The following is a 144,179-nucleotide window of genomic DNA, read 5'->3' on the forward strand; positions in this document are numbered from 1 at the left end:
ATTAATAATTTAATTATTTTAAAGGTTTAGACACCCCAGGTTTAAGTTGGTGAACCAGGTTACAGTTAGCATCGTCATCTAGCATAACTTTAGCGTAGCGTCACAGGTTTTAACACTTAGAGTCTCAGCAACAAACGTGACTGTCTTATACAAAAGTGTGAAAGGTTAATAATCCCAATTATGCCGTCGTATCCTATGATTACAGTCTCAGCTAGCCTGTAGCTAGCTGTTAGCCTTCCAGCACTTTACAAACTCACTGCCATGGGATGGATTTCTGCTTCAGGTAAATGAATTATTACTGATAGCTTCATAGAAGCTGACCTCAAGAAATATTTAGTATCCATTTACAAAATAATAATAATAATAATAATAATAATAATAATAATAAAAGATTCAGGCACTCCACACTAATAGTGTGGAGTGCAAAACAAATATTTTTGTGGTTTTGTTTTTCTTGCTGTGATTGCACCTCTTGTCCAAATCTTACGTTTTTGGTGAGATTTTTATAAAGTGATTTTGAAGTGAAGATTTTTGAGAACTCTTTTTTTTTTCTTATGTATGTTTACTTCACAAACCTTTGGACAAACAATGACATGACAGCCTAATTTTGCACATCCCCACTATTGCTCTGGGTATCAGTGGTGCGAAGTTTCTGGGAGTTTCTGAGCTTCAAGTCAGAAACACAAACTGAACAACTGAGTTTGAAAAATGTTAAAGATCAGATCTGATAAGGGTACTACACATAAAGGTAAAGGTAAACTTGTTTGCATCAAATTCTGAGAGAAACTGAAAGCAACACAAGCAAGTACTAACAATGACCACGACTATGGTCACGCTTTTTGTTGTTGACGTTTGGCTAGTTAGCTTTTGGGCAACAAGGCATCACTGTTGCCTCAGCCCAAGTTCTGGGTGGGAAATAAAGGCACTTCCATGCTGACATTGACAATAAACTACTTTTAGGGAGAAATAATAATGCAGAAAATGTAGAATGTTTATAGTTGGACTTTGGTACAATATAGTGTCACAGGGGCCCAGCTTGAGGGCCTTGTCCAGATAGAGTAATACACTCCTGATCCTGAAAAGCTTCACACTGGGAAAGAAATTATAAGTACTCGCATTTCAGTGTGCTGGACCCTCTCCAGCTTGTAAGTAGAGCATCAGAATGCAAAAAGAAGGAAAAGGAGCAATAGACAAAAGAAATAAGACCATGTTAAGTATTAAAAACGTCATGTTAACTCAAACAGGCCATTAGTTGATCAAAAGTGTAAAACAATTAGCCTTAAAAGGGAAAAAATCAGTGCTTAAAATCTGGCTTTCATAGACTTTTCTTTCCGGCAGTCGCATGTGATAATCAGATGACGTCTCATTGGACATGGGACAACGCATAAACTAACACTGCCATTTTAAACTTATTGAAACATCTTGTGGGACAAAAAAGTGAGAGGTTACACTCCCTCAAATTTCCCTCAGGATCCCTCAGGAACACAAAAACACTGACAGGTCCAAAGGCAAGGCACCTTAGACAACCTTAAAAACATCTTGAAGGAAGAAAGTTTCTTTCCAAAGCTTTTCACAGATGCTTTGGAAATAAAGGTTCTATGGTTCAGATCCAGCACAGGGGAGGGCATTTATCGTATCGTTTATCAATTTATCGCAATAATTTCCTCAGCATGATAAGGATCTTCATGTATCGTTGTCCAAAGCTGACCGTATCGTTTGGATTGTTGGTTTTTACGATTTTTCTCCACCTTTGATACTTTTTTTGTTCTATAAAAGTATCAATAAACATCAAGGAATTTAAAAAGGTATTAATAGATTCTTATAGTCAATTTTATCAATATCATACCACAAAATATTGTGATAAAATTTTAAACCCAGCAGCATCAAAATTCAATTCTTGTAACGTTTTTTGTGAGATGGAGTGTATCTGAAATAATATATATATATATATATTTTAAATATCTGGACTCACATAATTGAGTTAAATGTTGCTTTTTTTTATTGAGATGATAAAAAAAGGTTCTTGTTTTGTATTTCATCATTTTAAGACGTGTGGGTGGTGGAAAACAGAAAGTAGCTCAGCTATGTTGCCATTGTAATGGAAGGCCTCTCGTAATTATAGCGTGCACATTCCTAAAAACATGGACACACACACACACACGCGTAAAAGCGGGGTGAACAAGGGCAGCAGAAGAAGATTTTCTCTGCAGTAGTATGTATTTTTATATTTGCGGTGGTTAAAATGACCTGTTATTTATCTCGTATCACATAAAGCAGATGGATTTGAAGAGAGCTCTCGTTGCTTCTCCTGTACAGTTTTCTAAGAGTTGTAAATAGAAACGTTGCCTTATTGCACTGTGTTTATAACGACGTGAAAAGATCAACCCAGGATGTGTTCAAGAAACGCTGTCAGACTCGTGAAGTCAAAATGTGTAAAAATAATTTGAAATGCTATTTAAGACATTTCCCTCTTTATTGTAGCTTTGCTGTAAATAATAAAAATCCTTTTCAATATAAAATGTTACTCTCAGCTCGTCTGTTACTCTGGCTTGGAAAAGGTATTCATACTTTGGTGAACTTTTTTTTTTTTTTACATTTTGGCAAATATCACCAAAAGTAAACAAATTAATGTTTGATTGTGAATTCGTTTGAAAATGATGTTGCAGTATGTTTCCAATGAAATATGAAATGGTTATAAAACAATATCGCAAACTTTGAGAACCTAATGGAGCGCTACTTAGTCCATCGTTCAAAAATATATTTTTTCATACTAGTTCAATTTTCAACAATCAGTTTTTTCTTGCTTTGTTTTCTAAAAAAGAAACAATTACACGACTGGGAATATTTTCAAAAAGTGGCTTTTATTTCAGTCATCCCTTCTATGAGAATATCTGTTTAAATTACGAGATCATAGTGATAATATTAGAAGAATAAAGATGCAATTTTACCAGAAAAATATCTTAAAATTAAGAAAAAAAAGTTGCTTTAATGAGGGGGGTAAAAAGCGTGATCAGGGTCTGGTGTGACCGGCTCAGATGGTTTCAGCTGTTCTTTGAAATACTCATTTAAAAGTCCTGCTCCTTATGTGTTAAAAGATAAGGTATGATATTATTTTGTTACCTTCTTTTAAAAAAATGGCTTAACTCATTTTGTGCTAAAAGTGATTCCTTTGCCTGATTCATCTTTTGGCAGAAAATGGCTCAGGCCATCATTTCAGGAAGGCTACGATTTGTAAAACCAACACCAAAGTATAACCAGATGCTCAAAATGCCTTTTTAATTTTGTTTTAAAATCACTACTTCATTATCTTAATATTACAACTTTATTCTGGTAATTAAAAAAAAAAATTTTCTAAAAATTAAATCTTCAGAACCTAAAAATTTGATTAATCGATTTTACCGATTAATCACCGAGCCCTAGAAACACATCAATCCTACTTTCCACCACAAGGGAGTGAAAAGAAAAAGAGAAAAAATAAGGACTGATATGTTCACAGCACAGACTTTGAACCTCACTATGGAGTTAGAGAAGCAGAGAATCTGTCTCATGTTGCGACTCAATTACATTTGTCTTCAAAAGCCAAGAAATGCCGGGGCTGTCCCAAGATCAGCACTGACTGGAGAGGAAGGCGAGATGAAGCAGAGGAGTGACAATAAGCGGCGTGAGGAAGACGGCAACACCCCGATGAGAGAGGAAGGACGATTTGAGGGCCATCTTCAGCACATGTCCAGACATATCGGGACATGGTCCTCTGGTCCCTCTTGTCCCCTCACCCCCGTTCAGCCAGTGGATTTTGGCAGCGAGAGAGAAAGAGAGGCCCCATGGCAAGACGGCGCTCTGCGTGCCCGTGGTTCGCCTTTCATCTCTAGAGAAGACAGAGAAAGACTCCCACTTCAAAAGACAGTTTGATCTCAGAAGTGCACAAGAGTGCAACCTAAAAGAGGATCTGAGGAAGCATTTAAAGGCAGAATATAAAGAGGCGCAGTGTCGCAGATGCGGGACGTGGAAGTACAGTCTGGAGGAAGTCTGCGGGATCGTGAGACGGCAGAGCCTCGTTGATCATCCTCAGCCTCTTTGATTCTGCCTGCTTTGTCCCACCGAGAACAGAACTGATTTTCATGGGGCTGGTGAAAAGCTGCCTGCCTCAGCCTATGACTTTTTTTTTACACCCAAACTAGTGAAGGAACTAGTTTGGGTTTCCTCCGTATACTCTTTAGCCAAGTACTATTGATGAAACTATTGATGAAAACACACGTAATCCTGTAAAATGTATATATTAATGTCTTTATAACTGTGATTCCTACGTCAGATTGTTTGCTGATTCTGTTTCTGATTACCACTGTCATCACCACTCTGTTTGACATCACATTTGATCTTTATTTGGGTTAGTTATGATTATCAAAATTATTTTCTATGTGTTAAAATGCCAGAGTAATCTGAATTAATCTGTCTTGTTTTTAGTTTTTTCAAATTCAGAAGTTGAAATACATTTCTTTAGTCAGGGTGTCCATGCGTCCTTAAAAAGACTTAAATTAGTGTATGTGAAATTAAGGCCGTAAAATGTCTGAAATTCTTTTAAAAGATGTAAGATGACCTTGAATACATTAATCACAGGTCTTTTCACTTATTGTTTTTTTTTTCTCTCAGGACTTTCCTGCATGTTCCTCTGTGAGTTCTTCTCTCTGGACTTGGTCTGACACTATTTCAAATGTTGCTGGACAATAAATTTCCCTAAAAGTGACTGAGACCCAGTGATTTAATGGTAATACCATAGTATTGATCTCAAAGATCAATAAACTTTCAATTCTAATAAACTTTTGACACTGGATCCAAAAAACACTTTACATACCCATTATAAATATGCTTGTGCAGGCTGCCATGGTCTAGCTGAACAAGTATGATTATCAAATATTCAGGAGGTTAATACAAAGCAAAATATGATTATCTGAAGCACATTGGTGTTTACTCTAAATAAAAGAGGGAAGTGCAGTGGAGGACATTCCTGGAGCTGAAGCTGGAACAACAGCGAGCCAAGAACAAGGGGCTGGTCGCTTCCTGCTCAGCTGTGAATCTGAAACATGGATCTGGGAATAAGATCAGAGGTCACTGGGCGAGAGGCAGGATCCAGCCTGGACAGGTTACCAGTCCGTTACCACGGCAACGGCTGTGGGAAGAAGCCGGAGTACCCAGAGACAAACCCGTCGATAAGTAACTAATTAACTGCATGATAAATTAAAACGAGAGCAATAATTTCCACTTGCATGAATTATTATTTTTCTCTTTTCTCTCTTTCCACAAAAAACTGGATAACAGCTTTGGTTGTTGTTTTGATTATTTGATTATTTAGATTATTTATATAGTTATATAGTATATATTTATAATCTTGACCTCAGATTTTATGGTGGCAGTTTGAGTAAATATGAAGGCTGATTAGATGAAATGTTGAAAAAAATAATAAAGTTAATTAAAATTCACTTGCTTACCTAATTTCCACAATATAACCCGTTAGGGTAGTTTAGATAATCTTACCAGCTGCGTTTCTGCAGACCATAAAATTTTAGCACAGTTTGACATTCAAAAAATAAATTTGCGTAATAGAAACACAGCAATTTTGGGAAAAAAACTCTGGTTTTTCGATAGTAGGTTTTTGTGCTATGGTGATGTGTGTGGTTTTTTTTTTTTTTTTTTGGGCCAAATCAAAATCGATTTATTTCACAAAACTGCAGTGGGAACACTTTTTTTTTCGCATCATACGAGTCACATGCCAATGACACAAACCACGAAGAAGACGCCTGCAGGAAGTAGTTGGTGGCTAATGGAGCGGCATATTTTTTAATGCCTTATCGGGGAAACAGACTTACTCACAAGTGATTTTAATTGCATTTGTTATTTATAGGAAACACACCGCAATTTCAACCTTAGCGGAATATAGACAAAGTTTTGTGGACATTTGTAATGGAAACGCAACTAGCGTTAGCTCAAAACACAAACCTCATACAACTCATGTAATTTTGTCTTTCTCATTGTGCTAGAAGAACAGAATAACGCCCGAAACCACTCGTGTTTTGTCTAACATGGTTTCCTCCACAGAAACATGAACTGTCAGCATCAATTTGCAACAAATGACGCAACAGGCGAGAACCTTGGTGCAAATATGATCGCATCCACCAAGAAGTTCAAGGACAGACATTTAGGTACTATATAGAAAGCCACAGGGATTTCAATCATTATCTAAAAGCAGAGTCAGCGAGGCGATCGGGTTCTCGCCGGGACAGAGCTTGCTCAAGAATCGCAGCAGACATGAGGCAGATACACTTAAAGAAAAGAGAGAAAGAAGAAGAAGAAGAAGAAAAAAAACGCTAATCAGAACAAATCAAATCTTCAAGGACAGATTCTGCAAGAAGAATCAAGAATGTTCAGCAGAGGGCTCATGTGGAGTTATTTTTAACGTTTCCTGGAAAAAGGACTGTCCAGAGACGAGAAAAGTTAAACGTTACCATGAGTCCTGCATCATGCCAGCGGTGAAGCACCCGGAGACCATTCACAGCTACGCCTGAAAACACTGACAGAGCGCCAGCAACGCATTCTCCAGGAGAAACTTTGTCAAAGAGTCCAGAAACAATTTGCTGATAAGAATCGACACTGTAGAGTCACAGGACGAAAAGTGTAAAAGTAACAAAAAAATAAAGAGGAAATACAATCGAAGAGAAGTGAGAATTATCATGAAGATACATTCAACTCGCAGTAGAACAGTGGAGACTTTCCAAAACAAAAATAAGCCAAATGTTTTAACCCATTTAATAGCCAGTTGTCTCTGTTTAGATCAGCAAAACGCATTAAAGACTAAACTTGTTTTAGTCCAGAAGTCCTGCCTGAATTAAACCAAAGCTGACAATGAAAGTCAGACTTTGTTGGCCAAACCGGGGAACTTTTAAAACGTCTCATGGCCGACTTTATAACCACGTTTACCCTTAAGCAGATGTAGAGTACAGTAATATTTCCAGTAATATTTCCAGGCTTATTAATGAAACTCTGCAGTTGGGGATGAGCAATCACTTCAAAGACCACATGTTCTGTCGTCTTTGCTGGGCCGTGAAGCCGTGGGACTGGAGTGTGTCGTCACACTGCGTAGCGGTCGGGTTGGGTGGGAGGGCGCCTAGGGGCCACCTGTCCAGAGAGGCCCAGGCGAGTCGAGGCCCAGCCGGTCTGTATGAAAACACACAAGTGTCAACAGGTGTTTGTACTGTATCACTCTGGATGGTGACAAACATTGTGGGCAGCAGCTGATGCCAGCCACTCGGTCAGGAGTCGTCCCTAAATAACCAGCAGTTGCCTGAGAGGACAGTTGTTGGAGCTTCGTGGTGCCGTCACCCCCCCTCGCTGAAAAATAGTTGGCGTTGTCATTAGAAGATTACTCTGAGTTCACTCGGCCAGTTTCATTAAAATGTTAAAGTGCCAGATTTAAAATGCCACGTAGTGGGCACTGCAGATGACTGAAAAGTTTAGTTCAGAAATTAATAATTAAAAAGGTTCCATGATGTCAAAAATCATATTTCTTTTCCTGTGTTTGGTCAGAGAGAGCCTCGTAAAGGTCTTCACGCCCCGTACGCATTTCCACACTTTTTCCACATAACAACCACAAAGTTAAATGTATTTTATTGAGGTTCTAACATGGAAGAGACCAACACAAAGTTGATTAAACGTTTGGAATGGAATGAAAATTTTTAGTTTCAGATTCCCTTTTGAATGTTTCCTCAACTATTCATTAACAAAAATTGTTTTGATTTGGTCTCAAATGGTCATTCATTGCACTTTATTTAGGAAAAAAAACACACAAATTTGTTTCTTATTTCTGTTTTTCATGTTAAAATGTTATTAAAGTATTTTATAGACACCTAAACCTTGTCCAGAAAACCTCCCAAAACCGCCTAAAGGTCAGGAGTTTGATGAGACATCAAACTTAGTTAATTAAAAAGCAGTAAGAATAATAAATAGCAAAAGAGTGACAAACAATAAGCACTGCTGCCGTTGTGGGGACTCTGAAGGAGGCGTCTAGCTGAGCTACGTCACAGTCACAGTAAAATACATTAAATCTGATGGTTGTAAGTTGATCAAACATGGAGAGGTTCATGGGGTGTGAAGGCGCAGAAAACTGCTGTCAGAGACTCTGCCCTGCAGGAAATCCACGTTTTCTTAGACAGTACTTGTTTCAGACATTTTCTTTTCCATCCCCTTGCAGTCGTGGCAGTTACTTTGTACCCTTTGACCTCTCGTCTGCTTGGTCCGAGAGAGGCAGCATCACCCTATGGGATAATAAATCAACCGCAAGTCGAAAGGTTAGCTCGACCCCCGGCGACCTTTGGCCGTACAAGGTTTCCCTCGGCCATATGTCTGTGGTTTACCAGGCACCTACGCCCTTCGGTGGATCAAAATACAGCAATTGAGCTTCACGCCCTGTCGGCCGAACAAACCCCACCTGAAGGTGGCGACGGTGAGCAGGATCCCTGCTGTGGCTTTTAGTAGAGGTCATGTTTAACTTACATTGGGGTGAATGTAACGATGACGATTTTGCTGAGAAAAAGTCTTTTTTTGGTCACTCTTGAATATTTTAGATAATCACAAAGTATCAGATGAATATAAGGCAGTTCCCAAATCACAATTTTAATTAATTAGGAAAAAAAAAAGGCATCCAAGCCAACCTGGCGCTCTGTGAAAATCTAATTGCTTCCTGGTGGCTGTGCCACCATTGGCAGCACCGTCTGCCTTTAGGGGTTTGCAGTAATTGGCAGTGAGTCTTTTTCAGCACTGTGCAGGAATCTACAGTTCCTGGCACACTTCTTTTAATTGGCCATACCACAGCTTCTCAGTCGGATTCAGATCCGTACTTTGAGTAGGCCACTTCAAGCTCTTGCTTCTTTAAGCCGTTATGCAGGTTTTCTTAGGCGGTACTGCTGTTTCATCAGAGAGGGTTCAAGTTTCAGGTCACAAACCAATGTTGTCCTTCAAGATTTTCTGATAAAGGGCAAAGGTCGTAGATCCATCAATCATAGAAAATCGCCTAGATCTAGATCAGCAACATTTACAACCCAAAGATCCATTTTTACTTTCAGGAGAGCCAAACAGAGCCGTAAATGTCACTCGACTTTCTGAAAAAGGACAACTTGCAATTTTAGATAAATCTTAAATTTAGGAAATTTGTTTATAATTTTTTAAAATAAAATAAAATCTGTGGGGTCATTCAGTTCCAGAACCTTCAAGGCAAAATGAGTTAAATAATGTTACTACATGTGTCGATTATTACATAACGCGGTTTTGGTGATGCTTTAATGCCCCAATTTTATAACATTTTTCTACAAAATGCTGTGTTACAAGTGAATATCTTTTCACATGCAGGAGCTTTCCTCTACTGAAGACACAATGCATCTGAACATTGCTTCTTGTATGTACTTGGCTTGTCCTTGATATTGATCTTTGATGACTTGAAACGTTAAAGTGTGACAAGATCACAAAAGCAGAAGCGATATGTAAGGGGAGAAACACTTTTTCACAGCATAATATGACCGATAGAAAGAGATCGGTAAACTTATCTCCCCAACACAGAGAGATAAGTTCTGGCTAAATAATAATGATAAAAACACAAAATAAAACTGGATCGACTTCAGTGATGTGATGGGGTTTGGCGAATTGCAAAGCGACGCACAAATGATGCATAATTTGACATCTGTGCGTCACAGTCGTAAGTTTAGATTGGAGAGAAAAAAATATATATTTTATATGAAAAAGAGGAAGTGAGAGAAGAAGAACAACGCAGAGTTTCCTTGAAAAACCTGCCGAGCGCTTCTGTGTAAGAGGGTTTCATTATTACACGCGTCTCGTTGCACATAGCACACATTTTTCAGAAATGATGTACGGAGAAAAAGGCGTCGAGATGATGAAAAGATACTGGAGTCTTTTTTCTTCTTCTTCTTTTTCTTCCCTTTTTACAACATCAGCCTCACTCTCATCAGTCATTCACCGGGTTTGCTGCTGCACACTGAGCCGGGAGAACAATTGGTCAAACGTGTGTTGAGCTGCTAAGTATATAAATATCTATCTGCTTTATGCACGTCTCCTCTCGGTTACTTTTACACCGCAAGGCAGCGGAATATCCCCCCAAAGACCGACATCACTCTCCGCAGCGAGTGAAAATTGAAAGCTGAGTGAAAAATGGAGCGCTAGGCAGCCAATGGACCACATCCACTGCTGTCCGTAAGCGGAGGTAGGTTTTCATATGGTGCGGAGGCTGCTTTTCTCATCAAGCGCCGGCCAGGAGGAGAACATGCTCGCTCAGTCTCAACGGCGGGAAGCTTTTCAACACCAGAACCGAGGGCCGTGCTTTTGCCGCGCCACGCCGGGGCCCCTGAGAGCCTCCTGACGAGGGCAGCAGAAGCAAACGAAGAAGAAAAAATAAAGAAAGGTTACAGGGGAAGTATATTCACATGAAATGTGGTCGGATTTGCCACTCTAGAAAAGTGGAAACTTCTGGTACCAGCGTGGAGAGCGGGCGATGAGGACTATTTTCCCCTCTTTACTTTCTAGCCAACCCCGGTCCCTTCCCCGCGCTGGGAGTGTCATCGGATATATGCAGCGGTCAGAGTTGCATCATGTGGAAATATTTGGTGTCGCATGAAATCCATCCTAACACCGCCCAAACTGTCATCGTCCTGTTTAGTGAAAAAGCCCCTGCTGCTAATTTTACACCCAGGAAGGACATGGAAAGCTGGGCTCGGCGGTACAAGCGAGTCTGATCTGAGCTATTTCAGCTAAGCTAAGCCAAACGCGCTGAGAGACGATTACCAGAACTGAATATGTGGAGAAAGAGTGATGGTTCCATGTTGAAGACAAATGCGGTTTGGTTTTATATATTTCCCTTTATTATTTAACTGTATGCGGTCACTTAGCGCCCCTCATCACCAACACACACACACACACACACACAACACGTGTAAGTTCAAAAGTTCAATGGCTCTTTAAGTCATGGTGCTGCCTAAAACACACCGAACTTTGTCATCTCCACAAACTTTAATGTATTTCACCAGGAGTTTAACTCGGTGCCTTCTTCCCAACATGGCGTGTTGGATTTCTTTCAACAGTGCCACAGTTTTATCTTAAATGTACACAGAAGAAAATAAATTATTCTAAATATCAAGAGAAACACATTTAAACTATTTCCATCATGACGGAGGCGTATAATTTGGTGGTCACCTGGACAACTGGAGATTCAACAAGAAGGAACAGAGCAGATTGTACGTTACATCTTGAGGAATCTTATTAAGTCCTTCAATGTTTGCAGCAAGACGTTACAGATCGTCTCTAAGTGTCTGGATATTCTGCCGTTATCTGTTGGGGTAGCAACAAGCTGATAATAAATGCTGGCTCTGTTCTGGGGAACTGAAGATGATGTGCATAGACGGATTCTTCACAAGAGCCAGAAAATGATGAACGACTCTGAGCATCCACTTTATGAGACCATCACTGAAAGACAGCCATCAGCACCTCAAACAACTCTTTGAAGATAACAGCAACATTTCATTTCTCTTTGGAGTCAATAAAGTATTTTTTCAATTTGAAATTTACTCAAAAGGAACAAACACAGTCGAGTCAAAAATGATTTCACCCAACCACTAACTGTCAGTGAAAAGCACTTCCAGGGTATCACGGTAAAGGCAAACGAACAAATAGGACGCACTTTTCAGATTTCTATTTGTCATTTTCCTTTCACTTCGCAATTATGTGACAATTATGTGCTGCTTTGTGCTAATTGTTAATCAACCAGGTAAAATCCTAATGAAACACATTGAAATTTATGGATGTAACATGACTAGATTCAGTGATTTTCCACCCTTTGAAAATAAAAACTTCATAAAAGTCATGTCATGCCAAGATAAAATTAGTTTCTTATAAAAGAAAAAATGTTAAGAAAATAGATTTTTCCTAGAGAAAAAAAATTAAATGTGGAGATTTCCTGTTCTTTGTCGCTTTTAAAATGTTATGTGAAGTGCTTTAACTCTCACCATTCTAATTATTATTATTTAACGATAGCTATACGTTGTTTAGGGAATAGAATAGATTAGGACATAACTTTATTAATCTCGGAGTGGGGAAACTGACTTGTTACAGTAGCACAGAAACAAAATATAGTCCATTGAACACCTCAATATTACGTACCGATAAAATGAAACTTGAAAATCTGTGAGATTTTGAAATACAGAATATGTTCTTTTGTGTGAGGTCATATGTGAAAACTGTGACTAGACCTATATATACAAATATATCACAGACCAAAACCGGCAGCAGCTAAATTCATCATACACACAGAACCGTTTGTTGGACTTTTTTCAGAAGAGGCCTTTTCTGACTTTACATGGTGCAGCAGCTAAATCAATAAATAATTGATGATTTATCCATGCATTGACTTTACCAGAAGAGAACAACATGAAATTGAGCATGAAGAAAAGGCCTCTCTATCTCCACAGCACAGATGCTCCAAACTTGGAACTCTGCCTCTGCCTCTGCTTCTCGGCCAGATGCATCTGAACGCATCCCTGAGCATTCCTGACGGGATTTCTGTTCCAGGTACCGTCCGCTGGCGCTGGTCAGGAGAGAAAAGGGAGATAAAGGACGGAAAAGTCAAGAGTGAGTGTGCAACGCGGCCCATGCTAGCTTTGCAATGTCTTGAGCTGCGTGCTTGAGCAGATTTGGGCTGATAGAAGATAAAGGCTCTTTGATAGGCTGCAGGTGTGCCGCTTTAATGAGCTCTACCCCCGGCACCCCCCCACCCCCCGCTCCCTTGCTTTCTCCCTGCCTTTCTTTTTTCCTCTCAGCCGTGCCGCTGAAGCACATCTGCACATCTGTCATTCAGTGCTCTGCGGCATCTCTCACCTCTTAACCTTTCCTCTCTCTGCCTGCCAGTCAATCCTGAACTCACACCGCACCACGGTGCTGCAACTTGCAACTCCTGCAGATACGACTCGCTCTGCTATGAATCTGATCCAAATCCTTCCCTGTGTGTGGGGGGGAAACTCTCTCTCTCTCTCTCACACACACACACACACACACACACACACACACACACACACACACACACACACACACACACACACACACACACACAGATAAAATGCACACAAGACCTGGGCCAGATTTTAGAAAGCGCTTACAAAGGCAGAAGCCCAGGGCCCCAATGTTCTTGGAGTCCGGAGGGCTACAGATATTTTTTTATTATTGTTTTATTTATTTAATTTTTAAACGTGTGTCTTGTATAAAAGCCACAGGTCCATAATAGGAGAGTTGTAATAATATTTTGGGAATGTATGAATATAAACAATACTTTACAATACAACAACATTTGAAAACAATTAAGTTATAGTATTTTCGTTTTGGGAGGGGTAGGATAACATGAAGCTACAAGCCAACGGATGTCCCACCATCATCATTTGGTATCATTAGTTCATACATAGTTTATGTGTAACTGAAGTTTGAATTCGAGAAAGAGCTTTTCTCCATAAATCCGGCCCTGCACGGACACCAGTCACTGAAAACTGAAAATTTTCGGCTGTCGATTGGGAAAAAGTTCCACATTTCGACGGCACCGCCCAGACACCTTGAGTCAGCTGTAGTTGCCATGCCAGGCCACTGTATGGCGCTGTGATTTTAGCATGTCATTGAACGCCCATGCGCGCTTGATCTTTAGCTTCCGCCTCATTGTAAATCACCTTCTTTCCGTCTCCCATGTACCGAGAAAAGTGCTCCATGTAACACTGAACAGGTTAAATAGCACAACACAGCACAAAGCTATCCGCCATTGTTTTTGTTGCCATCTGCCCGCGCAGATAAAATCATTCTGCGCATGTGCGCTTGCACAGACGTGGAGTAGCAGTTTCACACCTCAGCAGCAGAGGGTGTTACAGATAAGTGTCAAATGTAGTTTTGTAATTTTTTAAATAAAAATCTAGGAAATATAAAAAATTACAGCCAGTGTGTCTGAATACCAACAAAAATGTTGTGGTTTTAACTGAACGTGTAAACGACCCAACTCGAGAAGAAGAAGTGGAGGCAGAAAGAGGAAGGGACGTGAGATGCTTGCAGTCTCGTGCTTTCCCTTCTTTCGGAGGCTGAGGTGCCATGGGACTAGTTCAATGACGTATGTTGTGGCTCGACAGGAAACTCAGGGAGGAACTTGTGGCTTTATATTAAGTGTCGGGGCGGTTAACAGGAAAAGATAACCTGTTTGTGTTGATGTAACACGGAAGCGTGAATTCCTGGCACACGGAGGAAACGTAGCGAGAGTTTAAACCCAGTGTCTTGCTGGAATGTCCCGGGAGTTCAGTTCAGTGTGGGTTTGGTTTGGGCTGGCTGCTTTCAGACTGCAGCAGGCTGTTGCCTCACAGTGACCCAGTGTTGTGTGAACCGCTTAATTTAGGAAGTTGCATAAAATGAATTGGCCGGTGAATATCCCAATAAGGCACCTGACGGGAATTGGCTGGGAATGATAAGGAATTGTATGAATTTGCAAGGCAAATCAAGTTGTGATCGTCATTCCAACTGTGTAGCAAAGGGGCAGTGGAGAGGAAAAAAATGAGTGGAATACATTCACAAAAACAAAGCCCAAACAATGAGAGTTCAGCAAGTGTGGGAGTTATAAATATGAAGAAATAAAATGCAAAACAGGCCAGAGAGAGAAAAAGAGAGAGAGGCTCTAAAATTGCCACAGAAAACGGGTCATGATTCATGAGCAAATTGGTCGGACTTTCACAAACAATGCCACATTTTGTAAGTGTGTAATTATTCCTGCAGTTTGGCGAGATTATAGGCCGACCTCCTTTAGCCCAGAGGCATGAGTAAATCCCCTGTTTGCGCTTATGAAATAACAGGTTGTTGACTCAAATCTTTTCGCGTATTTGTGCTGACTGTACGGGCAGAAGGGAGGAAATAAAATATGGCTGTGGCAAAGCGAAGCGGGCAGACGTGAAACACAGCTACAGATTCGAGCTACACCTGGAATTACAGTTTGTGGGGAAAAAAAAGTATATATATATATATATATATATATATATATATATATATATATATATATATATATATATATATATATATATATATATATTTTTTTTTATTTTTATTTTTTTTTTTTTGCCAAACAAAGGCTCCAAGCCTTGGCCAGCCGCCTAAAGAGATACACAAGAGAGAATGAAGCCAGGAGGATTAACCAGCCCTTCTCCACCCAACCAGCTAAAGTGTACTCTCAATGGCAGGGTAATAACAACAAAGCAGACCCACCAAGGCTGGAGACGGAACAATACTGGAAAGGCATATGGGAAAGGGAGGCGTCCCACAACAGCAATGCACAGTGGCTAACCTCTCTACGAGAGGACCACAGCAACCTCCCTGAACAAGCCCCGGTAACCATCACTGTGGCAGATGTCCAAGAAAGAGTCTCGGGTATGAAAAACTGGACAGCACCAGGGCCTGACATGATCCATGCCTACTGGCTAAAGAAACTCATTGCCCTCCATGAGCGACTGGCAGCTCAACTGAACCAGCTGCTACAAAATGGGACTCACCCTGAATGGTTAACTGAAGGGCGCACAATCCTGATCCAGAAGGATCCCTCAAAGGGTTCAGTCCCATCCAACTATCGGCCGATAACCTGTCTCTCTACAACATGGAAGCTCATGTCAGGCATCATAGCAGCTAAGATAAGCGGGCACATGGATAAATACATGAGCACTCCTTGTAGACCACACAGTCGCCCGAGACTGCAAAACCCGACACACCAACCTTTGCACCGCTTGGATTGATTACAAGAAAGCCTATGACTCAATGCCACATACCTGGATCATTGAATGCTTAGAGGTGTACAACATCAATAGGACTCTAAGAGCCTTCATTGCAAACTCGATGGGGCTGTGGAAAACCACCCTTGAAGCCAACTGCAAACCACTTGCACAAGTGTCCATCAAATGTGGCATATACCAAGGAGATGCTCTGTCCCCACTGCTGTTCTGCATAGGCCTGAACCCCCTCAGCCAAATCATCAACAAGACTGGCTACGGATACCGACTCAAGAATGGGGCCACAATCAGTCACCTCCTCTACATGGATGACATCAAGCTGTACGCCAAGAGCGAACGAGACATCGACTCACTGATCCACACCACCAGGATCTACAGCACTGACATTGGGATGTCATTCGGACTAGAGAAGTGTGGTCGGATGGTTACAAAGAGAGGGAAGGTCGTCCGCACAGAAGGGGTCTCACTCCCAGAGGGAACAATAGCAGACATAGAGCACAGCTACAAGTACCTGGGAATACCACAAGCAAATGGCAACCTCGATGAGGTCACAAGGAAAGGAGCCACAGCCAAATACCTCCAACGAATAAGGCAAGTCCTGAGAAGCCAGCTCAATGGCAAGAACAAGATCCGTGCAATAAACAGCTATGCCTTACCAATAATCAGACACCCTGCCGGAATAATCAGCTGGTCAATGGAAGAGATAAAGGCCACGGATGTTAAGACTCGGAAGCTACTAACCATGCAAGGAGGGTTCCACCCCAAATCCAGCACCCTGAGACTGTGCACAAGCCGTAAAGGAAGGAGGCAGAGGACTAGTGAGTGTGAGAGCCACTGTCCAGGATGAAACATCCAAGATCCATAAATACATCAAGGACAAAGCCTCAACGGACGATGTGCTCAGCAAATGTCTCAGGCAATGGGGAACAGAGGACGAGGTGCTGGAGGTACCATCATGGGAGGACAAGCCCCTACATGGGATGTACCACCGACAAATAAATGAAGTGGCTGATATCAGGAAATCCTACCAATGGCTGGAGAAAGCTGGACTCAAGGACAGCACAGAGGCCCTCATCCTGGCTGCACAGGAACAGGCCCTAAACACCAGAGCACAGATCTACCACACCAGACAAGACCCAAGGTGCAGGTTGTGCAAGGAGGCCCCTGAGATAGTCCAGCACATAACAGCAGGGTGCAAGATGCTGGCAGGGAAAGCGTACATGGAACGACATAACCAAGTGGCGGGCATAGTGTACAGGAACATCTGTGCAGAATATGGACTGGAAGCCCCGAGATCAAAGTGGGGAACACCCCCAAAGGTGGTGGAGAATGACCGAGCTAAGATCCTGTGGGACTTCCAGATCCAGACAGACAAGATGGTAATGGCGAACCAACCGGATATTGTGGTGGTGGATAAAGAACAGAGGAAAGCCGTTGTGGTGGATGTAGCAATACCAAGTGACCACACCATCACATCAGGAAAAAGGAGCATGAGAAACTGGAGAAATACCAGGGCCTCAGAGAGGAACTGGAGAAGGCCTGGAAGGTGAAGACCACAGTGGTGCCTGTGGTCATCGGGGCCCTCGGGGCAGTCACCCCCAAACTGGAGCAGTGGCTCAAACAGATCCCAGGAACAACATCAGACATCTCAGTCCAGAAATGTGCAGTTCTAGGCACAGCCAAGATACTGCGCAGAACCCTCAAGCTCCCAGGCCTCTGGTAGAGGACCTGAGCTCAGAGGATGAAAGAGAGACCACCCGCGGAGGGTGAGAAGGGAATTATATATATATATATATATATATATATATATATATATATATATATATATATATTAGGTCAATTCGCGTTTCTGTGTTCACATTTATTTTGGTTTCAGTTTGACGAGCATGGCATACACAATTATGAGGTGACTTCCAAGTAGACAGCTGTTCAGCAGGCAGTCGTCAATGCCCTCCACAAAGACAGGGAGCCACAAAAGTGCTTTATCCAAACATATTAACAGAAAGTTGAGTGGAAGGAAAAACTCCAGCAGAAAGGACTGTGAAGTGAGGCGCTTTTTGCTAAGATTCACAACGCTCATTACTAGATATCACAAGACAAAAATAACCAAAGCAAACGCCAAATACGTTGTCAAAATAAAGAGTGCCATATCAAATGCTACTGTAAAGTTAAGTGGAAGGAAAAATAGTTGCCATAAAATCTTGAACCAAAGCCAAGCAGACACAGATGCATTGAGAACATATCCTTCAACTTTCGCCTTCCTTGTGTCAAGCCATTTCTGTACCAGAGACAAGGCGTTCTCGTTGCTTGAGGTCAAGTGGAAGGTAACTGTAGTCGCCATGTCACCGGCAGTTTGTCCCTCTGTGTTTTATCAAGTCCAGTCATATTTCAATGCACTTTATGTCTGCCTCTAGTGACAAACTTCACTGAGATGCTGATTACATTTTCCAGCAGGACTCGACACCACACTGTCAAAAATACCAATACCTACTTTATTGACCCATTTATCACCGTGACTGACTAATGGCAAAACTGGTGAGACCTGAGTGCATATACTGTACAGTACATCGAAATACCAGTAATAAAATGTACTTTGTGTCTGTTGTTTAGCAGCACGGGTAATGTACAGATTTGAATAAACATCGTCGCATTTCAATTTTTGAATTGAATCACTGAACTAATTGACGTTTTGCCCATTGAAAGCAGGTAATAGTGATGTGAACTCAGCATTTCGGTCACAATGTCACAATATTTCCCTCCTTTGCTTTTTCACCTCGTCATGAAGTCAGTCAGACGGCCAGCCAGTCAGTCAGTCAATCAGTCGGGCAGTCTGCTGTTTGGGCAGGGTGGAGGATTGTAGACGGGCCCTTTGTTTGAACAGAGGAGCCCCAGACACAACAGTGGCCAGCCCCGGCCCCTACACAATGGCCGTCGGCACAAAGGCCCACACACTGGGAGAATGGGGCCCGAGCTCGGAGGTGGGGGGTCGGGGGAGGTTTGATGGAACGGCTGGGTTGAGGTTGTCCACCTGCACACTTCGGAACTGGACAGTCCCCACCTTTCCCACCAGCCCGCTCGCCCACACACACAGAGACCACTTCCACCCCTCATGACCTCATAACACACCGGCGTTAAAGAATATGAATAAAAACAAGCTGCTGCAGGTGTCCTCCTGCGCTGGAGGCATGAGGAGGAGGCAGGGAAATTCTGTGCAGTGAAAACCTTTATTTGGGTTTTTACAGCCAAAGATGTGCAGTGACTGAAACTGAGACGCTCAGCAGTCTGGTTTCAGACAGCAAGGAGAGGCAAATTAGAACAAGATGAAATCAAGGCTGCACGTAAAATGTAATAACAAAAAAATAAATAAATTATATATATATATATATATATATATATATATATATATATATATATTATATGCATTGTTTCCTAGATTTTACATTGGGAAAAAATATTTAAATGTATTTCAGTGCTAAAATACAGACATTTTATATAATATACAATAGTACTCTTTAATTTCTCTCAAACACACACCTGTTGTATTTCTATAGATTAGGACATTGTGTGGATTTCCATTCATTTCTGTCAAAAGCTAATTTACACTATAACGGCTGAATTAGACTTACATTTTTTTAATGGTCATGAATGTGTCCACAATAAATACTGACTGAACCCAAAAAGCGACATTACACCACATTTGGACTGGGGGTTTGATGATTAAACCAGAAAAGGACTTAAAGAAGGACTATAAACAACTACACACACACACACAGTTAAGAATATAACAAAATATAAAATAAAATATTTCCTGTCTATATTTCTCAGTCCAAGTAAATATTGTTTTCTAAACATATTTTTTTTCCCCCACTAACTACTCTGTAAGTTGCTGAACACTACTGGTTGCACTCAGTGGTCTGCTTTCTAAACTGCTCTCTCATTGGACAAACCAAGTGTCAATCATTCAGCCTCATTAGGAGACTCACCTCACTGATTTTTCACCCAGCAGCTTTAAACCCCCCCCACCCCAAATAGAAGTCTGAATGGTAAAAACGTTTTAAGAAAATGCATGTATAATTTTAATTCCTTTATCCAACATAGTGCATTTAGCATATGCCAAGCATGGACTTTTTTATACCTCGTGTATAAAGTAAAAAAAAAAAAAAAAAAAGTCCAACTTTAATTTTCTCTTTTATTGATTGCAACATCTTTTAATCCACACATTACAAAAATGCACAACAAATATCAGGCTCAGTCTGCAACCTTATAAGGGGGAGGAAAAAAAAGATCTACCAAATAAAATATGCTTTAACAAAATAAAAATTATAGTAACGTAAATGCCACTTTGGATAACCGTAATCAAGAACCCATTTTAAAAAAAACATTAAAAAAAATCTTGACATAAATAAGTTAGTATAATTTCTCAGTGTTTTTTGTTTTAATTCTTTTTAACAAAATATGTACAGATGTACATTGCAAAAAAAAAAAAAAAAAAAAAAATGTCTACACAATTACACAGGCGACTGCATTTGTAGGATGAGCCGTTATTCGTCAAATACAGGAGAAGCTTTGAGATACTCAGACTTGCATCCTCAGCAGGTTTAAAATATTGGGGCGGGAGGGAATAAGGGATGGAAGAAAAAAAAAAAAGCGCCGAAGTTATCACAAAGAAATACAATGTGAAGTCATCTACATAAAAGCAACCATGTATTTGGTATTGTAGGAGATATAACCGCTTTCTAAAGTAAAAACCCTTCCATCTGCAAAGCAGTAAGGCACATCAGGGTAGAGTCAATAAGTTCGCATGTCCTTCCGTAAATATCTCAGCTAGTCCAACGCATCTGAGGACTGCAGAACTACAACAGGAAGGGGGGAGAAAGGCCCAAACTAGTGCTTAAAAGCAACTCTAAAAATAAAAAAATAAATAGAATATCCTCACTGATTTGTTTTTTTTAGTTTCCTCCGCTTAAAAGAGCTAAAGATTGTGGCTAAAAAAAACAAAAACAAAAACAAAAAAAATTAAAAATAAATGAGCTACATTTGTACCATTCTTCAATGTCGAGTTAGGAAAATGACGGAGTGAAGTCACGCTGTAAAGAAACCGTAAGAAGCCATGATTTTTTTTTGTTTTTTTAAAGTGTAGCAATTAGGGACCGTGTCAACTTCGCACGAGCAAAACAGCATTTCCAGAAAGAAAAAAAGAAAAAAAATAATTCAAACTACACTGCAATTCTTCAAGTCAAATCAAATTTCACACTTTTAGCATAAAGGATTTGTTTTATAAATCATAATGTTTCTTATGTGCTACATATGAAGAGAAATATATATTTATTAATTTATATACACAGGTAGTAAAAAAAAAAGAAAAAAGAAAAAAAAGAAAAATAAGGAGCAAAAAAGGAAATCCAACCTAATTGCACACTGCTACATCGACTGCTGTTAGAGGCAGTAACATTTAACTGAGTGCCAAAAACTTTAGTGTTTCTATTCAGTGCTTCAACAGCGTCCTCCCCAGTCTTCAGGAGAGCTGATATGTTTCTGATGCTGCGTAGATCCTCGTCCAAAAGTAAAAAAAAAAAAAAAACAACACTGAGGTCTCCCACGTTTAGGGAAAAACAAGGGGGAGGGGGCATCTTCTCTGTGGGGCGAGAACAAGGAAGAGAGAGAGAAGAAAAACATGCAAGTTAGTACAACAGAACATTGTGTAACATTTTCTGTAACAACAAAAAAAAGTTGAGTTTTTCCCTGAGGATGCGTTTCCTGATGTGGAAAAACTGTTTTAAGAGCCTCAATGTGAAATACAAAAATATAATTTTTGTAAACATCAGAAAGTATGTTTTTTTGTTTTGTTTCTGTACTTTTAATTTCTAGAAGCTACTTTTACATTTTAAGTCATATTTTGTGAGCCTCTCCAAGTGTTTTTTTTAGCTCATACAATTAAGATGCAGGTTAACTTCCTGTTTTAATATATATATATATATATATATATATATATATATATATATATATATATATATATATATAAAAGTCAGAAATTAATCTAAAAGAAAAAACACATACACAAAATGTTAAGTTAACATTAAGTTCTAAATTTATTTCCACATTTATAAAAAAAAATAAATTTCTTATGTGAAAGGAATTAAAAAAATATTATACCTGCCTCTACTGTTTAAGTTTCATTATTAAAAAAATATACCTTTTTCATATATATATATATATATATGCACATCTTCAAAGTGGTAAAAAAAAATTTAACCAGACCCTCTCTTCACTGTGACCCACTTGATTTTTTTATTTCAGACCTGCACGCTCTTCTCCCCCTGCAGGGAGATGTGTGTGTGTGTGTGTGTGCGTGTGGTAACAGGAGTGTGTGAGCGCAGCGAGTGCGTGCGTGTGTGTTTTTGCAGCTCTCGGAGAGACCAGCCCCTTTCCGTCCCTGCTCTGCTGTGAGGGCAGTGGCTGCTGACGTGTTACTACTACACTGTTGTTCAGCACTTGTTTACAGTTAAGTAGGAAACGAGCAGCACCGAAACACCTGCAGTTAAAGGGCTAAAAATAATGTCCAGCTCAGTTTTGTTTTCCTTTTTATTGTTTTCACTCGCAACGTTTGTCTGTCTGGTGTTAATGGGGCAGAACTTTTATCGATAAAACTCCGAGTCGGCAAAATGTTCCGTTTGGTTGTCAAAAAATAAATAAATAAATAAATACTAATTTTATAAAGTAAAAAGTGCCAAGCATAGAAAGGGCCACGGTATTTTCCTTTTCTTGTTTGCTAAACCACGTATACCTAATGTTCGTCTCTCTGACATCGTGTGTGGAAAAAAGGGGGGTTAAAATATAATTTAATTTTCTTACCGTTTTGCTAGTCCTCACGTTTGCCTCTTGGGACTGGACTTTCTGGGTGTGTGTTCAACAGAGTGGCTCAGGGTTGGACAACTAACTTCATCTGGGCTGCTGCGTGACCTCTTACTTTGCGCCGTGGTGTCTGCGAAAAATAAAAAAAAGCTTTTTTTTTCCATTTTACTACTTTCCATATTGATGCATTTATGAAAGTAATATGCCAAAACCGTGAGCCGTAAGACTATCTAGGACACAAATTAGAGCTGAAAACATGTATAAAAAAAAAGAAAGAAAAGAAAAAGTAGTACCGTGACACGGTCTTTTCCTCAGCCCGGTGCACTGCTCCGTACACTCAGTCAGTACGTCAGACATGCTCGTATCGCAGCTATGATTCCCGTTTAGATCCACATTGTTATTCCCAGAGCAGACGCCTTTCTCCCTCCGCGGGGGCCGCACGTAGAAATCCGGGACCTCAGCGGGGTCCACTAGTTCCCATGTGAGCCTGGCGTTAGGCAGCGGCTTGTCACTGGCAAAGTCGAAGCCCCACTTGGCGGACGCAGCCTCCTGCAGCTCCCGCATATGTCCCTTTAAATCCCTCTTTAACTCTTCGTGGTCCACTGAGCCGAAGAGGCTTCGGCAGGCTGACGGCTTCGGGTGTTCCGTAACCCGGGGCTCCGTCCGTTCCAACGTCGGGCTTCCGTTTGAAAGTCGAACGTCTGACATTTTACCCCCCAAAAAAGCTGAATCTTCGAGCAGCCAGGAGCGTCCGGTTTTCATAAGAAAAAAACACGTCGCCGGAGAGTGAGAGAAGAAAAAAAAAGAAAAAAAGAAAAAAAAAAACAACAACAACGGGTATCTCCTCGTCACGGGGGGAAAGATCCGAAACAGGCGTGAAACGGCTTATGCCATGCGTATGTCAAGCTGGAGGCGCAAACGGCTTCTGCGGTGTTCTGACGCCGAAGATAGTCCCCGCGAATCATCAAAACAAACTGCAGAGGAACCGAAGGAGCTCTTGTCAATTCCGTCCCGGACTGAGAGAAACTGCAGAGTAACCTCAGTACCCAATATGGCGATTCAGAGGCGTTGTGGGGACGGAGAGAGAAGGCTGGGCTCGGATGGAGGAGGGCCAGCGCATGTGATTGACACACAGAGCTATTTAAATCCCAGCGAGGCTGTTCATTTGCTGAACGCAGAGGCCACGCCCATGTTTTTTTTTAAAGCGCCAGCATTTTAAGTAATCTGGGCCAACTTTGTAAATAAGCTTACAGTTCGACACAATTTCAATCTTGATCAGCCGGGAGGTATTAATAATAATAATTTAAAAAATAATTTTAAGACAGATAACTAGTGTCTGTATGATTTATGAACATGCTGTCTGGATTTGAACTGCATTTTCAAATATTTTTATTTCACAGTAAGTCGTTTTAAGTTATTGCTATGAAAACATAAAATAAATTACAGAGCAGATTGAGTATTACATACCCTGCAAAATGAAATTGAATGTTTCAACTTTAAAAAAAAAGTGAAATGGCTGAGACAGCTGACTGAACTTCTTTGGTAATTGCTAAAACTTGAAAGTTTTACCAGCTTGAGGCATAAAGCTGTGCAGTGGTCACGTGGTTCTGTTTTTGACGTTATTTGAATAACCTTTTCAGCTCCCCTCACTGATTAGCTATTAGCCTGTAGCTGTTGGTTTCAAATGTGCTCCCAAAAAAAAAACAACAAAAAAAAAAAACACATGTATTCCATGATCATGGTACAGTTAATATATCTAGGTTGCATTTTATATACGATAAACACTACAGATGATGCATAGAAAACCACATACATTTGATCGTATCTTTGTTCTTTAATTATGTGTGTATTCTTGCCATTTTTTTGTTCTTTGCCAGGAAAACACGTTGAAAGCACTTGATAAATGCATTATTAAATATTGGTGAATGTAAAATTTAAATTATAATTTGCAAAAACAAATACCAAAAACAGAGATAAAAAAAACAATCACATTTGCAGAAAAGCAAGAATTTTTTCTGAAGCAACAATATTGGATAGGGAGTATTTAAGTAAAACTTATTTTCGAACTCAAACTGCATCATAAACTGTCTTTCCCCCCAACATGAGAGTGTTGTCTCCTGAAGTGTGTAAGTTGTGTTACACTCCACAGAAGTAAAAAGAAGAAGAAAAAAATTAAAACTGCAACAAAACAAATGCACCATAATTAAACAATTTTTAAAAACAATAATTTGCTTAAAATATGACCGTAAGCTTTTTGGGAGAAATGATGCAATTTAGTTTAATGGTGAGCAGCTGTTTACTTGAAAGTTTACAGTAGGATAAATGTTAGGTGCTCTGTGGACGGCCACACAGGCAATGTCGCCCTCTAGTGTTCACTGCCCCAAAAGTCTGCTGCAGAGGTAAGTCAACAGAAAAACATCTCTTTACCAAATGTTGTTTTAATAGCAAATCTTTAGATAAACAGCACATCTACATATGTACGTATATATAACACTAAACGGCCATCCACTTATCAGTCCATCAACATCTCCCACAGACTCTTCTCAAGTTTTTCCTCCTACCTTCCCTGTAAGTCAGTGGAGCAGCCTCAGAGGCTGAGCCACTTGACAATGTGAAAGTTTTTCTTGCCCACTCTGAGCAGGGTGAGTCCATTAGACAGTATGTGGATGTTGGGGATGAGGACCTGCTCCGGTTTGTCTTCCCTTTTGTGGTTGATCCATACTGCTCCTTCTGAAATCATCCGATACCTGAACGCAAGCGATCACATGATAAGATTCAGGTAAAGAACTTTTAACTACTTAAGCTTGTATGTCTGACAAGCTACAACAGTCTGGTCATTCAGTATATTCAGGTAGTCTGCGGACCTCATTCTTTGGGCTCATAATGTTGCTGGACCTACTAGACCTGATCAACTCCAGCATTGCCCCTAAAGGCTGGTACAGTAGACACCAGCTCTCTTGGAAAGTGAAACTATTTTCCCCAGTTAGCTTCACTGATTAAAAGTTTTCTTATGGCCAGACAGCAGTTCAGTTCCAATTCCTTGTGTTCTTACTTTCACCATTAAACACGTCCCTGAGTCCTACTGTTCTTCTTCCCATTGCTTTCACCAAACATTTAGGTGATTGCCAAACACGATCATTCAGGATTTTCTTTACCCCCCAACCACATCTCTTCCTCAAAGATGATGGTTTCCCCACTTTCCTTCCAGTGTTTAATAAATCGTCAAGCACTTTTTGACCAAATTTTTCAAGAAAACGCTATCAGCTCTGGCGTTTTCTCTACTTCACGCACGCTAGTGACCCTTCTAACACAGACTAACATCTTTTCCACAAGCATGGGATGAGTCTTTGGACCTGGTTAGTTAAGAAATTCTGAGTAAATACAACCAAAACAAACCTGTGTGTGTAGCGCCAATGGGAGAAATAACTCGCTGTGTTTTACAAACAACAAAAGTGAGATCCTACGACTAAAATCTGATGCCTTTCCAGTCGTTTCATGAAGAAGAAAGTTGCAACCATTTTCTTCTTCAGAGGTTTTCTTTCAGTGAACCAGCTTTCCTAACTGCTGATGAAAAGCAACCCCATAACCAATGGCAGCGCTCTGTTACAGTAGGTGCTCATGACGAACCTACCCTTTAGGCCCATCAGGGATGGCGCTGGCCTTACGGCAGGCGTCTAGCACCGTGGTCCCCGGCTCCAAAAGCATTTCTTGGAAAGGAGCCTCCCTGAAGAGCTCCTGAAGCTCCTCGTCACTCATTTGCTCCAACGCCTGAATGCTGCTGTGATACAACGCATTGGTACATCTGCAGGGACAAACAATACAGCTTTTAGACAGCTCCTCCAGGATTTTGCAATCGTTTTTTGTGATTTACAGTTGTCAAAATCTCATATTCTGTGGGGCTGCTTTAGAAATATTTCCTCATTAATCCTCATCCAAAATCTACATATAAATTATATATAAAATATATATATAAAAAATATATATTCACATTTATTGACCACGGACTATAACTTGACATCAAGCAAAGGTAGAGGCAGCAGTGCAGCACAAGCAGAGGAAAAGCTAGACTTTTTCCTTGTCCATCATTTTGACCAATGAAATCAAAAATATTCCCCAATAATCTATTTTTACCAGTTAATTTTTTTATGTTAACATGTTCAATTGCGTTTAATTTTAATTTGGTTTAACTAATAATAATTACAATAAAGCAAAATGAGTTATTGTGACAGGTCTAGTCAAAGATGGAAAATGTTCCTTTAACACGACCTGTGAGAAATACTGTCACCTGCAGGTGGGAGTTAGAAGTCACCTAAACTCAATGTTTTTTGGGGAAAATTTGGTGCAACGCTTAAAAAGAAAAACCTCTGGGGACCAATTCTGACCTCTTGGCGCTCTCGAGGCCCTCCTTTCCGTGCACCAGTTTGGTCACCTCTGCAGCCAGTCGTTTGTGGGCGAGACGTTTGCTTGGGTCCTCCCTCTGCTGCTCCATCAGCTTCTCCACCTCCTCCAGGGGCAAAAAGGTAAACAGCTTCAAGTATCTGCAAAACACCCACACAATGCACTTCAGCGTCCTTGTCACTGTGGTTCGGGCATCAACAGAAGCGGGGAGCTTTCTTCTTTGCGTACCGCTCCACGCTGGCATCCGACTGTCGGAGGAAGAACTGGTAGAGCTCGAAGGGGGACGTCTTGTCTCTGTTGAGCCACACCGCGTTGCCGGCGGTTTTCCCGAGCTTGTCACCGGTGGTGCTGGTCACCAGCGGGATGGTCAGGCCATACACCTCCTCACCGCTTACTCTGAAAAAGAATGTTTTAAAAATTGATTTGAATGGTTATATGGGAGAATATGGTAAAACTAAATTGCAGAGCTGGTCATAACAAGAGATTAGGTAAAGCAGAAACATGGGGAGACACTTATTTCATTCTCCCCACAGTTAAAATGATGTGGCAATAGTGGTATCATATTGTAGAGCCAGATAACATGAATACAAAATAAATACATTTGAAAGCGTGAGGAAATATTGACAAATGAGATTTTCATTGCTTTTCTGTTTGGGATAAGTCATTTTAAACAAACACCTTCGCACCTTAAACAAAATCATGCCTACTAAGACAGGAAACAGCGGTAAATAGGGATGACGATGCAGCGGCTGGAAACATCTCATGGTAATGAAAGAGCAGATTGTTTTGACGAAAGAAGCGGGTGTGGCCACTTGATGGCAAAAGATAGAGAAAAATGTATAGAGTCAGCACATCCGCACCAAAGTTCAACAGTGCAGGAAACATCAATGATGAGTTGTGTGGAAGTAAACGGGTGGAAAAGAAAATCGAACACGTTTTGCTCCGGAATAATGAAACAATTACGATCTTGTTTGGAAGCTAACAAACAGCCCAAACATGAAGGATGAGGTTGGTTCAAGCTATGGATAGCTTGGTCAAGGAACACTAAAGTGGACTATGGTTGTTGTTGTTTGTGACCATAAAGTTTATCAACCAAAAATGAAAAAAATAGCTTTCTTTTACAGTGATTTTTACTATTGCTCTCTGTCAGTACAAAATATCCACTGATGTCCATCGATTTCCCTTCAAACTGTCCTCGGTACATTCAGCTACAATTATTAGCTTCAGGTATGACTTCCCTTCCATATGTATCATTAGCTTATAACAACATATTAGGGCTAAACTAGATGTTTTGCAGTTTTGAATGCTTAAGTGCACTTTAAAAAAATGTTAAAGCAGCTCATGATTAAAATGTAGCAAGTTTTTTTTTATATGTGAGGCTGGAACAACTGCTGAATAAGTAGTTGGTCTAAAGTAGGCAATTCAACGTGCTGAAGTTTGCCTGTGTATATCAGAGTAAAAATGCTGGTCAGAACTGGAGCACAAATGGAGAAATCTGTTTGAATGGTGCCAGCGGATTGGGATATCTATGTGGGATGAATTACAGGCAGGTAAAACTGGTTCTGGCTGTGAAAAACTTTAAACTGGTATAGAAGTTTACTTCTCAGGTGGAGAAAAACCCTGAAAATATAGCCAAAGTCTGTGTTAGAATGGCTCAGTCAAAGTCAAGGGCTGAATCCATTTGAGAACCTGTATGAGACCCACTCAAGTTTTCACTTGTGAAACCTGCAACTAATTCTTTGCATATCAAAATACACAACCAGGGATATCCGGTCATTTTTTATTCTGATTTCCTAAAGCAGCCTGGAACAAAGCTGGAAGGGAAATTTACTTGTGAATGTACTCATGTCCGGACATCAAATTGCCCAGCTGGTCGGTGCCTCCGAGCTGAATCCTGCAGCCGTATATTTGGTGGAGGTGGTAGAAGTCATAAGCTTGGAACACCTGGTAGGTGAACTCTGTCAGGCTCATACCGTCTGCGCTCCTCAGCCGGGACTGCACGCTGTGGCGGCTGAGCATGGTCCCCATCCGAAAGTGCCTGCCGGTCTCCGACAGAAAGTCCACCACTTCCCAGCTCTTATACCAGCTCCGGTTGTTCAGCACGTTCACGGTGCCCAGCGGCCTCGAGCGGTCGTGGAAAAGCACCTCGTGGTTGATGAAAATCCTCTGAATGCTCTCCCGGATGCCGCGGGTGTTTTCCTCCACCATCTCCGCGGACAGCCGCTCGCGCTCGCTCGTTTTCCCGCTCGGGTCCCCGATTTGCGCCGTGGCCCCTCCGAGCAGCGCGACGACGTTGTGCCCGGCGCTCCGGAAGTGGAGCAGGCCGATAATGGCGAGCAGGTTGCCCACATGGAGGCTGTCGGCTGTGGGGTCGAAGCCGCAGTATACAGTCTGAGGAGCGGACTGGAGCAGCCGGGGAAGCTGGTCCTGTGCTGCGTTTTCTGGGAAAGAATCCTTCAGGACACCGCGCTTATGTAGCGACAGGAGCAGTCCGCTGGACGCAGCGGCGGAGCGGTGAAATTTAGACCCGAGTGTGAGGAAGAGACGCGCTCGTCTCAGGAGGCTACAGGACGGGTGTCGCGAAACACAACAGCAGAACCCGAGCATGGACACCGCCATGTTGGACAATGTGACGAGAAGGAGGAAGAGCGTAAGATAATTTGATAAATGTAGACTGCCCCCTGCTGGAGTGGTTCTGAATCAGAGCAACCGCAGACATGGCAGTGGCTGCTTATTTACTCAACCAAGAGTCAAGGTCACCAGACTCTGCTATCGTCATTTTGTGGGTCAGATTGGGAACGACTGAATTAAAGAGGAAGTTTTGGATTTATGAAGTGGTTTTGGATTTATATATTTATATATTATATATATATATATATATATATATATATATATATATATATATATATATATAAATATCATTCAAATTTAAATTTTTATTAGTATAATCTTTGTACTTTCATAGAAATGAGTATCAAGCATTTTTGTCTTTTTGTGGAAAATATTTAAGCTTTCATCTTCACAGTTGGCTTTTTGCATTTCCAAATGTTTAAAGTTCATGTCTTCAGCATAACACAACGTGTTTAATCTCTCTTCTGATTCCACATTGTGAGATTATTACTTTTATTACAGATAACAGAGAACTATAAAAATCTACACAAATATCTTTACTATATGCAAGCTACACTGTAGCCCAGTATGGCCCCAGAGTTTCAGTCTAAGAAATTATTTGTCAGAGAAACCATTACTTTATTTTAACTGGAAAAGCTCAAATTAGGTGTTCAAAAAAAAAAAAAACCCTTAAAAATAATATATTCAAACAGACTCAAGTTGTTCTTTCAAATGTCAACAAACAAAGTAGAGGACTTCAAAATCATTTTATTTTCTTTTTAAATCCATTCAATGTCAATTTGCCTTCTTGCAAAGTACTAACTATGCACGACTAAATACTCAGTACATTCAAACATTTACAGTATTATCCAAGCCATAAAACACACAGACAACAACATCCAAAGATGCTTTCTGCCTCTGAAGTAGACTAGAGCTGCAGAAATAAACAAGTTGAAGGTCACAAAACAAAAAGAAAAACCTAATTCCTATGACTGCTGCCCCTGGAAAATAATCTGTCCAAACTGGAAAAGGAAAGCAATTTTTCTTGTATTGTTGCTTCTGTTTATGGGCTCCAAAGCAGAGCAGCACAGACTTATTGTATTAAATTGAGTAAGAAAGACAGGGACAGAGAAACAGTACCTTTCTATATCCTGAGCTAGTGCAACAAAGGAAGACTAAGAATCCCTGATACAAGTTAAAAAGTCCCTTGTCAATTCCATGTCAAACAAAACCCCCGCACCCACAAGAGTACACCAGCTTCACCTTTCGGGCCTTTTTTGTAGTGTTTCATTCATTTTCAGTTTCGCTTTTAAAAACCCTTTTGAGCAAATCCTTCATTTTCATTGACTGACGATCGATTTCTGTTAAAATCTGACGAACCATTCGATAGGTTTCCGTTAGGTCACACGAACAGGTCAATTGTTTACAATTTTTCAATCACGTGAGTCTTCGACGTTGGCGTGTACACACACACACACACACACACACACACGCACACACACACACACACACACACACACACACACACACACACTCTAAGGCACATGTTGTTGGTGATTGATCGCCAAGCATGATCTGCGAGGTGAAAATCTGAGCTGCATTCGGTGAATTCTTTGCAGTCTGAGACAAGATATACAGTTGAAGCCAGATATGTACATATGTTTTCCCCTGTTTGACATTAAATCAGAGGTTTTTTTCTGTTGTAAATCAGTTAAGATTACAGACATTATTTCCATTTTCTTAACGCCAGAATAACCAGTAAGATCTTTTTATTTGAGAAAAGCATTTGTTTCTGTTTTCTTTGCCTTTATGCCACTGGAAGAAGTCCAAGATGAGGTTGTTTTGACTTTGTAGGCTTCTGATAGGTAATTCACGATATTTAAGTAAAGCCCTAACTGTGGATATATTTTAAGACAACACCTCAAACATACTTCTTCCTCGTGTGACATTATTCTATGATTAAAAAATAATAAAAAAAATAAGGAAATAAATTGTGATTGCAAACATATCTGGTAAATCTCCAGATATACTATCTGCTTAAATAATTTTATGAAGGCATAAACAACATGGGAATGTCCAGCCGATGTCGTCAAGGTAGGAGACGCATTTCCCAGAGACGAACGTGTTTTGGTGTGAAAGATGCTAGCTGAAGCGCCACTCAGAGACGAAGAGGCCATTATTTAAAATGCCAGATGATAGTTTGCAAACGAACTCGAGGATAAATACCTGCTGGCGACATGTTGATCTGATGAAACAAACATTGAAATGTTTGACCATCATGATCACTGCTACATTTGGAGGCAAAAGTGGGACGAGAACACCATCCCAACTGTGAAGCACAGTGTTGGCAGTGTGATCTTGTGTGACTGTTTTGCGTCAGGAGGGACTGGTGCGCTTAACTGGAAAGACGACGCAGTGAGAAAATAAAAACATTACGTGGAGATGCTGAAGTAAATATGGAATCCTCATTAAAAACAATCTCAGCATACCCAAAAACATAAATGTAAAGAGTTACTTTTACTGCAGTGGCCATCGTAAAGCACTGATCTCACTCCTATAGAAAGTTTGTGGGTAAATATGACAATTCATACAGTTTTAAAGGCGACTATCAAATACTAAAATGTATGCAAACTTCAGAATTTTAATAATTATTCTGGAATTTAGCAAGCAGAAATAATTTTGAGTAATCTTAACTGGCCTAAAACAGAAAAGTTTAGTTTGGTGAAATTAGTTTGATGGAATGTCAAAACAATGAGGCAAAAAAAAAAAAAAAATTGAAGGTTTATGCAAATATCTGGTTTCAACTCTAAGTGAGAACGTTAGAGGCAGCTTAGAGGTTGGTAATCTATCCGTGGCAGAGCTCATGTTTGAGTTAGTACAACATAGCAGCAAGTCTGGAGAGAAAAGTCAGACAGAAACAAGCTTGGAAAGCAATCTGTTCTAAATGTACATTACTGCATCATCAATACTCTGATAGCATACGACGTGATGGCTAATTATGAGTGCATTTAGACTCTCTGATAGCAAACAGAGATCCAATCTGTCAAAACAAACAAAAAAAATTAAAAGACAAAATATTTTGCGGTTGAGTCTGCCAAGGAGCATTTGATATTGATAAAAATCTCTGTGCATATATTATCTCTATTTGTATTCTGATGTGCAACCTGAGAAAACAGTATCGATCTATTTCAACGTATGATCAACACTATCCCGTAGCTAAACATTAACAAGACATCTCCTCGTCGTTAAACTATAGCCGGAGACGACGGAGTCAAGTTTTTAAATCAATCACAAAACGTGATAAGCCGGACCAGTCCGAAGCCGTCTTCGGTTCAGATCAAAAAGGATTCGGTTCAGTTGCGAAATGACAAACAGCTGGAAGCAACAGTTTTGATGGCTTAAACCAAAGGAATGTCCCCAGCAGGGTTCAGATTTGTGGATATCCCGATCGCCCCGTTTCACCTTGATTCTATTTACACTTTCAAACCGTGCCATTTCTGCATAAAACTTTATCAGATATAGTCGTACGTACACGTTTTTAGTATAAAAATATGATCTAATTCAAGTGAAAATACAAACATTAAAGCAACACGAACAAGCAGTACACATTTTTTTGAACGTAAAAGTCTTTAGCAAAATTAGGGATGTGCAGAGTCCATTACTATAATGTGACTTCAAGATTTAGCTTTTAGAAGGGGTAAATGGTAATGCAACTAGCTATGTACAAACACAATGCGATGTCATTAGGGGGTGAAAAAAAGATGAAACAAAAAAACAAAACAAAAAAAACGACGCTGCAATAGTCAGAAAAAAGGTTTCACAAGATGAATCCACTTTATGTTACTTTTAAAGCACCAAAATAATTATAAGAATAGTAGAGCTGCACATATGTTGAAAAGAGCCGTAAAATAGTAGAATAATTTGAGTTAAACATTTGTGCACAATTGCTTTCCATACACCATGCATTTGAAGATTTCTTATATGACTGACGAGAACCTGCTCCGATTGTTGGAGGTCCTTAGTGAAAGCTGTTAGTCCACATTCACTTTAAAGAAATAAAATGTTTAGAAAATATCTTTTTGTCCAAGAAAACTGATGTAAAATCTTGTTGGAACTGCTTTATCTGACAGACGCTACATAGAGAAACTACTTACACAAATTTGAATTGTGTAGAGCTGGAGGTAACTTTGCTCGTCCTGTTTAGTAAGATTACAGCGTCAAAAAGACACGTAATCCTCATTAAAAATTCAGCTTTATTTTAAATCAAGGTAGACTAAATAATCTTATGGTTATTTAAAGTATTTTTTTGCATGGGTGGATATTAAACAGATGATCATATGCTTCTCGCATTATTCCGCATGTGTGTTTTTATGTTACAAAATCCAAGTAGACTTTTCCCCTCCTTCTGGTGTCAAAGCTAGCATGTTCTTCTTATACAAATGGTTGGGTGACAGCAAAATGCGGGAGTTGCCTTGTTATAAACATGCATTGGGTTACAACTGGGGCTAAACCGCCTCTGACTGGGCTCCGGTCTTTTTCCGAATAGTAAACTCATACTGTAGCGCAACCAGGACAAGCTAACACTCTTTAAGCTAAGGTAAGTTATGTAACGGCAAACTATTTTCGGTGTCAATTTGAAATTAAGCCAAAGAAAACAAGGTTTAGGAAATCTCAGAGTTGAGGTAAGGATCGAACACTACGTAGGGAATACGCAGAAAGGTCGCTGTTTACATTTAATGCTAACCACGCTAACCACGCTAGTGGCTAAAACAAAGTTAAAATCAAGTTAAAATGTTAACCGTCATCATTTTGTCCTTTGAGAACAACAGTAAAACTGGTGTGATGGCATCTCTTCTATGAACATAAAAATCTATGAACAGTTGATGACAATAAAAAAAAAGGTATTGGAAAGTTTTCAAAACTATGAAAAAGGCTACAAACTGCTGAAAAACTGATTGGGTACATGTATAAGGACTACATTAAGAAAAAAAAGCTGTGGGTTTCTTTGTGAGAACAAAGAAAACGGGGGGAGGGAGGCGCTATAGCTGAGGCAATGTGACACAAACAAAAAGAAAATATTAATTTCTATATTTAGGCTTCTGTTGAGATTCTAGTGCGGCTCAAGTTGGAGTCGGACCACAAACCACGAGCACAAAGCACAGATGGAGTGTCAAACATCTGAGTGTGTGTTTTTGTTAGGAAAGCGGCTCAGACATTTGTGAACAAATCACAGACAAGTTTGTGCTTATGCTGTGCAACAAGATGCAATTTCAAGTCAAAACCCGATCGTCACAATTCAGCTTGCGATCGCGTTCGTACGTTTGGCGACTCCTTGGATGTGTCCGGTTGTATGAAGAAGAACATGCTGGTAGGCTTTGAAGCAGCAGGACTGTTTGGCTGCCAGGTCGAGGTGGTTTAACGGATGCTGACTTTATATGGCTCTTTAACTTCAGTATAAAAATCTCTTTTCAAAACACACAACTGGAGTGGCAATCATCGAGTTCCCCGTCTTCCCTCCTTTTCAGGGCTCACCGTAGGTTAATAGCTGAGTTTGGTCAGAAATGCTACACAGATTTCTACAAAGTGGCTTTAATCAGACGATGTTTCACATCTGATCTAGTTCCTTTTTTTTCTGTCTCAGAAGGTTCCAAGCAATGGAGTGGTGAGAAGCCAGACCAACCAAAGGAACCGTCCGCCAGAGAAAAGTTCCTTCAAGCTGACCGGAAGCCAGAAGCGAATTCTGCCGCGTCGGAGACGGCACGGCTCAAAGTGGTTGAACCCTAGCTTAACGTGTCTTCTCTGAACGGTTTAGTTTCTGTTCCGTCGGCTGGTTGCTGCAGTCCCTCAGTACATGTCTCTGTAGATCTCCTGTAGGAGCGGGTGCAAGGACGTGTCCTCTGTCTTTTTGATCTCCTGCACCAGCTGCGCATGCTCCGTGACCAGCTGCCGGAGGTCGGCCAGTTTCTGCAGCAGTTTGGGGAACAGGAAGGTGTCGTCGGGGTGGTTGGCCAGCAGGTGGAGCTGGAGGACGTGGACGATGCTCTCCTGCATCACCTCGATGTGCGACACGTTCACCAGGCCCGGTCGGTCTGAGGGCAGAGGAAGTCAGAGGAGGCATCGTGATTGTCCAAGGTTCAATTTCTCAGAAAATAATGAGATACAGATCAGTTAAAAGGAACGAATCACTGTGTGTGTGGTGAAACTGTGTAACGTACGGTCGTAAAGGGCAGAACAAACCCAACTGTACAAATTTAAAATTTCCCTCTAGCCTCACCTCCGCAGCAGATGATGGCCGCGACAAACAGCGCCAGGTCGCTGTCGTCCAGTTCCAGCGCGTTGAACTTCATAGCGAACTGGAACTTGGGCTCCATCATGTCGCTGAACGGCCGCCGCAGGCTCTTGAGGAACTCCCGGGTGATGAAGCCCGAGCCGTACGCCACGAGGAGGCCGTCTTTGTTCATGCTGGAGGCGAGCATGGCAAAGAGCGCTTCGTACACGCCATACTTCAAGAGCGTCACCTGGTCGTTCAGGTCCAGGCTCGAGAAGCCCGGCACGGACTTCGCGAACTCGGTGAGCTCCGTGACAGTTTCCACCGATGTGCACTGGCAGCAGTGGAAAATCCGAACCTCGGCCTCTCTGTCCTTCAGGGCCCCCGCCGAGCCGACCATCTTGGCCACCAGCGTTTGCTCCGCCAGCTGCAGCGTCTCCATGTCGTGGATCACGAACGGCTGCGGAGGGAGAGCCGAAAGTTCACTCGATTAATCGTGATTAATCAATTATTAAAATTTTGTAATCGATTAATCATTAACTAGAGTATATAAACTCTAAAAATGACCCAAACTGTACAAAAAATATATAAATTTTTCATTTAAGATGAAAAACCTTTGTCTATAAAAATGTTCCACCCAGAACATTATCATTTTCACCCAATTCAAAATTCTGTATTATTTTGCTATCCATTGATTAATCAAAAAAAAAAAAAAAAAAAGATTAGCTAGCAGTATTTTTAGCTGCAGATGCATCCTTTGCTACAGATGACCTAGCATTCACTAAATGAATATTGTTACTGCATTTTAGGCAATAAAAGGTTTGGTTTTTTTTATCAATTCAATTGTTTCGTATTGGGATCTTTTGTTGTACGTAAAAAAGCAGCCAAATGAAAAATCTGCAGAATGTGGCAATTCTTTTATCCGATTAATCGTCAGAATAAGCAACAGCATGCAGCCCTACTGATAATGCGTTCAAACTGAAATGCGGCCGTCTTTACAGTGCGTACGGCTCAGAGCCAACGGGTAGCAGACGAACATGGAAAATGTTGACTCGCCACAAACGCTGGACGTTTATACATAATCTTTAGTAAGGCAAAAGTCAGAACCCTCAGCCCTTATTGACACGTTGAAATTTACTGTCATGGACTCATTTATGTGGACGATCGTCTAAATCCCCTCACAACAAACAGAAGAGCTTTGAAGGCAGAACTAAACATCAACTTAAAAGGTAAAATTGTAGCCATTTGTTTAAAAAAAAAAAAAATATATATATATATATATATATATATATATATATAAAGATGTAAAGATGGAGAGGGACCCAGTACTTGAAGCAGAGATGAGAGGCTACATCTGCAGCTGAAGAACTCAGGGTGATGAAGGCTGATTTAACAGGAGGCCAAAGGGGAAAGTGTGGACAAACCTCCATCTGCTTCGCACCTACAGTCTTTATGCAAGCAGAGAGGGCAGACGGAGAAAACGCAACAAAGTTCCAGCAGACCTGAAACGAAATGCCCACGGCTGAGTAGAAAGACATCCACAACTTTGGCCTGTGCCGCTAATTACAGAAATGATGTTCCAGGACGTAATGGGTGTTCTTTGCTTCTATTTAAGCTCCGCAGCTGTTTGGGTCGGCTGCTAGCGTACCAGCATATTATGCTAGTTCAAAACAACACGCACCTTTGAAATGAGGGGAAAAGTCAGGGGCTCACCAAGGTGTGTAGCAGGAGAACTTTATCCCAAAAACAGGACTTACTAACACACAGCTCTCTGAGGAGCGCAGCTGATGATTAGACATCAGGTTGAGTTAAAAAAAAAAAATCATAAATGATGTTAACTCTAGGGCTTATTAGGAGCATAATCCTTATTTTGTACTCCTAGCAATATGAAAGATTTTAAAAGTAAAACTATTGATCTACAAATGTGCACATTTCCAACCGAGTACATCCCAGCTACTGCTTTCACCAGGCGTTTTGATCTCCAAAGGCTCCGAGTAAAATCTACTGTATGTCTGAACACGGATGGAAACTCGTCCCGTCCTTCCAGACCCATTTTACACCCACAAACATCCATCTGAGGAGTTTTCAACCAGCTCTGGGCTTTGGCTTCTGACCCGAATTCAAGCACTTTTTCCCCACTTCAATGAACAAAGAAGGAAAAAAGGGAACGATTGTAGAGACCACCCAGAGACAGAGTCCTTTTTGTCATTTCTTGTGGTAAAAAAGATACTCCAGACTTTGAGTTAAAAAATTTAAGACTTTTTAAGACTAATATGAATGAAATTTACCACATGTATCCACAGAAATATACAAACTTCGTCCGGCTAACTGGTGATAAATCTCCATTTACCCATGGAAGACAAAAATGCTAGCTAGCTAGGAAGGCTATGTTGGCAGTCATTCGCAATGAAGGTGTCTGAGAGTGACCCAAACTTTTGCCTGACAGAAAAGTCCAGAGAAAAAAAAGAAGAAAAAAAACACCATATATGAAATGAAGACGTTTAAGATTTGTGATTAACGTATGTAAGGCCAACTTACTTTTTAAAAAATGACCTTCATTTAAGACTTGTTATGGATGTGTGGACGGCCTGTATCACACAGAGACGATTCTTTGATTGCAGACTTCTAGAGTCATCCGAAATAATTTCTTTAGGGAGAAGCTAATCGATGTTTCCTGTGCAGTCAACGCCTTTCACTCACCAACCCACCACTTTAAGTCAACGTACAGGGTTGCTGGTCTTTCCGGTGAGTATGGTCCGAGCATTGGCCTTGTTCATGTTGAAGTTCTTCAGGTAGGCCTCGTATATCTGCCTGGCCAGTGTCTTCTGGTCAGCCAGCTGGGGGTTCACCACCTCCCTCTCCCCTGTCACCATCTCCGCCTTGAGCTTCAGCTTCTCCGACTGGGGCATCCTGCCGAACCGGATGGCTGCGGAGAGGGGATTTAGAAGCAGACAGAGATTATTTTGCTGACGTTTAAAGCCTAAAAAACCGCATAAAAGAAACCAACAGATGGCCTAAATATGCGTGAGTTTGAATCTGATAGCAGTAAGAACGTAGTAACAGAGACTTTGAATTATGAATGCTAAATAATGAGACAACAAGCAGTCTGTTTTGCTTCAGTGTCGCTTTTCTGCACACAGACGCTCTGCATGTGTTCAGGTGTGAAACAATGCTCTATTTGTTTGGTACGTGTTCGTGGTGAACCGACATACCGGATACTTTCAGTATAAATACGTGTCCTGCTGCATGCCAACCGTTGTATCCGGTTACACCGGATACTGACCAAATATAAGTAAACTTCTGAATTCGAGGAACGTTACAAAAAAAATGTCTAAAAAAATGATCTCGCTCAGTTTTCTGGCATTTAGCAAAGATAAATAATTTTGGAAATTCAAACTAATCCAAAACGAAGAAAAGTTTGGTCTGATTTCACTTCAGAAAGTGAGAAAAAAATGTGTTTGTGTCTTTTTATTCAGTGTACGTAAATATCTGCTTTCAACTGTGTAAAAATGCAACGGGTTTTTAAAGTGTTTCTAAACACTGAGCAGATTTTTTTGTTTCCATTTGTAATTTAATTATGTTTTTCATGAGCTCCAAGTCTTCCAGGTTTGAAGGCTTCTTTGCAATCACCGTAATCTCTAGGAGCCTCTTAAAAAATTGCTTCCAGGCAAAAGAAATGTTGATTATTAACTATTTTAATTACAAATATAATTGACGATTTTAGCAGCAGTGGTAAGAGTGGATTATTTTTAAGTAAATCACTTTATTCCTCCTCTTTCTTATCTTTTAAACACTGCGTTGATGCCAAATCCTTTTATTTTCACACAATAAAATATCCTTTTAACCTTCCAGGAAGTATTGAATAAAGGCGGCACAAAACAAAGTGGGCTTCCTTTGAGTTAAACGTACTTCCACTCGTCCCTTATGAAAGTGCGATGGCGTCTCTCAGACAGGTTGATCCTATTTAGCTAATAATGGTGATTAGAGGTGACCTGTCTTTGACCCCCACCTCTTTGGTTTAACCCTATAAGAGCCTAATGCAGCATATAAGTCTCTCTTTACCCACGTTAAGACGGGTGTCTCAGGTTTTAATGGATTTGATGAGGCCTGGCTGTTGTCCACGTACGGATAAACACACACACACACACACACACACACACACACACACACACACACACACACACACACACACACACATCTCCCTTAGAACACACAGCGTTCAGCTGCACCCTGCCTTTATTGTACCATAAAGCCATAAAGGAGGACCTGATTTCTCTGTTGACCCGCCTCATGTTCGAGTACGGAGTGGGACCGAGCCGGGATGCGGCTCCTGACCCGGATAACGACACTGGGGATGGAGGGGGCCTCGTTAGATTGCCGCTCACAAAGCAAGATCATCTGAAGACGTTCGTAAGGAGCAGAGTCGAATCAAGATGTGAAGTGATTGGCTTTCAGCTCGGTATTAAGCCCGCTCCCTGTGAGCCGACATGAGCAGATGAAGCGTGTGAGGGGGGAGCGGAGCGGGTAAGGAAGTTGGACGCGGTTGGGAGACGGCCGGATCGGTTCTGTCCAATCGTCCATTTCAGCGATCCGTCTTGTTAGCGGCTGAGACGCGGGGTATTGTCGTTACCCACATTTGCGATGTGAAAAAACGCGTTGGTCCAAAATGGCATTTTATTCCATTGGAATAATCTCACCCAAAACAAATCAGCGTTTCCCCTGCGGTCCTTCAGACAGAAACTTGGGCCTTTGGCGAGCCTCGTTTCTATTTTCTAGCTCTGACTGCAGACATGGCAACGTTAAGAGAAGGTATTCTCTCGAAGCAACTTACCAATTTATGAAGAGCGGCACTTACTTTCTTTACCATCTTTCCCATTTTGAGGAGTCACCAGTAGAAATGGGGCTCTGTCGCCTATTTAATTAGATTCAATCCAAAAAGCCCTCACTAATCCCAGAAGGAAATTAAAGGTTGTTGTAACTCATATTATACAGTTTCCTTCAAAGAGAGAGTTGTAGATCATCTCCTGTAGCAGTCTGTATTCCAGCGGTTTTGAAGAAGACGCTCTGTTGAGTCGTCCGAGTGAGTTTGCTGATGATGAGTTTGTTTTGTACTGGTGAGAGAGCACAGCGCCCTGCGGTATCCCCCCAAAAAACAAAAACTCTTTGCTTATAAATGAACTTTCTCGAAACACCGACCGAATTAGAAAACGATAGTTTGCTTTTGAAGAACGCTTCCGTTATGATCATTTAGAAATGTTTCCTAATTGTGCAGAGGGACGTCAAGTTTTCATGCAACACGGAGATTCAACTGTGGAATCAATCAGTCGTTGATGTAAAATTAGCTGCATGTGCCGAGGACAGAATCAGATGGCTCTCATCTAAAATGTCTTTCCCCTCTGGTTACATTTAGGTTCATGAAATTTTATACCCAGGCTGCAAGCAGGACCACAGCTGACTCAAATACTACTACAAGTCGCTGAGTATTAAAGGACCATCAGCATGAAAGTTTCGACAACCTTCAAGACGCAAATGAGTAAAAGAAATAAAATACAGGTTTTTTTTTAGTCTCCTTACAGCGTGGAGTGCTGATTCGAAGTGTGCAAACTTCCTATGTAAACCCACATAAACACACATCAGTTATTTCCTCTACGACCTGCATCGAAGTACCTTATTTTTTTAACATCTGATCACAGTTTTGAGGTTGCTGACCTGCGTACAGCAGCATTTACCAGAAGCTTTAGATTTTTTTCTATTCCTAAAGAGTGACTCACTGCACTTTCAGAGAATAAAAATTAACTTTTATAAGCCGGCTTTCTAAAACTATGTTTCTGTCGCAGTGCCAATACCAACAGAAAGTGTAAAAAAATTAAATAAAATTGCAATCAGCAGTAGAGAGCAATTCATCAGGAGGCGACAACAGGGATGGGAGCTGAGGAATGAGTGGAGAAATGCTGGGAAAAGATGCAGTTTGTTGCTTTTCAAGATGCCAGTGATGACGACTGATGCACTTTCCGAGTTAACGCCTCGCGCTTGGTTAGATATGATGTTTCACAAAGTCTCTACAATAACGAACTTTTAATAACAAACTCCGGCTTTCAAAAACTCAGATGCTGCACAAAAATGTTGCAATTTAATTTTCAATTCGAAGGCTAAGGAGATAAATGAAAATTACTATTACAATTGTTGGATTCAGCTACTTGCCGTGTTAACACTCAAGGACACGTCTACATTAATGATTATTTTTATTTTTTAAACGTATCATATACTTTTTTTTTAGCTTAAAAAAATCCTGCCTGGCAGCTCAGCATCCAAGCATTTTTATAGAAGGTTGAGTGGAAAGAAAAAGTGTGGTACAAAAAGGTGTGCAAGCACTTCATGTTTCCCTCTGCTGACAAACTAGGTAGTGATTTCAGTTTCCAGCAGGACTTTACGCCTGAACATGCTGCAATTACCAACATCTGCCTCAATCGCCATGGTAACATTGTGACAAAGCAGAGAGGATGAATGTTGAACTTCCTGAGCGTCTTCAGCAGAACCACAGACTAATCGCCTCTATACCACACTGAGAATTCACAATATGTTGAAAAGGTGTCACTGTTGCGATATCAGTGTGTGACGGTGTGTTAGGAGTGTGGCAACGCAGCAATGCAGCAACGCAGCAACGCAGCAACTTCGTTGCCATATTTAGTGACTTTTCGTGCTAAAAATGTGCATTGGCCAAAATCGGAAACAGCAGGAAAGGCTTTTTAAATTGGTATCAAATGTTTGTGCAGAAGAAATTTTAGTTTTTGCCGCTATCATTTTAAAGATATTAATAAATGTTTCCAGAGGTCAAAGGTCAATCAGCCCCGACACGTTCACGAAATCAAAGGCTCTGGTGTCAGTCAACTTTGCCATGTCTGTGCTGTAAAGTTTTCCATTTGTGCCGTTACAATTTTTAAGATTTTACAAAAAAAAAGTTAGAGGTCACCAGAGGTCAACTCGCCCATCCATCCATCCATCGGCAGAAACGTAGCACCAACGTTTGACGAAAATTCCCTTTCATTTGTCGAAGGCGCAGCTGTGAGGTATAATAATCAGTCAACAGAAATAAAGTCCTGAAATATACAGTATCGCGTGTGTATTTTATTTTATTTTATTTTTTTTATGACATGAGCTTCATTTGACCCGTTATAAACCTATAAGCTGGTTGAGGTTACCAAGGTGCACAGCTTTAAAAATATAACACTAAACTGCTTTTAGCTGCTGTTCAAGTTTCCATAGCAACAGCAGCAGCCTACTCGGTTCTCTTAGCCGGCTCAGTGTGTTTAGTTTTCTGCATGACAGTGTTGGCATTGCCCAAACACACACCGTCTGCAGGACTCACCGTTGTGGGACATGCCCACACCCAGGCACTTCTGGAAGCGGCAGTATTGGCACTTGTTGCGGTTCTTTTTTTGGATCTTGCAGCGGCGCTCACACCTGTCATACTCCAGCTTCAGACGGATGGTCCGCCGAAAGAAACCCTGCAGGGAAACAGACCCAAAGCAGAAACAAGAAATATATAATTATGTATTGTTTTTAAATTTGAAGAGTGAATTACATTTTTTGGGCTGGAGAGAGAAAAGAAAAGAAAAATAAATAAATCAAGCAGACCTCGAGAAAGCAAATTCCTCGCAACGTTTTGAAAGAAACACTTTTGGACGAGGAGTTACTTTTTCGTGAGATGCAACATCAGAAAACAGTGTTTCTAAGCGAGGTTTTCCTGAGTTACATCACCTTGAAAAGAGAAACTTTTTGCTCAGATGAAACATTTTTGTGTTGGAAAATATAAAATAAGCCAACCTAACCAAACAAAACGGTTATCTTGTTCTCAATATTCACAAAGCAACATTGAACTGATTCAATGGATCACGTTAAATCCATTTTAGTCACAGGTGATGCCAACGCACCGTCGTTAAGGCCCAGAAATGTTAAGCGAGAGGTCACCCCGGGTTACCGAGACATTCGACCAGCGTGTTCAGCCCATGTTGAATGACTCTCCCCCACTAACCCCGGCGGGTCACATGCGAACCCAGACCGACACGAAACGAAGGCGCCGGGACAGCACTTCAGCCCCGCCCCTAGAAGACAGTGAGCCAACGCTGCTCGTGTCCAGTGTCATAACCGGTCAGTGTGCTGACATCACAGGGAGTCGCATTTCTCCGCTGCGGTCAAAAATCCAAACCGGGGCGTCTATTTGTGTGACCGCCGGCTCGTTTTACACAGGAATGTTCTTCCTGCAGGCATCAAACTTTCACCTACCTACCGGCTACGTGCAGAAGCGCTGGTAGAAGCTGGAGTCAAGCGGACAAGCGCAAACCACTCAAGCTTTTTGAGTCAAATCAACCCAAAACGTCAGTATTGAGTTAAGATTTTTCTATGAAAAGGCGGCAGCAGGTGGTATGAAATGGCCCAGTTAAAGTCCAAATGACAATTTGTGGAGTCTTGAAATCGAATGTTAACAATCGTGCTCCATTCAATCTGACCGAGTTTGAACAATTTTACAAAGAAGAAGCAAATTGAAGCTGTTTTTGTAGGAAAGGGTGGCTTTAAAAAGTGTCGACTTGTGGGGGTAAATATAGAAGCATGCCACACTTAAAAGATTTTTTTTAGCAAAAAAAAAAAAAAAAAAATCTGAAAACCAGTTATTCTTTTCGTCACACTATAAGACATGACCTTGTATTGGTCTGTGAGATAAAAATCCCATTAAAGAACTAGCACTTGTGATGTTTGCACATGCTTTTCTATTGCTTATTATTAAAAATCTGCATGAAATCAGAGCTTCAATCAAACCGGCCTGTCAGATGAAGCCGTTTGATCTGCAGTTGTAAGTTTAAAACCCGAAATAAAGAAGGTTTTCAGACTGATCTGACTCAGTATCGACTGATGGAAAAAGACGGCGTGTGGGTTTATTTAGCAACAAAACAATGTCCTGTAAATGAGATGCATCTTGATGATTTTTAGACGTCACTGAAGGTTTAAACAAACCACAGAGAGACGGTTTGGTTAAGATCAGCTGCACTTCTGCCTTTGCTGCCTTTGATCAGCACACAACACCTTCAGCAAAGCGAAGGTGTTGTGTGCTTCTGCAGCGTCACGTAACATATTTCCTACACGTGACTTTCTACTACAGGCAGAGGTTAAAGTGATCGAGTTCACCTATAGCTTCTGTGATGAGCTGCTCACCTCTACACACACACACACACACAGACAGACAGACAAATACCTTACACACCTCTTGAACATTTTCTACGTTGCAACCAGAAACTTTAGTTTATTGTAATGGGTGTAGAGTGAGACAAATACATCTTTTTAACCTGTTCTTATATATATATTTCTGCAGTGCTTTGCAGAAACTGAACAGAACAACAACTGCAAGTCATTTCAGGAGGTTTGTAGCTGGAAGTTTATCCCCCATTTTACATTGTAATGTAAATAACGCCCAGTCAGATTGGAGGGGAAGTCTGTGGGAACACCAGTTTTCAAGTCTTGCCACAAACTCGTCTCAGTATGATGGAGGTCTAGACCAGAGGTCTGCAACCTTTACAATTCAATAAGATAATTTTGCCCTTAGTCTGGTAAAGTGAAACTTATTTAGAGCCACAACCACTACCTTACCTTTTTGACAAAAGACCTCATTTTTGACTATCATTGGGAATTTGTCGTAGTTAAAGAACAATATATTTATTCATATTTTTAGGTTTTAAAATAAAGAAAAACCAAACTTCTGAAAAGGAATGCATTTATTGCATGATCTGGGAGCATGGCATTTGTTTAAAATTTTGTAAGAAAACCCCCATAAAACCCACTGCTAATTGCTAAAGCCTGCATTTGTCTGTAATTACCTATATTTACACACATTAGTTGTAAATAGCTATAAAAATCCCTTTTATTAACTGACATTTCATAGGAAGCTGAACCTGAACACAGAGCCGTCTCACTGTGACTAAAGTTCAAAAAGATTGAAAGGTTTCTTGTTGTTGTCCTTTGTTTTCTTTCAGAAACAGCCCCAGGTCGTTCTTCAGCGAGGCTAGTGAACAATTAACAGAGAGATTAGCGAGCGAGTCCAAGTGAAGCCGAGCCCGAAGCTTTAGAAGTCACATCAACACACGAGTCACAGGACAGGTTCTGGAGGCAGAGCGGTCGACAGCGCTGCTGTACAGCTTTCCTAATGTTCTTAGTCGCTTCATTGGGTTTGATCATTCAGCAAAAAAAAGGAAACAAAAACAGTCGGCTCAGTCAGGACTCGGCTCAGTCAGGACTCGGCTCAGTCAGGACTCGGCTCAGTCAGGACTCGGCTCAGTCAGGACTCGGCTCAGTCAGGACTCGGCTCAGTCAGGACTCGGCTCAGTCAGGACTCGGCTCAGTCAGGACTCGGTTTCTAATGTTTCACCAACATCTTCGCTAACGATGCAGCGACTCACCTTGCAGCCCTCGCAGGCGTGAACGCCGTAGTGGTAACCCGAGGCCCGGTCAGAACACACGCGGCACTCCAGATTGAGCGAAGAGGAGGGAGATAAGAGCTCCTCCTGGGTGGGAGCCATCCCGCAAACAACGGAGGACGGGCTGGAGGCCGGCGTCAAAGCGTCTGCAAAACACACAAACAGTGAGCAGCTTTGACAACAAATGTTTTTAAAAAAAAGAAGTCAGACAGAAATGGATTTCTAAAAGACGATGTATCCAAAGTAGGACAGAAACGATTCATCATGATGAATTGATTAGTGATGTAGACGTCAACTAATTTAATAACTGATTAATGGTTAACAGGAACATGCGGTCGGAAAAAAGGCTATTTGCTAAAACAAAAAAAACAAAAAAAAAAAACATTCACAGCAGAAATTAAGCAAAAATTGTGCAAAACGGAATTGAATTATTTGTTTATTTGCATCATCTAATATATTTCTAACCAGATGTAAAAAGGCTTCAGTGGTTAAAAGAAACATCTGTAGAATGTGACAATTTTTTATTCGATTAATCATCCAGATAACTGCCAGAATAATCGCTTACTAAAATAATCGTCAGCTGCAGCCATAAGCAGAAAGATTAAATGGTATCCACATAAATATTTTAGTTGAAATAAAAAAAAAATAGCAGAAAAGGAAAGAGTCACAGTCTGCACAAAGTTAGCATTGCTTTTGATTTTGTTGGTAATCTGTAGAAATCGGCCAATCACACGCTCAATCAGCCTGATAAAAAACCCAAAGAGTAAGATCTTCAGCAGATAACAGGAAGGCCGAAGAGAGTACAGCAAAGTTGCTCTGTTTTTTTGTTTAGCTCTTTAGAAAAGCCTGATTTCAGAAAAGCTGGGCGTGCAAACGATACCAAGACGCTACGAACAGTTTACAACTTAAACTCTGTAATGTCTGCATATGTTTTAAAACAGCAGAAGTGTTTTACAGTGTGTGACGTCAACTGTGCTCCTAGTATGAAATAGGATTAATTGCGATTAATTGTGATGAATTGATTATTGAAATAACTTTCAGCTAATTTTTATAATCGATTAATCGTTAACCAGAGAATATAGACTCAAAAAAAAAAAAGATTTACTGAAAGAACAACATAATCAGAGCAAAACGTTACAAAAAACATTTTGCAATCAAGATAAAAACTCTTCTTTGTTTGTAAATATGTTCTACCCAGAACTGTTTCTGTGAAAAAGTTCACCCAGTTCAAATTCTGTAAAGAAAATAAATATATCAAGCTCCCTTTGATATTGAAATATTAATCAGATAATCCAAAAAACAGTCAACAGATTAGCCCTACACTGTACTGATGTTAAGTCAAGCAGAAAAGACTGAGCTTTTCGCATGCCGACGTTGATATTTATTTTAGCCGCAAATGCACTAAAAGTAATATCAGGTTACTGCGTTTCAGGCAATAAAATGTTCATTTTCGTATTTGAAAAAGGAATTAAATAATTTGTTTGGCTGCATCATTTAATACATTTCTAATCTCGTATAAAAAGGGGGTTAAATGGTTAAATAATTACATACCAATTTCTTTTATCCAATTAATCGTCAGAATAATCAATTACTACAATTGTTAGAGTAATTATTTATTCTACATTACGAGGGCAACTGACTAATGTTCCCAAATTTTCTCATTTTGTACTTCTAAAAGATAAATTGACTAAATCTATATCAGCAGGTCACAGCAAATTAAATTAAAAAAAACACACAAAAACTGCCCAAAGCAACTCCACATGAAACCATATTTAACATTACAATCCTGTTTTTGCCTTAATCCACAGACAAACGTCACATTAATTCAGTAATAACCTCACGATATTTTGAAGCGAACATAAAAAGAAAAAACTATTTCTGCCTTAGTGAAAGCATTTGCTGTTCTGTTCTACTAAAAAAAATAAAAAAATAAAAACTGTGAAACTCAAAGATTTTTGACCTCTTTCCCTCAAACAAAGACACTTTGTTCCATGACAGCAACCGTTTATACTGAGATCTCAGCATGCTAGCTGCAACAGCCATTACAGTGTTACACAGGGAGCAGCGATGATCAGGTCACAGGACTTTAGCGCGGTTTGCCAAAAACACTCGTCTATTTTCACCGCCTGAGCGGAACATGGCTGGCAGAGCCTCCTCGGTGCCCACAAAGCACCGGCGAAGTGGTGAAAACAGTGGCTCTAAGTCAAGCCACATGAGTTTAGGTGAGTGCTGCCAGGCTGGGGATAAGCAGCATTTGGCAGCGTCCTGCGTTCCAGCCTCGTGCAAATCCACATGTTTCATTCGAGCGAGGACACGGAGAACACGCCAGCTCCGACCCTTCACCGTCTCTCCACAGATACATCATAAAAGCTTAAACCCCCTCCCTGCGACTCTTCCATGACATCATCGGCATTCCTGCCATTGCTTCCACCGTCTTCACTGCGTCGGCTGGCCTGCGCTGACCTTACACCTGCAAGGTGCCGACAACTGTTTTATGTTTTTTTTTTTTGACAGATTCGCTGGACTTCCGATGTCTTTTAGTGGGGAGACACAGAAGCGAAGCGGATGTTTCCTGAGAGATCGTGCAGGGTGGCAGAGGAATGTGTGAATTCCTCACCGAAGAAGGGGGGAGGAAGAAAGAGTAAGAGATGAGACAGGAAGCTGTGAGTGCAGGAGAGAGAAGGCCAACAGGAACGAGGGGGACTGGGCCAGGAGAGCAACTCGTTGGGTAATTCAGGAAAAGACTACAGTTAATCTAAACCCTTTTTGCCAACAGGCATTAAGATGTAGGTCAGTAGAAGAGGCTGTGCAAGAAAAAAAAAAAAACAGACTGGGAAAACTTTGCAGTGCGATCTTAATGTAGATTAAGACATGGTCCGTGTTTTCCCCGAGGTAAATCAACTTTAAGACTTTTTAAAATTTTACAAATGCCTTTGTAAAGAGCTAGCTCTTCTAGGTAGCTAGCTACTAAGGGTGGGGATATTAGCCGCTAACGGCAGACTCAATCGCTTCAAAACACAATGAAGATGCCGGCACACGACTCAGACTTTTCCCTGACAGCACCGTTCCATGAGGAAAAAAAACAACACACGAGATTAAATAGTCCTGATTAATTTAAGACAACAACCATGTTTTTTGTGTATTTTAATTGGCTTTTACTGACCAACTCAAAGTAGTGCATATTTGTGAAATTGCGAAAAACAAGAATGCATGTTTTTTAATCTAAAAGGGTATTAAAGCCATGGGAAGTCATTTTTCACATCCCATATATGTGTGAAAAAGGTGCCAAGGTCAGAAGAGAGCAATACTGAACTATTTGACCGTCATGCAAAAAGGTATGTGTGGAGGACTTCTCTGCTTGCGTTACCTAGGATACTGGAACCTTCAGACCCGTTCTGGGAGGACTGGTATTCCGGGACGTCGAGGGAGCTGAGGGCGTCCTCGTCAAGGGATGTGGGGATCTCGTGAAGCGCCTCCATGTTGCCCATGAAATCGTCATCACCACACAGGGGGCCATCCAGCACCGAGTCCTCCAGCGGAGACGGGGGCTGGTAGTGGCTCTCTATGTCGACCATTGTGATGGAGGAGCGTGCTGGTGGCGCCGTCACACATGAGACTAAAGGCCAGAAATCAGAAGAGGAGAGAAAGAAAGATTATTCAGACAGACACCACGAAAAAATACTGGCACACATCAACGACGATGTATTTAATGTTTATTTTCACCATCTAATGGGATTGTGGGATTTTCTCTTTGCCTTACAGGACAATTTTATACCTGGAAAAAGCCTGCAACAGAGGAAAGGTATCTTTTTTCTTTTCACATCTTGAATTTTTCTATCTAAGGTTGGATCAATTCCTGTCTGGTAATGTGATAGAAAGTAATCTGCACATTAAATCCAGTCATCAACGTACTCACTACCAATCAGTCAAATGTTAGTTGCTTTATAGCAAATAGGAAACCAATGGGAACAACAGCAACTCGGTCACGTAACAGTCATGTAAAGCCACACTGCATCGTCAATGGACGGCGACATGAAGACGGTTCTGTAACGTCAGTAGCCACAAACCTCCAAACTGCACGTGGCAAATCAGATTAGCTCAAGAACATTGCATAGAGCAGGAATACTCTGTGGATTAATAAATGTAGCCCCTAAACATTTGCTTGTCAGTCTTCAGTTATCCATTTTCATCAGACACTTCAAAGAAAATCCAATGAGAGGGGGAGAAGTGTCAAAAGATGGTGTTTTTAAAATTACTCTGTCATGTCACCTCGCTTAGGTGAACCTGATCTTGTCCTGTAATTTGTCGCAGTTCAAATTTATTTCTTCTTTTATCCACAATATCCTCTTGAGCTGTTGTCCTCATTTTTCCCCTTTCCCTCCACCTTGGTCTTTTTTACTTTTAAGCACTTATGGGGAACGGTGGCAAAGCATGAAACTGCTCTCACATATTAAGCATTTCTGTGAAACTCGGGCGCTGTCGGCGGATGGCTGAGATTCCATAAAGGAGCGATCGTACCGGTTCCTTCCTTCCCCAATATCCTAATGATTACTAAGCTTTATGAGTGAGTTGGGCTTCCATCCCAATGGGTCCAATAGACATAATAAATGTATTATTTAATGCATCATATTTATGAGCAAGCGCCCGCGGTTGTAAAGAAAGTTTACCTTTTTGCACAAATTGTCCGGTGGACATTTGCTTTGAGTCCTCCAAAAGAAGTATGTCCGAGTATGTTGGAGGCAACATGAAACTGTTACTGCGCATGTTACGTAACAGGTTGTTGCTAGGTAACCAAAGAGCGAGTGATTGATGCCATAGAGCTGAAATGCATCATTATCGTTTTATTGCCCAGTCCTCTCTGCCGGTACTGCTTCAAAGGACGAAAAATAAAAGTTTTGACTAAAATTTGTAAATATAACTGTCCATTAATAATCAACTGATTGGGATGAGACAAAGCCATGGTGGTAAACATTTTTTCACTTTACCACAACAAACTTTGATTCATTCAATTTTATTGGAATTTTATGTGACAAAATGCAAAAGGACAGCTAGCTTTTATCGCCATGTTTCACAGTGTAGATGTTTCACCGCATGAAACAGCAGCAGAATCAGATAAAAGGACACTGAATAGAAAACCATGCCAGAACAAAAAAAGTAAAATAAATAGGAAGTAGACAAAGGAATAAGTAATGGACTATCACATAATGATGTGAAATGTGGAAAAAAATTAAGGGGGTATGAAAACTTTTTACCATTTTCACCTGAAAACTTTTACAAAACACACATTCATAACTGGACTCATGACACCTCCCACCCCCTGGTAATGGACCAAGCTAGCCTCATGTTTCCACCAACATGCAAAGGAATGTAAACACACACAGAGCAGATTAGCTGGAGTCTGGAGAGGTTTAGTTGATGTGGTTTGAAGACAGACACACACATTTGGACAGGAATGTCATCCAATGTCATTTAGTAGCAGGACAGTGAGCAATCGGCTATGGTTGCATAAAGGTTTTGCCTAAGAGATTCACATGTTTGTGTCAACTAAACCAAGACTGCTAGGGGATGTAGTGCTCACTGATTAGCTTAGAATTAGGGTTTGAAAAGGGGATGAATAGGCAAGACTCCAACAAATGCATCGAATGAGTTCAAAACCAGAGGTGGCAGGCTTGATCTGGCAAGCTTAAAGAATAATTGACCAATTATCAACACTGGAATCATGTATGGAAAAAAATTCTGGATGGTTTACTGTACGTCAAATTAGCAGCCTCAACCGATAATCACATCACTTAGCAAAGTCTAAATCTGATGGGTTTCTACTTATAAGCCAGCCCACACATTATCCATCTACAGACAAGACAGGACAGCTTTTAAACTCTACAGCAGATAAAAGTAGTTATAGTGTGACATTGGCATGAAGGCAGATGCTTGGTTCCCCAGAACAAAGAGTCACAAGCTGGCTCAAAAAGTGAATGTGGACCTTTAGGAAAGTAAACGTCATCCACAAGGATTCACTGAGGAGTTTGCACCCTCAGTTTAAAGAGTAATTGTAGATTACTTTAAATCTCTACAGATGGCCATATGTCCAGAGAGGTTGATGATTATAGATTATTTCATCATCTCTAACAATTGATGAATTTAAGGCACTTTGGGAACTCCGTAATTCTGAACGTCTGTCACCGGCGTTTGCTTGCGTCTTTTCTTCGAAATCTAAAAAATGAGCACTATTCAACTTAAATAAATACTACTCACTTCAGGTAGATGAAATGCTGAAATGTTCTTGAGATTGAGAAATTAAAATAATGCTGACGCTGTTACATATATGTTTTTGATGTGAAGTTTGTAAAACCCACATCCGATTCTTCCGATTCTTTACTTTCTTGATTCATCGACTTGAGTTGAATCAAAGTATTCACTCAAAGCTAAACATCCACGCACGTAATGCACACTGGCATATTTAAAGTGTGAGCTTGCCCCGTGAACGCCGTCATTCCACCACGGGCAAAGACGACCTATTTTGGCAAACGAGAGGCGATAAACGGCGCGTCGGGAAGTACAACCATCTTACCTTAGTTAATCAAAGAGTTGGACGTTTTCTATCCAGCGTTAAACCCCAGACTGCATGGCGTCTACCTGCTTGGAAGGGCTTGTACAATCATTCATTGTCGGTCCATATGTCTGACAGCATGAAGGGGCCACAAGTTAATGTTTAATCCATCTATCTTGTGGCCTGAGTCCCACCAAGCCTGTGAGAGGAAGAACCCCGAGGGACACAACAGAAGGAACATGGGCCGATGGGGTTGTCCCACCAGCGTGTCCATGCATCTGAAGAGTCCACCCTACGAGTTCAGTCTGGACAGCAAACACTCAACCCAAGCCTTATCACTTGGCTTGGGTACGATAAAAGGGCAAGCAGGCCCTTTTATCGTTATGGAGACTGAGCAAAGTACAGCCAGGGTAATTGAGACTTGGCTTTATTATGTGTGGGGTGTAGTGGCTTTTTTTTTGTGGCAAATGAGCCACATTACGAAACAAAAAGAGATGATATAATCCTTTCAATAGGAAATGTATGATTTAAACACATGGTGAAGAGCTGATATTACACTTGAAGACCCCATGCTTGTTAGTGCTGATATGAACTACATGCATTTTATTTTTAAGGATTGGATGTACTGGCCAAGTTGGTGCCTTATTCCTGTGTTGAAGTGTTTAGTGAAAGAGGCTTCAGGAGCCGCCACTCACAACAGCAGCTACATTTCTTGTGTTAAGCCGCGCCTTCGCCAGAGTGGTAAGAAGTTTCTCACCTGGTTTGATGAGGAAAGTAACAGTAGTGCTGTTGCCCAGTGGGTTTCATTTTGAAATCAAGCTCTCAGAGTCTGGAGGAAAGTGGAAAAGTGTCCTCGACGAAAAGTCATCGCTGATTCACTTTATGGAAAGGCTCTTTTTATTTTCCTGCAAAACTTGCAACTTGTTCACACCGATAAAAGAACCAATCCCTGCTCTAGTGAAAAACACTATCACGGTTCTTGATTGGCCAGCTCACTCTCCTGATCGAAAACATCTTAGAGAAGCAATGCAGAGTTGACTCCAGGAAGATTAGAGCCGCAAGACCCGACAATTCAGACAGCCAGAGGCCGTCATAAAACCAACCTGGGCTTCCTTAACATCTCAACACTGCAACAGACCACAATGATGCAGCAATTTACACAAAGGGACCAAATGTTACGTCCAGCACATACTTTTATGTTGCGTCTTACAGAATTTCCCCTTTTTGTTAATTTAATTTAGCCTTTTTATTACTTGTAAACCGAACTCATCACAAAGAACATACAAAAATTTCAAGAAATGCATCACTGTGAGTGACAAATGGAAATGAAATGAATAATTCTTTCACCAAACTACGGAATTGATATATCTTGTAATAATATTCCAGTTTATTGACCACCATTTGAAACTTGGACGGTTGAAATGATGAGAAAAGTTTTCAGAAACTTATACCAACACTTCAAAGACGCATCAAAAACGAAGCACCTGAATCGTGACAAATGTGTCACGTCAAGCCACATAAATCAACAAGCTGGTTTTAACCAGCTTCCAACACGTGTTTTCTTGGTGCTAGCTGAGATTAGCGGTCTTATTGCCTGTCAACATGACCTGCATCCAGCACCGCCCTCAGCGGAGAAATAAACAGAGTTACATAAACGCCCCCCCGTCCTCACCAACCTCACCCCCGGTGGACCCTGACCTCTACGCTGACAACGTGTTCACTGCCCGAAATGTTCTCACAAGCGGGGTGAGCGTACACGCTGACCGGGCTGTCAGGGGACAGGCCACGGTGTGACCGTGTCGGGTTACCTGAGGGGTCTGCGGTGACCACCGCCGCCCGTTTATAGCACATCATTACGTGGTGGAAAGTTGGCCTGCGTTTGCCACTGTTGTGGACTCACAGCAGACGAATGAAAATCTCCAATTACCGTTATCAAGAGCAGGAAATGGTTTTGGAGCAGCAGCCGGCCCAGACCGAAGGGGTTTGTTTTTGGGCAAGGTGTTTCAATAGAGTGGGAAATGTGGCAGAAAGACAGAGCTGGTCAACAATCTCAGCTCAGACTTACAGACATTTGTTTACAGAGACTTTACAAATTCATTTTATTTGTTGTTTCTGTTGTTTTATTTATTTTGGATGTTTAAAATCTCTTTCAGTTCCACTGTTTAATGTTCAATAGAATTGAAAGCTTAATGATCTTTGAGAACGTGTTCTTGCGTTATTATGCCATCACCATTACATCACTTGAAAATGGTCTCAAATCAGCAATATTATCGCTTATCGCAATAACTTCTGGGACAATTTATCATCCAGCAAAATTTGTTTCCGTGACGAGTCTGCTCATTACAGATGGGACAAAATAAATTTTTAGGTTTTACAAAAAGAGCACAGATTTAATAAACCTCAAATTGTGTTTGAAATACTTTCTAATGATCTTTTGATGACTGAAATGTTCCCAGTCTCTAAAAAATGTTTCATTTACCCCCTATTTTTGAAACTCAAATCAAACACCTTCTCTTTTGACTAAGAGAAGATATTACAAGCAACAGAAAACTTGTTTGTGGCGCGAATGACAGATGATTCTTTACCAGTATTTTGTCTTAAGGTCATGACAGAAAAATGTTATACCAGCCGATGCCTCGCCTCGCTATGTGTAATTACTGGCAGTAAGATTACAAAACAATCCTGCTACAAATCTACCCTCATCAACAGTTTTTCCTGGTTTAATATCAAAATAAGTACCTACTTAAAAACTTAGAAATTGTGAAAGTGAAGAAAAAAATTATTTTCTTCCAACAGTTTGGGTTGAAGAGACTGAAAGCTACAGATGCACTCGTGTAATTTAGCCAGCGCAGCTAGCGTAGCAACCACATGTTTGAAAATGTAAACAAATGTGTGCAAAAACACAGAAATCAACATTTCCTAGTAAACCTTGTAATCGGGTTTACTAGGAATCAGGTTTACTAGGAAACCTGTCACTTTTTAGAGAAAAAAGTCTAACAGTGGTTAGACAAAAAAAAGTAAGAGTTTCTGCCCCCCACCCCCCCAAAAAAAAAAAAAAAAAAACAGAAATCTTTAGATTAATTTGGAGAAAAAATTCTATTAAAAAAAAAACTTTCTGACTTTCAAAGGTTGAGCACTTTAAAGTTTTGGTGGAAATTTACTCCTTTTTTTCCCCATCTACAATTACCCTAATACACCATGATAAGTAAAGTGTCCTTAATTTCCCATGAGACGCATTTTTCTAATTCTTCAAACTAATATGGTTGTCGCTGCTATTTATTAGAACAACAAAGACTCCATACTTGACTCCAGTTTTCTCCCCTGGTCTTTGCAGATGTCTGACCAGATGTTCAGCAAAAAAAAAAAAAGTCCCAACATTTTAGTTCTGAGCCAAGTGCTGGCTGCCTTTTGCAACTTTTTTTTTTTTAAACTGATTTCCAAATCGGTCCGGAGGATCAAGCAGACCACCATTACAAAAAGTCCCAAAGTTCATCCAAGCTATAAACGTCTGAGTGAAGAAATCGCTGCAACCTTTATCACTTGACAGATGTGGGGCTAAAGCAACAAGACTGGAAGGAACAATTGCATGTATTTCACAAAACTGACATTGTTGAGATGAAACACAATAAAAAAAGAGAAATGACACAACAATAAATCAAAGACTTCAGGAGTGTTTTGGGTGACAAAACGGGTAAAAAAAAAAAAAAAAAAAAGGCTCCTAAATTTCACAAGCCAGTGAGGAATTTCCTGCACCGCTGAACAACAACAGAGTACGAAGTGGCCTGATTGGTCCGATCTCTAAAACAAAGACAAGAACAACATGAAGCAGAGAGAGAGATTTGTCTTCTCAAAGACAGCTGTGTGTATCTTGTTTCATTTTCCAGCGTGACGCTGGAGCACCGAGTTCCCCCTCTCGGGCTGCCAAACCGGCCCACGTGTTCGCGGAGAGGCATGCAGCACACAGGCCTGGTGACAGAAAAGCACTAATTTGCCACCCAGTTAAGTACAACAAAAGACCAAAATGTTCCTGCGCACTAAAACGGGCTGGAAGCAGGAGCTGCCGTTAGCATGTTCTTTCACGAAGCGGCTGCAGGCCAAACGGACAAATCTGCTGACTCAACTGGAAAGCATAACTCACATTTCATATGACTGTCATTTCATTTGATGAAACGACGATTTCACTCAATCTGCGTTTATGACATCATTGTCAAAGTTAAATGATTAATGCGTTACAAGCTTACGCACATTTGTGACTTTCATATCGCTGACTAGAATGGGTTAGAACGCGTTAGACCAACACAAAGTGGTGCAAAATTCTTGAGGAGGAGGAAGAAAGATAGGTTAGGTTTTTATGGATAAAAATCTGAAATGTGTGGCATGCACTTGTGTCCAGCTTCCCTGTGCTTGCTAAAGAATGTTGATATTTCACAGCGGGCCTGGTATCCTTAGGAAGTTTTTCTCCTAGTAGCCACATAAAACTTGTCACCATAAAGTACTCAAATTGTACTTCCAAAAAATAAAAGTTTTAAAAACAATTAACTTTTGTCCTCAAAAATGCAAAAGAAAATAGTGATTTTTTTCCCTATTTGACTGCTCGACAATAAACTAAATATACTTTTTAAATAATCAGAAAAGTTGTTTGATTTTTGCCGAAAACAGCGACTTTTGTAAATCATTGTGCATCAACAACATAAGACAAACTGATGCGCTTAGAAAAAAAAGACAGAAAATTTTAAACACTTTCTGAGTCTACTGTTCTCAACTTCCTTGGTATAAAAGGGCCAAACAAAAACCATTCGGCAGAGTTCAAATTCAATTTGATTCAAAAATACTCAACGTTAAATTTTGTCCAAACTCATATCATCCAAGCATCTTTAGAGAGCTGCTAGGATGGTGACATTGTGGGGCAGTAAGGTATCTCCAGTAGCAGTCAGATTTGCAACGACTTTAAAGAACCCTCTGACTGAAGACTGTTGCTGTCTGAAAGTTTTATTCCTGTCATAGCAATGCTTCAATTTGCCCCAAAATGTCCGTCAATTTCCCAATTTGCCATAAGTATCCACTTTGGACAAACTTAAGCCATTTTTCAACAAAGTCCGGTTTTGTGGAAGACATGAACTGGCAGCATCAGAAACAAAAACCAAAAAAAAAAAAACCTCTCCATTATTTTCTATAAAACAGTCAACTTGAGCTATTTATTGTTGCGGCCGATGAATGCAGTACTCTGTCTTTGTTTTTTAATCGGTTCTGTTCTGATCAAAAAAGTCCAGCAATCTGTCCTACACTAAGTGTCGAAGGTGAAACGAGACGTGCGTCAATTGAGGAAGAACTTCCTCTTAGTAGCATCTGCAGCTCCTCCAGAGTTACCATCAACATTTCGGTTGCTTCTCAGATTAACGTTCTCATTGTGTGACCTACTGTTACGAGGTTCTGATAGATTTGATATGCATCATTTAAAAAATGTACGAGCTAGGAAGGTTTCCACAGATTAATTCAGTGGGCTATGTACGATATGCAACAAATGTGGGTGCTACGTTAGCGAGGGCGCCAAAACGATGATAGAACAATTATTTCTATTCCGTATTGAACAGCTTTTTGGGGGGGTGGGAATATAATGCAACTACATACATCTCAAAAAGTACATAATTGCTCCCCTGAACTGATTCCCACTCAATTATTACACCAGTTAAAGGAAAACCTGTTTCAAAATTTAGCTTACATACTGCATCCCTTCCTGATTATTAACCCAGACAATCTCCTGTCCAGAGCTGCTTACTGTAAGTCTGGCTGCAGGGCCACAATCCTATCCAACTCAGAGCGACTTTACCATGAGGAAGGCTCAGAGGGGGGTGGAGCCGGCCGGGTCAGACGAAGGTCAAAGCTGGCCGACGTCGGGCACGAGTTGGAAAACAAAAGGATCAGAGAGGTGAGCACAAACAGCCGTTGGTAAGAGAGAAAATGTTCTCTGCTTCTGTGTGTTAGCACAGGTTCTCCAAAGTGTACACGCCTCTGGAGAAAAGACAGAATTTGTTTTAAAGTAAAATCGGTAGCTCTTTGAACTACTGTGGTCCTCAAATGTGCAAAACAAATAGACTTGACTACGTTGTTTCTGACATTTGCTCATTTGCATCTTTCAAAAAAAAAAAAAATAGAAAAGGAAAGGAAAGCATCGAGGTCTTGCTAACATCTCCAAAAGTCGTTGGAGGGGTCGGATCAAATCCAAATTAAACTTTGATTTGCAATCCCGAAAGTAAAAGTTTGTTACTACGACAACAATAAGTCATCACACCCACAATGAAGCAAGGTGGTGGCAGCATCATGATCTGAGGCTACTGTTACTTTGAAACTTATCTTTTATATTACGCTTTATCAAACAACAGTTAACATATGCAGCCAGTAGTTGTTGAAATGTTTGGCAGGATATTCCTGTCTCGCAAATTCCAATTTGCAATCCTCCTTTATTCATCTTTCAGAAGACAGAAAAACAAATTATATATAGATTTAATCACAATTCGGAAGCAGACAAAATATTGTCACCTTCTTTTAATAATGACGTGTCATTTTTGTCAAAAGTGACTTTGGCAGAAAATCAGTTTTGGCAAAAAAACAAAACAAAAAAAACAACAAAAAAAACGACTTATTCCATTAATTTAGGAAGGTGACAATATCCAAATAGTTATTTTCAAAGAGGATCAGATCTGATTGGTTTAATATAGTTCAACCAGAGTTTCCACAACTTCTCACATTTACTCAACTCTAAAGAAAGAAGTAGAGTCTCCACAACATGAATATTATGAACCACGTCCATCTGAGACTTCTTTGTAACTAAAATCAAATCAACCAATGTTTTCAGTTAAACTGGACTGGAAACATTTCCCATTTAAAAACTATATTTTTTAAAAATTAATTAATTGTTTTTTATTATTATTTTGCATCGTAAAGACCTGAATTTTTTTCACAGACGTGTGTCTATTTTAGATGTTTATGAAGCCCGTTCTGTGTGTTCTGTCCATGCGTTGGCATTAGCTTCCACAAATTGTTTTATGTGTTTAGCGGTTTAGCATTAGCTTCCACAAATTGTTTTATGTGTTTAGAGGTTTAGCGTTAGCTTCCACAAGTTGTTTTATGTGTTTAGCGGTTTAGCATTAGCTTTCTCAAATTGTTTTATGTGTTTAGAGGTTTAGCGTTAGCTTCCACAAGTTGTTTTATGTGTTTAGAGGTTTAGCGTTAGCTTCCACAAGTTGTTTTATGTGTTTAGCGGTTTAGTATTAGCGTCCACAAATTGTTGTACGAGTTGTGTGGTTTTAGCATTAGCAGAGTATTCTATTGTAATAGATCTTGGCAGTTTCAGTGCAAAAATAAATTTCCCTTGACGACCATGTCGGCCATATTGAATCTTTTAGTGGCTAACTGGATTTTCTTCTTTTTTTAAAAAAAAACAAAAAAACCAGCAAGCTCCTGGGAACCCTGTTAGTTTCTTGTATCTACATGTGAAAGAATTTGTTTAAATATTCAATTATCCGCTGTACTTTTTTTAAAGGAACATTAGATTAAATTTTCTAGCATGAAGTTCAGGAGCCAAAGCTGACTGCTGTTTGAAACTTTACTTAGCAAAACCCAGCAACTCCACATCCTGATGATACCACCACCATTTCTCGGTGACGAGGATGTCACACGACTAAAAACCATACGCTACGGTTCGGCTTCGTCCAATCACAACACTTTCTCCTTCTCTCCAGGTTCTGGGAGACCTTACTCAAGCCTGTGTGTTTTCCTTGGAAGAAAAGGTTTCTGTATTGCAACCTTACCCCTTAACCTAGACATATGGAGAAGACAGGAGAGTGTTGTGTCACGGAGAACCCAATCCACCTCCTTCAGCAGCGCCTCATGACAGCCTCCCTAAAAGCTTTTTGCAAGATTGCTTTGGAAGTTTATGTAATGTCACTGTTGTCCAACTTTTTCCTCCGGTTATTGTGCCATGGTATATAAATAATGCTCTGCAGGCCGGTAGGGAGTGATTGTGAAAGCCAGATGGATTCCCAGTGGGCTTTTTTGTCATAAAGGGTCGATGTAAGAGTCAAGTCGGCGACTGATCCGCTTCCTTCTGTGATAAAAAGGAGCAGCCAACGATTGCGCTGCAGCTCCGACCTTCATGTGCGAACAACCAGCATCCAAGAGGAGCCTGAAGAGAGGTACGAATAAATAAAAAAAGAAGAAAAAAAGGAAAGTATTCACGCCAAACTACTGCACTTTTTCTAATAAAAGCTCAGATATAGGGAACTCTGCAGTGGTGTCCAAATTTTCTGCCACAAGGGCCAAAATCACAGACTTATAAAACTTTTTTTGTGATTATATAGAATAATTCATGAGAAATGGCTTTCGCCTTATACAAAAGAAAAATCCTACAACTGCTAAAATCTCAGGAAGATCAGTTCGGTTTACATTTTGTGAAGAGGAACGTTGCGTTCAGTGTCTTCTTCAGAGGTTTTTGTGTCGTTCGCTTCAGCGGTTGTTGGTTCAGTGCCACCACAGGCGAGGGGAGTGTACTGCTTTCCCAAAGGGTTTGGATCATTTGGCAGGGCAGTGTGAAAGCGAGCCTCATCAGCTGAAAATGGAGCGAACATAGCAATGTTGGACCCTTAGGCCCTTTAAGCAGTGCAATTCTAAAAGCGTAGCGCTCAAGGTGACAACATGTTGGAGTTATGTTAATTCTGATTTATGTTGACTTTTGTACAAATTATTTTGCATGCTTGGGCAATTATTCCCTCTGGGTTTGGAAGCTGCTGGGAGGATTTTTCTGCTCTTACTAGATTAGTTGTTATGATGCCTAAGCATGGCAAGTGTTTTATTTTTTATGCAGCTCATTGATATCCCCAATACTTAAATTATACCTGAATTACGGCCCTAAATCCCAGAGGATACCTTCATTTCATTTAGATGCGTTTGATTCCTTGGGGCGTCACTCTAAACTACGACTTTAGCTAAAGGAAGCTGCACTAATTCAGAATAAAGACTTCAACGTAGTGGAAATAAGAAATAAGCCACAATGCTGAAAATAAATCAGAAGGTGCTTTGACAAAGTATTTTTGGCAAACAGTTTCATTCATCATTCTTCTTTTTTGAGCTACTTCACTTTTTTTTTTTTTTTTTTTAAATACTTGATAGCACAAAGATGTCTTCCAACATGATGATGTTAAATCTAAACTCCTCGCACTTTAGTAAAATAAAAGGAGAGGCTACATTTTTAGCTTATTCCTGATACCATTTATAGACCAGGGCTCTGAGTTGATACTGGTAGGACACACTGTAAAGTCTGATGGTTGCCTAGACACAAAACAACAGCCCAAAAGAAATGTTTTGTTTTTTGTTTTTTTTTTAATCACAAAAGTGTGAGTAAAAGAAATCTATCAAAATTGCCAGTAAAGCTTTTAGGAAACAATAAAAATACAGAAGTAAGTTTCACATCTCGCCTCCTGCAGTAACGCCACCTACTCGGTTATCACCTGTTAGTTAAAAATAAACAGAATTTGAACTTAGTACTTGATTGGGGCTTGGTTCGGAGATTCTGTCACATTTCCAGGACTATAAACGTGTTTGTTTTTATAACAGTAGAGAACAGAAAACAATAAAAGACGCCGTCTCCTTGATAGATTAGACGAGTACAAATGGATTTCTAACAGTGCTCAGATAAGGTGACCTTTGAACTGCAGGCGGACACAACACCAGTGTGGAGTCTGACCTTAAGCAAACCTCACAGGACTGAATGTAAAGAACATTTCTGATGCAGGTTTGTAACTGAAAACTGATCTTCAACTTCTGCACTACCGTCTTATTTCCAAGCATATTCCAGTATTTCGTTTATTTGTTACATTTCATGTAAGTTTTGTGACTTCATTTTTACTTGGACCCTTCTGTCATTTTCCATTTTATGTTAAATGTAAACATAAATTGAACTGAATTTTACATCCGGTTGGTAATTACTGATCACTGTTTACATGTTTGCTTCTGTTTTATTCCTTAATTATGTTTAATCCGGACGCAAGAGTGAAAAACATTGTCAGAGTTTTTTTCTTTTTTTTTTTAACTGAGGATGGGATGGGTATAGAAAAAACAGATTTATATTCAGTTTATTGGCAAAAGTCTCTCTAGTTACTTCCAATCCATTTAACAGACAAACATCTAAAAGTTAAATTGTGGCTGGTCACAAATGGAAAAGTATAAGCTGTCAACAAACAGCTTCTTTAGAAATTAGTTTCGTTTTCTTCTCGCTTGTCCCACTTGTTGACTGTGTTCAAACACATATGCAATTGCTTGTTTGCGACCAACACAAGAAGAGTTTCCTTCCACTCAACTTTACAGTACAGCACAGGGTGTCAGAAACTGTCTGGTGGACAAATGCCAAGGCAGCACTGCTTTCAGCAATTATAGAAACTATAACAGGGAAAAAAACATAACATTTCTGCAATAAAAATCCTTTTGTTGTTACTCTTCAGCAGTGTTGCATTTTTCTGAGAAATTGTTTTTTGGGGGTTTTTTGGTCTAAGATAGCAAATAATCCACTGAAATCTATTTTTGTGTTTAATTAATATACTCAGTTGCATGAAGGACTGAATTACAGAAAGTACTTTTTTTTAATGCCACTGCAAATGTATTGCAATGCACCTGATTGTGTCAAATATGAACAGGAGTGACTTAAGACAGGAAGGTGGGCTGGCCTTAGGAAGGAGTTGCCAACTAGAAGCTACACATTAACTAGTGTTATTTCTAAGGATTTTTTTTATTAGTCATCGCTTGTCACTGTTTGTCAGGAACAAAAGTGGGAAAACAGACATTAAAGTGGTAAAAAGTAAACACAGAAATGTTGAAAACATGAGTACGTGTGCAAAAAAAAATCACAAAATTTACATCGTGTGAATTTTGAAAACGTCATCCACATGCTGTTAGCTAAACATCAGCTTTAGAGATGCACAGATCATTCTTTTCCTGGCAAACGCCACTTTTTGTTTTTAAAGGAAATAAAGTAAAATCAAACAAAACTAGCAAGTTAGTTGATTTTCTTGAAACTAAAACAAAAAAGTTTATCAAAGTACATCACGATTATAGACAGAACGCTGAAGAACTCTGAGCTTTTGATCAAGAGAAACAATATTTTAAAACCACTGATGGCCAATTAAAGCAGATGGAGGGAAAACAAATGGTGGCACCTTTTGTTTTTCTGTCCAGTTTATAGGTGCATTCTCTGCAGTGTGGATGTGTGAATTTAAACAGTGTTTAGTTCCTCTTGCTTAATTGCAACAGTTAGTTGCTCTGTTTTAACAGACATCCACAGACTGTTCAGCAGAGTAACAATACGCCTGTAAACAGTGTTTGCGGTGAGTGTTTGGCTCTATAACCAATAGCTTACATCACAGAATGTGCCTATTGATGAGCAAGCTGCGCAGGCGTACTAGTCAGAACCTGTTTAGCCACCCTAGAGCTGCAAAATTAATGCTAATCCTTCCAGATTCCTGCAGCATTTTTTTTTTTTTTTTTTTTTTTGCCAAAGTGCAGGCAGAAGTCAGAGCCGGACGAACTTGTAAGTTCACCAGTGCATTTTGTTTGGTGTGCAACCAAAACATTCAGCAAGTTGATGGAAGCGTCTTATATCCTGCAGGAGGAGGGCGGACTAATTGAAAATAAAATGTAGGTTTGTACCTTAGAGCGGACAGCGCGGTCCAACGCAGCCATCATCTCCTTGGTTGGGAAACCTTGCTAGGCTCACGCGGGGTCGTTGAGTGGAGGCAGAAGAAGAAGAAGTAGAAGTAGAAGAAGAAGAGGACGAGGGAGGTGAAGGGGGCGGGGAGGGGGGCCACTGTCCCTGACGCCGATCACGTCCACGTTTTCTCCTCGCTGTGCCGCCGCCGCCTCTCCTGTCAAAGACCCCCCAACACATCCACGCGCAGCAGAGACATGGTGCTTCCACCCCGCCGGAAGTGGCGTCATGAGTGACGGCGCGGCAGGGAAAGACGAGAAAACACACACACACACACACACACACACCCTCCGTCGACACACCTACAGTTTCAGCGAATGGGAGCAGAGCAGCTGCTTCCTTTGTGAAGGACGCCCCCTAACCACGAACCACTGAAGCCCCTCTGCTCGCTGCAAGGACGCGGAACCTGGACTCTCTGCTAGCAAGGAGAGTTGCACAACAGCAGGCTAACCAGTTGCAGAAGGAGTCATAAACACTTGAGAGCACAGACAGAGAGAAGAGTTTATGTCCGGCTGCGTGAATTTGTCTGGAGGAAGATGTAGAGATGAGGCCGGAAGTCAAGTGGCTCTGAATAACTTTGGCAAAATAAAAAAATAAAGAACCAACTAAATAAAGATGTAATATAAAATCCAAGCTTTACCAGTTTATTTTTTTTTTTGATTGAATAACTGGATGAAATATCCACAAAAAATGACTCCAAAACAACTTTTTTTTTGTCATTAGGTTGGAAATGATGAGCTTATTTTGACGATTCCTAGCGCTATCAGCCTACAGACAGAAACTTAGAGAAAATTAAGGATTTTAACAGCATTTTCTACAAATACAAACATTCCATAGAAGAAAATATTTTTGCATTATTTTGAGGGTTTTCGCTTTTTCTTTTTTTTTTAAGAAAAACGAAATAAAGTTACGATTGAAACGCAATAACACATTTTTACAGTAGATATTTATCAGAAACTATTAGCTGCATCTTTTTTTTTTTTTTTTCAAAATTTGATGTAACATTTGTGGCCCTAAAAAAGTTTCATTTAGCTGGACACGGGGTTGTGGACCTCTGCATACTTTTCAGTTGTTGCATTTCAATTTATCCTCCTCTCGGGGATAAATTCACCAGGTCGGCTTAGGTATCAGTTGCAGATGTAGCAAAAGGACACATTATGCAATCTAAAACTGATCTTCTAGTTGTGGGTCGCCTTTCCTTTCCTCGTCAAAAAACCAGGGCCTCTAAAGCACAGAACTGTAGAAATGTGAAATGGCTCCAGAGAAATCACGCTGCGCTCGGCTAGAGAGGCGGAGTGTCGTCACTTTTCCAGATGCCTTGGCAGGACACTGTGATTCATGTGTTGAGATGATCAGTCTGCAGGTCTGCTATTCTTGTGCAAAAAAAAAAAAGAAAAGAAAAAATCTGGACAAAGTCACAGCCAGAGAGCTAATTCCTCTCCACTCTGGCAGCAGAGCCAGATTATGAGGACTTCCAGTCAAACTGTTGCAATGAGCTGCCTCCTAATGAAGCAGCCCTGATTTCTCAACTCAGACCAGATGCTGAGTGCGCAGCCCTGCCCGTCAGTCTGTCCGGCCGTGTGTCCTCACTGCATCCCCTCTCTGAGCTGCATGCTCTGTCCTGTGGCTGCTGGTCTGACATTTGGCACAAAGCCATCGGACTGAAGTGAACACAGAGTGCTCTTAAAGCTGCAGCATGTAACTTATATTAATGTTATCTATCTATCTATCTATCTATCTATCTATCTATCTATCTATCTATCTATCTATCTATCTATCTATCTATCTATCTATCTATCTATCTATCTATCTATCCAAGGGCGTAGGTTCGGTCTAAGTTTTGGTGGGGACCTTGCAAACACAATTGCAGATAAGAAGAAATCAATAATAAAATAAAAAAGAAAAAATATTACATAATTAACAGACCTATTCTACCTCACATTCAGTGCTGACCTTACTAAACACCGGACTTTACAACAAATGCGTTGCGTGATAGATATCTAACTTATGGGTCCACTCACTGTACTTACAGCCGACGTAGCGAAATAACTTCTAATGTCTGTCCTTTTCTTTTTTGGTGGTGACATGGTCTCAGAGACTCAGAAGGAGACGCGTGTGCCCAGCTAGCCGCCGCCTTTTGCAGCTAATCAAAGAACGTCCGACGATTCAACTGACTCCCCCTCCCCCCACCGACAGCACCGTTCCGACACGGTCTCGGAGGCTCATAATAAATGTCAAACTAAGAAGCTTCCGTTCCGCGCACCGCCTGTTGCTGCTAATCAAAGATCGTAGATCCACGTTCTTTGAGCCAATATGGCAAAAATTGGTCGGGACTTTTTCATATCCCGTGAATATTGGTCGGGACATGTCCCTACCGTCCCTACCCAAACCTACGCCCATGTATCTATCTATCTATATATATATATATATATATATATATATATATATATATATATATATATATATATATATATATATTTTTTTTTTTTTTTATTAAAGCTGCCACTATGTCAGCAAAGTACATTATGAGACAGATAACCTGTGAAAAGAATGCATCTCCTCTGCCTTCCTCTGTGGTTCTACTGCCATCTGCAGAAATACACAGCTCAGTCAGAAACAACCAATCAGAGCCAGGAGGAGGGCTGTAATGCTGTCAATCACCACTGTGTATGTATTTCTTCCTTGCCGTTACACTACAGCTACTTCGCCACACTGGACACCCCGTAGCTACTCAGGCCAGTTTTTGTTTTTGTTTTTGTTTTGTTTTTTTTGCTTTCAGAAATCATCTTTGAATGTCCTAAAAAGCTCAATGTAAGTTTGATGAATTATTATTAGTTAGCATGTCCACTGACGATGGCAGATAAAGTTTTCCATGTCGTTTCTCCACCATTAGCACACTTTTCAGCGTGTACATAAGCCTGATTGGCAGCACTGTGGCCTGTCTCTGATTGGCTGTTTCTGACTGGGAGCGGTGCATTTGGAGGCAATGGATGTTGATTCTTTCACAGATTGTCTCATTTCACAACACGGTGACAGTTTTAACAAATATGTAAAAAAATAAAAAATTCAAACAAATAAAACATTATAAAAATGACATACTGCAGCTTAAAAGATGTTGATTATGACCCACAGCAACACTCCTCTGTGACTTTTTATATTTTGTTGCGGAAAAACACTGACACTAAACTTAAAGCTGGAACACAACAGATCAGTTCAAATCATATTTTTTACTTTGGAACGGTCCAGTCAAAGCCTAGACCTAAATCTAACAGAGAACCTCTGACAAGATTTGAAGACGGTTGTCCACAGATCCTGTGGATTCGACCTAAATAAGCTAAAGCAAACCAGAGTGACCAAACGTTCAAACGCTCCCATATGACCTGCAGCAGTGAAGGAAGATTCTATGATAGCATAAATACACACCGCACATTTATTTTTAAAGAAAAGATAAAGAAAAAAGCTTTTATTTTTCCTCCCGCTTCACATTTTGTGTTGGTCTATTAAGAATCTGAAAAAGTTCAAAAGACGCGCATGTCTTTGTGAGGTTGTGGAGCTAATGCTTTTAATGATGACCATAAATTCATTGACTGACTACTTATGAACTCTTTGACCTTTCAGATGCATCTGAGGTCGCCTCAGAAGGTCAACTTACTCTTCAGTCTCTTTCTTGCATCGATCATTTCCTCGTCTGCAGCTCAGGATCTGTTTATGAATTTAACAAACTATATGCGAACTTTCAACCGTTACGTCCGACTTCTGTCTGGTTGTTTTTCTTCTTTGTGTCTCGACGTCTGTCATTTGTTTTGTTGTGTTTCTGCTGCCACTCACCTGTTTGTTCATCCTCCTCCTGCTTTGTATTCGTCTCTCTGTTCGGGTTAAATTCTCTCCTTGCTTCTCAATTCTGTAGCAGCCAGAAGGTTTTTATTTTTTATTTTTTTTTAATGTCTCCCGGCTGGTTACCTATTTCAGGATCAATAAATGTTATATTTGCCCTCCATTGGTTGACTTTCTTGCTTGCTCACCCCTTCCCTGAGCGTATCCAAACCAATCAGGCATAACATTATGACCCAATGTGACTAGATGTCTGGGTCAGAGTATCTCCAAAACTGCAACTCTTGTTCTGCGTCAAAAGGTTTTGGAATGTAGGACATCTAAACGCCATCTTTATTTGTCCAAAATTGTCATTTTGTAGAAACTTTGGAATTAAAGTTAGCTTAGCTTAAATTACCCTTTTAAAGGAAAGTAAAAATAACCTCACATATGGCAGTCTTAAATTTCTGACTTTTTGTGAGCAAGTGTCAGTCTAAAAAACTACTTTCAAGACTGTTAGTACTGTGGAAAAGTTTTAATTTATTCATATTTTCTAGATTTCTTTTTTTTTTTTTGGTGGACTAATAATGTTCAATCCTGAACAGTTTGCAGAGGAATGCATTTTGCTAAGCTAAGCTATTAAATCATAACTGTTATGAAACAAATCAGAAAATCCTTCCAAAGCTCAAGAAATGTACAATTGTTCTGTCACAATCTGTTTATTCTTGTAAAGTGAACAAACAAAGGTGATGTAGTGTGACGGAAATAAAACAGCATTTCAACGCAATGTTCATTTCAAATTCAAAAACACTTTATCAACCTTAACGGGAAATTAAACGTTGTAGCTTATATCACACAATGAACAGACGCTGATGCTGCTGTGGGTAGACAGCGTCTCCTGTAGCAGTCTGTTTCACAACGGTGCCTCTGACTGAACACGCTGCTGTATAATGCGGTGATTTCCAAAGAGGTTTAGGGTGAAAATGTGATGCTTTTCTCCGGTTCTGTCGCAGATTATTCCTTTTAACCCCAAAAAACGTAACTTTCAGATCCGCTGAGTATTTATTTTTTTCTTTTCTTTTCTCACTTTGAACTTTTTTTTGTCATCCAGTTCACTTAATTTTTTTAGGTGCATGTTTGCTGCACAGAAGAAAAAAATAAACAGAAGGAGAAGAAAAAAATAAACAGAAGGACAAACGAACGACTTCCAAAACTCAGGAGGGAGACAGAGTTTTATGACTGAAACATCATAAGAACACAGAGAACTTATGGCTGGTTTCGATTATCGGTCGCTCGTTAACGCGTTTACGTTGTGCGACTAATTTTCCCAATCGATGGATGCTTTAAGTTTCGGAGCGAATCGCCACACGGCGTCTTTCTGAAAAGTAAAACATGATTAGCATCTGTTGGAGTTTGTATTTCAGTTCTCTTCCAAACTGTTTCCGCAGTTTCTTGCCTTTGAGGGAGCGCTGCTGTTTATCTTATCATCGTCCTCAAGATTACTTGAAGAATTAATTGAAATAAAGCCAGAATACGATCAAGCTGGGAGATAAACAGCGTGGTCTGGTTTTAATCTCTCGTTTCAGTTCGCTAAAAGGAGGGATTTCTTTCTTTCTTTCTTTCTTTCTTTCTTTCTTTTTTTTTTGTTTTTTTTTTAAACACTTGCTCTGTTTCGTCCTGCACTCAAAGACCTTCTCTTCCTCTTCTTCTTTTGCCAGCGATTAAATATTTTGCAACATCATCGGGGGAATAAACGTCTCCGTGTGTTTCCAGGCGGTTTCTGAGCGGCGAGCCGCCAGGTCAATGATGATGATGATGATGATGATTTCAGTCATTTGTCACTCACAAATGGAGAAACTGCGTCTCGTTCCAGCGATCGTACCGCAGAGATTCAGTCTCTTCAGTAAATCCTTCTCAATACATTTTAATTATAATTCTGCCGACGGTTTTAAAGATTTATGAAAAATATTCAATTCTGGTTAATATTTCTCCATCCCAATTTATATATATATATATATATATATATATATATATATATATATATATATATATATATATATATATATATATATATATATACATTTAAGCTCAGGTGCTTAAATGTGATAGCAGCAAAACAAACGTTAAACAAAATGTCTAAAGTATCAAAGTATTGTTTTTTTTTTTTTTTTTTTACAGATCACATGTATTTGTAGGACACCAAACATCAGATACAGCTGGAAGGATGTCAAGATGGCATCTATGAAACATTTGAAAAACATTTAATTTCATTAAAAACAATGAGCTGTCAGTCTTATGAGCATAAGACTGACAACATCTTTCATGAACATGAATGAGTCTTTATGAATGTCTGACTGTTGTCATGAAGTGTGATTTGGTAAATAATGACATTTTTATTGCAAAGTTGCCCCAAGAGTTGCTTTAAAAGTCCATTGAAAGGGTTGACTTTGCACTATTTTATAAATAATGACACTTTAATGCAAATTTGGCACTTTATTTCTAACTTCATAAATATCTCGGTTTGAAACACGTCCTGATTTAGGATCTGTGTTTGGATTTTCTTGCACATTTCCTGCCACCGCTGATCTTTAGAGTAGAACAGAAAACAGGCTTTAGTGTCCTGCAAAAGGGGAAATAATCAGCCATCGGGCATAAATATTTACATAAGAAAAGTTCTTAAATTATTAAAAAAACAATACTTATAATAAAAACAATGATCGAAATAATAATATATTGTACAAGACTATAACAGAAAATACCGTGCAGTTATTAGAAATAAAATCATCGGACTCGCGATTCAAGGGATGTGCAGTTGAGTCGGATCAATAAGTTACTCAAATAAATATCCTTAAAATTCAGTTTAGATTGGAAAATAAAGTTTTTTTTTTATTAATTTAAACACAGTAAGTGAATTTTGCAGTTTTACGTTGTAAAACGTCAGGCAGGGAAGGTAATTCTCAACTGCATGACAAAAAGTGCTGTGTCAAGAGAGAGTTACGACTCTTAACGCAAGTTAGCAGAGATATTAGCTGCACTGCATCGAGCGCTTCCGTTTTCTCAATCTTCGCACAGCATGGAGAAACATCAGATTGTGAGGATACGGCTTGTTGCACCACTCCTGCCGAGGGCAGACAGTCCGCATGCAGTAATAATCTCTGGTCAAGACCGACTGTCTGGACAGCAGCTGCTTTCATAATTAAGGGAGACCTCAGAGAGCTTTCCACATCCAGATGATATAGGGACAGCTGCACCCCTCCACCCCCTCCATCCACTCGGCTTGCTTACAACACGTCTCTGCCTGAGCTGAACCCGAGAGCAATCAGGCAAAAAGAAAGAAAAGAAAAAAAGAAAAGAAAAAAGAATTCTGGAGAAGCAGCAAATGAGAAGAAGTCATGATTGGTTTTGAAAGGAGAGATCGCTGAACGTCAGGGATTTGCCAGAAGCTGCTGCAGCAGACTGACTCACTCCGAGGCGCTCTGGGTTCCTCTGATTCACGCTGAACGTACGAGTTAAAAACAAACAAACAAAAAAAAATAAATAAAGACAGTGGGACAGCTGTCAATGTTTCAGCTGTTTGGACGTCTTCTCCTGTCCTAATCCGAAAATTATTTTGAGTATGTGGAGGGTCACTGCAGGTCACGGTGAGACCCAAATTCAGCTGAGACGCTTCTGCTGCCCCCTGGTGGTGCCAAGGAACGCTAAGAAGTTGCACAAATACCGACTGCTTAAGTTTTGCCCTTTGAGGACTTTTTCCAACAAACAAGACCTTTGTTAATAAGGAAGGAAACGCAATGACTGACATGTCACTCAAATAACAACAAAAGTAAGTTGAGTAACTATTATCATTTTTTATTTTTTTCCTTTGGTTATCACATTTCATAGGGATAAAAAAAATGCATATTTGAACAAATCAGAGCATTAAAGAGTCTAAAATTTTATAATTAAAGAACATTTCCAACAGAGCACTGCAGAAAAAAAAAGTACTTTTGGTCTAGTTTCTAGTGCAAATACCTTAGTGGACTTAAAATAAGACAACATTGATGTACAAGTAAATTTTCAGCAAGATGTAGGAGCTTGTTTCAAATAAATGATTCCTTAAAAAGTCCAAGTTCCACTGGAAGGTTATTTTATTTACAACAATGTGCTTAATTTAACCACTTAACTTATTTTATGCAATATTAAGAATATGTAAGAAATGCAAATAAATAATTCAACTTTTTTCTAAATAAGAAAACGTAACTTTTTATTGCCTAGCATGCACTAACAGAGCAAGCATTCTTTTAGTGTGTGATTCATCATTTATAGCAAAGGATGCATCTGCAGCTAAAAATAATAATAAATATTTAAATAAACCCTTTCTGCTTCACTTAACACCAGTACAGCATAGGGCTGATTTTATTATGATTAAAAATGATTAATAAATGGACAGCAAAAGGTGCTTAATAGGAGAATTTTATAGAACTGAGGTGAAGCAAAAACTATGACACGAGGCATTCTGGGTAGAAATAATTTGCTGTCAAAATAAAGTGCAAAATTTATAGATTCTTTGCACAACTTTGGCTTAATTACTGCTCCAACAGTGTTGCTTTTCCAGCAAATAGGCAATTAATCGATTACTAATTAGTAATGAATCGTTTATCATGACGAATAATAGTTTCACCACGATAAATCAGATCGTTTCATACCCAATATATAAGATTTTAAAGATATCTATGGGTCACCACTAGGTGGTGCTCTTGCCATGTGTACGGAAGTGAACCGGCCTTGGAAGGTGATGATGGCACTGAAGTTATACTTTGCATATATTAACCGGTTCGTATAAACGCACTCAGTGTTTTTTAGCTGGCATGTCGTTTCTGGGAGCAGCGTGTCAAACCGCGCCCGTCTCTCTCTGCTCCGCTGGTTTATTTGAGGGACCTGCCCACACACAGGCTTCAGTCCTATCCACTTACATTCAATCAATAGCACTTCTCTGTTTCTACAGCTCTGACATCATAGAGGCGTTCAAGTAGAAGGAAAAAAAAAAGAAGCTGCGGGGATTATTCTCTTCGATTTCCAGGCAAAAGGAAAAACCCCGACCTCATTATTAAATTGTGACTCGTGTATTTTATATTGAGTATCGAGTGCATTTCATTAGTTCCTCGCCGTACGAAGATGCGAAGAGAAAAAAAAGAGAAGAAGAAGAAGAAAAGCACATCCCAGGGTGGACTTCTCGAAGCGGCGAGGCAGGAGAGGAGGTCATGGATGGAGGATGGCCTTTAGAGATGGAGCCCCAGAGGCAGGATGCACACAGAGTCTTTGTTTCACACGACTTCAGCGGCTCGGCTCCCTCCGCTCTATCGTCGTGGCTCAGGCTCAAATCGATTCAATATGGTGGCTGGTGGGTTGGTGATGAGGGGCGGGAGAGGGGGTGAGGGAGGAGGACAGCTACACAGAGGGTGCAGCACTCACGCAAAACACACCCAGGACCGGTCTAGACACAAAAGCAGAATCCAAACTTCACGCTCCGCTAGCAGCGGCGTGGTGTTAAATAAATCCTCTAGTTGCGTCAGATGCTTAAAGAGATTGCGTAACTTTCTCAGCTTGTGCAAATGAGCTCAAAGGAGGAATTTTTTTTAAGTGTATTTTTAAGTGTTTATCTCTGACCCAAAGGTTATTTAAGCGATAAGTGAAAGTAGAGGGGGTGAACGAGGGCTCGACCTTGATACGAGATACGGGGCTGCGCTCTCAGACGGTGAGGCAGGTGTGATGCCAAACTTGGCCCAACACCGTCTGGCAGCCGCCTCGCTATCTATGCGTGCAGAGAGAGAGAGAGAGAGAGAGAGAGAGAGAGAGAGAGAGAGAGAGAGAGAGAGAGAGAGAGAATTTATGTGAGCCGCTGGCCAGAGGGAGAGCGAACACTGTAACCCTCATCTGCTGTCGTATGAATTACGCTGGAGCCCGGGAGGTGAGACGGGGCCGAGGCTAATGTTTCCATCTGCTCTGCTAGAAGGTTTTAGGACATGACTTGGCTGCTGCTTCGTGTCTGAACCGGATCGGGGGTCGTATCCTGACTTTACCCCCACATCTTCTCAACAGGTTTATACAGTTCAGGGTGTTTGAAAGTGAGGCTGTGTTAAAAGATTTCCACCCAAGTTGTGATAACTTGCCTTCATTCACTACAAATCCAGATCAGGTAGTTCCGGAGGCTGAAGCTAACGATGACAGCGGACTTCCACTGGGCCGAATAATGTCGTAAAGCAAACAAGGTTTCACAAAGTTTTTAACCGCCATTACATTTGCAGTAGGCGGTTATTTACAAGGAATGATAGGATGGATCAATGACAGGAAATTGAAGCAGGAGGCGGTGCGCCACCAATGATCTTCCTATGTAGAAAAAAAGAAATGCACTGAGAGCGGAATACGTGACGCATTTGCCATTACATATAAAACAATTAAATTTAAGCAACTTAAAACTCAATTAAATCCCCTCTACTGAAACCACAATGTCTTCGCTTCTTCAGAGAAACCTCTTGCTCTAAGGGTAACACATGTGAAGCGTTTCCAGTCCAAGTTACTGTTTTACAAAAAAGGCAAAGCAGTGTAAAAATAAATAAAATAGTCTTCCCCTATAATACAACAGTATTAATTGCATTTAGATATTTTCACTGTTTCTGTGACCAGAAACACAAACTGTTTTGTTTCTGCCAGACGTTTTAGACGTCTCAGTGTTTGTTTGACACAGGAAGATCATCGGTGGCGCACCGACTCCAACTGACATTAACAGCCCAATGCAAAAGTGAAAAGGCTTAAAAGGTTTAGAAATGCATTTTCACATGATCTCTGATTAACCATTAACTTTTTAAGATAGTTGTTAACTTCAGGCTGCGGGTGAACCGTGTATAACATGTTCATAGTAAGTGTCTAATGTTCGGTTTCATCGTTAATGTTGCATTTAGGGCTTAGAACAAGAGAGCAAATTTGTTTCAGAAAAAAGGCTGAAAATGAACTAACAACTGGATGGACACTTGTCAGCTAATCTAGATTTATATCAAATTAGGAAGAAATTAGGAAGTTATCTCCCATAAAAACCCTGAACTTAACCTTCATCCAAGGAATGTTTAGTTGCATAGCACAATTTCAACATTAAGGCAATTCAAAGTGCTTAAACATTACATTGCCGTGGCAAAATAAGTGGGAAAACGACAACGGGTTAAACACAGACCAGAGTATACGACGTTCCGGTTATTATTGATCAAAGGCAGCTTTAAACAAAATCGTTTTTAGCTTTGATTTAAAGAGAACTCTGTGTTTCGTCAATTTTCCGGTTTGTTCCAGATTAGTGGAGCATTTAAGGAATGTCATGGATAATGCATGACAAGAGGAGTTTCAATGTCAGCAGTAGTTTAGAAATCCATCCTGTGCACACTTATCCATGTAGGGTCACATGGGATCTGTTGCCATTGGGCAAGAGGGGTGCGACTATGCACACACACACACGCACACACACACGCACACACACTCAAACCTAAGATCAATTTAGATCTTAGATTTGAACCCAGGACCTTTTTGCTGCAAAGCTACAGCGCTACCAACCGCTCCACAATGTAGCTCTAGCTTAAAAACCATTACCAGCAACACACAACATTGAATGTTAAATTAAATAAGCACACAGAGCATCTGAGATTTATGATCTATTTTCTTTTTATTTTGGTTTGTAACAAAAAATAGGAAAAAAAAAAAAAGCCTTTACCTGCTGCTAATATTGCACCGCTGACAATCAAAAGCTGCTCTCCAAGCTAAAGGCGGCTCAGTGACTCAAACTGGTTGGGTCTGTTGGTTTCTGTATGGTGTAGGATTGCTGCCCTTCGGGGAAGGCAGTAGGTTGTATAGTTATCTCCTGATTGGGCAAAATCACTACCCCGAAACCACACAACCTACTACCTCACCCCGTACGAACATCAGAAAAGGCCCTACGCGTTTGCCACAGAACTCAGCGATCTCTAACAAACGTGTGTTCTTTCAGCAACAGGAACCCGACATCCTCATACAGTCTTTTTGTGACACTTTCATTTCTATATTTCACAAAGGAACAGTTTTACACACTGCAGAGGAAGACAACAGGTAAAATTGCAACGACTGTCTAAAACAAGAGCTTTTAACTTGAGAGCAAAACCACCAAAGGTTACCACAAACCGTTTGCAACTAAGGTTCAAAATCCTGCGTCCCGGTTAGATCCTGGGTCCAGTTTGTCCGTAAAGCTTGTCATTTCCGGTGTTGAGCCGGTTTCAGAGTTCTCTGGCGCTGGCGTCTGACGACATTACAGCCACTTCAGGAAAGACAGTAAGTTGTATAGTTATCTGACAGAAAGGGTGTGACCCCTAAAACTATACAACCTACTACCTCACCCCAAAGGACAGTCTTGAGGTAAAAAAAAAAACAACAAAAAAACAAAATAAAAATACACAGCTTTCTCTCTCTCTGCTCCCGCCTGAGTTCATGCCTGTAATCCGCTTCGACACACTTCGCTGAATGCAAAGCAGCAGTTATGATTCACAGAAACACAAACACGCGCAGCGCTCTCCTCTGGGACGCGGCGCCGTGAAAGGAGCCTGTGTGTGGAGAGCACAATGTGACAACTGGGTCTTCGAGTTCATGGCTCAGGCTGAAGGGGAATTCAAATGATCTGACTGGGGCACCCATTTCCCAAACAAATTGCGTGGGCAGAGATATTTTCACATTCAAATGCAACCTGTAGGCAACGTATATGCTGCAGGCGTAATTGGAACTAATAGGTTTAACCACAAAAGTATAGCAACGTTTAGTAAGCATTACCTCCTGATTGTCCCACTTTGAGTTTACGTATAAAACGTCGGTGGAGCTGATTTAAATCACAATTAGACCAAATTAACACAAGATGATTGAGAAGGTTTTAAATATATTCATACCTGCTGTCATGTCGTAAACACAAACCTCAAAGGACTTTGTTGGTATTTTGTGTGATATATCGACATAAAGTAGTGCTTAATTAAGGAAAATAAATGCACGACTTTTACAAATAAAATAAATAGCGACGTGATTTTAGCATGACTTTGCTCCAATACTTCTTTAAAAATTTGTTAAAAAAGTCACGAAGCCCATTTAAATATTTCCAAACTGGGCAATTATTAGTTTGTAATTTGATTTTGAATAGATATTTTATTAGCTTGTTAATTTCTTAATTGCTCATGTTGGTGTGTTCGTAATTTTATTCATTTTGTTTAGTTGAAACAGGCCCGTCTTGTAAGAGATTTTGGATCTCAATGAGACGACCTGTAGAAACAAAGGTTTAAAAAAAAACCCAAACAGTTAAATAAAACTATAAAAAGTGCTGTTTGTACAGAAAACACACGTAGAAAAAGAAGCTTTGGTTCAATGAGACCAAAACTGAACTTTTTCCACTGTAAAACACGGCAGTGGCGGTATCATGCTGCAGGGGAGCCAGTTCTCCAGCAAGAACAGGCCAAAGGCAGAGAGTCGTGCAGAGTTGTGAAGTAAAACCTCAGTCCAGGTTGGATGGAGAGCGACTTCAATGTCTTGTCACAGATTCTCATATGGATTTAGGTCTGGCCTTTGACTAGGCCATTCACATGAATATGCAATAATGGAAACCATTCCGTTGTAGTTCCATCCATCTTAGCAACGACTTTGACCAACTTCCTTGTCGTTGCTGAAGAAAAGTGTCGCCACAGCATCATGCTGCCACTGCCATGTTTCACAGTGGGGATTGTGCTGACCACAGCACAATGTTTTCACGACGCCCCCTGCAGGGCAGGTGGCAAACTGCAAACAGCAATGGCTGCTTTTACGCCGAGATTAAATCATGCACAGGTGAGCTCCATTTATTAACTAAGTGGCACTAATTGGTGGCGCCAGATTGTATTTAAGAATATTACAGAAAAGGGGGTTCAGCACAAATGCACACCACACTTTTCAGATTTTTATTTGCAAAGAAATCCGAAAGTCATGCATCTTTTTTTTTTTTGTATCATTTCAGGAGCCGCCATCACAAAAACACACTAAAGTTTGTGTTCGTAACACGACGGAACATGCGGACGTTCAGGAGATCTGAACAGGTCCGCGAGGCGTTGTTGGAGCAGTGCAACGTGCACAACGCTCTGCAGGGTTTCTTGTTTCCTAGAGCTGCTTTTCTTTGTTTCCAAGACAAGAAGAGCGTTAACATTGCTTAGAGGGTGGCTGAGCTCAACAGAGCTCTCATCCTGGGCCACATGTGTGGAGCGCAGGGCCACAGCTGCTGCCTCTGTTAATGCTTCTCACCTGCTCCGTAACATGCGGCGGGGAGCGGCGATGGGGGCGAACGGGGTCGGCTGGCCTCCCGCCTCCTCCACCTCCCGCCCCGTCATGGTTTCAGCAGCACATCAGGTAGTCTTCATCTAAAAAAAAAAAAAAAGAGGGAAGAAAAACCCAAGAGGGAAAATCTGTTACTTCTGTAACAAAGGAAATGGCGAAATATTTCAACATGATGACTTTTAGATTTGACGTCTGTGAGATCAATTACAAACACCCCAGAGGTTGTCAGCTCATACAGGGGGGTCGAGTGGGGGAAGTGTGATCTGTTCTTTTCTTTCTTAGGAGTGAACATACTTTTCAACTTTCCTCGCAGCCCGATTGATTTTCTTTTTTTTTTGTTTTTTTGTGGTAAGCCAGATCAGGCATGGCCGATATCTTATATGCTGCTTGACAAACACCACGCCATTCTCCGTGTTTACTCTGTGCACAAACACACCACCGAACAAAAAGTCACGCTAGGGCGGCCTCGGCCGGCACGTACTCCTGGAGAACTAGTACCTATATGCGAGGGAACAAACGTACAGCACAGCACGTTACGGAACGGTATGTCTTGAGCTGAGAGGCCCCATTGTGTCTGCTCAGTGGCGAGCCTGAGCCTCCCTGCATTATTCAACGGTGCCTTACTTACACCATAGCATTGTGGATTGTAAGTATGCACAAGCACAGACCCGTAGAGACACAAAAGGAGCGTGCTGACACTCTGCAGATGGAGATAAGCTGACAGGGGACGAATGGAAACGCAGAGTACGCGCACACTTAACAGTAAATCAACCAGAGACGGGGATCCGTTTCAAGATCTTGCTGCTAATTCTAATTAGAGTTTAGATTGGGCCTAAAACATCCAGCCGAACCCGATCTGACCCGACTGATTAACTTTAATTAGAGGGCCAAAGTAAGCCCGACTTATTGTGTTAATTACACTTTTACTGCTTTCAATTGTAGAGCTTAATCTGATTGAGCGGTACAACTTCTTCTGCTTTTAGCTTTTGTTTAGCATCTTCCAGCTCCATTTTGGTGCTTGATGTAACCGCAGGGTGAGCCAGGTGCACGTCATCTGGGATGTGTGACTGATGGGAGTGAAGCAGGGCGGGGCTGCGTAACGCGCTTGGCTTATTAATTCCTCAACATGACCAGCAAGCAAATCATTTTGGGTCTGGCTCTGGCCATAAACCTAAACTCTAAATCTACTTTGAAAATTAAATTTAAAAAAGTAAACATTTTTGGCACAGTTTGTCTGAAAAGGTTTTTATAACCCGCCCATATTGTACTTCAGCAGATGCAACAAGAAATCATCTGTTGGCCGGAATATGTCAATTATTAGTTTGATCGCTAAACTCAAAAATCCAATATTTGTTCTGATTGGTGAATAGACCAGAATAGAGCTGCACAATATATTCAATTGAAATCATCATCGCAATACGTGTAATATTCCAAAGTAATGCATTCATGAAATGCATCCCAGCAAGATTTTTGACCAGCTGAACTCCTCATCGCTGTCCATACCAGACAGAAAATATAGGTAAGTGAAAGATTCATTCAGACTGTGAGAGAGCAAGACTTTCAGCAGATAGCAGGAAGGTTGAACATGCACAGTTGCTACGTTTTATCCTTTAGAGCCATCAACCTGTGTTAGTCATGGAACATGGTGTGTGAGAGAAATTATATGAAATCCTTTGATAAACTACTTTTTCAGAATGCAAGTTGTGCTAATTGCAAACTTAAGACACCAAAACATCGTCTGAGAATCAATTTTTCTGTTTCACAGAGACTACTCTCTCTCACACACACACACACACACACACACACACACACACACACACACACACACACACACACACACACACACACACACACACACACACACCATGTGGCGTTGCCTCTGCTCGTAACATAAATAGTTAACCAATGGAGAAGACAAGAAAACAATATTGTCAGTGCTGTTTTCATATGTTCTTAAAAACTAGAACCAGCAGAAAATTATTCACCATATTCTGACTGGAACTCCTAGCGCCTTCGTTTACTGAAGCATAAAATCAGAATAATTTGTCCTGGATGCTAAAGTTAATGGCTAGACCATAGCGGACTTTCGTCAACTTAAAACAACTTTGATCTATAGCATAAAACATGAGTTCAAACAGATGGCATTTTGTGCACCTTTATAGTTTTATAAAACCTTTACAGTATTATAAAGGTGCACCACTAAACATTGGACATTGTAATTTTTTGGCTGATTGCTGTATGCGACCTTTAAAAAGTCGAACCTGCCGATTCAGATTTTGGCCAGTTCCGATTTTTTTTTTTTTTGTCTGAAAAGTTGCTAAATATGGCAAGAAGTCGCTGAGTTAGCAACAGTTTGTTAACATCCAGACCTGATGGACTGGTCCATCAGTCAACCCTCTCACAGCAAAGCAAAACAGGTCAGTGGTGGATTTTTAGACTTTTGCCAAATTAGATAAGATTGGTGGATAAGATCGATTTCACATTTAGTTATTGGCCGATCACCAATCTCCCAAAATTAAGGGAATCTTAGCTGATTTATCGCCTGGTGCACCCCTACTTATTTACAATCATAACTGCACTTATTTTTACAGGAAATTGAAGTAGGAGACAGTGTATCGCTCATGAACTTCTAGTGTGGAAACATCTACTGAAGACTGAACATGCAACAGTTTGTGGTCCAAGTATTTACCTAATGTAAAAGCATTGCAGGGTAAAAGAACAAGGAACAATTATACAATTTACGTATACCGTTTACTCCACTGTTAAATCAAACAATTACTTAGACTAAAAACATGTTATAAGTAAAATCATTGTTGATGCACTACTTCCTGTCTTCATTTCCTGTATAAATAATCATCGACACTGCAAACATGATGACTGCTTACAGGTTCATGTTTTTGCGATGAAATGTTTAGGGATTTTGGTCTTAGACCCTCTTGAATTACCTTTAATCTCTCGTCCAACCTCTCTGCACTTACACGCTAAATGAGGACGCCGAGAGAGTCGCCTGCTTCAACTATTCTGAGCTTTTGTACCACTCGATGCATAAATGGTTTGGGTTCTAAGTAAAAAATGTAAATCACGTTTGAGTCTTGTAAAACGCTCAGCGACATGTGGCCCTGACTTCATAAGGCAGGGTCAAGGCGCGCTCCTCCCAGTCTGCTGACTGGACATACTTCAGTCTAACATAGTTTATGGCTGCAGGGTCCTGGCCAGCTGAGTGCATGTTCAGGAAAGCTACTGCTTTCAAGTGAAGCCAGCTCTTATAATGCAGTGACAGAGAGACATTCACACCTACACGCAGCAGAGGACACACGCGCCCACACGCTTTTTTCACCCAAACTTCATCCACCTTAAAAGTTCAGCCTTCTCAGAAGTGTGCAATCGCAGCAAAGCGTCCCCTTCAGTCGTGTCGCCGACACGCCGCTTCCATCGGCTCCTCGGAGGTTCTGCGGTACAAAAAGTCTTGCTTTCCACACCTCGCCGTCTCGTAATGTCACACGAACGCACGAGCAACTAAACAAAGTCAACAGACGGGCTTCACGAGGACACGGTTTTAAGACAGGCGTCCGCTCGCAGTGGCTTGGCGAGGCCCCCTTCCCCTCGAGGGAGCCAGGCACAACATGATCTTCGTTTACGTCATCTCATTTTCACAACGGCGTTTGCAGCAAAAAAGAAAAAAAGCGCACGCTGCCTAAAAAGTCGCTGCAATTCAATCACACTTGAGTCTTGAGTGCCTCGGCGCCCATCAATCAATACCCAAGCATAGTTTGACTGCAGTGACAGTCGAGGTGGAGTGCTGTAACCCTGTAACCCGATCTGTGGGGCTCTCCAATCTCTGTGGTCAGTCTGTGTAAGGACTGTTCAGAAAAAAAAAGGTACTTGTACAATTTGTGACCACTCTTTGCATCTATCTGGTTATGATTTAAGCCGTCCTGATTGAATCAGTTGTTCAGCTGAATTGCAGATTTGTAGTTGTGTTCATACCGAGTCGTACCTCTAAGGCAAATTTGATAAATTGTGCAAAGTTCAGCAGATTTTGCACACTTTATTCCTACTTTTGTTCCTTGAAGTCTGACATTTTCTCAGGTTGCAACCACAAACGTGGTTTTAATATTTTTAATATTGTTACTTTTTGAATACATTTGTATTTATCGTAATTTACTACCCCAGACTTTAGAAAGAGCTTCAACAAGGGCTGCAGCTCAGGGCCCAGATTTTTGGAGAACCCACAGATTTTTATATCTTTTTTTTTGATGAATGTGTGTTTAGCAAACATTGAACTTTATACAAAACTAATAGGCCTATATCAGGCAAGTTGCATAAACATTTTGGGATTTTTATGAATATAAACAAAAGTCACATATTTGAAAATTGTAAAGTTATGGTCAATTTGTTTGGGAACAACAAGGAGCCACTGGCCAGGGAACGTATTAAACCCACAAAGCATCACTTCATATCAGCTGATATATTACTTAATAATGTTCTGTAATTTGAATTAGCAACATATTTTGTTCTGAGCGAACAGGGCACCAAAACTGGCCCACATCCTTGTAAATCTGGCCCTGCTGACACCCCTAAACAAATCAAGTGCCTTTTGCAATAGTCTGCATAGTTTTTGATTCCATGTTTCTCCAGAATAAAATTTCTTCTGCAAACTTTTATACATCTGAAACCTATATCTGAAAGTGTAAGTTCAAAATATTCACACAGGACTGCGTTAAAATTATACAAAGTAAATCAGTGTATAATTTAATCTCTATAAATCCAGCTGTTCTGTGAAGGACTCACAATCCTGGTTTGAATGCAAATGTGGAGCCAAGCAGACAGGAAACCATTGCAAAAGCAGGAAGCAGACTGTAACGCAGTGCATTATGGGTAAATGTGACCAAAACAAATGAGCGAGTTTAGTGCTAGCGTTAGGATTGGCTTGAGATCTTTTGCCAACAGCAAAAGAGAAATGGGATAATCACTGAAATCTGACGGCACTCTATTTCTATGTAGGTTTCTTGAAGAAGGAAGTTGCGCTCATGTCTTCTTCAGAGGTTTTCATGTCATTTCCTTCAGTGGTTCTTGGTGCAGCGCCCCCACAGGCGAGATGGGGAACGGGTTTTTCAATTAGCTTGGATTGTCTGACACAATGCAGTGTGAAAGCGAACCACAGCAGCTGAAAATGTAACAAATGTTGCAACCAAACCGAGTCTACCTGGACTACCAACCAGATGTGAAAACACTCTTGCATTTAAACCTGGGGATTTAAAGCCTGTCCATTGTGGTTGCTTTTAACAACTTCTGTATTACATTAGTTCTTGTATTTATTTGGAAAACAAATAAGTAAAGCTGCTTTCATAATGTAAGGGGTTTGGTTTCTGTCTTCTTTAGACAAAAGATGTCTGAGCGAGGATGGGAGGAATCCAGATAGCAATGGCAGGGGCATTTATAAAGTGAAGCATGGCTACTGTGCACCCCCCGCCTCTGCCCAGACCCGCCATCTATTTATACCAAGGCCAAGGGGCAGGCAGCAGGAGGAGGCAGGATAGGAGCTGGGGGGCGGAGGAGAGGTGTGGGGGGTGTGGGCAGGTTCTGTTACACATGCCAGGGGCAATGGCTGGGGCAAGCCGCAGGGGGATTCTGCTCAAAGTCAGACAGGCTGACCTCCCCGTCACCTTTGCATGAGGCAGATATTAGGCTTGCAAACCATGTGCGAGCGTGTGTGATATACAGAACAAGAGTTTTTTTACGGGAGCACGCGCGCCAGTCCGATTGTGCGTTGCAGCTTCACCTACGCGCCTGAGCTCGGGTTTCGCCTGCGAGTTCGTCGCTGCCCATCAACATGTGTCCTGACGTGTGTGACAGAGCGAGGCAGCGCGCGCACACACGAGCTCGTAACGCTCTTTGTGTGTTTGCCTGTCAGGATAAACTGTCCCCTGGTGATTTAGCTCTCCACTCCGCTCCCGGCAGAGCCATGAAAACATGCAGGGAGAAGAGGGCGGGGATTAGGCAGACTTAGCTGATCCCCAGCCTTGCAGCCCCATCTTTTAGTGTAAAAATGTGACCCTAATCATTGTAATGACAGGGTGCGCAGCAGGGGTTGCTCAGACCACTCAGTCCAACCTTGCCAGCTGCCTCTCATTTCTCACACATGCAGTATTTGACGTTACGTGCGCGGAGGAGCAGAGAGGGGTTTGCATAAGCACAGGCGGGAGACTCAGGTCTGCAAAGAAGCGGCTTTGTTTAGGTTTAGACGTCACATTCTGGAAGACGTTGCTTCAGGAGAGACTTGGAAGCTTATTTCTATGAACTGCATCCTTCAGTGCGAGAACCAAGAGGAAGCTGTGATTCTTGTGTTCTGAGTTAACACAAGGGGTGCATTCACACCAACCCTGTTTAGCTTAGCAATTGAACTCTAGTTCGTTTGTCTACGAAGTCCGGTTTGTTTTGGGAAGCAAACTCTGATTTGCCTACAAATGTAAACTGTTTGATTAACGTGAAATCTGGTGTGGTTCGAAAGCAGGAAGTGGACAATCATAAAGGGAATTCTGGGTAAGAACAACCAAAACAAACAAGCAAATGTAGCGCTAGAGGAAAAAATGGCTGATGTTGTTTTACCAAAGACAATAGTGAATTCCTGTAACCACTAAAATCTGACTCTACTCCATTTTTGTTGAAAAGCATTCTCACTTGTTTGAAAAGAAACTTAGCTCATTTCTTCTTCTGAAGTTTTTGTGTTTCCTTCAGTAGTTCTTAGTGCAGCGCCATCACAGGCGACACGGTAAACAGGTTTTTCAAAGAGTTTCTTTCGCAGCAGCTGAAAATTTAACAAATGTTGAAACTTTGGTCCCCAATCAACCGGAGTCTACCGGACCATGAGGTGTGAAAACACACTAAAACCACACAGGACCCTGGAAGTAAATGTAAAACCGAGTAGGGGGGAGGGATTTCCTTTGCTAGGGCAGGAAAACCTGCCACAGGATGCAAAATACCTGACTGAGGTGGAGGCTCACCTTCTTGGAAGACAACAACCAAGAACATACAGCCAAGCTTGAATGGAATGGTTTGGAATCAAAGCCTGCTAATGTGTTGAAATGGCCTAGCCAAAGCCCGGATCTAAACCAAAGCCAGGGCCTGTGAGAAAACTGAAACTGCTGCTCACGGATGCTTTTTGTCCAAGTTTTGACCAAAATATGTCAGACTTTTGATAAACAAACAAAACCAGGTATCTCTTTTCCTCCACATTTATAAATTTTTTAACATCCATAGTTGTCATGTCAGCAATCATCTCAATTTCAGCACTGATGTTGGTGAGCCTCGTGGTGAAATCCGCCTGTTGGGTCTCCGGCCGTTACTACAGGTCTACACTCCTTTTGCTTCACCCAGCCAACAGGCATCGTTCTCCCTTCACCTTAACCAGCGCCTCATCAGGCTGCATCTGCTGCCAGCTATATTTAGAGAGCGGGACACATGGATTTGAACTTCGACTTACAGATGGGAGGGAGAGACTCGTAACCTTTGAGAGGTTGTTTCTTCCAGGCAACAGCGGAGTTAAGTCAGCAGTTCTAGCTGAAAGCTGCGGCCGTAAATAAAGCCCAGTTAGCCGCAGTTAGAACCGAAAACCCGGATTTGGCAGTGGTTATTAGCGGATGTGCATGTTTTTCGCGACAGCTGCCAGAATGAAAGCAAACGTACAGTAAAGTTCTCCGATAAAGAGACATGGAATCGTGGAGAAAAAACAAACTGCAATGCGTTTCTGTGGCTTCGAATCTCCCCCTCTTCAAGTAGAGGCCACGTTTCAGCCTAAAAGCGCTTTGAGCGTGCCGCGGCGCTCGCACCGCAGTCAGCGTGTGATATGTGACCATGTTGCACGGCCATCTGCTCTATATAACCATAAACAAACGCGGGCCGGCCAGCTCCGCTGTATCACTTCCAAGAGGTCTAGGCTGTCTGAATGTATTCATGCTTTAGTCTCTGGGTAGATGCTGGAGCGATATGCCCCAGAAACCGGCCATGCTTATGCAACGGCATTTAATAATTCATTCCGCAAACACAATATGGACGCCGCTCTGTCCCATATGCAAACACATGGGCAGATTAAGGAGGGAACAGCCAAAGGGGACAGAGTGCATGCTGCACTGTTAACGGAGCTCCTGACTGACTGGCTGCCTGTCGCAATGAGAGCTCGTCTGTGACAGGCCTAAATAGGCTGCCTATTACTGACAAGGAGGAATGAGGAGGGGGGATTTCTGCTATGTTCTGCAGCTAGACTCTAAATTAGAGTCTAAATTTGAGTCTGTGCGGACGTATTTATACATATGGCATAACTTCAAGCCTCGCAAACATATTCACACCCCGTGAACTTTGCCGTGTTGCAGCAGCAAACTTCGGCGTGCCTGGTTGGGATTTTAATGCGACAGGCACAGAACGGTGCAAAAAAAAAAAAAGCAAATCTCAAAAGGTGCAGCATACATTCAGTCCGTTTTACTCCGATGTCCTGAAATAAAATCCACCAGTTGCCTTTTGATCGCCTAGTTTATAAAGAAGAGTCTAGCTTTGTGTAGTTTCTAGAGCAAATAAATTGAAATAGAGGAAAACCAACATTTTGAGTGAGGTTGAAGGGTTTATTTTAAGTCAATAATTACATGAAATCAATTAACAGGCAGATTTTTTCCCACATTTTCCCCCATGTTGTAAGTGAAAATTCTGCCAGTGGAAATTGGAGCTAGTACTTTTTTAAAAAAATCTATTTTTAAGAATTATTCACTTAAAACAAGTTCCTATAAGCTGCTGAAAAGTTACTTGTCTTATTTCAATGTGTAACCTAATATATTTTTACCAGAAACTATTAGAAGAAAAAACACTTGGTAAGATTTTGTGTTTTATAAATGCAACTATTGTTAAAAGAAAGCCATGGGAAGACGTTCTGCTGTTATAACATGGAAAAAGATGCTCTATTTAGACGGGACTAAACCAATATTTTTGGCATACATGAAAACTGTATTTGTGGGGGAAAAAAATCACTGAGAAATTGTGTAGGAAGCATCATGGTTTTGAGAAATGTTTTTGTATTATTTTTTGCTGGGAAGCTTCAAATTAAATTGGATTGAAATCAGGTCAGGAATATGAAACAATACTTTAAAAATTGATGTCCATCAATCGACCTCCATCCGATCTGAGTGAGCTTAAGCTGCTCTGCAAAGGAAAATGGGTAAAAGTTTCAACCTCCAGGTAGGTGGAGAGCAGCTTGTTTGCTCTAAATTGTGTAAAACGTGAAAACAAAGCAATCAACTAAAGGCAAAAGGAGATCTGGTCAGCTGGTGTAAATCTGAATTACACTGATTCAGATTTATGGGAACACGAGAGTTCAAATCAGCAAAACAATAAAGACTTTATCTAATTGTACTAATTCATTTGCTTTTATCAGGTGAAATGAGCAAAGAGAAGTTAAAAAAAAGCCTCATCAGACATGTCTAGATATCTGGTATCTGTGGTCTTAAGGGTCAGATGAGAGGAGGATCTTCATAACATCTGCACATGTAATCAAATGCCTGGCGCATACAGGATTCCAGATAGTTGATGTAGTTAGAGGTTGCGAGGCGGGGCCGGGGTCGGGAGGGTTACCGAGTTCATATGATGCAGCCACAGCAACAGCGGCGGCCGCTCAGGCTGAAAACAGGTAGAAGGACCGGCGGCGCGCGTTTATTTAGAGAACCTCGAGCAAACAAGTCGAAGGAGATTGCGGGCAAATAATGCACGGCGGAGGGGCGGTGCGAAGCAGCTTTGGCTCATGTGATAAAGAACAGCTGACGGAGGCCAGCTTTTTGGACAAAAAGAGTTGCTTTTTGCCGTCTAGTCAGCCAGAACAGAAGTGAAACAACTCTCCGTAAGAAACAAACAAAAAAGAAAAGGAAAAAGAGAGAGACGATTAACGCTTCCTGCGACACCTCTCCGTTTATTTTAATTCGCTCCTCAACCCGGCGTCCAGTTGCAGCCTCTTTTCCTCCGCTCCTCTCCGTCCCTCTCGTCCAACTACCTGACTACTTTGGCAGCGATCGCACAAAATGGCGGTTAGGGGAGCCGAGTGCTGGAAGGCACAAGAGTGGAAGCCATTTTCTCACAGATCCGGGCCCGGGCACAGAGAGAGAGGACTTCCGCTGTACGCCTGGCGGAGAGTAAAGATTAGCCTGAAAGCGTTTTACCGTGAAGATTATGTTTGTTTGTGTTTCTTAATGTACTCCACTAATAAGCCACTGGGACCTGCTCGGGTTTTTTAAAATGGAATAAAGCCGCAGACATTATGATTTTAATCTAATACAAGCGCACAAAGGGAAAGGAAGTAAGAGTAAACAAAGCCGTGAGACGCCGTGTGCATAACAAATGAAAGATGGACAAAATCGTATCGCTGACATTATCTGAATAAATTAAACGCGAGACAAAACAACAGGGAGACATTTTGATAAATTTCAATTTGTCCTGACTAGAGGTGCACCAATCAGTCAACCAGAGATGGGAAGCAGCTGCAACTCAAATATCAGCAGTCAAATCATGTTACCTTAAATATTTTCACACCTGATAATCGATTGGGTTTGATTTTAGACTTTGTTTGATTGGGGATCAAAATGGCAACATCTGTTATTGCCTGCTGCGGTTCGCTTTCCTGCTTCACATGAACCAAATCCTTTGAAGAAACCTGTTCAGACCCCTCGCCTGTGGTGGCGCTGCAGCAAAACACACTGAAGGAAACGACACAAAGACCTCAGAAGAAGACATGAGCACAGCATCCTCCTTCGCAAAACAAACAAAAATGGAGTAGCATCAGATTTTAGCAGATTTAGAATTGCTCCAAGTCTTGCACAAGCCATCGTTTTGGTTGTGTTTACCCAGGATGCCTTGCGTCACAGTCCATTCCCTACTTTTGGAGTGGTCTCGGCTTTCCCATAAGTGTTCACAAACCAGACTTTCCATGCAAACAACCCAGACTTTAATTAAAGCGAACTAAACAGGGCTGGTGTGAATGCAGCCTTAAACTCACGCAACACTTATGCAGATGCTGCACTCACCTTGGCATGCCAGATGCTTAAAACTAAAATTGAAACTGTCAGCATGACCTACTTTCTGATTAACTAGGCTAATAGCTTTCTGTCCCTTTAGGGGTTCTTGTAAATTATTGAGATTTCATTCCCAGATGGTCTACTGATCCTTAAATATATATATGTGGAAAAAAATGCTGTGAAAACAAGGCAAAAGTAACATTCCCCACTGCAACACAGTTGAACTCCACGCCTTTTATCCCAATACATAGGCTCTATTCAGAGAAGCACTGCAGCAAAAGATGTAGACTTAAGGTTCCACTAAATTTTCCTCACGCCGAGACAAGGGTAACATGTTTCTCAATACACCAGAATCCAGGATAAGATCAGGTAAATGCTTTGACGCTGTAATGCAGATGAATTTCTTTGATTTCGTGCTGAATCCCAAACATTTCCTGTTTTGTGTTACAGGCCATGGGGGGAAAATGTGGATACGGCACATAACATACAAATAAAAAACTAAACAATTGGCCAGGAAGTGCCTGAATGGTGCATCTCTAATCCAAACTATACAGTGAATCAAATTTATGGCGCCATAACGGTACTTACAATGCTGCCTTTGACTTCATCGCTTGTTGGTAAAATATTAGCGCCAGAGGCTGGAACTCCATCCCACAACCTGCAAGAGGGAGAGAGAAAAATCAAATGAGAGCTCGCAGTGCAAAAAAAGAGATGCTAAAAAAACCAAGAAGGATGAGCAGAAATCTGATCGGCACAACAATGTGTTAGAGAGCCTCCGGGCAGGAGTGGAGGGGCTGCAGGGTCTTCTTCTTCTTCGTGGCCTGTTTACTAATAAGCTCGCCCCACAGCTTGGCCCGGCTGTGGAACCTCATTAGCCAAACACGCAACACGCCGCTGGCCCCCGTGCGCCACTGTCGGCGCCGTATGCTCACCCGACACTGACACGCCGGCCCCGGCCGCGGCCTTGCCCAGAATCACCCACTCGCTGGATAGACGCGCACGCGCAACTGGCACGCTCGGTTCGCTGAAAGCCCGCGGTGTCATGTGCGTGGGCGAAGCGGAGCATCTGCGTGTACTTGTGAGCTTAATAACCGCCTCACTGCATATACAGCACACCATGACACGGTTTGCACATTGCGGACCACGTGCGGGCCTGCGTGGCGTTAACGTACACGCCGATCTCGTGCGCGGAGAGCCACCGTGGCCATGTGGAGGTGGAGCGTCATGAGAAACAGCAGAGCTGGTTAGTCATCCATCTGAATCTCAGGCTGCAGAAGACAACAACAACCACAAAAAACAAACAAACAAAAAAAGAGCGTGATGGAGGACAAAACGAGACACTAGCACCGTCCTCCAGCAGACCAAAGGAGGACCCCCCCACCTGCCAATTAAAAGGCTGCACTCGTTTTTTTGGCAGCTGCCAAGGGGTGATAATTCTGTACAAGGACGCTAATCTCTGCGCGGGACATTGCCGGGGACTCGTCCCTTTATATTTTGTCTCTAACATTTGTAATTACAGGCACTGACTTGGATCGCTGCCAGCACATGTTTGTGTGCTCATGAGTAACCCAACTCCTCCAGCCCGTGGAGGGGAGATTCATGTCCGATCTGTGCGCTCGCTGTGAGTGTGGGTGTGCTGTTTTTATGTGCACGCATGTTGGTGACTCACGAAGCCTGGTTTGCGTATGGGAATAATCTGCAGTATTTTTGGTTTATGTATCACAGGGTACTGTACAAAAAGCATAAATTACAGCACCTTGCAAAAGTACTTGCACCCCCTGACCCGTTCTTTATTACAATCACACAAGTTGCTGCACTTTTATGGTACTTTTTGTGACAGGCTGACACAAAAAGAGTTCACAGTTTAAAAAAGAAAAAACTGAGTCAACCAGTTTTGTGTTTGAGTGTGTTTTAGGCCAAGCCCACACGTGGCTGAATATTTGACAAAACAAATACATTTTTATGGATTTGGGCCTTTCATCCACATGAAAACTCTGTTAAATTCACTAATAATTCATCAAAGTGGAGATTTGAGAAAACACAAGAAAACAGAGATTTAGGATCTCACACATTACAGTCTGTGATAAATAATGCACCAACATATTCACATAATTGTTTACCCTTGTATCTTATTGACTTTATATTCTAATAAGCAGTTTAAAAGTAACTCAGCCTAGAAGTCTATCTATTCACACAAATGAACTTCCTGCTGCCATGTTTGATTCTTAACAGGAAGTCGTTGAACTGAGACAATCTGATTGGCTGACACAGGCTTCAGCTTTGCGCTCCTCTGACCCCCTGTGGGTTGGATGTGTTTACAACGTTCATGTGCAATTTGTGTGAGTTTATGAAGAAAAAGAAGAAAAAAACCCAACAACCTTTCTCACAACAAGATCTTAACCAGTTCACAAATACCTTTGTTGACCACATGTCTTTGCAAAATGACTCAAGCAGTCAGATAGGATGAAGAACGTGTTTTGAACATCAGGTACCAAGTTTCGCTCCAGATCCATATGGATTTTTCATTTATTGTATTTTCCGGTTTATATGTGGATTTTTCTTCAACCACCAGGGGGCTCCTTAGCAGGAAGTGTGTCCTGTAAATTGTGGGTGACATTTAGGGAACTGCTTGACTTTTATGTTATTTAATCAGTAGGGTTGTTTGCTAGCGGTAGAGCAGATGAACACACGTGTCTGTTATGAACGCTGCATTCCAGGTTGAATTTTTTGAAGCGATGCCTGTAAGTAGCAGCTTATACTTCAAAACGAGCCTTTATGTTAACATATGAGAAATTAATATGTTAAAGTTACATTCCCTCAATGGAATATATACTAGTTAGTCCCAGTGACCGTTTCACTCATGGGTTTTGCCCATGTGCTTTCTGGGTAAAAATCAATCGAGAAACGCTCCCCCCCACCACCACCAGAGAAGGGAAAAGTTATTTGGCCCTCACAGGAAAAAGTTTGGGGACCACTGGTTTAGTCCCTTCACACTGGGTCAACCTTAACATTTGACAAAAGTGATATAGAACTGAGCAGTGTTTTTGAACATAAGGATAATAACATATATCACTACTAGTAGCATATTTATGCTATATTTGCATAGCATTTAAAAATAACAGCATAAAAATAACACCAATAAGAAATAATGTTGCTTTGGCTTTTCTTTTTGTCAGATGTTTTTTTTTTATGTTTTCATTCACTTGTAGAATTATTTAACCGTTAAAACTAATGAAGCTGATGAGCAACCATTTCTGAAAGATCATGCCGGTTTTGTTTCTCTAGTAAAATGTTACTTAATGAGACGGAGGGTAAAAAAGTCAATTTGCATTGTGAAGGTTGTTGACCTCTGACCTAAGCCATTCAATCAGCTTCAAGGCATTTTCAGCCTCTTCAACTAGTTCTTTGCATCAACAGCCATCTGCCTTATCAGTAACTCTGACCATCTTCCCTGGTTCCCTGCAGTGCTAGGTTTCTGTTACACACTTAAAGGTCAACGTCACCTTCCAGATGATAAATACAAACATAAAAACGTTCAAAAAGACCAACAATTAACAACCACTGGAGTACTTTACAGATGCTCCACCAGAGCAGAAGAATGTGTTCTCTTTCCCAGAGGTGCACAAACAAAATTACATCATTCGAAACCCAAGTTTTGGAGTTCTTCCAGCTTTTTCTTGATGCATGTTCTGAGCAGAACGGGTTTCTTGTTTGGTGTCAGAGAAATATGAAGGTGGGTGTTCAGTGAGAAGGACCAATAAAGAGAGGGGAAACTATTTTAATTATTTGAGCCTTTATGGTGAGAAAATTTTAATAATAGTCTTTTTTTTATTACAAATTTATGCTGATCCCAAAACCCTAGATTTAGACTTTCGTGACCCCTCAGTAGAAACATTAACACACACACTGTCTTAGCACACTGCAGAAGATAACATCCACAGCTTTCCTTATTTCTGCTCTTGGGGCTTCAGCCAATCAACACCAAAGAAAATTAATACAGCTCCTGGATTGACTGCTGTGCAAACGCCAGCCATTAGCATGTCAAATATTCCAGCTTACTTTCAAATATTTTAGATGTGCTCGTCAAAAAAAAGAAAAGAAAAATCTATGAATTGTCCATGGATTTAGATTCAACAGAAAAAAAATCTAGCTAGTTTTCGCATTTAGTTAGATACTAATTAGATAGCTAGATAGCTAGCGAAAATATTAGTTTGCGAAAACTGTAATTACTGCTAGCTAGCTAAATAGGTAGCTGTCTAGCTATCTCGCTAGATAGGTAGCAAAAACTTTAGCTAGCTGGATATCTAACTACTATCTAGATAACCAACTACAAAGATAGCAATACACACAAATAGCTATCTAGATAGCTATCCATGTAGCTATCTATGTACATAGCTTTCTAGCTAGCTAGATTTTTTTGATCATGCCTTCTTACCATGGCAGGACCAACAAAGGAGCCAAAACTACTAGAGCACTGAGTTACACGGTGGACATCAGTGAAAAACCACTATAAGCTGAGCTTATAGTGCAATAGCAGCTCATTCTTATAGGAGCACAAGCCAGAACTTGTGCATTTCTCCAAAAGTAGCCAAGATCATTTAGTTCTTCGCTGATGAACTAGTAGCAGAATGATGGAGTCTAAATGAACCGGGAGGGGGCCAGCGGTTAAACAGTATTTTCATAGCTGAGGAGTTGCAGGCGAGCCTTTTCAACACTTCCAATTTTACCTTCATGTGGAAATATGTTGCTGATTTTGCAATTTTTCTCCCTCTAACTAAATTGCCTTGACGACAACGGAGGCCAAGAAGCTGGGGAAATATACGAGTTCTGGAAGAGAGAGGAGTTGAGCGGGTGCAGCTCGGGTTTTATCTGGAATATCGCTTTCCCTGTCAGGTACATAAAGCAAGTATCTGTCTGGGCGACGAGCTCTGAGAGGCGCAGACCTGTGACGTTACAGATCATGCGCATCTGAAAACAAACAATCGTCATAAGGGCAGAGAAGCAGCTCGATTAGAAGTCCCAAACATTGCTTAAATGCACAGTCTTTATTAAGTGGGTCACATAATCAGCATAAATTTGAGAAGGGGTGAAATAAGAACAATAGAAAAAAAGCCTTGACCTCTCTTAAGTGAAGGAGGCCATGATGCAAAGCAGCCATTTGAAAGTCACACAGGTCTAGTTTCAGAACGTATGGAGGAAAAGAGGAATAGGTATGGGGAAGGAAAATCCACATCATCCGTCACCCTGAAACTCTCCCCCAGTCCAATATTATGTCATTATGACCGCGCGGACCGTCTCTGCGGAGTTACTGCGGTTTTCAGGATAAATTACATGTGACACTCCCAGCTGGCATCCTGATTAACACGAGGGGAATAAAACAGCCAATCCCCCAGCAGCCACCGGGGCTAATGGCTTCCATGTATGAGTAAAAAAAAAAAAAAAAAAAAAAAGCAGCATAGCCAGCATTTATGAAAAAGTTAAACCAATGTTTAAAATCCTGGCGTTATCCTCTGAAACAACTTAGCCTTCGAGCATAAAAGCGACGTCGAACGTGGAGTGCTTTGTTAGTGGGTTGGCGTGCGGAGCGCCTCGGCCTGGCCGTCCTGCCGCCCTCCCCTCCATTCAGACCGGGCCGGCACTACATCAGGAGCGGCCTCATGCGAGTGTGTGCCGCAGCCTTTAGTGGCCACTGTAGATCCACTCATCTCCTCTCCCCATGTTCCCAGTGCAGGAGGGAAGGCGAGGGAGAGGGAGCCTGGTTAGTCTCCACCATGCAGACCCGATCAGAGGGGACTGGAGCCAAGGACGTTCGAACTTTAGCTTCACAGTGGGGTTTAACAATCTCTAGTTTAAAAAAAAAAAAAGTATTACATCAGATGCAGCAGCTTCTATGCGGCAAAACAGAAAGGTGTCAGAAAGTTCTGCAGAATGGTTCTGGTTTTAGGCCTTCTATTTTAGGCTTCTCTCCCCTGCTAGCTTCATTGTGTATTCTCTTTGTCTGACTCCAAATGTACAAATGGGATCTTTTAAATACATATTTTATTCTTAATTTACTCAAGTTCAATAACCGCATGCAAAAAATACCCAATAATTATTCATTGTTTTCAGCAAAGGTGTATCATTAAAAGTCAAATGAATTAAATAGTGATAAAAATCCAATCAGAAACTGCAGTTTCTTAGTTTTTGTTCTGCATTTAAAGTAGCACAGTAAAGCTTCTTCACTTTAAAAAAGAAAAAAAAAAACAGAAGCTTTGCTAGCATGTCAAAATTCACACATTTAAACAATGTGTTGATTGGGCCCCCTGTTCACAACTTCACTCTGGATTTAATATTAGGCAGGAGCAAATTGAAGGCAGCAAACTCAAAAAGGAGTTTCTGCTTTATGAGTAATAATCATCCCACTTTACCCATTAAACCAACAGAGCAGAGCAATGGCGGCTTGTTTCTGTCGGAGGCGCTGGTTCGAACACACAGGCAGAAACTCGCAGACGCTACGCCACATGTGACCTTTCCGAGATTCACCAGTCAGTAATGCTCTGGAAATTAAACTCGTCTTTTATTTCACCTCCTGAATGAATTTGTGTTTCCCCTCCTCCCCCACTGGTTTCAGGACATTTTAATCTGGAATCAGCTTTATTGTCTGATTAATTACTATTGCTGTGAGGCCATATCTGTTTGAAGAAGGTTTTTTCTTTGGCTTTCAAAAAATAATTTAGATGGTTAAAAACTGAGGATATAAAATTAAACCCTTCTCACTCTGACATGACAGATAAATATTTGAAAAATTTCACAACAGAAATACATTTATCTTGTGGACATGTGTGTATGTACATATATACATTTATATATAAAAATCCACAACAACATAATTACATGATTATTTGTAAAAAGAAAAAAAATCCCAGCAACAAGCCTCCAATCACTTTGCAATCCAGTCGACCCTCACACACACACACATAAACACACACACACACACACACACACACACACACTCCCAAATAAATATCTCCAAAGTAAGACAAAAGGAATTTCAGCAAAAATAATAATTTTTCATTTAAATTAGGCACCTGGTGAAAATTGTATCTGCATTTAAAAATATACTGTAAAAAAAAAAAAAAACGAAAACAAAAAATTAAAACAAGAATCCGCTGTTACAATTTGTTAAAATAAAAAAAGAAAAACGTTGTATTGTGACTCAGAAATGTAACTTGACAGAATTAAATGAACGACAAGAAGCTGCAGATAAATAATTTTAATTCATGTCGATTTTCAGCAACTTTTTTTTAGTTTTCTTCTTTTCGCTCAATCCTATTTGTTTTGTTACATTCGGATAATTATTGTTTCTTTTTATTCCATGTTTGTTTTCTGCAAATTGCACATTCTAAAAAACCCCACAAATTTAAACAAAACTCCATGTCAAGTTCAAGGTTAAAGACGACCTCAAGTTCAAGTTCAACCGCAAAAATAGCCCCTGAATTTCTGTCTATTTTTTGCTTTGTGTGTGCTGTGTAATACAAAAAATACTTATTTAAAATTCCCAAATAATAATAAGATTAGCAAAAAAGGATCTGTTGCAATGTGTGAAAGCCATTCTGCGGATTTAAGAAAGAAAAACCGTAAAATGGCCGACACACGAAGCACTGGATTCACACCCTGAAACGGCGCAAAGAGAAGAAAATTTTCTTTGTAAAAAATAAGCATCTAGTTGTTTTAAATGAAACAACTAATAGTTAGCATTAACACAACCAGTCAATCAAGGGCAAATACTCACTGCTGAACATAAGAGTTTGCCTGTGAACTTGTGTTTTGTGCGTGTGCCGCCGTCGCGTGCGTATTCTTAGCTGTGATTAATTCGAAGTTAGCTTTCGTGCAAGAAAAGAAAGAAAGAAATGCGTCGGCCCTGTCGAAGCCGTCCTCGTACTCAGGTGGACTCTGACAAAAGAGGCGCCTCAGCACCCTGCCATCTGCCTCTCTACATGCAACCCTCGTCTGGAATCCTGCCATCCGCTGCCAAAAAAGGCCCGAGGGGTGGAGAGCCGCCATGCTCTGCCAGCCCGAGATATCTGCCCACGAGCTACTTCAGCAGGAGCTAGCGCTGAAACGCATTTAACTCGACCGCACGTACGAAGAGCTTCAATCATCCCCCCAAAAAAGCCCTGAGTGACGTCACAGTCAGGTTTGTCCTTCAAGAATGCCCTCTTCTGTTCGGCAGCACGACAACTTGGGAGCTCGTTAGAGAATCACAGGGCAGGAAGGGGCGGATAGAGACGATTCACAGGAACAGAAAAGATGCAGGGATAGAAAAATGTCTTTAAAAATTTTACATTTTGGTTCATTTAGATCTATTAATCAACTTACAAACCAGGCGGGATAAGTAATAACGCTACAATTTAGATTTTAAGTGCATTTGTTTTTGCGAAACAAAATTCAGCGAAAAATATGTCAGGTTCAAATTAGCATAATGTACACTTTACAAAAAATCAGCAAAATTATCTTTAAAATGTATTTTTGAGTTGCAGTTGTTTAGCAATATCTATGACTCAGTTTAAAAAAAATACTTGCATTTATAATTTTTTTTTTTTTTTTACGGAGGAATCAGTTTCAATGTGATTTTGCTGATGCTGAGAGATAAATATAATTTATTTTTGTATTCAAAAATACAGATAAGGATCTACCAATCAACCCAACCCAACCTACTTACCTATTCACACACGCACACACACACACACACACACACACACACACACACACACACACACGCACACACACACACACACACACACACACACGCACCAATACACACACAAATCTGGTGTTTATGTGATCGATATACTGATATTTTCACTACAGAGCAAATTTTAGTAAATATTCTGATAAGCATTTCGCTCCAAAGAGCCGGAAGCGGATTGAACCGATCAGTACATTATGTCCTTGTGTGTGTAAGCTGCATCCGAAGCTCGAACCGCATCCCTGGAATGAAATTCCTCCACAACTACGGCCCTCCGCTAATTCACTGATCCCCACCAACTGCAATCCAAGAGCCACTGATTACTTTTGTTTGCGCGCTGCTATTTTTTTCCCCCAAAAAAATTCAGTCATTTAGTTTCAGAACACAAAAATAAATTCAAATTGAAAATTTTCTCAGTTCTATGTTGTTGTTTTTTTGTGTGTTTTAAAGCGGCGTTTCAGACAGAAATGGGCCCGCAAGAGTTAAGAAAGTTTGAATCGAATAATTTTTTTTTTTTTTTTAAAGCATCTAAAGTTCGCTGTTGCTAAAGAGCTGGTGTCGAAACTCTGCAAGAATATGTGCATGAAATAAAAATAAAATAAATACTCACAGACTCCACAGAGCGAGGAGGCGAATGTTTGTTCTGGAGATGAATTTCCGTCCAGCTCTCCTCGTCGTAGATCCGAACCTCCTGTTAACAAGAGGAGAGAGCCATGAGCTCCGGGTCAGAGCTTCTTCAGGTACCAAGTGAACCCCCCGACCCAGGAGCCTCTCTGCCCCTTCCATCAGACTGTCCCACTTCCAGCTCAGCCTTCAGTTCCGGCTGCAGCTCTTGGGGTCAGTCCCACCTTTGAGCCTCGGCCGCCACCCCCCAACCCACCTTAGCGACAGCTAGCCCGTCTCCTCTCCAGCGGACGGTCCGGTCTGGGCCGGCGGTGCGAGGCCCGACATGATGAGAGGCCGCCACGCGGTGGTCGGCGGGGCTCCGGCTCAACCCCGTCCGCCCCGGTTAACAAGTCTTTCAGTGAGGAATGTTAGCAAACAGGCGCACGGCATGTCTGATGCATGCAAATGGCACAGGCGCTCCAAATCCCAGCCTCGGCATGAATAATGCAGCTTTTCCGACCACCGCACTGCCCTCATCACGCCCCGAATCAGATGCCTTCACTCCGAATCAGAAAAGTGTCAAAGTGTTTAGTTTGCTGCTGAAACATTTAGTTTCAACACCGCACACACACACACACACACACACACAGAGAGAGAAATACACAATCACAGGGGAACAATTTGTACATGCAAGGGGGCGCAACGTGCAAACACCAGATATTCCGATGCAACTATTCAAAGATTGTTTTCCAACTCGGAACGTTTTCCCTCTGCTGTTGAGTTTAAAATTTTCTTTTGTCTGGAGTTGGCACCTGTCCCAGAAAGCGCTTCGGCTCAGCTCTCCACTCGTTCCCTTTCAGTCAGCGTGAAGCGGGGAGAGAGAGATAGACGGACGGAGAGAGAGAGAGGGAGAGACGAACGGCAAGACACGGGAAGGAAACAAGAGGGGGGCATAAAGCTGAGCGAAAAAACAAACACGGTACGGAAGTTCATGCGGGTCAAAAGTGGCGATGGCGGACGGGTGTTTAGGAACACTGAAACGTGCAGCAGCCGCCTTCCGGCCACACAGGCCGCGTTCTCCTCACTGCCATCCACTGTGTGGTCATCTAGACCGCAAGCCTACCGCAAGCAGGTTACCCGAAATGGCGCCCCGGCTCTCCCATCCAGCCGAGAAATTTCATCCCTCGTGCCCCCCTCCCTGCCCTCTGGTCCCCACGCACCGGGCTGCCGAAAAGGAAAAAGATTAAAAAAAAAAAACTAAAAAAAAAAATCCATTCAAAGAAAACCAGAAGAAGCGAATGAATTCGACACAAAAACTGTAAGCGGGGAGGGGGGGCAAAAAAATCCCCAACAAAGTTAGAATATTTTGTTCTTTTTAAGTGAAAAAAAGAAATTCAACAGCAAAAAAGCGAGAAAATCCGAAGAAAGACGCAAAAAAATCTATGCGGCAAAAGTCAGAGAAAAGGCCTCTGGAATATCAACTTGTTGCCAGGTTTTGCAGAACTGCTGCTGTGCAGCTAGTTGGAAGCAGAGGGTTAAAATCCAGCTAGTAGTGAGTGAAAAAAAAGAAAGAAAAAAAAGAAAAAGCAGCTCCGTCTATGGAAGGGCGGGCTGTGGGGAGGCCCTGACTGTAGAAATAGCAGCACTTTTTTTCCTCTCTCTCTCTCTTTTCCCCTCGCAGAGCTTCAGTCTCCCCCTTGCGTGAGGCTGGAGCAGAAAGAGGGGAGCAAACGAAACGGGGAAGAAGAAAGACGGAGGGGGGGGGGTGAAAGAGAGAGAGAGAGAGAGGGAGAGGAGGAGACAGTGAACGCGTAGTGAAGAGGGGGGTGTTGCTGATGATGAAATAGAAGGCGTAGCGGAGCGCGCGAAGCCGTCACTTTTTCATCACATGTCCAACACGGCAAGGAACTGTATTTGAATTGAGGAGGAGGTAGGAAGGGAGGGGGGGGAGAGAGAGAGAGAAAAGAGAGAGAGATCTGAATGTGGGAGGGGTAGAGGAGGAGAAACAACCCTCCAGCAGCGCGCAGGCGCAGTGGCTCCCGCTCCCACTGGGGTCCTCCATACAGTACCTCCGCCTTACTGTACATCAGCTAGTGAAGGGGGAAAAAAGGAAAAAGAAAAAGCAAGGAACATAAATAAACGGAGGGGAGAGAGACAGAAGGGGAAGAGAAAAAAAGACGCACAGCTGAAAGGAAATCTGTGAAATATGCAACGCTTCTTCTGAGAGCTCGTTAAATTATTAACTTCCTGTCTCGCTACGGTGCAGTTCTTGTCGCTTAAAAAACACACACACACACACACACACACCGATGGGAGGGCCTCGCTCGTACTTTTTCTGGCAGGAAAAACAAACACGTGAAGCAAACCGAGCGAGCGAATGAACGGATTCACGGGATGGAGGACAAAAAAAGAGAAAGAAAAATAACAAGAGCACAAGCATGGAGAGTGTTAATTTCAGTAACGTGGAAGGGAGCCTCCTCCTTTTCATAAACACTCCCCCCCTCCACACACACACACACACACACACACACACACACACACGCACACGCACACATACACACACACACCCTCTGTCGAAAAGCTTGAACCCTCGAAACCTATTCTGGCACAAAACATTGATAGTTTTGATTTATTTTTCCTTTATTTCCCGCAGAGACTTTTTCTCCCCAGCTGCCCTGTCGCCTACCAAAGCTTAAAAAGTTTATAGAAAATGAACCAAATCGTGTTTCTCTCTCTCTCTCTTTAGAGAAAGAGATGCTGGTCGGCCCCTTCTGAAACAGAAGAGCAGGTTTGCTTAAATAGATTTCATGTTCTGATTTACATGAAGAGTAGGTGAGGTGCAGGAGGGAGCAGAAAAAGGGGGGAGCGCTCGAGCTGCTTCCACCATCTTAGATTGTATTGATTATTCTTTGCTCTCTCTCACATGCTAACCCTCCCTCCTCTCTTCTTCTGCTTCTTTTTCCTGCCACCTTCTCTCCTCGATCAGCTTTTTCTCCCCGTTTTGTGGCAGATTACTGTAACGCTATTGTACAACAACTTCCTGCCTTTTTTGGCTCTGCTTCTAAAACCACTGCGAAAAGGGCAGAGCTCGTGGGCTCAAACTTTTTTCTTCTTCTTCTTTTTTCACCCTCCCCACCCTCTCCTTTCCCTTCGGCCTCGAACCAGAGCAGCTTCTATACGGAGAGGAATAAGGACATGTTAAAAAAAAAAAAACCCAAAACAAAACAGAGCGAGTCTGTTACAGAGGAACTATTCTGATTTCATTTCTGCTTTCTAAACTGCTGGCTGGGGAGTTGAGGAGGGCGAGCGGGGACTGCATGCCTAGCAGAGACAATGGGAGGAAAAAAAAAAGAAAAGGTGGGGGTTCAACTTTTTCTTACTCTTTTTAATCTGTGAAAACTTTCCATGTCGGTGTTTGGAGGGCGCTGAGCTCTTTACAGGGGCTTGAGGAGGTTTTTCAAACATGGCTGCTACCGTTTTGCAAAAAAAAAAAAAAAAAAAAAGAGGGGGTTGCTGGCTTCTGCGCACACCCACCGTCTCTGGTTTTCCTTCGGTTCTCCTTTCTGACTACGAAAATCCCAACGCCTCCCTTCACACTTCTTGTTTGCTCAGTCTCTTTCTGCGATTGCATACCGGGGCGGAACGGGAGGTAAATGGGCTGTTTTGGGTTTTTCTTTTGAAAGAAAACGTTGCAGTTTGTTTTGTTTTTTTTCCCCAGTCGTCTCCCCCTTCAAGCTCGGTTCGGACTCCCGACGCCGGCACCGGCTATATCCCGAGATTTTAGAAAAAGGAGCCCCGGTTCCACGTCACATCTCGCCATGCGTTTTAGCCAATTGAAAAACCCGTGACTTCATTATGGCCTTGATGTATAAAGCTGTCATGTGTGTCATGTATGTTGGGGAACTTCATTTGAAGGAGGAGGGGGAAAAAATGAAATGAAATGAAAAGAGGGATGATGAAAGAGAATATGCCTAAAAAACTCCAGGATTAAATGATGGCGGCTTGCAGCGGGAAACTTTGTGGGTGTTTTGCAGGGCGTGCAGGCCTGCATTTTGCAGCAGCGTAAAGTTCATCTGAGGACACGGTTTTGGGTTTTGGTGCGGTGCCAGCTCCCACCGCGGCGCTCCTTTTACTTCACCCCTCTGATGCTCATCCAACTTATTTATTATGCCCAATTTAGACATCTTTAATTTATCATAATCCCAGAGAATAGAGCAGATTTTTTTTCTTTCCAGAAGAATTAAGGAGTCCAATTCATGCATTATTTTTGTGTGCAACTTTCAGCTTTTCTAGTTACTTTTTCGCTTTTTGCCTTGGAAGTGAAATTTTTGGAGAAGTCAAAAAAATGAAAATACTCAGCAAAGAAAACATAAAACTAAAGATGGGAGTTGCTTCTTTTACTAATAAATAAATAAACAAACAAAAATCCACCAATCACATTTACCTGATTGTGCAACATAAAACAAGATGGTAGAAAAAGCTGCGAAATAGCCCGCAATTTATCTGCAATATTCTAGTAAAAAATATCATTTACTCCCCCCAAAAAAGTAAAATAAATCTGCATAAATCTTATTATTCCATATCTTTATAAATAGAGAAAAAGAATATTACAAATATTGAAAATGTAAAAATAAAAATAAATAATCACTTTTAGAAAAAAAAAATTGTACAAAAAATACAACTTGTGAACAAACTATTTAGCTCGTTATTCTTTTTTGTCCTCACTTTTCCATCAGGGAGAAAACAGCAAACACATATTTAAGTGAAATAAGCCATATTTTTCAGACTCAGGTCAGAAACTTTCAGATATCTTTCTAGTAATGCGAAGAAAAAAAAAGAAGCCTACCCAGCGATCCACAACAACAAACAACATCTGCATTTCTAATTTTAAACCAAACATCAAAACGCCATCGGAGGGGAAACAGGAAGTGGTCAGCATCTATGATTGGAGAGCTTCTCCTAACCGACTCACTCAGGACGGGATGAAAGCAAACCACAAGCATCCCTTCTGACGCCGGGGTCCACAATATACTTTCTAGGAACAGAAGCGCGTAGTGTGTGTGTGTGTGTGTGTGTGTGTGTGTGTGTGTGCGTGTGTGTGTGTGTGTGTGTGAGGTGGTCTTGGTTAAGCCCTGCACGTGTCTAAACAACTTCTCTATTACGCTCGAGACCTTTGGGGGCACTCCCCCATCGAGCGGGGAACAAAGGCCGTGACCCCGGGGTCAAAAGTGTTACATGGGAGGCTAAGCGGGCCCATTCACTTCTCCGCCGCTGTTTGCTTTAAGAAGGTAAAGATTACGAACACATTAACTATTACCGATTAGGGAGCAGGCGGGAGGGGGGGATCCCTCGTGGGAGCCAGGTCCCAGGGCAGCACATCACATCCTATTAACACGGCCTGACCTTTGACCCCTGGTCGTCACCCACAGGCAGTCAACTGTGACCGTTGGTTTCTGCTCTCTGAGCCTCTGAGACATTCAGGGAAGCAGATGAGCGGAGGAAAAGGAAACTTTTAAAAGATAAAATAAATAAAAACAGCTTTCAAACACTGCAGGTTTCTGTGCACACAGGAGTGGAGGGTTTGGTGTTTGCATCGGTGCTGCGCTCTGGTTTCGGCTTGGACCTCAGGCCCGGTTGTGCGCTCACGTGATGTCGGGTTTTCGGCGCGATCCGATCGGAGAAGTCGTACAAATCGTGCAGGAATGCTCGGGCTTCACGAAATGGTTGCATGTGCAGCAAAAGCTCTCGAAACACAAAATGGAGGAGACGAGGCATGCGCAGGAGGGGGATTCTATATATATATTATATTTTAGGTAACGGTGATGTAGCGCTCCGTGAAAGGCGTGAGGAGCAGGTCCTTCATGATCTGGATTTCTGATTGCATCCAAACATTATTTTTTAACCCTGTGAGTCCAGACAGTGCAGCTCTTTCTCAGCTAATACTGCTCAGTTTTAAAAACACACTTTTTTTGTTTTATTTTTTTTAATATCTATATTGCTTCTGATTAAATCTTCTACTTTTTGTTTCAGGTAAACTGTGGAGAAAAGGACTTCCAGAACAGAAATTCAAATTTAAGAAGCCTGTGTGCCTATTTTAAAACAGATAATTCATTATATGTAAAACTACAAAACATTAGTAAAAAAAAAAAGTTGTAAAATATTAGATTTTGTCTTTCATATATAATCCTGTTTTGATTTTTCTTCTGTTTTTGACAGAATAATAGAAAAGTGATAAGGGAAAAGTTCATGTGTCCTTATAATGCATAAGAAAAGAGATATAGAAACATGTAAAATATTAAATTGTATTTCACCATGACACACAAAAATCACTTTTCCCCGTTAATTAACTCTACTTACATATTATTGTGTAAATAGTCGTGATTCTAATTGTGTTTAAGAAAATAAGCAAACATGTCAGAATTTTTTCCACAATTCAGCCTTTAAAAAAATAATGTATTCCTTCGTCTGTAAATTTTTTTAAAAAGAGGTCAGTTAAATAATTTTTTTTTTAAATTTATGACAAAAAATGCAATAGTTATTGTTGGAAATTATGCTTATCTAAGTGACAAATCTTTGATTTAATTCAAAGAACAAACAAAACTCAAACATTTTTACTTTTTAGAAGAATTTTAGTTAAAAGTTTCTATTATATGTTTACGATGTAAACCGTTTTCTACGTCCTACTGTTTAATTTTACCTAATTTAAAACTTATTTAACCTCATTTATTCTCAGTAAGGATTTTAAAAACTTCACGTAAATTTTTCTACTAGAATTTAAGTTAAAAAAAATAACCTTTTGTGAAAATGCAGAAAAAAAAATGTTGGCACACGTGTTGTAATCCTCTTGGCCAGCTTCAACTTTAACAATCCAGAAATGTCAAAAAACACATTTTCAAGCTTTCCGATTACTGGATAACTTGCAAATGAATTTATCTTTAAAAAAAATAAGAAGAAAAAGAAGAAGAGAGGGGTAGCAAAAAAGCAGAAACAAACTCACTTTGTTGTCTTTTCTTTCCTCACAGGATTTCAAAAGAGCTCGAGGAGGAAGAGGAGCAAAGCAGAGGCTGGAAACGATGGACCTGCTCGACTGCAGAGCTCAGACTGGACAACCCAGCCTGGGAGGGACGCTCCCTCACTGAAGCCACTTTTGGCAGCAGCACCCCTCAGGAGTCGGCCACATTGTGCCGGACCGGCACCGCATTCAGGCTCAAACTAACGCAGCTCAGGCAGCAGATCCACATGTGTGTCGCCAGCGTCGCATTCAGAAGCGTTAATAATGACATGTCAAACAAGTTAACGCCGATGCAGAGGAGATTTAGTTGATTTTAGAGTGTAAGGGCGAAAGGCGAAAATGTTTCACGCAACAATTGCTTTTAAAATCAAGCACAACGTTTTGTGAATTTTTTTTTGTATTTAATTGCTGTGACTCAGCAAAGGGATAGTACAATTTAAACACATTACTACAAAGATTTAAAACAAAAATACAAAACAATCTACAGGTTTAATTTAAAACAGCAAAGCAAAAACATTCCTACTGCTGGTAAAATAAAACCATTATAGTGAAAAGGATTACATTCCTTTAATATTTTGTATGTTGACACTTGGTAACTTAAATAAATGCTTGCTATGTAGAAAATCAGTAATTTTTAATGTCCTGCTCTGTATAGGGTCACAAGAATAACAACCAGAATTTAGCTGGTTATTTAATTAATTATTTAATTAACTTTTTGTTGTTTTTTACCCCGGTGAGATCATTAAGAACTGGTTCTCATTTACATTGCCAACAAAAGCAAATGTCTTTAGTTTGAAATAGTTTTACCTTAATTGGAAAAGTCTGTTTTTTTGTCACCAGACATTTTTCCGAAACTGACAACTTTGCCTTTTTTGTATGCAAGGAAACAGTGAACAGTGTAGTGGCTTTTCTTCCAGCAGGCTGATTACAAGTGTGCAGCAACAGGTGGGGGAGGGGGCCGCGCTACATTACTCCACACGGCGTATGGACAGGGAAAACTTTGGGCTCGTCTGTGTTTTCTCTGGCATCTGGTTAAAATGGATGCTAAACAACAGGAGGAGCGGGAACTTTTTAAGTTGGCATGGCAACCAGACCGGGTCAGAAGCCCAGAACCCTCTGAGGTTCCCATGAAAGATGAGACGATTCTAAGTGAAAGCATTTTTTCGTGTTTAGGCTGTGCGTTCACAGGTGAGGTGTATGATCCTTTTTTAATCACCTTATCATTTAACATAAAGTTACACTGGGATTTCTGTTTTACAATCCCACTGCATAGAACCAGAACCAAACATGGAGAAGCAAAATTCAGCTTCTGAGCACCACCAATCTGGAACAAACTTCCAGAAAACTGCAAAGCTGCTGAAACACTGAGTTCCTCTAAAGCCACCTGTTTAGAGCCGCCTTTGATTAGCAGTAAAGGGAGCATTGATGACGGTATTTGACAGAAAGTCACATTTTGCTTGTTTCATAATCGGTTACTGCTTTATGTTTTTATTGTGAGCTGTGTCCTTGGTGAAATGAGTTATACAAATAAACTTGGCTTACAGATTCTAGACATTTCAAAACAAAGGAGAGGAAGGGCACAGCATTTTATTAAAATGTACAAGTTTTTAATTACAACTATTTTGAACAATTTTCCACCTCAACACTTTCTGAAAACTCGTGAAACGTTGTGAAAAGCAGTCTTGATTTTTGTTCCAGTTCAAAAGACGCCCGGCTGGCAGCAGCCGTTACTACACCGCTTTCTATGGAGCTACTTCCTGTCGTGTGAGCGCACATTTTTTCTTAATCGTTTACAAACAAACGTCTCAGTGCTTCATACAGACATCGGAGTCTGAAGTAAACTGAATGCTATCAGTGCTGGATGTGTATATATATATATATATATATATATATATATATATATATATATATATATATATATATATATATATATATATATATATATATATATATATATATACACATACACACAGGTTATATAAATAACCTGTAAGTTTAATTCTTTAATCATTATATGTCTATGTTTGCTTCAGTCACTTCCTTTTGTCACGTCTTAAACCACAGGAACATTCAACAAACGGTAACTCTACAGATCACATCATGTATTGGATTCTAGTCAGTTTTATTTATACGGCGCCAATTCACAACAAATGTCGTCTCCCCAGGGAATTTATAAATAAATCCGTTTTATTTCAATCATGCAGACGTTCCAGTTGATACTAGTTATCAAGCAGTACTGTAAGCTCGATTAATTTTGTTAAGTAGTTTAAAAAGTTTCTTTTTTTATGTTTGCACAAGTATTTAAGTATTTAGATGATAATCTTCTAGAATCGGCAATTTGACAAAATTGAAGTGTGAAATTATTAAATAAATAGATTATTTACTTGGAAGTCTCTTGCAAGTTTGTCTTTAACTTATTGCAAACATTTTACAGGTCTGTCACAATAAGCAATAAATCAATTAATCGGAGGATACATTTAAACAAAATCAATAATTTCCATTTGCATAATTTATTGTTCTTCTCTTTTCTCTCTTTCTATGAAAAAACCTGGGTGACTAAAGTCTTCAGTCTGGTGTTTTGGTCTGAACCAGACCTTTTTTCTCTGTTTGTTGTTTCTGTTGTTTTATTTATTTATATTGGATATTTAAAATGTCTTCCAGTTCCAGTGTTAAATGTTCATTAGAATTTAAAGTTCATTGCTGTTTCAGAATGCGTTCTTGCATTGTTACGCCATTAACTTTATATTACTTGAAAATGGCCTCAAACCATATTATCATTTATCTCACTAACTTCTGAGACAATTTATCGTCCGGCAAAATGGCCTAGATGGACAGAAAGAATATATTCTCCTTTCCATTAACCACTTTGTGAATATACATATTATTTAATCTGTGACTTATTTAGAAAATTTTGTAAAATTTTAGTGGCTTGTAATAAAAGACACAAAAATCTCTTTCTAAGTCATCTTAACTCACAGCATTAGGACTCCACATACCTGGACTCACGAGGAGAGCCGATACTTTAAGCAACCCTGTGTTTTTTGTTTTATCCTCTCTGATGGCAGCCCTGGCGTTTTATGGGCCCGGACTGTCTGTGCCGCAGGGCTGCCAGAGGTCCAACGGCACCGCCTCAACGCCGCACTTCATCCGCTCGCGTTTTGTTATCTCACACACCCCAAACCCGCATCCTTCGGCCCGGCTGAGAACGTGTCAAATGTGCGCCCTAATGCGCTTTATCCTTTTCATAAACACTGCTGCTGCTCCCGGTGCCTCCTCCGGGGCAGAGCCACAAACCGAGCCAGAACCCAAATCCCTTCTCGGCTCCCTTCCTCAGCACAACGCTTCAACCAAAAAAAAAAAAACTATTAAAGCAGGTATTTTGCTGAGAGTAATAAAGAGCACCGAAATGTGCTTCTACACTTCTGCACTGTAAAAAAAAAAGAAAAAAGAACAACTGCATTAGGATCCCTTGGAGGAGGCGACACTGATGTGAAAGTGTCGCCTGAAAAGCTTCGATTAGGGTGAGTTCAGGCTGGGCTGACAGACTGACAGGTGTGATGTTATTTCTAGTAGGATATTTATCTACGTGGGAAAAGAGCTGAGATTTACAGGACAGCTGCAAAAACAGAGGCTGCACTCCAAGAGCAATTTCAGTAGCGCTCTCAGTTTCTGCAAAAAATAAAAAATAAATCTGACATAACTTCAAAGTGTCTTTGCTGCAGAGGCATGTCTAAATTTACATTTTACTCTTTATTGTTAGCATTTGACATTGCATGCTAGCAATAACAGCTACAGTTATATTGTGTAAAGCTATTGGAGTGCAAAGATAAGCTAAAATGTAGATTCATTTCTGACATTTTTACGCTTTTAACTGAAAATAAATACTCAAATACTGGCTGTAATTGTGTAAAAATCTGGATTTTCTGCACTTTGCATAGATGAGGCAGCGGCCTGCACAAGTTCTTCACACCATAGTGAAATTATATAGTTAATCTATTTGAAACAGAACAGCAAAAATTATCTCAGGGCTGTTAAAATAACCACTTATCATAAAAGCTATGATAATCCTTTCACTATTACTTTGCTTTTGATGCACAGACCCTAAAAATAAACAAACATATAATTAGTAGTAGATTTCAGGTCCTTATTTCATCTCTTTAAATTCATTTCTAATCATTTTGGTTCTTTTCCAATTAAAAAGACAAGAGGAAAAAAAGAAAGTAGGCCTTTAAACATGCACCCAAACACCACTGTGTTGTTGTGCTTTTCACAGAGCGACACGAGGACGGCAAGCTGATACCAGCCGGTTAATTCATAGGTCCATCAGCTCAGGTCACTTAGCAGACCTAATTACCTGTAGTTTCCCCCCCAACTGGAGTTTCAAAGAGTGATGGATGACACTCCTTTTGACTACGCACCATTAAAATACATTTTATAATTGCCTCGCCAGTCAATCTAACATAATGGGTGTGTGAAGAGGGACTGTGAGGAAACGTACTGTGGTTTCACTGAATCGTGGTAATTACACACAAAGTTAGAACTACAAAAACAGACCCAATCGTCTAATGGCTTTTATTTAAAACAGAACAGCGACAATTATTCCTCCTACGAAAAGCAAAAACAAACATTTCATTTTTACAATTACGATGTCAGATAGTTATCCTTGGCAAATTATATCTGAAAAGATAAATTATTTCGCACCCCAAACACGTAGGAATTAAAATCTAGTAAATAGATTTGTTAGTATTTAAGAGTTTGCTAAGTAGAACAAATCTTTGCGTGTGAGAGACGTGTGTTATCCTTCTTTCTGCCAGCTTACCGGCAGTGTGCAGCGTCAGGTGGGAGCACTGTGTGAGACGCTTCTCCTCACTCTGCTAACTGTTTCTGGCTCCTCGTTAAGATGAATTTGAGCCGCGCCAAGTTACATGACGGAATATTATAGTGGATGTAAAACAACAACTTTTTAAAAGCGCAGTATACCAGAGCAGCAGATCAAAACTTGTGTTTAAACTCAAATTTTCAATCTTGGGGGGTGCAAATCGAGGGAAAACTTTTTTCTTGAAGGTGAAAGCGGACCATTACAATACGGGTTTGTACTTTAGCAAACTAATGTCTAATAATCTCCTGTTTTAGCAACAATGTGATGATGAATTGGTTGTAGGAGAGGGTGACAAGGACTCAAAGTTTTATTGCAATATGTTGTGGTAGTATTGTGATAAAGATAAAAGTGTCAATAAGAATTATCTATTACTACTTATTTGGGAAACTGCGTGGCTGTGACTGCGTGACACAGCAATTTTAACCCCACAAACATAAATACTGCTCTTGAGAAACACACCCATTTGTAGTTTGTTTCTTTCTGCATCAAATGCAACTTCAGCTCTTAAAGACAACACAACCTATGCACTAAAATTATAAGCAAAAATGGTTAAGATTACAGAGCAGTCGTGAAAACCCAGACGCTTTGCAGAATGTTACTAAATAATAATAAACAACATACGTAAAGTTAAGCATTTATATGATTCATAAGATGATTCAGCATCAGCTGACTGTGACCCATAAGCAAGACGGTTCTTATTGGGCCGGTTTGGACGACTCACTCTACTGGACGGACAAAACCATAACACAAGTTTACTCTAAGTGTACTTAATGTGGAGGTATGTGAACATCTACCTTGGAGCACACAGAGGTTTTGTTCTTCCCACACAAAAACACAAAACCCTGCCAAGTATTTTTGCTCTAGATGCTACTTCAAATATCTTAGTACATTTGAAATAACACAAAACTAACTTACAAGTAACTTTTCATCAAAATATATCGTCTTGTTTTAGTTCAATAATTTAAAAAGTACTTGTTTCACATTATTTCACTTATAATGATACATTTTCCCGTGTTATACGTGAAATAATCTGCTAGTGGAACTAGTACTTTTTTTTAAATCAATATTGAGGAATTATTGACTCAAAACAGGCTCTTATATTTTGCTGAAAAGTTACTTGCAAGTTGATTTTTTTCTCATTTCAAGTGTACTAAAGTATTTGCATTAGAAACTGGACAAAAGTATTTGGTAAGATTTTGCATTTTTACAGTGTAAACTGTTACTTTGGGTTGGACCCAGACCTCACTAAGCCCCTGTCATCCACATAAAAGAGCAGAGTACAGCTCTTAGCTAGTGTTGTTACTGTTTATATCAGTGGTTTCCAAACATTTTCTGCGCCCCCCCTATGGATTACAAATGGCTGTCTGGTTGAAATGACGCGTGTGACGGGGGGGGGGGCATCGACTTTTTTGGGGGCAAAATGAATGTACGTAGCTGAAAATAGACACCAACATCGGTAGCCTACAAGGTACTTGTTAAGCTTAAGGTTCTGTATTGATATTAGCTAGTCATCTTTTAGCTAACATTGCCTGCATCCAACAGCTTTACTCAACTCAGTCGGTTAGTTTGGAGGGAAAAACTGTGAAAAGTTCTTTGCGTTTTGCTGGTTTGCTGCCGTGATTCTAACACAAACCTACGTAGCTCCGCACAGCAGCAGCAGGTCTCCTTCACAGGTGGAAACCCAGCGCGAGCGTCGTAGCGCTCATGTTGCGTTTAAAGGCGGCTCGGAAAAACAGGTTACAACATGTTAACAATGGATTAAACAGTTTTAACTGCTGATAAAAGTGACAGAGGACACAGATATGGGAAGTGTGGAAGCCTCTACTGTATCAAATTTACATAGGAATAACAGAGACTTGGCCATTCTAAGGTAAAAACCCAGCGCATACAGTGTTCATGTTTTTGTTTCTTTTTCATCCAGACGGCTTCCCGCGCCCCCCTGCAATGACACGGTGCCCCCCCTAGGGGGCGCGCCCCACAGTTTGGGAACCTCTGGTTTATATCAACAGTAACAACGCTATCAACGCTCCAGAAATTAACTTCATGAACTTTAAGATGTGTATTTCACACTTGTTGTGGTTGAAGTACTGACATGTTTTAGGTTAAACGCACCAGAAGATGAGTGATACCGACGATCGTCAATCCAAAGGTGTTGACAGAGTGCGGGAAGCTGTGGCCTGGCGACCCCTGACCTTTCACACTGGCTCAGACAAGCAGAAGGTCAGGCAGAGGACATGGAGTTGGAAGAGGGAAGTGAATTCTATCCTTCCGTTCCTCCGCGGTCCTGCGTGCATCGACAGCAAGATGAGCTGGACGCCGTTCCAAAATCCACACTCGTTTGGCTGGGAGCAAAGCACCGCGGCCCGGGTGCGTTTCAAAGGAAGTGCTGAGGAAAGCGGGTTTTTTTTTTTTTTTTTTGCACCAGCAACCCCTGCACTTGACTGAGTGTGTGCTTGCCTGCTGCTGCTGTGCCTTTTGGGCCGTCTCGACCCAACTCAATATCCCTCCGCACCAATATCTGTCATCTGACGGGGCCAAAATGGCTGGCGGCCCACTTGCTTCCCCCTTCTGACGGAGGAGAACTCTACCTCGTCTCGTCTTATTGTAGCGCTCAACAATATTTTATCATCGTCCCCGCACCTCGTAAATATTTGTGCCTCTGCAGAAACGCTGCATGGGATTGAGAGGTTGGAAGGCGAAAAGCAGAGCCTTCGCTCTTGCACTGCCTTTGGTTGAGTCGGTGCCTGTGGAGGCGACAACCTGCTGGTGACAAACGCTAATGCCCCCTTAGAATGCCACAGACTGGAAGAGAGACCGCAAAAAATGAGAGCGCATTCATTTTTCAGAATGCCAGATGCTACAGCACATCGGTGCCTCGCAAGTAAGGGCGCGGAAGGAGCCCGAAAGAGAGACCGAGAGCAGGCCTATGATAAAGAGGAAATGAAAAAGAGAACAGGGGATTTCGTGGCAGTAAGATCTGATGCCGCTCTCCGTTCCACAAAGTTCAACGTTGATGTGCGTAACTCTCTCTCTCTCTCTCTCTCTCTGCAGATGAGAAATCTTGCAGGGTGTGGGTCAGGGGACAGGGCTGAGTTTAGTGTTGGGGGTGGGGTTGGACTGCTGGAGAGAGTGATCTTTTTTTTTCCAGCGGGGTGAAAGGCGGATGGTCATGTGTGCAGAGGCTCATGACAAAAGGGCCTTTTATGTGCAGCGTATGCAGATAGAGGAGGCTCCTTTGTGCACAGATGGAGATCCCATGCCTGGGTCTGCCTGCGGTGCAGAGAGAAGGGAAGGCGGAGAGGATAGAGGAGTGTTGGTGAAGGGAGGAGTGGGGAGGGGAGGGAGGAGTGTATCTGGCACTGAGTGCCATCACTGTGTCTGGTGGGGGATGGGGTACGGAAAAGGAGAACCGAGCCGTCCTGGTCCTACCAGGTTCGGCTGGGAGGAGGGGCTTCAAGCCTTGCTGAGAGGATACAGAAACATGCAACCTGATAGCGGCGTGGCACAGACCTCGAACAAGTGGATCGGAGGTCAGACATTGTTGGCGAGTAATCGCCGCTGGTGTTCGATGTTGGCAGGTTTGGAAAATGTGGTTCATCACTGACAAGGTGAGGGAGTTCAAAAGGCCACACACAGCAGCTCTCAAAAGTAAACACATGTTAAGCTTTCATACTATGAAAAGATGACCGTGATAAATCATTTGAAAACATTTTCTACATATAAAGTACTGGTGCACCCGTTACAATTTTCTGACTGATCACCGATCTCACCTGCTGGTTCAGATTTTGGCCAATGCCAATTTTTTGGGGCTGTACTGTTGCTAAATATAGCAAGAAAACCTCTGAATTGGCAACAGTGTCGTGACGATTGTTAACTGCAAATGTGCAGAAATGACCTGGTGGGTCGTTCCGTCAGTCAAACAGTGGTTGATTTTCAGACCATTGCTGAGGTAGATAAGATCAGTTCCATATGTAAGCATCAACCAATCACTGATCTCCCAAAATTAAAGAAATCAGCGCACCCCTAACAAAGTGAAATCAATACTACACAAATGAAGTGAAAATCCAGAAGTAATATTGCTGCATGGTAGTGTAAATCCTTAAGCTGATACTTTGTTGATGTACCAGCATTCAGTCTCCTTGGCAACTGCTATCAATTGTAATGAATCTGAATTACCTGAAATAAAGTTCAGCTTGACATGAGCCATTTAGCAAGAGGTTACAAAAGACCGGAAGGACCTTATCATGCAAAAAGACATAAACCTGAACATTTGGGCCCCAGTTCCATGAAGTACAAGTGACACAAGAACAACACTGCAAATCACCAAAAGGTGAAATATACCGGTTGCAGCGCCACCCTCTGTGGTTACTTTACGTCACATGGGTTTCTTCGTCTAGGTAGGTTCAAATGTCAGTTTTCTTTGGTCCAACAGGTCTCTGCTGGAAAGCTGAAGATAAAAAAAGGATTAAATTTTTCGGCATCCAAGCCCAAAAAGAAAAGAAGAAAAGAAAAGAATGACACTTTGTGAGATTAGAAAGTTTTAGAATGGAAAAGGTAGAGTACAGAACTGAATTTGACAGGAAATCCATGGGGTTACCTGAAGAAGGCGGTGGATAAGAGCAAGATCTGGAGATCTTATGTAAGGTACAGCGGACAAATATTTAAAAATGAGTGATGTCTAGAGACTCCTACCTAAGGAGACCAAATGCTGAAACTGAATCAAAATGTGCTGGTTGTCCCTGAGCATCTCTGAGTTTCCCTTAGACGGACTAGTGATCTGTTTATGGACTGGGATCCGTGTCCCCCGCCTCTTGCTCGGTGGCGACTGGAGATATCTCCCCTCACACACATAGAACGACGTGTTTAGATAATGGATTCAATATTCTAATTTTTACATCAGAAAAACCTGACATTAGTAGAGATGTGTACCATATTTTGGCAAGCAAGAGAAGAAAAAGTCAAGTTCAATGTTAGACTTTCCCAGTTTGTACCACAATCTTTTCTAAGTCGTTTTACGGTGAATCGTTGTTCTAAATGTTATCCTTGTATTTATTTAGTCAAGTGACAAACATTTCAAATGTTCCATCCTGGTGACTTTTCCACATTGAGAGACTGAGAGTCTCCTCTGTGCTAAGATGATGTCACGCCCTTTGAAGCAGCATGTCTTCAAGACCAGGAAGCCACAACATTCAGGGAGGAGATTCTAATCCTGCGTGAGAATCCACTGACCGCAGTATTGGGTCACTTGAAAAAGATGAGTTCAACAAAATTTATGTAGAAAACTAACCATCTTTGCAGTTTTAGAACCAAAGAAGAGGTTTTAAAAAATGCTAAGCTTTGTCGACTGGTGAGTAACCAAGGATGGATTTGACTTTTTAAAACAGGACTTCATCTAGGATAGTCATAACTGGAGGCTAAACTTCAGCTGCCAACTTCATAGAAACTATGTAAAAAAACAGAAAACAAAACTGGAATTCATTTTTTCACACTAAAATAAAATGGCAAACAAATAAATCCAATTTAATTTTGACAAATTCAAGTAATTTACGGGAAGCTGCACTACCCAAAATGCTACCACCCAAAAAATTTACAAGTAAAGTTCCTATTTAGCAAACCGAAATCAAGCTAACTGCATGCTAATCTTCTGAAGTCAGGCATCCTGTAGATGAGAAATATCGATTTCTAATATCGAGTGACCTCACACCCAGGGTTTCCTCCTGTGTATTATAAGCCTGGCAGGCCAGCAGGCTCTATTTCTGCCCTCACCAGGCTAAGCATTGCTTATTTTTTGTAAGATTTTTTTAAAATGTTCATATTTTTAAGTCCTTATAGCTGGTGTTCAGATATTAATATTCCAATATTTTAATAACATAATTATCAAGTGATATTTTCAAATTTCATGTGAACTTTAAAAATGTTCTTAACTCAAAAACACAATGGGCCGCTGGATGAACGACTGGCTGCCCTAGCACCCAGCCACCGGACTTAGCAGGTTTTCTGGGGGAAATTTTGCACAGCACAAGATTTGCTTGGGCTCATTGATTACTGGTGGTTCAGTCCATCAGACAAGACAATATTTAGTTCACAAGCAAAACGCAAGAAAAGATTTTGAGAAAAGGTGTCCCTCCCAGGAATACCGACTTAAAAAATCCCACTCCACGAAGCAGTATTTTGATTTTCCATAAATGATATGTAAACAGTGGGTCCCACATTGCACACAGAAGACAGGCTCTATGTTAAATCATGGCTTCCTAGGAACATGTTTCTGCACCAAAAGCTTTGCCACGGTAAGATATGGAGTTGATTTAGAAAATGTTCACAACTTGTTAGTTTCCATAGCAACATACCCCACCCTAATGATCACATCAAAGGTCAAAGAAAATGAATTCATTAATGTCAGTGAGAGGAAAGCGGAAAGAGGTCTTCTGTTGTTTTCCAGGTAATGAGCCAAAGTCATAACAACTTCACCAAACACAAGACAGAGCGGCGAATCCTGATGCTCCGGTTTCATCCGGCCACACGCTGAAGTGTCTTTGGGCAAAATACGGAGCCCCACACTGCTCCCATTTCACATTGGTTTCTGCACCATGGAGGGAGAAGCACATCTGTTTGAAGCTAATACGTTCAAATGCATCACTAAAACGAGAAAAAAAAAGTGATTTCGAAATTCTGCTCGCATGAAAACATTTTAGCCAAAATAAGGCAAAATACAGACTGAATCAGTAACACTTTAGTAGGGCTGAAGCGATTAATTGTGATGAATCACTGAAATAATCGCTAACTAAATTAGCAATCGATTAATTACTCCTCAAGTGGCATAGTTTTAGCTTCACCTAATTTACATTCTGTAAAAATAAAAAATTATGAAAATCTTCCATTTAGCATCTTTTGCTATCCAATTGGTTAATCCCAAAAATATAACTGACAGATTAGCCCTACACTGTATTGATCATGTATCATCACATGTTGACGTTTATGTATCCTTTTAGCTACAAATGCATCCTTTGATTAAAATGATAAATCACACAACAAAGTAATTTGTTCATTTGCATCTTTTAATGCATTTCTAATATTGTTTTTTTTTTTAAACTTGGGATGAAACAAAAAAATCTGCAGAATGTGACAATTTTTATCAGTTTAATTGATTAGTCATCAGAATAATCGATTATTAAAATAACTGTTAATTGCAGCCCTACAACGCTTAAGGAACGATTTTCTTTTGTAGTTATTTCCAAGGTGAATACTTGTGATCTAAAAAACTGCCTCCTAGATTACAGAAATTAAAAGTTTGCACAAAAACATTTTAGCCACACAAAATGTGACTACACTGTTATAAATCTATTCCATTTGTTTCTTTGGCATTTCATGGTTTGCTACCTTATACTTTATAGGTATAAACACATTTTATTAAATTCTCTCAATATACACTGCACTTAAAAACTGCAGGCCAAGTGTCCCCTGTAGCATTCATTAATAATAATAATAATAATAATAATAATAATAAATTAAAATCTAAGCAGCAGTAAAAAGAAAAAATCCTGCTGTAACTATCCATTTTTGAAGTGTATGTTCACTTGAAAACTTTAGCTAAATCAAATTTGGTCTTTTAATCAACGCCTTGCGCCCTGCTAAAGCTTTCTGATTAAAATTAGCTTTGCTTATTTACCTTTAAGTTACTGTTACTCGGCAACCAGTGAGATAAAGCAGGATCATCTTGACTAACTGGATGTCAGGTGGCCGTCATCGTACAGCATCCTGAGAGAAAGTAAATGTGAGGATGAGTTTGATCCTACATGATTCACAAGCAGCAACGTCCAAGTTTCTAATTTTAGACTGATCTGATTGAACTTTCTCTTCACTTTGCTACGAGAGATCTTTCATTACTTGTGGTAAAAACAAAGATGACTGAGTGATTTGCATTTCAAACGGATAAAAATGATGTAGGCCTGGCATCTGTATTTGTCATGTTCTGGTTCAGTTCAGTGATTCGCCAAATTTGACATATTTAACTTGAAGTAAGTGGTGTCCTGATGAAGGCCATTTCAAAACATGTGGTGTTTTTTCAAGACACTTATTTGTGTTTACGGATCTTTGAATGTACAGTCATAGCCACGCTTTTTTTTTAAATGCTTTTTTTTTTAATAATTACTTTTACTGTTATAAATACCATCACAAAATCTTAAGTTCCCCCCATTTCACACTTTTCACGCATTTAAGATGTTTGAACGAATCCACAGTGATTTTAATGTTTGATTATGCTGAAAAATGCTCAGGATTTCTTCATTTTTTGTAATCACAGCATCTTAACATAAATTCGCAGCAGCAGACATTTGTTATCAAGTGTTGATTTGAAGTCCTCTGGATTGTTCAGTGTCAAACTATATTTTTAAAATGTCTTTAAATCTGTGCTAAAGTTTTATTTATGGATTTTAAAGACAGATTTTGTTTTCTGAAGGGTTCCCCTCAAACGACTACCATTAACGGGTCGTTTCTCAGCTGAAGCTCTGAGCCGACACCAAGCCACAATAAGTTTTCTGAAGTGTTTTTTTTTTTACTTATCTTTCCTGGAAAAGAAACAAAAGAAACAATCTTTTTACCGTGTGACCTCCTGTACAGGGAGGAAATGCAGACTTACTGGCATTGTCCGGATATTCTGGGCTATTTTGTTACAAATTGGATTAAAGAGATGTTTTAAAACGATTTCTTAGAAGTTGATGTCAGTGCTCTGTGTATTACCTACAGTAAAAACTGCTGAGAGTCGCTGGTGTGGCAAAACAGAGAAAACAAACAAAACTAATTAGCTGAAAAGTTGGGCCGGTCCAAAATCACATTTCTGTCATTTTAAAAAATAAAATCAAATCACAAATATAGTCCCTTAATTGACATTGTCCTGTTGAGGGAATTCCTGAATGGTTCAAACCCCACAGGGGATGGATAAAGTGTTTGGGATTTGACTAGGCCCAGTCTCTGGTGGATTCTCTGGATTGTTTTGGATTCATTGTCCAGTTTAGCTTAAAATCTTCTTTCTTCTTTCACGTTCTCCATGATTACCTTCTAAAACACAATAGAGTCCAGTGTGGACCTCATCGTGGTCACCAGACCCGGTCCTGCCACAGCAAAGCATTCCCACATCATCACCCTTCCACGACACACCACAGAAAGTATCAGACGCAAATAAATGCTGTGTAAAAATAAAATTCCTAAATAGCATCTACTTAAACGGCCGTGAAATTCTCTATTATACACCGCTTTACTGTTACATCAGACAGTTCCTCTGTCAAGTCACACTTTCCATTATTGTTAGGTAAACACAGACTAACACGGCCTTCATCGCAATTTTCACTGAGGTTAAAAAAAATGTGTATTGTAAAAATGAGGCCAGTGTTAAGGGTTGTAATTTGTTGGAATGAAGATTACTTTTTAAATTATTATTATTATTATTATTATTATTATGATTGACAAAACAACCTCAAACTAACCCAAACCCCACTTAAAAAAAATTAAAAATATGAAAATACCTTACAAAGAAAATGCAAGAAACTTGCATGGTTGGCAGATCGTGCTTCATTCAGCTAATCGTTATCGCGACATCCCGACTGATTGTGTACATAATCTTCTTGCAAGAAGAAAAGTGGTGTCAACAGCTGACGTTCTTGTGGGTCACCATGGAGACCCGTGTGCGGTACGTGGCATTCAGTTGTGAAAGAATTGTCCATAAACTTGAGTCCATCTGGCCATGTGAGAAATCAAAAGTAGCCACAACACTTCACGTTTTTCAAGTTTGATCACATTGCAGACATTCTTGTATCTTACTGAGATTTTATGTCGCAATGTAGGGCATGAATATAAAACAAGTGGAAAAGTTCAGGGATAAAGTTTCAGAGATGTTTAAAGCAGCATTTGGGTGAAAAAAATAATATCCCAAGCTTTGGAAATCTGAAACCACACCGGGAAAAGTGAGCAATAATCAGAGAAGCAGCCAAAAGGCTCAATGGTTACTCTGGAGGCGCTGCAGAGATCAAGAGCTCAGGTGGGAGAATCTCTCACCAATCTCTCAGAGTATACTGCTGATACTCTGAATCCATAGCTGAAAGAAAGTCCTAAGAAGTTCTGCTTGCAGTCATGTAACATGCAAACTAAGGGAAAAGACAGATTCTTGACAATCTACAGGGATATTCAAGGGGTGTAAATGTTTTTTTAAGTTTCTGTAAATGTGGATCTTCTAAGCATCAACACGTTTCCATTCCAAGCTATTTTTTCCCCCACATGTTCCAATGTATGTAAAACAGAAACATTGGGAAACATTCGCTCTCAATCACATGGTTTAAAATTGTTTGACAAGCAGAAGTTTGCTATACTTCATGTCTGTTTTATGCTCATTCACCTAATGAATGATTGAGTGTATTGATTAAATGAAATAAATACATAAAATGACCTTTGCAGGATTTACTTTTAGTCACTTGTTGGTAGAAATAATATCAATACAACATACACTTTAGCTCAGCGACTTAAGACATACTGTAAAATAATGATGAGGTGCTGGGATATAGAAAGCGCGAGGCAGACAAATGAATAATGGAGATGACAGTCAGTGGTAAAACTCTATCATGTTCGATAGCCGCCTGTCTCAGCTGACCTGTAAAATCTTTGAGACTGGAACAAATGCAAATAGCTCTGACTTGCTCGCAACAAAACAAAACAAAAAAAAAAAAACTCCTGAAGGCTTTTCAAGTGAGCTTATTCTGACAATGGTGCAGTGCCCTGAGCGGGGTGAATGTACGGTCTGGGCCTTGAATGGTACAATGTGTGAGCCGCGAGGGGAAGCTGTGGAGTGAAGGCTCAGGGACCCCTCCGGCTGCCTACCACCGAGCAGAGCATCGGCTGCCAACACAATAACAAAGCTGACCACCGCAACTCGCAATAGCTGGAAAACACAAACGATGCAGTCACTAGCGTGGTCACGCCACGGACGAATGTTTAATACATCTGTAGTGTATAGCTAATGAAAATAGATGTCACGTATTTTCAAAAGCAGATTAATTTGTCCATAAAGTTGTTTTTAAGAAGGTGATTATGGAAAATTGACTTTTTTGAACTTTACATCATCTAACAGTGTTATTCTCTCATCAAACACATAATGTTGCTTTGACTCTTTCATCCATGGTTGAGAAATCCTTAAAGGGGCAGTATTGTGTGTCTTCTACGATATGACTAGAAATTGGACATCTGTCTCTTTAAGAAGCTCCTGTTCTTTCTAATACTCTTCTGTAGGAAGTAGCTCCTCTATTAACCCTTTAACAACGTTTTTACCAACGTTTCACTGAGAAGTATTTTGCATTTTGAGCTCAGCAGACGCTCAGTTCCACCAGGTGTTTGCTAATTGCTGCTAGCTAGTCTGAAGGAGCTGAGAGTGGTAGTCACGAGGGAGGGAAGCTCTGTGAGGCGGAAGCTTGGAAACTGCAGCTAAGGAGGCGCTTTGCAGAGCTCAATGGTTGTCAAGGGAGATTCAAGGACTTCTCAAACATGCATGAAAGAATCACTCCAGATATGTTTTTGAAGAGGGAATAACTTTAGAACATGACGTAGACCTCAGAAAAGTTGATTTTACCTTTAATCTCCCGTGGCAACCATTCGGGGGTGCTTCAGCGCCCGTTCATACAATGCGCCGCCTACTTACCCAAAGCTCAGCCTCGCCACTTCAGCGCTCGCTCTCAGAGCTCCTTCAGACTAGAGGCAGCAGTAATTAAACACCTGGTGGAACTGAGCATCTGCTGAGCTTCTAAGAACGATTATAAACGGCATCAGTGGGCGGCACTGAGAAGCACTGTTGTGATGATTTGCTAAAGTGTGTGTCGGGAAGGTAGGAGGTTCTTAAAGAGACACCGGTCAATTTCAAAGTGCCAGACTTGACTTGACTATGATTAAATTTTTTAAAGTTATTTTTGATACATACAGCATTTAATAACAACTGAAGTTACTTAATTATGCTGTAAAATACATAATGTCTTCCCTTTAAGCTACTAAGATAGTGTTGCCTTTAGTCTCATCTGGAGATCCACCAAACAGGCTGATACCAAAATTAGAGGTCTGACCCAATCAGCTGACTGATATATACTTTTTTTCATGCTCCAGACTGTAACTCGTGTATGTTTGCCAGTTACTTCATAGATGTAGGTTTGAATTCAGCAGGAAAGGAAGATTTTTCTCATATGTGGATATTTTGCATCTCTAGTCTAGTCAGGTAAACATTTAGATCTAAAGAAAGGGGTTTTATATCCACAACAATCATTTGAAATGCACTCGACGATAAACCAGAGCTTTGTTGAAGTTACCAAATGTCTACAATCTTATTTAACATTTTTCATTTGCACTGAAGATCAACATGGCCCTTCGTTCATCCTGTGCAGTGCATATAGTCATCGCTTCTCAAGTTTATTCATGAGCCAGGAAGGTTTTGGCGATATCTCTTTAAAAGAGGGCCGGAACCCACGGCTATGAGAGCCCTCTCACGTCCACTTTCAAACTTCATTTTTCAGCTTTTTGAAAAGATCTTCAGAGGCACTCTATGGATGTGTGGAAGGCACTCTCATCAGCTTCCAAATTTCCCAGCATGCCAGATTGCAGGGGGTAGCTTTGTTCCCAAAGTTAACTGAGAAGTTGCCCTCCCGAGCCTGACTCAAAGCCCTGCTACCCTCTCGCTCACGCAGATTTTTAGATGATAAATGTTGTTTGTGTGCAATCTCACTTTTATCTCAGATGTTTTATTGGCAGATCCTAATTTTCTGTGTCTGTTCTAGCTCTAGAGTCTTGGACAGCTTTTGATGCTTTACTAGAATTTAAGCTGTGATTGAAAAAAATAAATAAATAAATAAAAACAAAACAAAAAAAAAAAGAAACCCTTTCCTTTCCATGACGCTTCATGAATTTGATTTTATCTGCTTTATTCAGCTTTCCGGATTCTCAAGCTAAATCACTGGAATTAAAGACACATTCAACAAATGCATGATCAAAGCCACTTAATAGCTTGAAATGGGACCCATTTTCTGTGATGAACAACTAAATTATACTTAATCCTAATGCCATGGAAACAGCTCAGACCCCTTTTTGCTTCAAAGTGGATACTTCAGCTGCACTGGCTGACATGCGAGGGACAGTGCAGGGTGCCTGCAGCATCTGGTGGACACCTACAAGACTGCAAGTCTCTGGAAGGTTTATGGGAGACTTCAAGAGTCGGATAAGACACTAAAAAATGTGAGCCACGGGGTATTTATCTGGAGCTCCGGAGCCATGTAGAGTATTTAACCTAAGCTCTCGGAGGTGGACGCAAAGCCAACATAAATTAAGGCTGATATTCAACAAATGGTAATAAAATGTCAACAACAATGTGCTCAGCTCAAGAACAGTCTCTTCGTCTGGGCTGCAAATGAAATCCTGCCAAGAACTGTTGGGATTCGTGAAATAACGACGACAAAGCAAAAGCGACGTCTGCTTTTTAGGTGTGCCTCTTCTTCGCTTGTTGCCCAAACGGAGCTGGCAAGGAAAGATGATAGCTGAGAGCACTTAGAAAAAGTACCGAGGAAACCTTTGCTTTTTTATTTTGAGTGCATTTTGGGTATTTAGTAAAAAATAAGAAACCACGACAGATAAAAGATGCTTAATATCTAGGCTAGTTAACTTTTAGTTGCTAACAAGGCTAAGGAAAGCAAATGCTTTGGAGTTCTCAACTAAAGGGTTATTTTAACACAACATTTGACTACTTCTAATTAAAAATCTAGAACAATTTGGGTGGCCAAACCTGATCTAGATCATTTTATGTCTGTAGTGACGGGCACAATGTTCTTGATCTGATAATCTGGTTCAAGTTGTACATTGTTTGTTTTTAAAATAAAGTCAAATATCTAATTATTGGACAACTTTTAGTGTACATGTTTACTGAGCAGACAAATGAAAAAAAAAAAGATTTTCTCACGTTACTTATCCATTTATATCTATTAAAATGAGGATAACAACTCAAAACACAATGTAATGTGAAATTTTCTCACATTACTTAGTTACATATTGTTTTCTCAATAGTTTTTTGTAAACTTATTTACTACTTGTTGTTTCATCCCAATGATCTTGGCAATTTGAACATTTCTACATCACCGAGTCAGTCCCATTTTACATAAGGAACACAAACTTTAAATTACGTAAATAAATACACGTGTTCTGATGCGCTTGAATCCAATGAACATTCACGTTTTTACAGATTGGCGATAGAAAATATGCTTTAAATCGATGATGTAATCACTTGCCAAATCATTTAGCAACAAATTTATACCTTATTGTTACTGCGTTCAACTTTTCTAGATGAAGAGTGTGCTTCAAAAAACTTCCTGTACTTTCATTTTTATTGCCGAGTAAAGTAGGGATAAATGATTTTTTGTTTTTTTATTAATATTAATGAGGTTTTTGTAATGATGGCGCTGACAGGTAAAGGTAATCCAAGCCCATCAGAACCAGAAAACATCTGAGTGTTGGATGCCCTTTCACTTACAAGAGCTAATCACTTGAAGCGAGCCTGATCACAAAGGAACAGTCAGTGACACCAGAATAATTAGGCTGCACAAGTCTAATCCTTCACACAGCACTTAGGATGGTTTTAAAGGCCACAAGGGCAAACTGCAGAGCTCCCCTAACTGTTAGGGCGAAGTCTGGTCCATTTTACCGTCACTTGGGTGCAGGCCTGATTGCTAAAGATCAGGGAAAGTAATCCCTGGAGTCTGTCCACTAAACCAGCTCTGCCCCTGTAACCATGGCAGCAGACAGGTAGTGTCTGGGTCACAGGGCAAACATGACCAGACTACAGCAATGACTGTGCTGATCCAACACCAACCTGGAGTAAATTTTCATCTATTCATTTATGCGTAGCCTGTTATAAAAACGGAGCCTCGCATGCAAAACGCCATCACACGACACTGCAGTCAGCTGGAGCGCCGAGCGTACGAGGCACAATTTTAGCTAATAACCACCTGATCAGTCCGTCATGAACTTGACTTTAAGACGTAATTTCTAACCTTTATGAACCATAGAGATGGGAAAAAAACAACACTATTTAATCACACATGGTCCAAATTACACAGACAGGCTAAAACGCATGAACATCCCAACAAATTACAGAGAAACTACAGGTAAGGTGAGGTCCTGGAATTGATATTTCTCATTTTTGCTTCACTTTGCAGTGAAACAGTCCCTCAGCAGGATGCTGCCACTACCATGGTAGGAAGATGGTAGAGTTTTTAGGTTTGAAAACCTCATCTTGGTGCTTTAAGACAAACTTCATCATTTTAGTCAGTCTTTGTAACACAAAGGTCAAACCTTTTGACTGCTCATAAAATGTGTGTCTAAAATACATGTGGTTTGTTCATGTGAGCAGCTGGAAATCTTGAACCGCTTTTGGGGGTTTTTCTGAAGGCGAGAGCAAAGGTGAGATGACGATCTAAAGCACACATCAAAATGTTTCTTTTGGGATGGACAAAGCAGGCTAACATTCAAGTCCTGGAAAGGCCCCAACAAAAATGGCAGCATAAATTTGGAGTAGTGAACTCAAAGAGGAGTACTATTTTAACACGCTTTTACTCAAGCAAAGGTAAAAAGAGGCATCCAATTATTCATAGAAAGCTCAGCAGACACAATAACATTAGAACAACACAGCTAGCGTACAAGCAAGATGACTCAATTTAACTGAATCTGATGTATTTTTGGTTCAAATGTTTGTTCTTCATTCAGTGAAGTTACTCAAAGTGAGTGGAGTATCCACTCAATAAGAGTAGCAATACTTCAAAATAACGTGACCCAACTAAAAGTAAAAAGTAGGAAGCAGTTTTTCCAAAATGTTGCTCACGTAAATGTAGCTGAGTAAATGCAACTCTGGACAGGACCTTGATCACGACCACAAATAACGTACTAAAAAACATTTATTTAAATACTACAGGGGTGTATGTATATAATTGAGCCTGTATGTAAAACTTAAACCATGTACTGATGAGAAAAAATATCTTAGAACATACACACCCCATAATCCACCAGTTTAGAACATACAAATTCAATAGTATTGCAAAAACACAAATTATCCAGTAGGATTTTTCTCTCCTAACTAAAAATGTCGAAAAATAAAAAATAAAAAGTAAAAAAAAAGAAGAAGAAATGGTCAGCTCTGTCTTGCCCTTTTCGAGGGAAGCACATGATATCCTCCTGGCCTTTTTTCAGCTCTCCGTCTCTCTTTGCAGTTGCTATGAGACACTCAAGCTGAAGCCAAGGCTTCCACAATTCATTACTGGAGGAACAAAAGCCAAAGCACTGGACAAAGTAAGGCAGAGCAACTCAAACCAGCTCCCACTTAACACACACATCACACCTCTTAGTGGTGTGCTGACGTACAAACGCCCAGTTCAAGACGACTCCTTTATTTGCCAGGTTCTGATTTTTCCATGCCAGGGGTTTGGTTGGAGAAAACGCTCCAGACGTCAACAGGTTGAAGATTCTCATTACCTGGCTTTGCACGTACACTTCGAACGGGACTGAAAAGTCGACGCCGGCTCGGCTAAACTGTGGTGAAACACGCAGCCTTTCAGATGCGCCAGAGACTCAACCGGGCTCCAAAAGGCAAAACCATGCGCAACATCACCTGTCTCCGGCTTTCCACCGGCTCTGCCTCGCCAAATCATGAAACATCTCTTTTCCCCGCAGCCAATCAGATCTCAATCGCTGGCTGTTCTCAAGCAAAGAACGAAAGGGGAAGACCAATGAATGATGGCCCTCCTCCTTCCTTCCCTCCCCTCCAGGCCCCCCCTCCACACCGCCCCACTAATATCCTACACACACGATGACAATCACTGTTTGAGAAATGCCAACAGACGGGGCAATCAGTCATTGTAATTAGGCCCGCTGCCGTTCCCAAGCCTTCATATTTCAGGCCGGAGCTGGAGGACGTAGGTAGCGAATCGCCCCCCCCGTCCCCCAAACCCCACAGCTGCCGCCCTGCCACAGCCCTCCGCCGGCTCGGCCCGGACCCCGGAGCAGGCCACTCCCTGCGACGAGGAGGGGGATGGAGGGGGCTGCAAAATTATAAGGGGAGCTGGCTGGCTGACTACATAATTACTGCCCCCCTTCTTCTCCCCCAGCACCCCAGTCCCACTGCTTCTTTCTTTCTTTTCACTGCACGGTAGAGTTTCTTTCTTCAAAACTGCACAAGAGCAGAAGCCTAGCCTCTGACAATTGCCTTCACAAAAAAGATGGCGTTGCTGGTCGTTATCTAAAAGCATTACATTAAAATTGGGTTCACATTGTTGTTGTTTTTTTACCAATGTGATTTTCTTTTGAGTTCACGGAAAGCACCAATCGAAGAACTCGCCTGTGCTTTTCTTGCTGTGGCTCTCTCTGGAGTCAACAGCTAAACAGGAAATGATCACGGTATTTCGAAGGGGTTTATTTTATTTGCTCACAGACAAGGACTCCGAATCTGGCTCGGTTCGCCGTATAGGACCTGAAGTTTTCTTGGCAGGGAACTGGAGGAGTGCAAGTTCAGCCAAAATAGACAATAAAGCAGAATGGAGGAACATGCCAAATTGCCGGGGCAATTCAGTGCAGAGGCTCATTTTTCCAAAATGATTCATGCTGGAAAGAAAAAGCATTGCCCTGTCCTCGGATGAACTCGGCGCGCTCTCCGTCGGTTTTTTACATGGAAGCCGTGGAGAGGGGCGGGTGGGCGGGGTGAGGGTGGGGTGATGGAGGGCGACGACACAGGAGCGAGCTCGGTTGCACAGACAGGCGTGTGCACGCGCACGCACATGACCACATGGCCATTAGAGCGCATTCTTTGCCCACTGTGGAATTAGGTAATGTTCATAAAAGCCCACCAAATACCCCAAACAAACGCACACAAACACACACATAGCCCCTACTGTGAAAAACGCAAAACATTTTACCGTCAGGAGATACGGGCGAAAAAATAAAATAAAAAAAGGAAGGAAAAGTAAAAGATGAGTGTCATTTTTTATGATGGAAAAAAAATGTTCCCCAGTTTGGTGAATCAGCAGTAAGGTAGACATGGGCGAATCGATACAAAATATTGATAACATTGATAGCAGTATCGGATTGACACTAGTGTGGTAAAGGTTGATACTTTTTTGAACTTTATCTAAAAAAAAAAAAAAAGAAAAGAAAATAGAAAGATTTTAGTTTGATTTATACTCAAATGATAATTGTTTGTACTTTATTTTGGAGGAAAAAGAATGCTCTTTGCTTTTTGATTGTTTCTGTTTATTATAATATTTTATTAAAGTGTTTGGTAGACACCTGTACACTTTGTCGAAATTCTGTCGAAGGTTTGAACAAAGTAATTCAAAGGAAACAAAAAAACAAAACACAGAAACTGTCTTCGGAAGATTCCTGCCAGAGTCTATCTGTGTGTGATTTAATCTGAGTCTGCACCCAGCTGTTCTTTAAAGGCTTCAGAGGTTTTATTGGAGAGCTTTAATGAACAACCAGCAGCAGGAAGAGCGATGAACTCGGCAGAGGGGTCACGGATGAAGTTGCAGTTGTGAGGCTTAGGTTATGAAACAATATCCCAAACTTTGAACACCTTGCAGGCCATCGAACCCAAACTGACAGCACTGAGAAAAGTGAGTCTTAAAAAAAAGAAGTAGCCAGGAGGAGCGTGTCCACTTAGGAGGAGCTGCTGAGATCCGACGCTCAGGTGGAAGCATGCGGAGAAGCTTGTTACAAATGGGAATGTTTATTAAGAGCCGTTTTTGCATTTGTAGGGCTATAAATGCTTTTATCTAAGAAAGAAGTAATGAAAAGTTCTTACTGTTCTTATTTAGAACCATAAAATATTGTGATAAAGCTTTAGGTCCATGTCGCCCACCTCTATTGTCATGGCAATGTGAGTTTGTCCAATATTCACATCGGAAAGGACTGTTTGGAGTGGAGTTGTCTAATACTGTATATTCCAGTCGTTGTGAACTTGCACATTACGTGCTTATATAATATTAAAGCTGGCTAAACAAAGCATTATGGGAGCAGATGTTCTCACTGGACACAAATGACACTGCCCAAAATGCTTAAGGTCGCTGACTGAAGCACCGATGAGGACAGAGAAGAGATGCATGTTGAACAAGGCAATCTTACCAGACGGGACAAAAATCACACGTTTTACCTTATGTGTGTTGGAAAACATAAACAGGAAGAGCTACAACTGAATAGTTTGAATCAAATCATGTTTGAACGGCCTAGTCAAAGTCCAGACCAATAACCAATCGACATACAAGTCAAGACTCACAGAAACTCCATTTAACCCAACTGAGTTATTATGCAAAGCTGAAAATGATCATGACGACATTTAAATAACGGCTAAGAGAAATATTATATTCTCACAACTGTAAAATGTGTTTTTGCTCTTTTTCACATTCCCATTATGCACCACTGAGTTACTGAAGCTATGCACTGAAGCTTGTGGCTGTGACGTAATAAAATGGAAAAAAATCACTTTGAAAGGTCCTGTATCACTAAATAAATGCACTAATAATATTTATTTATATTCTAACACATTAAAATAGTAGCCAATTTTAAAATTAAGCAGTACAAGTCCACAAAGCACGTTTCTTGCAACTCAGGACAGTGCAGCTCACTTTTCAAGTAAGCGCCAAGTAAAATTAGATCATGCTAACATCAGGCATTAAGTTACATGGAAAGGATAAAAGCCATTTGCATGATACTGTCAGAGGCTTTAATGCACCCGTAACTGCACTGCTTGTAATGACAGCAGACACGCTGCAGTAGGAAATTTTCAGAGGTCGCTTTGTTGGAGCAAAAATAATTATCTTGAAATTGTCTTAAAATGAGGAGGAGGTCGAGGGGACGCACAGAAAACCTGGCTACGCCATCTCTGACCTCCGAAGACGTGGCAGAGTGAAGTCATTTCACTCTCGGAGAAAAATCATCATGCCAGTGTTTGTAATCCTGCTTTTCTGCCTCCTGCTTATTGTCAGAAATAAATATTTGTTGCTAGAATGTAATTAAAGTTGACTCAATGTTCCTTTGGTGAACTGAAGCCTCTCATTTTCGGCGCAGTTTGGAAAGCAAACGCAAATCGCTGCAGAAAACAATGAGGACATGCACGGAGGTAGGTGTGCTTCATCACCGGAGGAAAAGCCACGTCGACCGAATCACTGCGGGAGATTACAGAGGCAATTCTATCGACTCCAGCAACCGTTTGACGCAAAAAGGACTAAATTTAGGACGAAACAGGGAGCCGATGCACTGGAATTTCACTTGAGGGTTTATTTCACGCTGAACAAGATTTTCCTTTATTTGACCACTGTACCCTAAAGAAAAAAAATTATAAATCTGTATTTTTATCTAGAGATGCATCAATCGGCCAGAGATCAGGTTGATTTTCTCTCGATTGGCTCCAATTTGAGATCAGCTGATCAAAACAGAGAGAGTTTTGTTTGTATTTATTCACTAAATGCATCAAGCTTGGCTGTTCCAGGGATGTTCAGTCAGCAACAAATCAACCAATGATATGTACTTTATGCTATTTTTGTTTTTTGAATAAAGGTTACGCTCCTATGCAAAGTCTTGTAATTCCTCAGTTTTGTGTAGAATTCAAAAATACTGTAGTTTTAGAAATTAATATGCAAGAACATACATGTTTTTTTTAAATGGAGTCAATCTAAATTGATTGAGAGTCAAAAATCAGGGCAGCACGTTATGCAGCGTTAATCCGGCCCTGACCTTGGGACATTTGCTGAACGTTCTACCTAAATCTGTCTACAATTTACCTCACCTGGTTACAGTTAATAAAGGTTACTAGTGCCACAAAGTCTTTCAAAATTCTGCATCTTATTTATTTATTATTTTTTATCAGCAGGAGGTTAGAATATATTTTTATATATTCAGATCACTGTGTGCTCCATGGTTCCAGTGAAAACCCTGCAGGCTGCTGGTGCACAGTCACAGAGGAAGGTCAGTATTTTTTCTGGAGTAGTGCAGGATTGAATTAAGCATACTTCAAGTTTTAACTTCCTAACTGACCAAATTTTAAGTATTTTTTTTATTATTATGACCATTTGTATTTGGATGTTTAAAACTACACAACGCCTAATACCCTATAGCATAAAACTACAAAAAGAAAAAGCAAATATTTCACACTTAAACAATGTAATCATTTTCAATACCAGACTTGTTCACAGGTCCTCCAAAACTTGAAAGAAAAATTACTCTAAAAGACAAAGTCATTAAGTCGAGTTTCAAAGGCAGCCCCCGTTTGGCAAATCAATTTTCCAACAACGTTACACAGCAACAGCTCCTATCTTGTAAAAACGATATTTATGGGACAATTAAACTTTTTACTGGACTTTTCAAAATGAGTAAAACCACCGTGTTAAAAGTGAATGGAGGGGTAAGAGAAAGTTGGAAGCGACTCACCATAACAAGGAACCATGTGCTGCTTGTCAGCTGAGTGTCCACGCGACGCGTCAGCCGTGACTGACAACGGTAAATTAAACAAAACTAGCAAAGAAAGAGAAAGAAAAAAAAACTATTTAAATTATTCCTACGCGTGTTGCGTACGTTTTTCTCCTCCCTTTTTTTTTTTGTTGGTTCCCACAGTCCGTCCAGAAAGTAACTACCAACATAAATTAGTTTTCTTCCTGTACAGAGCCAAAAAGTGAGCAGCGCGCGATCCTCCGGGTTGCAGGTAACCTGTGAGGTGGCGTGACGGCTCTGTCGCGAGGACGGGGATTAGAGCAGCTCCCAGGGAAAGAAAGCTTCTCATCTGTTTCCATCCGCTGCGCACAAGGTCCTGAGAGCCTCCAAAGGGAGGGCTGCACGTATGGCGGATCTGACTCACTTCGCTGTGCGGAAAACTCCGGACTGCCACTTATTATCACGACGGAGCAGGGACTTCTTTTTTGTTTTTTGTGCTAAGGTTTGTGGGGAACAAAATGTGTATTTGGCTTCATTTTCTTATATTTGCTGTGTGAGCACAATGATTGAGATTTGTGTTAAACGGCACTGATGCTTATATTGTGTAGAGTTAATACACAGACGTTACTTTTCTAGGGTTTATTTATGTTACCTTTTTAATGATTATGACTTACATATAATAAAAACCTACCATTAAGTCAATTACACAAGAAAGGTCCAAAACATTGTTGTAACAGATTTAACTCCTGTGATGTAAAACTACTTTTCCATGCAGACAATAAAACTCTCCAGGTGAAAGGCTACACAGGATAAACATGGACAAACGTATCAGTCAGTTCTACAGCATTTTGTGTGTGTGTGTGTGTGTGTGTGTGTGTGTGTGTGTGTGTGTGTGTGTGTGTATATTACCTGGCATAATGAAGACAGTCATCAACAAATCTCTAAAAACCTGGTATGCCTGTCGTCATCATGGGCTGATGAAGACAGTCCTGAACTTTTGGCTCAGGTGCCACGTTCTGTTGGAAAGTGAAATCTGCATTTCCGTGAAGATCGTCAGCAGAGGGAAGCAGGAAGTGCCCTGACATTTTCAGATAGTCGGCTGTTCTGAGGTGATAAAACACAGTGGACCAACACCAGAAGATAATTCAACTTACCAAATCATTATTGACTGTGGAAGCTTACAGTTGGACCTCTGGGCTCCCCCCCCCCCTACAGTCTTGAATGGACTTTGCTCCCACAATCCGCTCAAGGCTGCAGTTAGCCTTGGTGCTTGCGTACCTTTTTCTTCCACTCAACTTTCCATTAATCTCCTTGGATAGAGCACTCTGTTAACAGTCAAGTTCTTCAGAAATTAGTGGGTTAAATGTATTACGGTGGACGTCAATGACTATCATTGCCGTTTTCCCCATGATTGTGAAAACCATAACATAAAATTAAAATGTTTTTATTGAACTTTTGTAGTGTTCAAATATTCTACAATTTGAAGACTATTTGGTTCTACATAAAACTTAAGCCAAAATATCCACAATTCTTAGTAATAAACTCAGACATTTTTGTTTTTCTTATTTTTCTCTGTTTGCCCTTTGCCAGCTTCCTAGTTTTCTTGTCGCACATGAATCACTGTGTGTGTAATAAATCTAAATAATGCATGACTTTCAAGTTTTGAACTGCATAAATAAAAGATTTTTTTTAAATTCAAATTTATTAAGATACATAGCTCACTTTAGAACACATTTGCAGTGCACATTTTAAATATAACTTATTACCGAAAATAAATTAATAAAATTAGCCAATAACACTAACAATAACAAGATCAATTAACTGTAAAACTAAACCTGTTACTTGATTTATGTGAATGAGTGAATCATTCATTTCACATGAAGTTTCTACCAATAGCACTTTGAATATCTCATTATCCAAATAAGAAGAGATCCGAGATACACGCTGCATATTTTATTTTTTAAATTGTTAAAAATATATTGTTGTAGCCATCCTGATGAGTTGCTTACATGTGTAAACCAGACACATGTGACTCTTTTAATGCATTCAGGGGCCCCCTGCTGGCGTGGGGCCCCAAGCAGCTGCTTCTTATTCAAGCTCATGATCATATTTCTTGGTTTAAATTAAATCTATCTGGTGTCATTTTTACTATTTTCCTCCATTGTTCTTCGTTTTCTATATTATCTTATTCAGCTGCTTGTTCAATAAATTTGAAAATATGATTAAATTCAGTCGCTGTGTGTATTTTTGTGATAGAAATCATGCATTTTTATGTGACTGGTGTCCTAAAGAAGCGATTTGCAAATGGAAATGTTTTTCAAGAGCAGAATTAGTGTGTGTGGGGCGATCACAGCCATATAGTCACCTAAAAAAAGTAGAATAAATAGTTCTTATTATCAATAATGCCACAAAATAGTGCAACAAAACTTTAAGTAACAGACCATTTACCATAATAAGCTACAGTCGTGGTTCTTCAAATGAGCGGTTATAATTCCTTATTAAACAATGTTGGATTTTACAAAAGGCAGAACCAGACCAAAGCATATGCAAACTCGGCTGCTGGCCAGGGAAACGTGTCTCCATGAAGATTTCGAAGGAGCTATTAGTGATAACAAAATTTAGCATTCAAAACCCAGTGGACGGATATTAAAACCTCATTTCGAGTCTTACAAATTCAAATTCATAAATATTGCTATGCAAATAAAACTTTGTGACCTTGAGTGCTGGGGGGGTTTCAGGAGAAATTCACCTTAGCAAAGCATAGATCTCAAAAGTTTAAACTCGTAGTTACATGAAAAAGAATGACGTTGAAATCGTTTACAATTTAAAAAAAAAATCTACAAAAGTGTTCCTCTTCTCTACAGTTTATTTCCCATTTATTTATCAAATCAGATGAAATAAAAATGAGGCCCCAAATCATATTCCACCGAGGACCCTCTTGGGCTGACTCTGTCAAAAGAGACAAAATATTCGTCGATATTCTGTTAATATAAAAAATAAACAAAAAGAAAAAGAAATAAACAATTTTGTAATTGCGGTGCTTCAATTAAATAAAAAATTAAATTAAAATCACACGTGAATAAGCTTGTTCACGAGATACGTCATTAACAAACATGGTGGCGACGGAAGTGAACATTTACGAGATATATTCATGATTCAGCTGCGGCGCTGGCGCTCATCGTCCATCAGAAGTCAGAGGAGATGTTGGCGTCTTATTCAGGCGCTGGAACAACAAGTCCCTTATATTTGGGACTAGATGAAATTGTTGTTGGCCATTTTACAGAAGAGTTATGGATCCAACACGCTTGAATGACGCATAACTTTTTCTGAACTGTGTGATGCTGTGAGAGCTCTGGTGGAGCCAGCTGCACACTGTTAAAAAAGAAACAAAAAACATCATCCTCCTACCGCTTCCTGTTGTCTTCTTTGTTGTTTTCACCAGTAGTAACATCCAGCTGTTGATCCCGTGACTCGTGTGAAGCGAAAAAAGTATTTCCATTACTTTTTTTTTGTTTTTTTTGCGAAATACATTTATTTCAATATATGGCTGATAAACCACCTCATCCTCATTTTCTTTTTCCTTTTCAATTGCCGTGTTTCCATTAAGCAAATTTGCTTTCAGAATTTCCATTTGCACAATCCTATGGCAAATGGAAATGCAACTATTTAGAGCAAAGCTGAAACCAGTCTCAGACATACTTGAACAATACGAGAAACGCTTCGACAAGGGCAGCAGGTACATCTTTTACCACAGTTCTTTCAAACACGAAATGAATCTTTTCAGCATATTTTCATTTCCAATGGAATAAGTAAAAAAAATCTCTCTGACTCATTTGTCAGCGGTGCGGTACCAAGAGGCCTCTGTGCAGCATTATCCACCTAAGTAGGAAAGCAGTTCAGCCTGCAGTGCTTCAGACAGACTGAGTGGCCTTAGAGCATTTGAGCTTTCATTCTGTTCGCCTCCCTCTTGCTGTATCTTAAGTGCCACCTGTTGGCTGAACTTCTCTCAAAACACCTGAATTTGAGGGACCAGACATGGGCGGCGCTGCACTTCTTACCCTGCAGGATACGACTTTTCTCAACCACTAGTCCAGGTCAATAGTCTTCCAAACATCAACAACAACAAATAACAATAAAGAGATAAAGAGACCACGTTTTCACTGAGGAGATGACTTTTATGATCAATTTGATTCCCACTACATTGGGAAGGCACAACCCTGCTGAACCTGTGGTGCACAGAGACAAGGGTAATGAGATTATCTGTGCATGAGTGTGAGCGTTGTTTGTGACGCGTCCTCTGCAGATTGTGTGTCTGCGTGTGTGTGTGTGTCCGCAGTCTTTCAGGCTCTGCAGGCTCATGTGACAGTATCTGCAGTTAAAGAGTGGAAGGATTACTGGTGGGGGTCACCGGGTTCACACTGAGCTGTCTGTTCGGTGCAAAAAGTAAAACGCAGCGAAATTGTGCCAAAGGAAAATGACATTAAATGTCAAGGATTTCTAACTGTTGCTGGGAGGAATGCCTGGTTGGTTTAATTTAAAAAATACACACTTTGGCACCGAGTCGTAATAGCCTCTCTGCATAACTTGGACTGCAGAAGTTTTTCTTTAGTTTCTGGAGGAGAAAACACAGAAACACGATTCACCTCGTAGGTCACATAACCCTACGTGTTACTCCAGGTGGCGTTGGATAGAAGACGATGACTTTATTCGCACATGTTCAGCCCCAAGGTTTCCACTGTATGATAACCTTGAGTAAAAATAGCATGGTTTTACTATTTAATTTTGTTTACACTGAATTTAAAAGGTGTAAAAAAAAAAAAAAAAAAAGTTTGAATTGAAAAAGATTGTCCAATTGTCCATAATGTCTCAAAAATAGTTAAACATATTTATTATGTCATTTATAATTTTGACATCTATCACATCAATTTGGGATTATTTAGGGTTTTTATACATACATATTAGCAAAAATATTGGCTAGACGTTAGATTATCAAATCTCTGAGATTTGAAAATGACTCAATTACTTTTACTGCAGTCAGAGATTTTTTCTCTCCTAATGCTGTGAAAATAAGATGTACGGTACAGGTTTGGGTTTGTTCGAGTCCAATAGGGTAATTAATGTTAGAGCAAGTAAAAAAGAAGAAAATAAAGATAAAAAAAAAAACTAAGAGATGTACAGTTCTAAAAATGAGAAGTATTGATTATTACAGTATTAATAATGTCATCTGCAACACTTGTTGAGTAGATTAGTAAAACTTTAGCTGTTTAACTAGCTTTAATGTCAAAGCTAGTCAAGACAATTGACTTGGTCAAGTCAATTAATTAAACACTACTTGTTGATAAGCAAGAGCAATGTTTAGCGGGCAACTTTTAGCTAGCAGGAAGTGCAAAGCAACAAGTTGACGATGGGGCATCGGAACAACAGAAGAAACCTGGCAACTCAAGTCGTAGGAACGTCATGATTGAAACGGTTTGCTGGTTTGACATTGAGGTAACCCGATGAAGCAACACTCTGGATTTAGAAGTCATTTTCAAGTAAATGTGCTTATCGCAAAAAACAAAACAAGTTTGTACAGCTGGATAATTTTATGTTAGCTGGCCTCTCAACTCTGTTATTTTCAAAAGAACTGATGGCGTTTGCACAACATTTCCAAACCACTTTTTCACTAATTGAAATTCATTTCACAGTTCACTTTGTCTTTCGAGGGAAACGTCTTGTAGCCTTCTTTGACCCAGCTCTAGCTGATCTGAACTCTGCCATTTTGAAAGCCTTTCTAAACCTTGCAATACCTCAATACAGCAAATTAGTTTGTTAACTCTGTACGTGATGTGTTTAACGTATCAGACAACAAATCTATATTTTAAACGATGCTTTAGTCCAGAAAGTGTTGAATGTGTTCCCGGGGCATCCTGGATCCTCATCACACGTCATCGTGCATATCGGTTTCTGGCTTGCGAATCTACGCAGACCACCAAATCAGGCTTCAAAAGATGGAAAAATGAACGTTTTCTCTCTCAACAGCCATCCGTCAGGCGGCTCCACGCGTCACAAGAGAACGCAAACAAAGACACGGCTATTATTCTGCCTGTCAAATCAAAGGACTGCTGTCAGTTTCTGTGTGAAACTGTTTAGACCAGACTTCTGCTGGCTTTCAGGACAGCGATGAATCATCAGAGCAGGACTGTCACATCTTGTGCCATCAATGGGCATCATTCCCTGTGATTTCTGCCGGGTTCCTACACACTCTGGAAGCGTGTGTGTGTGAGCGCAGGAGGGAGGAGGAAATCTTCAGCATTTCCATGTATGGATGAGTACTGGAAATGAAAATGAGAATGGACAAATATATTTTCATTATATTGTCCTTATTCCAATGTTTAATAAATGTTGTGTTTTGTTCTTCCTTCTATCCTTGCTTCCTTCCTCATTCCTTCCCCTGTACCCTTAAGTCTTTCCTTGCTATGTTTCTACCTTACTTTCTTTTTTCAATGTGTCCTTCCTTGTCACTTAATTGTACTTCTTTTCCTGTTCTATCTTCATTCCTTCCTTGTCCTTGATTCCCTATTTTTCCTTGATAGAGTCCCACATTCATTCCTTCCCTTCCTTATGCTTAGTAATCCTTCCTAAATTCCTTCCACATGTTTTTAAATTATTTCCAATCTCATCTCCTTCATTTCCCTTCCTTCTAACATTGTTCTTGTTACCTTCCATTCTTTATCGTGTTCTTCCATTTTCCTTCCTTCCTCATGTCTTCCTTGTGTCTTTTGCCCTACCCAGTCTTTCCTTCCTTCCTTCCATCCTTCTTTCTTTCTTTCGTTCCTCATCAGTTTATCTTTCGACAACATGAGATTGAGTGCTCAGACCTTTTTCACCATCACGACCAAATTCTGACCCATTTCAAGGTTCTTCTTCTCATTTTTCAAACTTTTCAAAACTGTCAAAACTTCTGCGCATTTCAATTGGTGTAGATGTCGGCTGAATAATGAATTCTTAAACAGCACAAAACTTTATGCGTTGCCTTTTTTGACCTTCTAAACAATCCCAGAATTGTAACTATGAAAAGTTATGTTTTAATAACTAGTAAAATGAAATAATCTCCCCCATAGTTACAGGGATATTATTATTATTATTATTTTATTTTTTTTAACAATAGTGTGATTCTGCTTCTTTATCAAGATTCATACTTTCCGGGTTGGGAATAATTTAAATTTTAGGCAAAAGATTACGGCTCCCTCGTCTCACTGCTTCACCCTGAAATCAATCCGGTTAGCCAAAACCCCACCAGAAGCCGGAGCGTGGAGGTCGCCTGGGATCCCGCTGAGATGCTGTTGCCCACTCGCTCCTTGACCTCTGACTGTCTCGAGGCACTTTGCCCTCTACGACCTTACTTATTTGTAAACAGCGTGTTTTCTGAAGGTCTCCTACACGCACTGCCTGTCTGTAAGTCAGCCTGATTTACTCAAGGAGACCGTTCTACGCCTTCCTGTCATTTCGCCATTCTTCGAAGTAAAGATGTTCCATTTAATGTGGGATCAGAAAACAATGCTTAGCTTTGCACAGAGCGTAAATTAAACACCAAAGTGAGCAATGGTGGATAAACAACGTCAAGGTAATGTTTGGAACTAGACCGCCTGCATCACAACAAATCGTGGTGTAAAATGCTGCATGAAATCCAATAAGATTGTAAACCAAAAAAAAAAACAAAAACTGGCATTACGTCTCACACTTTTGGCCATGACTAGCTTTCTGCTGTTCTCGCCCTCGCTGGTCTGTTCACTTTCGGAGCTCCTTAGGAAAACATGTTCATTAAGTTCCCAGCAGGATTCCCCGTCTTCGCCCTGCCAATGACAGACTCATGAATGACTCAATGCGTCTGGATTTTTAACCTACGAAGCGATTTTAGAAAAAGTCCGAGAGACAATCGCAACTGAGGCAAAGCTACAGAGCCCTCCGCCTAAACAAAATGTCATTGTTCATGTTTTGTTTTTTTTGTTTTTGTTTTTTTCCCACAGTTAGACCGTGGGGGGGCTGGGTGCTTGGTATCCCCTCTCTCTCTCTCTCTCTCTCTCGCCTCCTCACCCACCCAGTGAGGCTCCCACAGCCCTCATCCAGACTACTGTCCAGGTCTCCGAGTGTCGCTAGTGGTGCAAGTAATTAGGAAGGCTGCCTCTCGGTTTCTGCAGCTCCGCAGGGGGAGCCCTTCCTTGAAATGCACTCCTGATTCGGAGTCCAGACAGCAGTTGATGAGGGATTATCTGCTGGCTGTGGCATGGCATGCTCCCCCGCCATAATCTTCAATTAGTTCAGTTCACGGCAATATGCCGCCCCGACCTGCCGATGCCTTTCCCATGGCGTCGCCATAAACACTGCGGTAACGTGTCAGAAGTTTACCAGCTTTACGTGTTGCGCATGTTGTTTGCTTTGTTATTGCTCAGCATGTGGAAGAGTGATATTTAATCTGTGGCAGAGTCCAAAAAATGGTGCTTTTAGTTATTTGATTGTTTTGTGGATCCATTTATGTGCAGAAGACCTACGATAAACCCAAGAGAGGTGGAAAATGTATCTTTCTTCTTATTGACTACAGATCTCGGATTTTTTTTTGTTTAATTTGTCATTTTCCATCAGCAAACTTCTGTGACAGAAATATAAAATTTGCTAACTTAAAGAAAAGTGATCAATGTTTTTCAATCAATTTCAGTCATTAAAAACCGGAGAAATTTGTTGCTATATCATGACAAAAAATGTTCGTATGCTTCTCAGAAATCTTGATTTCAGAACTCAAACCTTTCTCGTAGTTGATCAGCTATTATCACGTTTCCACACGTATTTAGATGCTGCATCTTTAGTGATGAGCTCCAAGTCTTTGGAGTTGGAAGGCCTTTGTGGCATCACCCTCATCTTTAGCTAGGCCACTCCAAAACACTTTCAGTCAGAAGCAACATATTGGTATAATAAAAAATTATTAAACTTTAATCTGGCAGCAGCATAAACAATTTCAGGCTAAACTGTACGAAGACATGGTCAGTGAGCATTAATCAGAAGCAGCCAAGATGCTGATGGTAACTCTGGAGCAAGATCCACAGGGCTTGGGTGGGAGAAATGGTCAACGATGCAAGTATTAGTCACAGCACTTCATAAATCTTTGCATAACAATGTCAAGGTAAAAACCATTGCTGAGCAAAAGCCTTATGTTTACAGTTTGCCACAAGCCAGGCAGGGGACACAGGGCAGATGTGACACTTTTAGATGTGTTCCTGCTCCTACACACTTGAATCAAATAGCAAAACTGCCTCATTAGCATCCAGTCCATCTTTGCCATTGAGCTAATATTGGAGCCAGGCATGTTGAAGCAGAGAGACATCTGAAGGTTGCAAGACACTGTGGCCCTTGAGGACTGAAGTTTGAGACCTCAACAATTTCAACATTTGAAGTACCTCGGTGTTTGCCTGAAGAGTAAAACTGGACTGGAGACACAACAGGGATGTTCTTTACAGGAAGGATACGAATATCTTCTAAAGCAGGACAGCCCAAAGTCGGTCCTGGAGGGCCGGCATCCTGCATGTTTTAGTTCTCTCACTGGTGGTAGTAACAACCTCCTCAGTTTGTCAATGTTCTTCTTAGACATTCTAGTGACCCATCATTTCATCCAGGTGCGCCAAACCAGGGAGAGAATTAAAACATCCAGGATGCCGGTCCTCAAGGACCCACTTTGGACCTCGAGGACCTGCTGCGCTAAAGAGAGTGCAGGTTGTACTCTTGAGCTTTTCTTTTTTGACCTTTTTCTAAGACGTAGCTCATTGGAGCAGCAGCTTATCTGCACCTCAGGGGAAGTGGTTAGATAAGCTCTCCAGAAAGCCCAGCTTGACCCTGTGGATGTCCCCTTGACCCAGTGCAGTGTGGTGGAAACATAAGGACTCTAAAGGAACTTCACCATAGGACAATGACTTCCACCCCATTCGCGAAGCTGACAGACTGCATCCTAGATGTACAAAGAAGCATCATCATACATCCTTCCTTCCTTTTAGCAGCTGCTACTTAATAACCATCAGTGCTCCCAAACACTCCATGAGTTTACATCCCTGCTGCTGTTTACAGATTTTTTCTAGTGATTGTAAATTGTCTGTTTTTATGCACAAATATGCATGAATGTTGCATTTAAACAAAAATCCTTTTATATCTTAATATGAATATGCAAATTTTAATAATTGTGCAGTATTTTTTTTTTATTATGCTTTATAAATTTGCCCCTAGTGTATAGTCTAGGGGCTATACTTTCATTTTATGTTTTTGCCTTTGTGTGTATTACGCTCCAACTTGCCTGTCACTTTGCTATTGCTACATCTGAATTTCGGCACTGGAGGACAATAAAAAATGTTTCTATTCTCTTTTCTGTCTTTCAGTAAGATAATGGTGATAAACACAAAGGCAGAACCAACATGGACCGGTTCAGTGCCCTCGGGCAATACTGGCATATTGCTGATCTGTAAGTAAGACTGGCTTTGTTGGGTGAAATCACTTTATTTCTTTAAAAAGAAGACTAGACCAGAACACACTATTTAACCTGGAACGTAGCAAAGCAAAGATGTGGAAAGAATATTAATTTGCCCTCCACTGAGCTCGGAGTATCAGTGACTGTGTTGCAGCCATCTTGGACCTGGTGTGAGGAAGCATAACCCTTTGTTCTAATCCTGGTTTATTTACAGTTTCTCTCAAATTACAACAGAGGAAATTCGTTAATTACTCAGACTAAAAGATGTTTTTGAAAACTCCCTTCAACCGCTTGATGAAATCCAATTCTCTTCCGCCGAGAAAGTTGGTAATTAACTCCTTTCACTGGCCAAATAAACTGTTTAATTTTTAAATCGTGCAGCAAGGATCGCATAAATTGCCAGCCTTTTTTTTTTACTTATTTATTTTATTTTTTTTAACTTATTTGCAAATCTTTATTTGATTAAAGGGTGTAATAGGAAATTGCTGCCGTTTCCTCACTTTATCAGAAAGTAAATGATCGGCCCTCTCTTCCTAAGCTGGTACAAGTTAAAATCGTAATGCTCTGTGGGAACATTGGCTTGCAAACCCTCAAGGAAGCTATTTTCTTAGAAGTCCAAAAACATTTCCAGTTGAATAATTTATCTTTCATCGGGCATATCTTTTTCTGGGGGCTTGCATACTTAAGTAAAGCTGAATGTTTATTAAATGAGCACCAGTGTTTGGAGAGGAACACTATACCTTACTGAGTAGAGCATTAACATTGGTTGAGCCGATGTCAAAAAGCGCCCACACTAATACCATTTATGTCGTATACAACCAGCTAATGCCAAGAGACTGGAGAAGTGAAAAGGAGCAGCAGGCCTTTTTGGTACGTGAAAAGGGTTTGTTGGCGATGTATATGCTAATCGTATCTCTTTGAACGTTCACTGATCCGTTCATCATACTGTTTACTCAGTCGCAATATTTTATTCGTCACTTGGGTTTCCACTGAAGGATCTAACTGAGGAAAATATAAATCCTAAATCCCTCTTGGTAAAGTGATACTTTTCAACAATAACATGAATTATATTCGGACACAAAATCCATTC

The 144,179-nt window shown here is 40.7% G+C and overlaps 3 protein-coding genes and 2 long non-coding RNA genes across 7 annotated transcripts; 1 reads left to right on the forward strand and 4 right to left on the reverse strand.

Annotated features, from left to right (window-relative positions):
- Positions 1-20,008: 20,008 nt before the first annotated feature.
- Positions 20,009-23,911, reverse strand: cdkn1bb (cyclin dependent kinase inhibitor 1Bb). Its single transcript, XM_014985933.2, has 3 exons — positions 22,979-23,911; positions 22,686-22,815; positions 20,009-21,468 (listed from the first exon to the last, which is right to left on the reverse strand). The coding sequence occupies exons 1-2, from the start codon at positions 23,445-23,447 to the stop codon at positions 22,700-22,702; spliced, it is 585 nt and encodes a 194-aa protein (XP_014841419.1). The 5' UTR covers positions 23,448-23,911; the 3' UTR covers positions 20,009-21,468; positions 22,686-22,699.
- A 146-nt stretch (positions 23,912-24,057) lies between these two features.
- yars2 (tyrosyl-tRNA synthetase 2, mitochondrial) lies at positions 24,058-29,794 on the reverse strand. Its single transcript, XM_014985873.2, has 5 exons — positions 28,915-29,794; positions 27,312-27,479; positions 27,068-27,223; positions 26,317-26,487; positions 24,058-25,432 (listed from the first exon to the last, which is right to left on the reverse strand). The coding sequence occupies exons 1-5, from the start codon at positions 29,700-29,702 to the stop codon at positions 25,273-25,275; spliced, it is 1,443 nt and encodes a 480-aa protein (XP_014841359.1). The 5' UTR covers positions 29,703-29,794; the 3' UTR covers positions 24,058-25,272.
- A 647-nt stretch (positions 29,795-30,441) lies between these two features.
- pparab (peroxisome proliferator-activated receptor alpha b) lies at positions 30,442-66,381 on the reverse strand. 2 transcript variants are annotated; one of them, XM_014985902.2, is made up of 7 exons: positions 64,666-66,381; positions 49,792-50,040; positions 46,407-46,570; positions 43,328-43,466; positions 38,688-38,887; positions 35,968-36,421; positions 30,442-35,782 (listed from the first exon to the last, which is right to left on the reverse strand). In XM_014985902.2, exons 2-7 carry the CDS (start codon positions 49,997-49,999, stop codon positions 35,538-35,540), a joined length of 1,410 nt encoding a protein of 469 aa, XP_014841388.2. In that variant the 5' UTR covers positions 50,000-50,040; positions 64,666-66,381; the 3' UTR covers positions 30,442-35,537. The 2 variants fall into 2 exon arrangements, with proteins under 2 accessions (XP_014841388.2, XP_014841396.2); XM_014985910.2 differs by lacking the exon at positions 64,666-66,381 and adding an exon at positions 52,993-53,812.
- Positions 66,382-76,198: 9,817 nt separating this feature from the next.
- On the reverse strand, positions 76,199-101,666 carry LOC106917162 (uncharacterized). Of its 2 annotated transcripts, XR_001418142.2 has the most exons (4): positions 99,516-101,666; positions 99,246-99,326; positions 90,496-90,565; positions 76,199-78,945 (listed from the first exon to the last, which is right to left on the reverse strand). It is a non-coding gene; the product is annotated as an uncharacterized LOC106917162 (long non-coding RNA). The 2 variants fall into 2 exon arrangements; XR_001418141.2 differs by lacking the exon at positions 99,516-101,666 and having other exon boundaries at positions 99,246-99,507.
- Positions 101,667-101,757: 91 nt separating this feature from the next.
- On the forward strand, positions 101,758-109,207 carry LOC106917177 (uncharacterized). The gene is made up of 2 exons (XR_001418146.2): positions 101,758-102,598; positions 106,264-109,207. It is a non-coding gene; the product is annotated as an uncharacterized LOC106917177 (long non-coding RNA).
- Positions 109,208-144,179: the final 34,972 nt, after the last annotated feature.

Source organism: Poecilia mexicana, unplaced genomic scaffold (assembly GCF_051168715.1).
Source record: "Poecilia mexicana isolate PSO_F unplaced genomic scaffold, ASM5116871v1 scaffold_6, whole genome shotgun sequence".
NCBI classification, from domain to species: Eukaryota; Metazoa; Chordata; class Actinopteri; order Cyprinodontiformes; family Poeciliidae; genus Poecilia; species Poecilia mexicana.

Bases quoted from the DNA above. Each gene is read 5' to 3' on its own strand.
- cdkn1bb (XM_014985933.2), bottom strand. From the start codon at position 23,447: ATGAAAACCGGACGCTCCTGGCTGCTCGAAGATTCAGCTTTTTTGGGG. The intron at 22,816-22,978 runs GTACTACTTTTT...TATTTTTCGCAG, and splicing joins GAGGAAAAGACCGTGTCACG to ACACCACGGCGCAAAGTAAG.
- yars2 (XM_014985873.2), bottom strand. From the start codon at position 29,702: ATGGCGGTGTCCATGCTCGGGTTCTGCTGTTGTGTTTCGCGACACCCG. The intron at 27,480-28,914 runs GTAAATTTCCCT...ATTCTTTTTCAG, and splicing joins GGACATGAGTACATTCACAA to AGTAAGCGGTGAGGAGGTGT. The intron at 25,433-26,316 runs GTAGGTTCGTCA...GCTTGCGTTCAG, and splicing joins ATCCCTGATGGGCCTAAAGG to GTATCGGATGATTTCAGAAG.
- pparab (XM_014985902.2), bottom strand. From the start codon at position 49,999: ATGGTCGACATAGAGAGCCACTACCAGCCCCCGTCTCCGCTGGAGGAC. The intron at 38,888-43,327 runs GTGAGTCCTGCA...CCCTCTCCGCAG, and splicing joins TGTGGGCATGTCCCACAACG to CCATCCGGTTCGGCAGGATG. The intron at 35,783-35,967 runs GTGAGGCTAGAG...CTCTGCCCTCAG, and splicing joins GGCCATCATCTGCTGCGGAG to ACCGACCGGGCCTGGTGAAC.